General features: G+C 38.9%; 13 protein-coding genes and 2 long non-coding RNA genes across 16 annotated transcripts; 7 read left to right on the top strand and 8 right to left on the bottom strand.

The window, feature by feature from the left end:
* The first annotated feature begins 5,759 nt into the window (after nt 1-5,759).
* On the top strand, nt 5,760-7,546 carry LOC122011507 (tryptophan synthase alpha chain-like). The gene is made up of 9 exons (XM_042567901.1): nt 5,760-5,938; nt 6,136-6,282; nt 6,361-6,426; nt 6,505-6,613; nt 6,702-6,778; nt 6,850-6,927; nt 7,028-7,105; nt 7,202-7,261; nt 7,335-7,546. Exons 1-9 carry the CDS (start codon nt 5,768-5,770, stop codon nt 7,485-7,487), a joined length of 939 nt encoding a protein of 312 aa, XP_042423835.1. The 5' UTR covers nt 5,760-5,767; the 3' UTR covers nt 7,488-7,546.
* Nucleotides 7,547-26,650: 19,104 nt separating this feature from the next.
* LOC122009023 (co-chaperone protein p23-2-like) lies at nt 26,651-34,425 on the top strand. Its single transcript, XM_042564981.1, has 6 exons — nt 26,651-26,790; nt 27,108-27,291; nt 27,893-28,052; nt 33,386-33,420; nt 33,504-33,549; nt 34,176-34,425. Exons 1-6 carry the CDS (start codon nt 26,786-26,788, stop codon nt 34,208-34,210), a joined length of 465 nt encoding a protein of 154 aa, XP_042420915.1. The 5' UTR covers nt 26,651-26,785; the 3' UTR covers nt 34,211-34,425.
* A 229-nt stretch (nt 34,426-34,654) lies between these two features.
* LOC122009022 (protein RESTRICTED TEV MOVEMENT 2-like) lies at nt 34,655-36,130 on the bottom strand. The gene is made up of 2 exons (XM_042564980.1): nt 35,776-36,130; nt 34,655-35,689 (listed from the first exon to the last, which is right to left on the bottom strand). The coding sequence occupies exons 1-2, from the start codon at nt 36,122-36,124 to the stop codon at nt 34,842-34,844; spliced, it is 1,197 nt and encodes a 398-aa protein (XP_042420914.1). The 5' UTR covers nt 36,125-36,130; the 3' UTR covers nt 34,655-34,841.
* Nucleotides 36,131-37,477: 1,347 nt separating this feature from the next.
* On the bottom strand, nt 37,478-38,594 carry LOC122011498 (syntaxin-121-like). The gene has a single exon (XM_042567890.1). The coding sequence runs from the start codon at nt 38,442-38,444 to the stop codon at nt 37,593-37,595; it is 852 nt and encodes a 283-aa protein (XP_042423824.1). The 5' UTR covers nt 38,445-38,594; the 3' UTR covers nt 37,478-37,592.
* A 14,329-nt stretch (nt 38,595-52,923) lies between these two features.
* On the top strand, nt 52,924-72,801 carry LOC122009021 (ureidoglycolate hydrolase-like). The gene is made up of 12 exons (XM_042564979.1): nt 52,924-53,230; nt 54,120-54,205; nt 55,554-55,628; nt 67,578-67,706; nt 67,783-67,869; nt 68,047-68,249; nt 68,319-68,421; nt 69,781-69,872; nt 69,978-70,040; nt 71,763-72,003; nt 72,086-72,126; nt 72,497-72,801. The coding sequence occupies exons 1-12, from the start codon at nt 53,006-53,008 to the stop codon at nt 72,592-72,594; spliced, it is 1,443 nt and encodes a 480-aa protein (XP_042420913.1). The 5' UTR covers nt 52,924-53,005; the 3' UTR covers nt 72,595-72,801.
* Nucleotides 72,802-74,812: 2,011 nt separating this feature from the next.
* Nucleotides 74,813-80,897, top strand: LOC122009020 (renalase-like). The gene is made up of 8 exons (XM_042564978.1): nt 74,813-75,307; nt 78,099-78,368; nt 78,745-78,871; nt 79,382-79,443; nt 79,543-79,773; nt 79,961-80,082; nt 80,163-80,301; nt 80,535-80,897. The coding sequence occupies exons 1-8, from the start codon at nt 74,903-74,905 to the stop codon at nt 80,688-80,690; spliced, it is 1,512 nt and encodes a 503-aa protein (XP_042420912.1). The 5' UTR covers nt 74,813-74,902; the 3' UTR covers nt 80,691-80,897.
* Nucleotides 80,898-81,030: 133 nt separating this feature from the next.
* Nucleotides 81,031-83,460, bottom strand: LOC122009017. The gene is made up of 3 exons (XM_042564974.1): nt 82,768-83,460; nt 81,625-81,913; nt 81,031-81,376 (listed from the first exon to the last, which is right to left on the bottom strand). The coding sequence occupies exons 1-3, from the start codon at nt 83,320-83,322 to the stop codon at nt 81,330-81,332; spliced, it is 891 nt and encodes a 296-aa protein (XP_042420908.1). The 5' UTR covers nt 83,323-83,460; the 3' UTR covers nt 81,031-81,329.
* A 157-nt stretch (nt 83,461-83,617) lies between these two features.
* Nucleotides 83,618-88,691, top strand: LOC122009019 (costars family protein-like). Its single transcript, XM_042564976.1, has 2 exons — nt 83,618-83,849; nt 88,408-88,691. Exons 1-2 carry the CDS (start codon nt 83,763-83,765, stop codon nt 88,585-88,587), a joined length of 267 nt encoding a protein of 88 aa, XP_042420910.1. The 5' UTR covers nt 83,618-83,762; the 3' UTR covers nt 88,588-88,691.
* Nucleotides 88,692-88,873: 182 nt separating this feature from the next.
* On the top strand, nt 88,874-94,294 carry LOC122009018 (vesicle-associated membrane protein 721-like). The gene is made up of 5 exons (XM_042564975.1): nt 88,874-89,210; nt 93,240-93,381; nt 93,465-93,585; nt 93,685-93,747; nt 93,873-94,294. The coding sequence occupies exons 1-5, from the start codon at nt 89,021-89,023 to the stop codon at nt 94,017-94,019; spliced, it is 663 nt and encodes a 220-aa protein (XP_042420909.1). The 5' UTR covers nt 88,874-89,020; the 3' UTR covers nt 94,020-94,294.
* A 403-nt stretch (nt 94,295-94,697) lies between these two features.
* On the bottom strand, nt 94,698-101,441 carry LOC122009015 (adenylyl-sulfate kinase 3-like). Of its 2 annotated transcripts, XM_042564972.1 has the most exons (7): nt 101,169-101,426; nt 100,948-101,075; nt 98,151-98,300; nt 97,847-97,965; nt 97,674-97,758; nt 96,797-96,843; nt 94,698-95,033 (listed from the first exon to the last, which is right to left on the bottom strand). In XM_042564972.1, exons 2-7 carry the CDS (start codon nt 101,069-101,071, stop codon nt 94,935-94,937), a joined length of 624 nt encoding a protein of 207 aa, XP_042420906.1. In that variant the 5' UTR covers nt 101,072-101,075; nt 101,169-101,426; the 3' UTR covers nt 94,698-94,934. The 2 variants fall into 2 exon arrangements, with proteins under 2 accessions (XP_042420906.1, XP_042420907.1); XM_042564973.1 differs by lacking the exon at nt 98,151-98,300 and having other exon boundaries at nt 101,169-101,441.
* A 2,115-nt stretch (nt 101,442-103,556) lies between these two features.
* Nucleotides 103,557-112,588, bottom strand: LOC122009012 (histone acetyltransferase TAP1-like). The gene is made up of 7 exons (XM_042564971.1): nt 112,371-112,588; nt 111,823-111,883; nt 109,253-109,436; nt 108,717-108,816; nt 108,473-108,573; nt 105,202-105,295; nt 103,557-103,818 (listed from the first exon to the last, which is right to left on the bottom strand). Exons 1-7 carry the CDS (start codon nt 112,534-112,536, stop codon nt 103,739-103,741), a joined length of 786 nt encoding a protein of 261 aa, XP_042420905.1. The 5' UTR covers nt 112,537-112,588; the 3' UTR covers nt 103,557-103,738.
* Nucleotides 112,589-115,200: 2,612 nt separating this feature from the next.
* Nucleotides 115,201-117,338, bottom strand: LOC122009013. Its single transcript, XR_006119447.1, has 3 exons — nt 116,508-117,338; nt 115,567-116,148; nt 115,201-115,474 (listed from the first exon to the last, which is right to left on the bottom strand). It is a non-coding gene; the product is annotated as an uncharacterized LOC122009013 (long non-coding RNA).
* Nucleotides 117,339-122,956: 5,618 nt separating this feature from the next.
* LOC122009014 lies at nt 122,957-127,022 on the bottom strand. The gene is made up of 4 exons (XR_006119448.1): nt 126,579-127,022; nt 125,691-125,753; nt 124,097-124,181; nt 122,957-124,000 (listed from the first exon to the last, which is right to left on the bottom strand). It is a non-coding gene; the product is annotated as an uncharacterized LOC122009014 (long non-coding RNA).
* A 482-nt stretch (nt 127,023-127,504) lies between these two features.
* On the top strand, nt 127,505-128,399 carry LOC122009011 (vacuolar protein sorting-associated protein 28 homolog 1-like). The gene has a single exon (XM_042564970.1). It carries the CDS (start codon nt 127,624-127,626, stop codon nt 128,266-128,268), a length of 645 nt encoding a protein of 214 aa, XP_042420904.1. The 5' UTR covers nt 127,505-127,623; the 3' UTR covers nt 128,269-128,399.
* Nucleotides 128,400-130,930: 2,531 nt separating this feature from the next.
* LOC122009010 (L-type lectin-domain containing receptor kinase IX.1-like) lies at nt 130,931-133,314 on the bottom strand. The gene has a single exon (XM_042564969.1). It carries the CDS (start codon nt 133,130-133,132, stop codon nt 131,105-131,107), a length of 2,028 nt encoding a protein of 675 aa, XP_042420903.1. The 5' UTR covers nt 133,133-133,314; the 3' UTR covers nt 130,931-131,104.
* Nucleotides 133,315-141,468: the final 8,154 nt, after the last annotated feature.

Genomic DNA, 141,468 nt, shown 5'->3' with positions numbered 1-141,468 from the left:
AACAAACCATTGGAAGGTCGTAGTGTAATTAGGTATTAGTTTATCTTAACTATATAATTATACTAGTACACTTAGAGTGTATTGAGTAGGACCATTAGAGGTCGTTTCTTTTATACTGACTTTATAAAGGAACAAAAACCTCAGTTATTATGGAAGTGTGCTCTTAATCCTAATACAATAACAAGCATATATATTTGATATTTATTTCTTTAATTTATCAATGGGTGAGATTTAGTTCGATAAATCAATAAGCCCGATAAGTTGAGAAATGATATCACTTATAGTGTGTGTTGTTGATTATAGAAGGAAACTGTGTCCTAGTAATCTAGGTTGAGAATGTCCCTAAGAGGAGCTCATAAGGATTGTCATATTAAACCCTGCAGGTGGACTTAGTCCGACATGACGATAAGGTTGAGTGGTACTACTCTTGGACTAAGATATTAATTAAATGAGTTGTCAGTAACTCACTTAATTAGTGGACATTCGACATCTTAAACACAGGGAGACTAACACACTCATAATAAAAAGGAGCCAAAAAAATGTAATTTGGGATTGGTGCGGTAGTTCAATAATAGTTCTCTAGTGGAATGAATTATTATTGATAAAATTAAGTTGTGTGTTCGGGGCGAACACGGGATGCTTAATTTTATCGGGAGACTAAAACCAATTCCTCCTCTCGGTCCCTATCGTAGTCTCTTAATTATAAAGTACTATACCCACCTATACCCACCTTCTTACCCATCCTATAGGGGCCGGCAAAGCTAGCTTGGAGACCAAGCTAGGGCCGGCCATGGTTTGGTTCATGGGTGAATTCATGTGGTCGGCCCTAGCTTGAACTCAAGCTTAGGTGGCCGACCCTATTAAAATAAAAAAGAATTTTAATTTTAAAATTTTTTCTTATGTGGATAACATGATTTAAAAAAGAGTTTAAAAATTTAAATATTTCCTTTTGTAATATTCTACAAAAGATTAAGAGAAGAGCTAAATCTCTTTCCTTATTTATAGATTAAAAGTTTGATTTTAATAAAAACTTTCCTGTTGTTAGTTTAAGAGAAGAGCTAAATCTCTTTCTTTATTTCGCCGGCCCTAGCTTTCTTTTCATGATTTAAAAGAAAGTTTAAAAATTAAAAATTCTCTTTTATTAGTTTCTACAAAAGATTAAGAAAAGATTTAATATCTTTATTCCTTATTTGTAGATTGAAAGGAGATTTTAATTTTTAGCGATAACTTTCCTTTTTGAAAATTATCCACATGTTTAAGAAAAAGTTTTTAATTTATATAATTTCCTTTTTATTAACCAATCATGAAGGGATAAAAATTATTGGAGAAATTTTTATAAATTTCCAGAAACAAATTAGGAAGTTTTAATTCTTGTTTTAATTAAAACTCTCTTTGTTTTGGGGAAAGAGGTGGCCGGCCATTGTAATTGAAAAAAGAAAATTGTTTTAATTAAAATAATTTTTCTTTTTCATGGCAAAAGAATTAAGGAAATTTTTATTTAAATTTTCCTTATTTGCCAAAACCAAGGATTATAAAAGAGGGGGTAGAGGTGCCTTCATGGTGAACGACTCTATTCTTTTTCTTCCTCTCTTTTCTTCCTAGGTGTGGCCGGCCCTAGAGGTTCCCCTTCCCCTTCTCTCTTCTCCTTCTTGTGGCCGAGACTTCATCACCTCTTGGAGACATAGAAGTGGCCGGATCTTGCTTGGATAAAAGGAGAGAAAGGAGGCTTGTTTCTTGCATCCCTTGGAGCTTGGTTGGTGGAAAAAGTTCTTCATCCTTTGGAAGTTTTTGCTTGGCCGAAACTTGAAGGAAGGAAGAAGAAGGTGCCTTGGTGGTTCTCATCTCGGAAGATCATTGCCCACACAATGTCCAAGGTTAGAAGAGGAATACGGTAGAAGATCAAGAGGTAATTAAAAGTTCACAAAGAAAGGTATGACTAGTAATTGTTTTCCACATCATACTAGTTTTATTTCTTTGTAAAAATACCAAATACAAGAGGCATGTGATTCTAAGTTTTGAATTAGTTTTTGATGTTGTTTTTTTTTGGTTTTCTTTTCGAACTTGTGCTTCGATTGTTCTTTTTGGTTAACCTAGAGTTAATTAAGGAAATTAAATATTAACTTTCCTTAAGAGGCTTTGTCTAGGCGGTGGTGGTTGCTCCCATATCCAAGAAGGTCATGTGCCTCGCCATGCAGTCCTGGAAGTCAAATTTGGAAATTAATATTTAATCAACTTTGTGACCTAGGTGATTTGGATCGAACGTGTTAAGTTCCGCAGGAGATCCAAGTCTAAACCTAAAAGTACAAATAAATTAAACTTAAGATCAAACATGTTAAGTTCCGCAGGCGATCCAAGTTTAATTTAAAAGAACACATGGTAGCTAGGAAAAGGTTCAGACCTTTGTATAAAATTTTTGTACAGTGGAACTGATAGATTTTCCGAGTAGCAACCAACAGTCGCCGGTTGGGAGAGGGAGATCAAAGCCGATAACCTCTTGGCACCAGTCGGGCGACTGGTGTCAACCCGCGATACTCGTGGGTGTTGTGCGATGCCGATTGGTGGAAAGAACATAACATAGCCGTCCATACCTTTCCTTTTGATTTTGGCCGCACGGAGACCACATGCTGTATGGCGTGCGCCCTCGTCTCTTGGTGCGGTCACACTCCTTCAGCTCTGGGCCCCCTTGGCAGCTAGTGGTTGCTCGGCAGTCGGCGCTTGCTTGGCGTCGAGGGTTCGACTGACGTTTCCTTCCTTCTTGCCGCCTGGGCCTCCTTCACATTTATGTACTCGGTAGCCTTCTTGAGCATGTGGTCGTAATCCCGGGGCGTATTTTTGATGAGCGACCGGAAGAAGTCTCCTTCGACGAGCCCCTGAGTGAATGCATTCATCATGGTCTCAGATGAGACCGAAGGGATATCCATGTCTACCTGGTTAAAGCGTTGGATGTACGATCGGAGAGCTTCTCTTGGCCCTTACTTCAGAGAAAATAGACTAACGCTTGTCTTTTGGTAGCATCTGCTTCTTGCGAAGTGATGTAGGAAGGCCGTTCGGAAGTCCTTGAAGCTTCGGATCGATCCGTCTGGTAGCCTTCTGAACTAGCATTGTGCCGAGCCGGAAAGTGTGGCGAGGAAGACTCGACACTTCATGCCATCTGTATACTGATGAAGAGTAGCGACATTGTCGAACTTACCTAAATGGTCGTCCGGATCAGTCGACCCATTGTACTCTTCGATCGCCAAAGGAGCATAGTGCCTTGGCAGAGGGTCTTCAGAATTTCTTCAGAGAACTGCCTGTTGATCTGCTCGGGCGAGGCGTTGCATTGGGGCGCCTTGCCCTTCTGCGCGTCCCGAATGGGCGCTTCATCTAATGAAGACCCTCGCTCTTGATTCGCTTGCACGATCTCTGAGGGCGTTTGAAATAGGGCCCGATAGAAGGGTATCGACGGGGGCGGAGCCTCCCCATGCGTACCGGTCGGCAATCTATTCTGTCCCCATATGGAATATTGCTCCGGTAGATCTTCATGGGTTGCTCGACCCCCTACTGTTGAAGTCGCTTGCTGTGCCTGTCGATCGGCCAGCGTTTTCTGCTGCTGCTGCTCGGCTATCTTTGTCGCCCGGGCTTGTATGAGCACGTCGAGCTCCTCTTGGGTGAGCGTCACAGTGTGCAGTCGTCCAGTTTCTTCCATCTTCTCTGCTCGGATGCAGGTGCGTTCCCACAGACGGCGCCAAATTTGATCCTGTTTGAAAATCGAGGCGGTGGATGCTGGGGATGTGGCACTCCTGTTGACTGTGCGTAGACTCCGTATGATGTGATCCTGCAACCATAAAACGTCAGTGTCGAATCAGGGAGGGGTCCCTGGCGTTGGCCCTCCGACGCTCAAGTCAGTCATCGGCGATGTGGAAGCAGGGAAGCAAAGTAGCGAACGCAGCAGAATAACAGTAGCTATAGTAGAAATCGCATACATCCGTCGAAGCTTAAGACCCTTTATATAGAGCTTCCGGGAGTGCACGTGTACGCTTCTCGAGGCATGCACGCTCCTCAAATCTTTCCCTGAAAAGACATGTCAGGAAAGCGTCCCTGACACCATACCTTAACGGCCTGAGCATATCTCTAACAAGACAGTGGAAGCTTCGGTCGTACGATCCTCTGTCTGACTATGCCGCTAGTCATGCCATCTGTCGGTGGCACGGATTCCCAAGAGGATATCTCCATATCCTCCCTTTATCTGCTATTAGGCCAAGCGGAAGGGCCGCTTAGCCATCCTATATCCACGCAGTTGCCGTAATGTCTTTGGGGCGAGCGGGATGGCCGCTCGGCCAACCTTCCACTGTCCGAGCTCCGTTGTGATGCCGAGCGGGGTGCCATGCTTGAATATCGTCCGCTCGGTCGTGTCTCCACATTGTTGGTTCCGAGACCGGATGTAGGTCTGAGTGGGCTATCCGCTTGGTGTATGCTCTGCTGATACTTTGGTTCTCTGAGCATCAGAAGCTCAGTGCGCGGCCGAGCTGTGACGGATGCTCCTTATTCCAATGGGGCAAGTGGGTTGTCCGCTCAAATGATGATCTAAGATTGTTGATCGTCTTGACTTTGGCCCCATAATGACCTTCGATGGGGTGGACCCCGTTTATCACCGAATCCAAAATATTTATAGGAATGTGAACGTTTACTAATTTATTTTTCGGTGAAAAATTTTTGTGGCTGGATCAATTTTTTTTAATTCAGATTTATGAGTAGGTGTAAAGTAATATATTTTGTTTGATTTAGTATGGTTTCAATAGAATTTTCAACAAAACATCACGTATTTGAGCAAAGATTATATTAAAAATATAATATATTACATTATAAATTATTCAAAATAAATATCAATAAAAGTATTATTTTATATAAAATATATAAAATCTCCCGAGAACACGCGCTCTAATATAATAGTTATATATATATATATATATATATATATATAATTTAGACAAATCTATCATCACTTTAATAAATTCAAAATAATACCAATAAAAAAATATATTTTAATAGAATTATCAAATGGGCCGACCTACCAAAATTCACCCTCTAATGACTCATGACGAGCCAAGTTGGGAAATCCTTAATCCAATCTAATGGTTGCGGATTAGACGAGCCACTCACAAACCTACTAAAAAAGTAAAAAAATAATAAAAAAAAATTTAAATTTGGCTTGTGGATTAGACGGGTCACCCACGAACTAATTAAGTTTCCATTTTAATTTTAAATTTTCAAAAAAAAAAAAAAATCATCTGAACCTATGGGCCAATTCAAGCCCACAACGGGCCGATTTGCTTGGCCTTGCAACCCGCAAATTTATTTTTAAATAAGTTAATAAAATTTCAAGCCAACTAATTTTAATTATTTGATGGGATCGCATCCAATCTAAATTGTCAACCAAATTTAATTAAGATGGAACCATAAATCTATTCTAAAATTAAGATAATTTATATATTGAAAAAGATTTATTTTATAGATTGATTTGATTTGCAAGTAACCAATCAAAATTAAACTAAAATTCTGTCCTCACATTTGGCGGAAAATCTTGATAAAAATTCTAGATGCCTGACTTTTTCTTTTCAATGGCAGAAGCGTCAGTTTGCCTCTATTTGCTTGAGCAAGCTATTGCTAATTTGGGCGTATATTTTATAATATATGTGAAGCACAAGCTCATTTCAGAGTATAAATCTATAAATAGCCTGGAGAAACTATAATCCAATTTCAGAGGAAGAGAATTAGTAACAAGAAGGAGATGATAATGGCTTCTGCAAGTGTGGCCGTGGCTAGCAACAGATTGAAAATTTCTTCAACAGATTGTGTATACTCCATGGCAGAGAGACAAGCTCCAAAGTCTTGTCTCATACTCAGAGTTCAAGCATTCAGCATTTCTGAAACCTTCTCCTCTCTGAGAAGACAGAAACGGGTAAGTAATTAAGCCCTCTCAATTATAGGTTGACTCTGAAAATTTTTCTTCCTTTTGTTTGGGTTGGTCAGTTTGGATGGATTGGGCGGATCTAAGTTGGGTGGTGCAAGTAGGTTTGGCTAGTCGAGTTGATCGATTGGGCTACCATGGATTGAGTGAGCTAGACGAGTTTTAATGGCAATTTTAATGATGTTTAGGTTGCATTTATTCCCTACATTACTGCTGGAGATCCTGATCTTTCAACAACAGCAAAGGCTTTGAAGATGCTGAGCTGCTGTGGGGCTGATATAATTGAGTTGGGGTTGCCATGCAATGCCCCTGTGTTGGATGGACCTGTCATTCAGGTTCTTAGTTAATCCTTTCTCAAATAGATCATTGATTCTGGAAACTTTTTTATTGACTAAATGCTTTGATTTGTGGAGGCATCCCACAAGAGAGCCCTGGCTAGCAAGACAAATCTAAAGGCAGTCATCTCCATGCTGAAGGAGGTAATGCAGACTAGTGTTTCAGGAAATTCAGGAAGCCATCTCATTTCGCAAAGCTTTTAAGCTAGAAATCTTCTGCAGGTCGTCCCACAGATCTCTTGCCCAGTTGTGATGTTCTCCTATTATAATCTGATTTCAAGCTCCAGAAGCCAGTGGTTCCTGTCTGCACTAGAAGATGCTGGTGCACAAGGTGATGCAAAGGCCATGATCATTTATACACTCCTTAAATTTGAAGCTTTGTGTTATACAGAAAAAGAAAATTGTACGTTGTCCTACAGGGCTTATTGTGCCAGACCTTCCCTTTGAAGATGGTGCAACTTTAAGGAGAGAAGCTGCTGAGAAAAATATCGATATGGTAGGTTCTCATCTCAAATGCCCTCAAGCTCATGCATCTGATTGATTGAAGTCTAATTAAATGTGTAAAAGGTTCTGCTAACTACACCTGCCACTCCAAAGAAGAAAATGAAGGCTATTGTTGATGCTTCTGAAGGATTTGTGTACCTTGTGAGCATTCATACAAAGCTGATCGGTCGATCAATAAGATACTGATTGAATTGATGGAGCAACATTCATAACCAAGTTTTCTTCCTCTCTGGCCTCACAGGTAAGCTCTGTTGGGGTTACTGGCGCCCGCGATATTGTGAACAGTAAGGTACAGTTTCTCCTCAAGGAAGTTAAAGAGGTGAGTCTCCGATCGATCATCGAAAAGAATAATGCCTTCTGCTAATTAGTAATTTTGTAGAATATATGCTACATGAACTTATAACCTTTTTCACAGACATCTCGGAAACCTGTTGCAGTGGGGTTTGGAGTATCAAAACCACAGCACGTCAAGCAGGTCACTCTAATGAATTGCACTTGATGAACTCATCCATTGTATTTGTAGGACACCAATCAACTCTGCTCTGCAGATTTCATCATGGGGAGCTGATGGCGTGATTGTCGGTAGCGCCATCGTCAAACTGTTAGGCGAAGCAAACTCCGGAGAAGAAGGATTGAGGCATGTGAAGTACTTTGTGGCATGCTTAACTGCTGCACTTCCTTTAGGGAAGAATGAAAACTAAAGATACTTGATGGTATTTGACAAGTATTTTTAAGGTATATGTAAATATTGAATTTGGGACATAGGAGAATGCTATGAAATGGATAGATTCTAAAATGAATTCTTTGTGAAAACAGACATACCAATAATAAAATTTATAAAATATTTAGTTTCATTATTCCCCTCAAGGGAAAATTTTGATAGATACTTTTTAGACATTTAATGAATATTTCAATTAAGCTAGTTGAGAGATATGACAAAGAAATAAAATAAAAAAGACTTGATTAATAAGGATAAAATGAGATAATATTAATTAAAAATAAATAATAATATAGGAGATCTTAGGATAATCCATGTACCCCACTTAATATAATAGAATAGAGATTTATTGTTCGTTGCATTTAAGTTCTAAAATAAAATGCAAAATAGTTAAGTGAAAAAAATTTAAAACGTGCATTTACCATTATTTAAAATTCTGATAGAATTTTTCATATAATATGATCCGGCGATAAGAACAGGGATCCCCTCTGGGGAAGTCATCGCCATGTGGAAGTTAAAGGGTCAAACGGCCGACCGCAGAAGGGAAGGTCGGTCGGCAGAAGGGGGTCTCAGCGGAATTAAAAACGGCCCGACGGGGAGTCGGGTCTCCGACGCTCATGGGGAACAAGGTCGCCGGGCCGATCGGGTAGTCCGCTCGGCCGAAGACATAAAATAGCAACATTGCGAACAATCCAGAGCACACGACCGGGAATCTCCCGAGCGGACCAGCACATACAACCGGCCGGACGTAAGGGAACATGCCGACCGGCCGGACGCTCGACATGGGGTAAAAGGAGAAAAGGACAAGGGAACATCTTCTGACAGCGGGCATGTCCGACGATTAGGCCATACGCAGGATCTTATGACAGAGGGTTCAGCTGTCCCATCAGAGGTGTGCTCGGACTGTAGCAGTATGGTGTCAGGTAAGCTCTTCTGACAAGCCCATGCTGAGGTATGGGCTGAGGACACGTACTCGCCTCAGTATGTGTGTGTGAGCCTCTTTGCAGCTCTATATAAAGGGCCTCACACTTCACCGGAGGTACGCATTATCTGAGATTGAGAGCCACTTCTTTGTTGTCCACTTGCCTGACTTGAGCGTCGGAGGGTCGTCGCCGGGAATCTCTTCCCGGCCCGACTTCCTTGCAGATTCGCCGGAGGTCCGTACGACCGGTCGGAGATCCACGTCAGCGGTTCGGAGAGCGCCACGTGCCCAGCGTCCGTTGATTCAGCGTTCGGACATGATTAATTTGGCGCCGTCTGTGAGAACGCTCCTGCATCCGAGCGGAAGCAATGGACGAAGCTGGACGACCGCACTCGGTGATGCTCTCCACAGAAGAGCTCGACGCTCTGATCGAGACAAGAGCCGCTAAGCTTGTGGAACAACAAAGACAGAAGTCACAAGCCGAGCGGATTGAGCAGCAAGCAACATCAGCATCAGGGGGTCGAGCGGAAGCACCGCAGGCCACGGTTCCATTTCATCGGGCCCTATTCCGCACGCCTCCTGAAGCCGCAGCAGTGAATCGTGATCGAGGATCTTCATCAGATGAAATACCAATGCGAGACAACAAAAAAGGCAAGGCCTCCCGAGCGGACACCTCTCTCGAGCGGGTCAATCGCCAATTCTCAGAGGTCACCCTGCGGGATCCTCTACCAAAGCACTATGTGCCCCCGGCGATCGGTGAATACAACGGAACCACCGACCCGGACGATTATTTGGGTAAGTTCGACAACACCGCTACTCTTCATCAATACACAGATGGAGTGAAGTGTCGGGTTTTCCTTACCGCCCTCTCGGGATCGGCTCAACGGTGGTTTCGGAGGCTGCCGGACGGATCCATCACGAGTTTCAAAGACTTCCGCACGACCTTCCTCCACCACTTTTGAAGCAGTCGGCGTTATCAGAAGACAAGCGTCAGCCTGTTCGCTATCAAGCAAGAGCCCAGAGAGCCGCTCAGAGCTTATATCCAGCGATTCAACCAGGTGGCCATGAACATTCCAACGGCCACCTCAGAGACAATGATGAACGCCTTTACGCAAGGCCTAGTGGACGCTGACTTCTTCCGTTCGCTCATTCGGAAGCCACCCCGAGACTACGATCATATGTTACACCGGGCCAATGAAGATATCAACGTGGAGGAAGCCCAGGCGGCCCGAAGAAAAGAAGTCTCAATTGACCGGCTAGCCTCTGCCGAGCGGAAGCCTGTCACTCATCAGGAGCCGCCTAGAGGACCGCGGGCCGAAGCAGTCCGCTCTCACCATGCGAGGTCCCATGTCCAAGAGGTAGCTGCCGAGCGGCCCAAACCAAAGAAGAAGGTATGGACCCCCATGTTCTGCTCATTCCACCGGACGAACACACACAATACAAGAGATTGCCGAAGCCTTCCCCTGATCGCTCACCCCGTTCCCCGGAGTAGCGGCCGTCGATCGCCATCATCCGACAGGCGACAGAGACCTCGTGAAACCGATCGGATGATATCCGACAGGCGACAAAGACAGACTCCCGAGCGGCATCATACTCCGAGGCGTGAGAATCTCCGGATGTCTAGGGAGCAGCCTAGACCGTCCGCTCGGGAAGAAGAAAATAGAAACAACACTTCCCGAGGCGAAATCAACATTATAGCTGGCGGGCCGACCGGAGGCGACTCTAACAGAACAAGGAAGGCGAGCGTCATGCAGCTTCAGATCCATGCGGTCGGCTGTAGCCAGGGAAGGGCGAGTGGACCCGAAATCAGCTTCGGGCCCAGGGACTTGGAGGGAGTCGAAGTGCCACATGACGACGCTTTCCTCATCAAAGCGGTAATAGCTAACTACACTATTCACCGCGTTTTCATTGATACAGGAAGCTCAGTCAATATCATATTCAAAAAGGCCTTCGACCAATTACAAATTGATCGAGTCGAGCTGCTGCCCATGACAACCCCCCTCTACGGGTTTACGGACAATGAAGTTCTGTCGGTCGGACAAGTCCGACTGGCTATTTCGCTGGGAGAATAGCCGCTCAGAAGAACGCGGACAGCAAACTTCGTCGTGGTCGACTCTCCCTCAGCATACAACGTCATTTTGGGACGACCGGCGCTCAGCGAGTTCCGAGCGGCTGTCTCCACCTTCCACCAGAAAATCAAGTTCCCGGTAGAAGATAAAGTGGGAGAAGTGCGAGGAGACCAGCTGGCAGCTCGGCGATGCTACGTCGAGATGGTTTGAGCTGAACTAAATTCCGCTCGGAAGGCACCGCGGATCGAGGTAAACGTCATAACCGAGAAACCACCCTCTTTGGTGTATGAAGAAAAAGAGGAAGTGCAGATTCACCCGACCCGATCGGAGGCCACCATGTTCGTTACGGCCGATCTGGAGGCGACCCAGAAAGAGGAAGTGATCAAATGCCTCCAGAGAAACTGTGATGTCTTCGTCTGGTCGACACATGAGCTGCCCGGAATTTCGTCGAGTATAGCGCAGCACGAGCTCCACGTCCGACCGGACGCTCGGCCGGTGAAGCAAAGAAAAAGGGATTTCAGCGCTGAACAGAATGTCATCATCCGAGCGGAGGTTGAGAAGCTCCTGGAGGCCGGCCATTTACGCGAGGTCCAATTCCTGAGCTGGCTGGCGAACGTAGTATTAGTCTCCAAGCCGGGCAACAAGTGGAGAGTGTGCATAGATTTTCGGGATCTCAACAAAGCGTGCCCGAAGGATTTTTATCCTCTGCCTCGGATCGATCAACTGGTGGACTCCACAGCTGGCTGCGAGTTGATATGCATGCTCGACGCCTATCAGGGCTATCACCAAGTGTCGCTCGCCCGAGAAGATCAAGAGAAGGTTAGCTTCGTTACAGGCGACGGTACTTACTGCTACAATATGATGTCGTTCGGACTGAAGAACGCGGGAGCAACCTACCAGCGCTTGATGAACAAAGTGTTCAAGGAGCAAATCAGACGCAATTTGGAAGTGTACGTGGACGATATTCTCATCAAGTCCGTCCAATCGGTCAATCTCTTTAAAGACATGGAGGAGACTTTCCGAACGCTGAGGGGGTATGGAGTTAAGCTGAACCCTCAGAAGTGTCTGTTCGGAGCAAAAGGCGAACGTTTCTTGGGCTACATAGTGACCGAGCGGGGCATCGAGGCAAATCCCAGCAAGGTGAAAGCATTGCAAGATATGTCGCCCCCAAGGAATCTGAGGGAAGTACAGCGCTTGACCGGTCGGATTCATCTCGAAGACGGCCGACCGGAGTCTCCCATTTTTCAAAATCTTGCGCAAGGCCACCAAGTTTCATTGGGATGAAGAATGCGATCGGGCGTTCGAAGAGCTGAAGACGTACTTGAACTCTCTACCTGTGCTAGCCAAGCCAGCTGTGGGTGAGCCTCTCTGTATCTATTTATCTTCAACTGAGCAAGCAGTAGGCTCGGCATTAGTAAGGGCGAGCGGAGAGGAACCTGTGTATTTCTTAAGCCATATTTTAAAAGACGCTGAATCTCGCTACACTGGGCTCGAGAAGTTGGCTTTTGCTTTGGTCCTCGCCGCTCGAAGACTTCGCCCCTATTTCTTGGCACACACTATCATCGTTCGGACAAACAGCCCTTTGGGAAGAGTGCTGTTGAATCCAGAAGCGTCCGGACGGCTAATCAAATGGACCACGGAGTTGAGCGAATTCGACATTCAGTATCAGCCCCGTTCGGCGATAAAGGCGCAGTCCTTGGCAGATTTTATCACCGAAGTGCAAAGGCCAGAGCCCGAAGCGATGTGGTAAATCTTTGTGGACGGATCGTCTACTCGGCTCGGGAGCGGAATTGGCGTGTTATTACTCTCTCCTCAAGAAGAAAAGATGCACTTATCCGTCCGGCTGGATTATAGAGCTACAAATAACGAGGCGGAGTATGAGGCCCTTATAGCAGGCTTGCAGGCCGCCCGGCATGTGGGGGTCGGTCGGGTGACGCTGTATTCAGATTCACAGCTTGCCGCCCAGCAGCTCTCAGGCACTTTTGAGATTAACAACGCTCGGCTCAAACTCTATGCTGAAGCCTTCGAAAAGCTCAAGTCCAATTTTAGAGAAGTCATTGTCCAGAAGATACCCCAAGCGGAAAACCAGACGGTAGATAAGTTAGCCAAACTAGCAAGTTCAATAACGTCGGTCGTCATACAGCAGCCAATTGGACAAGTATCTTTGGTGGCACACGTCGACCGGATGGAGGGTCTAGCGTTTCCGAGCGATTGGAGGACAGCCATCATAGAGTTTCTGCGCTCGGGTGCGACACCTTCCGATCGGGATGCTGCCCAGCTGTTAAGAAGGAGAGCCGGTCGGTTCACACTCATTGGAGACCAACTCTACAAGAAGGCTTTCTCTCGCCCGCTTTTGAAATGCGTGAGCTCGGAAGACGCGGCATACATCCTCCAAGAAGTGCATTAAGGATCGTGCGGAGGGCATCCGGGCTGACGATCGCTGGCTAAGAAGATCCTGCTGGCCGGATACTTCTGGCCAACCCTGCAAGCAAACGCCGCTCGGACTGTCGCGACGTGCCTTTCCTGCCAGAAGTATCACAACTTCTCCCACCGACCGGCGGAGGAAATGAAAGCAGCTACCGTATCCTGTCCGTTCGACCAGTGGGGAATGGATATTGTGGGTCCATTTCCTATGGCGACCGGTCAGCGGAAGTTTCTACTAGTGGCGGTCGACTACTTTTCCAAATGGGTGGAGGCCGAGCCACTAGCCAAGATCACCGAGCAGATGGTCAAAAAATTTATTTGGCAGCATATAATCTGTCGGTTCGGCATCCCTCGCCGGCTAGTATCTGACAACGGACGACAGTTTGTCGGGAAGCAGCTCGAAGACTGGTGCAAAAGTTATGGCATTGAACAGTACTTTACTTCCGTGGCGTATCCTCAAAGCAACGGCCAAGCGGAAGTAACCAACAGAGTGTTGGTGCGGTTAGCACTAACGATTTAACCCAGGTTTTGATGAATGACAAATCAGGTTAAGTTAGTTTGTTATTGTCTGACACTTTGATCAAGTGTGCAGGAGAAGCCCAGACAAGTCGACGGGCTGACCGGATGTCTGGCACAAAGTCCAGCTAGGTCGACGGGCTGATCGGATAGCTGGCGAGAAGTCTAAGCGGGTCGACGGACTGACCGGACGCTTGGCGAGAAGTCCAGCTAGGTCGACGGGCTGACCGGATAGCTGGCGAGAAGTCCAAGCGGGTCGACGGGCTGACCGGACGCTTGGCGAGAAGTCCAGACGGGTCGACGGGCTGACCGGACGTCTGGCAGGTAAGTGAGGTAAGTCACTGGAGGGGAGTGACTGTGAGGACGCGTTCCCGGGAAGGGGACATTAGGCGTCGATCCGGCTTAGATCCATTTCGGATGTCTAAGTCGAGATCGTGACTAGATTCCGGTCTCGGAAAGACGGAATCTAAGTCATACTCTTTTTATTTATTTGTTGAACTTTAACTGTGCTGACAATCTGTGTTGCAGGATATACATTTGCCTCGGACTAACTTTGTTTTGCAGGAAAAAGGAGTTTTCTGGAACAAGGTGGTCCGGGCGCCCGGAGGGGATCCGGGCGCCCGGAAGGCGAATTCTATCCAGCCGAGTCGTCGCCACGTGGAGCATCATGGTTTGTGCAGCTGCGTCACATTCCAGGCGCCCGGAAGGGATCCAGGCGCCTGGAACAGCATATAAAAGAAGCCCCAGGCAGGAGCTTCAGAATCAATCAATCAAGCTGAGAATTCTTCTACTGCTGGTCTTGCTGCTCAACGTTCAGTGCGACGCCAACAAAGCTCCGACACTACGCTCCATTCTTTTCCCTTCTTGTCGGTATTTTGTTTTTAGTTTTCATTAGCATTCACTGTACGGTTCTTTTGTAATCATTATTTCGAATTACTAGTGATTGCCCAACGAAAGTGGTCAAGGACCACGGGCCTTCGAGTAGGAGTCGTCACAGGCTCCGAACGAAGTAAAACAACTGTGTCTATTTTACTTTTCCCCTGCGCTTATACTCGATATTTTCGAATCGATATTCTCCCCCCCCCCTCTATCGAATCTAACGGTCCAACAAGTGGTATCAGAGCAGGTACTGCTCTGATTTGGTGCAACCACCAATCAGACTGGGGGTGATTTTTTTGGTTTTCAGTTTTACACTCAAAACTTGTTTATCATTTTTTTTGCAATATCAATCTAGATTTTTTTTACTATTTTTTTCTTCCCGCACTACTAATCCAAGACCAAGTCTTGGGATATTTTTTTTCGGTTATTTACCTGTGCACAGAATGTCCCAACAAGAAGGATTTAGCACGGTGCGACCTCCACTCTTCAACGGGGACGACTTCCCGTACTGGAAGAAGCGCATGGAGGTCTACCTCAAAACAGATTTCGACCAGTGGATGAGCATTACGAGACCCTACAAAATTCCAGTGGACAACACCGGCAATCTAGTAGATCCTGAAGACTGGACAGCAGATCTGAAGAAAAAAGCATCAACAGAAAATAAGGCGATCAACACTCTACAATGTGGATTGACAAGAGAAGAACTGAACAGAGTCGGTCCACACAAAAACGCTAAAGAGCTATGGGACAAGTTGATCGAGCTGCACGAGGGAATGAACGACGCCAAGGTAACAAAACGAGACCTTCTCTTAAATAAAATTTTTAATATAAAAATGCAGGAAGGTGAAACGGCGAATCAACTACACGCGAGGATCAAGGACATCCTCAACGGGCTCCATGCGATAGGCCACCAGATGGAGAACAGAGACTTAATAAGGTACGCATTAAACGCCTTTCCACGTAATAGTTTGTGGGCATCAATAGTAGATGCCTACAAAATTTCTAAGAATCTTTCTAACTTAAAATTAGATGAGCTTTTCTGTGAATTAGAATTACATGAACAAACTAATGCTGGAGCCGAGAAAGGTATAGCTCTATTTGCAGGTTCCTCCAAAGAAAAGAAAAGCAAGCCTGAAAATGAAGATGAATCTGACCAAGACTCCGAAGACGAAGAACACCTGGTGAACTTGGTAAGAAAAATGTTCACCAGGAGAAAGAGGAGCTTCAGCAAAAAGGACCTTCAAAAGATCAGCTCTCCCTCAGAACAAAAGAACGTGACTTGCTACGGCTGCAATAAAAAGGGACACTACAAGAACGAATGCCCAAAACTGAAGTTCGACAAACCAAAGCCAACCAAAAAGAAAGCACTGAAAGCAACGTGGGACGACTCCTCGGACGAATCAGAAGAAGAAGAACAGAAACATCAGAGCCACCTCGCACTGATGGCCCGCGAAGCCGAAACAGAAGACGAGTCGGAAGATGAAGACGGGTCTGAACCCGAAACAAGCCACGAGTCCGTACTCGTTTCCGAAGGCTCGAATGAGGTATACTTTAATTTAAACAAAAAATTTTTTAGAATCATCTCCTGTTTGAATAGTAAATTAACTAAAGTTGAAAATGAAAATAAATCACTTCTTGAGGAAAATCAAAACCTCAAGGAACAATTAAAAAATTCGAATCCAACTCAAGATCTAACACTTGAAGAGGAAAATCTATCGTTAAAAAATGATGTTAAAAATTTAAAAGAATTACTAGAAAAATTTACAACAAGATCAAAAAATCTAGACTTAATCCTAAATAATCAAAAAGCATGTTATAATAAAACCGGACTGGGATATAAGTCGAATTCAAATAAAACCTTCAACTCATTAATAACCCAATACAAATCAACCAATCTAGCTTGGGTTCCGAAAGCGTGTCTGACCACGCAAGTAGGACTTAATCAATATTATATACCTAAAGAAAAAATACATTATATAAAATCGAATAAACCAAACCAAAATCCAAAATACAAACCTAAATCAAATTCAAAATCTAAACAGTTTGAAAATCAACAAAATTATCACCAAGTTAATCATAACTATAAAAAGAATCGACACAAGCCTAAAATCAAAACTTAAATTAATGGCCAATGATTCAGGGGGAGGCTCCAGAATAGCTGGCACCTCCAAAACTAACTTACCCGACAGGGTAACTCAAAACTAACAAACCCGGCAGGGCAATTAGAATTAGAGACCAAGTTTAACTTGAATCATGGTATTGGTGAAATTTTTTGGATGATAGTACGTTAGGGAAACTTGGGCATCGCATGTCTAGAAAGATATGGTTTCGATCTGGTGCATTTGGCCAAGTGGAACTGACCGAAACTACCCTTAAACGAATCCTAACCAGTTAGACCAAAATTTAGTACTAAGTTCCGTGGATAGGACTATTCGGAAAACCTCGAAAGGTTGGTTATTTCTAATGATGTCCTTGTGACTCACCAAGCTTAGAAGTTTATCCGAAGAATGCCTATTTGTGGAAACCAAAGCTAAGTCTGAATCTAACACAAGTTAAACCAAAACTCTGTAATCAAACTAATTTCATCTCACAAAATCATAGGATTCCCTGATTGATAATATAGATCGGGTGAGATGAATAAGGCTTAAATTTTAATTTTAAAGTTTTTAAAACTTAAAAATTAATTTCAAACTTTTAATTTTAACTTAAAAATTATTTTCAAAATTTTAATTTTAAACTTAAAATTTATTTTCAAAATTTTAATTTTAAACTTAAAAATTTATTTTCAAAATTTCAATTTTAAACTTAAAAATTAATTTCAAAATTTTAATTTTAAACTTAAAAATTATTTTCAAAATTTTAATTTTAAACTTAAAAATTATTTTTAAAATTTCAATTTTAAACTTAAAAATTATTTTCAAAATTTTAATTTTAAACTTAAAAATTATTTTTAAAATTTCAATTTTAAACTTAAAAATTATTAAATTATTTTCAAAATTTTAATTTTAAACTCAAAAATTATTTTCAAAATTTTAATTTTAAACTCAAAAATTAATTTCAAAATTTTAAACTTAAAAATTAATTTCAAAATTTTAATTTTAAATTTAAAAATTATTTTCAAAATTTTAATTTTAAACTAAAAAATTAATTTCAAAATTTTAATTTTAAACTCAAAAATTAATTTCAAAGTTTTAATTTTAAACTCAAAAATTAATTTCAAAATTTTAATTTTAAACTTAAAAATTATTTTCAAAATTATTTTCAAAATTTTAATTTTAAACTTAAAAATTAATTTCAAAATTTTAATTTTAAAACTCAAAAATTAATTTCAAAATTTTAATTTTAAACTTAAAAATTAATTTCAAAATTTTAATTTTAAACTCAAAAATTAATTTCAAAATTTTAATTTTAAAACTCAAAAATTAATTTCAAAATTTTAATTTTAAACTTAAAAATTAATTTCAAAATTTTAATTTTAAACTTAAAAATTAATTTCAAAATTTTAATTTTAAAACTCAAAAATTAATTTCAAAATTTTAATTTTAAACTTAAAAATTAATTTCAAAATTTTAATTTTAAACTTAAAAATTAATTTCAAAATTTTAATTTTAAAACTCAAAAATTAATTTCAAAATTTTAATTTTAAACTCAAAAACTAATTTCAAAATTTTAATTTTAAACTTAAAAATTATTTTCAAAATTTTAATTTTAAACTTAAAAATTATTCTCAAAATTTTAATTTTAAACTTAAAAATTATTTTCAAAATTTTAATTTTAAACTTAAAAAATTAATTTCAAAATTTTAATTTTAAACTTAAAAATTATTCTCAAAATTTTAATTTTAAACTTAAAAAATTAATTTCAAAATTTTAATTTTAAACTCAAAAATTAATTTCAAAATTTTAATTTTAAAACTTAAAAATTATTTTCAAAATTTTAATTTTAAACTTAAAAATTATTTTCAAAATTTTAATTTCAAACTTAAAAATATTAATTTCAAAATTTTAAGTTTAATTTCAACTTTTTAAAAAAAATTCAGTTTCAAAATATTTAATTCAAAATTTTAATTTCAAAATCTTAAAACTTAACTCCAAAACCTAAAACTCCAAAAAAAAAAAAATGCAATAAAAAACCAGGGGCGGGCGCCCCTGGTATTCCCCTCCGGGGTGCCCGGATGGGGATCCGGGCGCCCCGCCCTAAATCAACCCCGGGCGCCCAGAGTCCCCTATAAATAAGGGACAGCAGGCGCCCCCAATCTTTGCACCACTCACTCTCACTTTTGCCAAGGTTCACTTTGAACCTCAGCGCGAAAGTACTTTTAACTAAAATTTTCTTACGGTGAAGACGCTGTCGCGATTCAACCGAGGTCGTCAGATCTATATTTATCGATGGCTCCTCGGTAAAACTTCTTCCCCTATCTGAAATTTTAATTGAAATTATTTTTGCAAACTTTCTTAGAATATTTTTTTTAACAGTAAGAAACGAACAAATACTGGTGCTGGACCCTCCAATGCTAGTACAGACCCTAGGTTTCCCATAGACGACCTTAGGATTAAGTTTGAGTCTACTATTTATAAGGCCATTAGGACTACCTAAATAGATAGATCGTTCTTTCTAAGGTCATGTCCCTCCGCTTTAGAGGTTATAGGCCACTATAACTTAAGGAACCTTGTCGAATGTACTAGTCCAATAAACATAAGTCTGTGTGCCGAATTTTGCAATAACCTAGTGAGAGTGGACGATCTCACATATACCACTAGGGCAGCAGGCACTGATATCGTATTTTCCCCTACGACTATCCGAGAGTTTTTAGAGTTGCGTCCATTTACTTGCTCCTTTTTGTGCTATCCTCCGAGGGATCTACCGTTCGAAGATCCCTACTCACATATTACTCTCGATACGAATTATTCGTATTTTTTCGGAGGAGAGAGAGATCCCACTATGACACAGTTTAGGTCAGTAGAACTTCGAGTCCAGGACTACGCTCTTTATAGGGTTGTAGTCCTTTGCATTTTACCACTGACCACTCGGGACATCGCTGTGATGCGCCCATTCCATTCGTTCTTACTTTATGCCTTGATTCATAGGTTAGACATTGACATCAACCTACATATCTTCTCCACCATCATCCATTCAGCTGGATTTGTGACTGACAGTCGAGTCCATATACCATTTGGTCACATTCTGACAGCTTATATGTCCTCGTTGCACATTGATGTCACTAGGGGAGACGTTGCCCATATGACCGAGTTCGATGTTATAGCCGCTCGGAACTTTTCCCTAGCCGACATCCATATAGATAGAGATGACGGGACTATGTCTTGGCGGAGGGGGGCACAGCACCAGCCCGATCCAGACGCACAGGTGGACGAGTTCATGCTCGCACTATTTCCAGAGGAAGCCGCACCGGCTCCACCACCACCCCCAGCTCGAGCACCACGACACGCTCCCCGCACTCTAGCCGACCGTATGACCGGACTAGAGAGAGCTATGGCGAGTCTCCAGCAGGAGAACTCTGATTTTCATCGAGACATACGGCGAGAGGTTGCCGAGTTACGAGCTGCCGGAGACACCCGACACACTGAGCTGATGGCACTTATTCGATCCTTGGGATCTGGACCACCCCCTTCATCATCTCAGTAGCTTTAGTGATGACCTACTTCTGTAGCTACACTACTTGTAAAATATTTTGGATTTATCTAGTGATATTTCAGACCTACATTGATTATGTTTTATCTCGGTAGACTATAATTTTTCTAAAAACTTTTTTTAACTTATAAGTTAAAACTGTATGTTTTCAAAAAACTTACCATTTTTAGATTTTCAAAAACAGTTTTGGCCTTAGACTAGTTTTGAATCCTTAGAAAGCATGTACCCATAGGACTAGTTTTTGAGCATCTCACCAACACCCTAGGTTTACCTTGCTTGTGTCTGACAAACATAGAAAGGGGTGAGATGCATAGGCCAACTATCTGGACTTAAGATGCTTATTTCAGTGCATCAACATAAGTCTGGACGTTAAACACAACTCAGATATTAATCAGATTAGAGTTATTCAGTCAAGTCAAAAAAAAAAAAAAACTGACTGCTTGTAATCAACTTAATCTGACTAACCATGTGAAAGCTACTATCTTCTGATAGCTAGTTAGTACCTAATTGGTTAGACAGCTGGTTAAAGTTAAGTATCAAATTAAGGGGGAGGTTTATTTTTTAATTATCTCCTTAAAGTGCTATTTTTTAATCTTCTCTTTAAAATCTCTCTAGAAAATTCTACCTCAATTTTAATAAAAAATAAAAAAATTAGTTTAAAAAATTAGATTTTTCAAAACTTAAGTTTACAAACTAAGCTTCTCAAAATCATTTTCCTTAATTTTGAAAATCAAAGTTTAAAAATCAATTTTCAAAATCAACTTGTTTAAAATTTTTTAAATTGTTTGTTTTAAATCACAAACTTTTTATCCTTTTTACTTAGTCCTTGAAAACTCAACTTTTCAAGTATTTTAAACCATGATTTTTAAACTAGTACTTTTGAACTTTAAAATTTTGATTTTTGAAAATTAGATTTAATTATTTTACTTTATCAAAATTAGTTCTACCAAACTCCTTTGAAAACTAAAAGTAAAGTTCAAAATCAACATTTGTAAACTGAAATTTGATTTGCAAAAACTCAGTGTTGAAAATTATGAAAGTTAGATTTTTCAAACTTAAATCATTGTCAAAACTTAAGTTTTAAATTAAATCGTTTACAAACTTAGTGTTGAAAAATAAATCAGTTTTTGGAAAAATAAATTTTTCAAACTTAGTTTTGGAATTTTGGTGTTTGAAAACTTATGTTTGTAAATGAAACTATCTAAACTTAGCTAGCTTTCTAAAAGCTAAAAGCTAATGCTTTAAACAAATTTTCAAAAGTTTAAATTCCCCAAGATTATCTTGACATTTCAAAAAATCTGTGCTTATTTTTTTACAATAACTCTTCACTATGATTATTTACCTTTGTTCATTTTTTGATGAATGCCAAAGGGGGAGAAGGGTTAGGTGGTTAAGTTAGCTAAACCAATTTGAAAATACTAACTAACTAACTTAAAAACCACATAAATGCATGTTGTTACTTGCATATGTTTTCACTAACTTAACCAGGTTGTCATTCCATCAAAAAGGGGGAGATTGTTGGTGCGGTTAGCACTAACGATTTAACCCAGGTTTTGATGAATGACAAATCAGGTTAAGTTAGTTTGTTATTGTCTGACACTTTGATCAAGTGTGCAGGAGAAGCCCAGACAGGTCGACGGGCTGACCGGATGTCTGGCACGAAGTCCAGCTAGGTCGACGGGCTGACCGGATAGCTGGCGAGAAGTCCAAGCGGGTCGACGGGCTGACCGGACGCTTGGCGAGAAGTCCAGCTAGGTCGACGGGCTGACCGGATAGCTGGCGAGAAGTCCAAGCGGGTCGACGGGCTGACCGGACGCTTGGCGAGAAGTCCAGACGGGTCGACGGGCTGACCGGACGTCTGGCAGGTAAGTGAGGTAAGTCACTGGAGGGGAGTGACTGTGAGGACGCGTTCCCGGGAAGGGGACATTAGGCGTCGATCCGGCTTAGATCCATTTCGGATGTCTAAGTCGAGATCGTGACTAGATTCCGGTCTCGGAAAGACGGAATCTAAGTCATACTCATTTTATTTATCTGTTGAACTTTAACTGTGCTGATAATCTGTGTTATAGGATATACATTTGCCTCGGACTAACTTTGTTTTGCAGGAAAAAGAAGTTTTCTGGAACAAGGTGGTCCGGTCGCCCGGAAGGGATCCGGGCGCCCGGAAGGCGAATTCTATCCAGCCGAGTCGTCGCCACGTGGAGCATCATGGTTTGTGCAGTTACGTCACATTCCAGGCGCCCGGAAGGGATCCAGGCGCCTGGAACAGCATATAAAAGAAGCCCCAGGCAGGAGCTTCAGAATCAATCAATTAAGCTGAGAATTCTTCTACTGCTGGTCTTGCTGCTCAACGTTCAGTGCGACGCCAACAAAGCTCCGACACTACGCTCCATTCTTTTCCCTTCTTGTCGGTATTTTGTTTTTAGTTTTCATTAGCATTCACTGTACGGTTCTTTTGTAATCATTATTTCGAATTGCTAGTGATTGCCCAACGAAAGTGGTCAAGGACCACGGGCCTTCGAGTAGGAGTCGTCACAGGCTCTGAACGAAGTAAAACAACTGTGTCTATTTTACTTTTTCGCTGCGCTTATACTCGATATTTTCGAATCGATATTCTCCCCCCCCCCCTCTATCGAATCTAACGGTCCAACACAGAGAAATCCAGGCGATTGATAAAATCCCTTTCGAACACGAGAAAGGTGAGAGGAAAGGCGAATGCCAAGGAGAATTAAGGGAATACGAACGGTAGTTGGTAGTTCGACCGGCCAGCACACATACTGATTGATAAATGAAGAAGCAAGCGAAAGGATAGCATTTAAAACCTTAAGGCCGAGCGCCTGAATTACAAAAAAGTGACCGTTTTTAGCCGAGCGGCCGAATTACACATAAACTTCTATTCTAGATAATCGTAAAGATCCTTCGGGATGTTGTCAAGAAGCACCACTTGATCTGCGGTCGGGATGAGAGCAGAGTCAGGAAGAAGACCCTTGGACTTCAAATATGTGGTGGTGGCGGTCATAGCAAGGTCAAATGCAGTGTACATCCGTTCGCAGACTTTCTCTGAAAATTCGGCCGAACGGATGTAGTTTAGCCTCAAGGTTGCGACTCGGGCAGACTCAACCTCTTGATATTCTTTAAAGGCCGCTTGGGAGGCGACGAGGGACTCCTGCAGAGTTTTCAGTTCGTCCTTGTGCTTAATTGCATCGGCCGAGCGGCCCGCCTTTTCTTCATCGATCTGCTCCATCAGCTCTTTAACTTTTTGCTCCAGCTCCCGAGCCTCTACATTCTTCTTCTCCAAATCGGAGATAGCCGTGTTCTTCTGCTCGGTCGCCAGGCTTATCTTGCGATCCAGTGATTTATTCACGCGATCAAGTTCAGCCAGATTGTGCGCCTGGTCGGCCGTCTTCTTCCATTCGGCCTCCAACAAATCCTGGGTCTTTTTGAGCTCTTTTTGCAGCTCGGCATAAGTTGGACCCTGAGAAGGTATGCCGCCCGCACTCTTTAATCTCTTTAATTCTTCGTCCACCATCGCCAGACGGTTGGAGACAGCAATCTCCTCCACCCATCTCTGACAAAAAAGAAAACACAAGTTGTTAGTGGCCGATCGGAAAGAATGCATAAAGAACTCGGAAGAAAGCGCACTTATCCCAGTAGCCTGCTGCATATGTGGCTATTGGCCAAGTTGCTGAGTGGAATCATCGCCACACGCGCCCTAGCGTCGGCCCACATTTCGGCTAAGGGCCCCTTCATTGTGATCATGTGCTCGGGCGCGGTTGGTCGATTGGCCTCGGGCAACAACTTTTCGGTGGGAGGTGGAGTGAGACAGACGGTGTGGCGCCGACCGGGGGTCGTCTGGGCGGAAGCCAGAGAAGGAACGGAAGCCGATGCAGAAAACTAGGACAAAATTGTAGAGCGGTGGACTTAGCGGGGAGCGGGCAGAAGGATGCTGATTGGAACGACCTCAAGAGGGTCCGCAGACGCGTCAAGTTGGGAAGGAGTCCGATAGGACGAAATCGCCTCGATCTCTGGCACTTTGCCTCGGGAAGCAGCGGTGGCCCGCTCGGATGGATGGATCGCAGAAGTAGTCGAGCGGAGTGGCGTTTCAGCCCGGCGTCTTTTTTGTCGAAGCGGGCGCTCTTCTTCTTGCGCCGACCCCTCCTCCCGGACGGAAGGCTCCCGACTAGCGGTTGTGCCAGCCGCTGGCTCCTGGATAGAAGCCTGGGCAACCGACTCCCCAGCATGTGTTTCGCTCTCGCCTTCGTTGGAGCCGACCGGCTGAATGCCCAATTGCTCCATCTCTTTGGTCGCCGCGGCCTCGAGCGCCGCCGCCTTCTTTTTCAAAATTCCAGCCATTACCGACTCCATGACGATGTTCGCTGCAAAGGAAAACAGAGAAAATCAGTTAGCAATTAAAACGAATGCACAAAGTAAAATTTTTACGGAAGCCGCTCGGAAGGGGGGTTCTGATCGGACTCAAGCCAAATATGTACATAACCCCTTCTGGAAGGAATTTGTTGATGTCAAACCGCAGACCGGCAAGCATGTTGGCGACGTGGAGATAATCCGGCCGGGTCTTGAACCTTTTGAGTTCTGGGGAGAGAGGATGGCCGACCTGCCATTGGGTTCGGAAGGGAGGCCGCTCGGGAAGGCGAATATAAAAATAGAATTTTTTCCAATGCTTATTGGAAGAAGGTAGTTTATTGAAGAAAACTAAACCTGGCCGAGCCTGGAACATGTAAGTGCCCGGCTCGGACTGTTTAGGGTAATAGAAATAATAGAAGACCTCCGGTCGGAGAGGAATGTTATGGATCTTGAATAAGACGACGCCGCCGCATAGGAGGCGGAAGGTATTAGGGACTAGGCTTCCGAGCGGAATGCCGAAAAAGTTGCAAACTTCTACAAAGAAGGGATGAATCGGAAATCGCAGACCAGCTACAAACTGGTCGCGGAAAACACAGAAAGCTCCGCGCGGCGGTTTGTGTGGCCGAGCGGAATCTGTGGGGAGGATGATTTCAAGGTCGGAGGGGATGTCAAAACTATTAATCAGAATATCGGCGTTGCGCCGATCGAAGCGCGACTCCATGGTAGAGTACCATGGGCCGAGGGTCTGGTCTTCGGGTTGAGAGGAATGGGCCATTGTCCGAACGGACGAAATCAAAAGAAAATGAAAGAGGATAAAAGGAAGAAGATGGCAACGAAACAGTAGCCCGAGGACGAAAACTTGGGAAAGAAATGCAAAGAAAACGCCAGAACCAAAGAGAGAAAGAAGAAGAACCTTACAACGAAGAGGAGGATTGAGGGAAGAGCATCGGAGATCGCCGAAAACAGAAATGCAAGATCGCCGGAAAGCTGGAACGCGAGAAGAAGCGGTGAGCACGCGACAGCAGTACTGAGGCGAAGGGAAGAAGAGAAGCTTTTTTAGGGTGGAGCCCGAGCGGCCTCTACCGTCGGATCCAGATCGCAAGAATCGGAGCACGCATCGCGCCGTTCATTTCAAACCGCCTCGATCCCATCAGAACACCACGCTGCCGCCGTATAATGACGGCAGCACCGCCACGTGGCATTCAGCCACTGGAACGCATTTAATGAGCGCGTGCTCGACCTTAATGATGGAGATTGGCGGAAACTTCGAAGAGATGCTGAGTAATGTTGGCGTTGACTGGCGTTTTGGCTGCCCCTTGTTTCCGAGCGGATGGTAGTTGCAGTACGCCGCTCGGCCCAACTGATGGTCCAGTCAGTCGGACTAATCGCCTCCTTCGACTAGACTTGAAGGGGAGGCAAGTGATTCGGCAGTAAGAATAGGGACCCCCCTCTGGGGGAAGTCATCGCCACGTGGAAGTCAAAGGGTCAAACGGCCGACCGGAAAAGGGAAAGTCGGTCGGCAGAAGGGGGTCTCAGCGGAATTAAAAACGGCCCGACAGGGAGTCGGGTCTCCGACGCTCATGGGGAACAAGGTCGCCGGGCCGATCGGGTAGCCTGCTTGGCCGAAGACATAAAATAGCAACACTGCGAACAGTCCAGAGCACACGACCGGGAATCTCCCGAGCGGACCAGCACATACAACCGGCCGGACGTGAGGGAACATGCTGACCAGCCGGACGCTCGGCATGGGGTAAAAGGAGAAAAGGACAAGGGAACATCTTCTGACAGCGGGCATGTCCGACGATTAGGCCATACGCAGGATCTTATGACAGAGGGTTCAGCTGTCCCATCAGAGGTGTGCTCGGACTGTAGTAGTATGGTGTCAGGTAAGCTCTTATGACAAGCCCATGCTGAGGTATGGGCTGAGGATACGTACTCACCTCGGTATGTGTGCGTGAGCCTCTTTGCAGCTCTATATAAAGGGTCTCACACTTCATCGGAGGTACGCATTCTCTGAGATTAAGAGCCACTTCTTTGTTGTCCACTTGCCTGACTTGAGCGTCGGAGGGTCGTCTCCGGGAATCTCTTCCCGGCCCGACTTCCTTGCAGATTCGCCGGAGGTCCGTACGACCGGTCGGAGATCCACGTCAGCGGTTCGGAGAGCGCCACGTGTCCAGCGTCCGTTGATTCAGCGTTCGGACATGATCATAATATATTTTAACATCTAATTAAATTATACTATTTTTAATGTGTAATATTAAAATTTATGAATTATTTAAATTTTAATATATAAGTTTGTTCTTCTTCTTCCCTACTTTTATTTATTATACTCGCGCTCTCTCTCCTCGTTCGTTACGCTGCGAGCCGTCGAAGCATTCAGAGCTCCCTGTTCCAAATTCTAGGGTTTCTTCGCCAACACTTTTCTCATCTTCGCTGTGTTTTCCGTCGTCGTCTCCATCCATGGGGTGAGCCAGGATCTTATCTTCTTGACTCCTATCTACTCGCCTTCAATTTCTCCTCATTCGGTTTGTTTCTCGTCTCGTTGAGGTTTAAATGATTCATGATTCAGCGATTTCGTCAAATAGAAGCAAGTACGTGCCTCTGGCACCTCATATTTTTTTTTCCGATGATTTCAGTTATCGATCAAAGTGATTTCACTCCGTAGTAAATTTGTTTTTTCCTAGACCTTCGTGTCTACGTCGAGGCATTCTGTGATTGTTAGTGTTACAGATTTTGACCAAGATTATTTTTGGTTATATTATGTGGATTTTTTATTACACAGTCGCCAGCCCGAAGTTCTGTGGGCACAGCGCTCGGATAAGATCTATTTGACTGTTTCTCTGCCCGATGCAAGAGATGTTTCGGTGCAGAGTCAGCCCCAGGGAGTGTTTCAGTTCTCGGCTGTTGGGGCTCAAGGTGAGCTCTTTGACTTCAACCTCGAGTTGTATGACACCACAGTTCCTGAGGTAAGATTCCTTAGTTTCTTTCTTTATAAATGGAAAAGGTGTGTACATTTCCTTGTTGCTAACTAATATTTAGTGAATTTGGCTCCTTTTCTGAAGGACTGATATATTTGATTAAATTTATTGTTAATCCAGAACTAATGTTTCTTTATGGTCGAAGTACCTCACTGATCAACCTGATATGTGTAATGAAGGTTTTTCTTACTTATGTTATCCATGATTCATGTGTGTGAGAAAAATGACTGCATTGGACATGAGACAATCAAAAACATATTTAGGCACCAGGCGTCTTTAACAGAACATAAAAGAGTGGAGCATGGAAGATATATATTTTGGTATTATGCTTAACTTTACAATGATTTTTTCTGTGGCTTGTAGCTCACCTAGAGTAACTGTGAATTCATATGCTCTTTTTGTTGATCTTAAACATAGGGATGAATGTTTTTGGTGTTATATATTTTTTATTGACTATGGCAAAATTTCCACGAGTTAGACACCAAATTACTTTTAGTGTCAAAGATTTTGATGCATGGAGGTATCAGATTAAGATATCATTTTGTGGAGTTCATTTGTTTCTCTCTCTCTCTCTTTTTAATTGTTTCAGGCTAGTAAAACAAAAATTGGGATGAGGAACATAATATGTTCAATCAAGAAAGAGAAAAAGGCATGGTGGAAGCGGCTGCTGAAGTCAGAGGAAAAACCTGCTCCTTATATTAAAGTTGATTGGAATAAATGGTGTGATGAAGATGAGCAGTCTGACATTTGTAAGTATGCATCTAGAGTAAAAGTATGCTTTGCATTAACCTCCAATTGTTTTATTCCATGAAAAATGTCAAAATGAGTAAACAAACTGTATGTTAGACCTCTTTCATGTCTAGCTTCATGTGTTCATGGTTTTAACACTTAATATCTTAGAACAATGACTAATTGTGAATCTGACATCTGTCAGTAATTCACTAACTTTCATATGATTTTGACATTTAAGTATTCACTTTATTTTCATTAAATCAATCTTGTGGTTTATCTCTGCATAAACTTTTTAGTTAATGCATAAAGTTGGGAAAATGTGTACTTATTTCTGTTTTGCAATTAATTAGCTGGCTTTACCGAATTGCATTCTTCATTAGAGTTTGAGATTTCTGTTGATTACAACATTATCATGTTTATGCTTCTAGAAACAACATGATCGTAGATTAGACTTTAGAAACTTTGTATTTTGTGCTTAATAGATCTTGTTCCACTGGAAAAGGGTTGTTGTTACAGCTACTTTTCAGTAAGGGTTTAGGTGTTAAAAAAATTTGAAAAAAAAGGGTATGGAATGAATGGAAACCTTTGATGGTGCAAAGTGAAAATTGGAATATTTAAGCCGAAAACAAAAGTTTTGAAAATGGAATTGATAATTTTAAAACAACCTAGGTTAAACTTTGCAAAAGGAAATTTTTAGCATGAGGTGAAATGCGGATATTGCATCCGCGGGCTTTAACTAAGTTTCTATAATGATATCATTTGTAGTATCTCTTTGTTGAATAATTGATTATAGATATTTCATATGTATTCAAACTATTCATCTTATTCTTTGTTTTTATTATTGAAATTATATTTCCTATATTATTTCAAATCGTACTTAAGTTTCTAAAATGTTTCTCCATAATAATGTTCTAAAAATCGGCTTAGGTGACCGCCTCCAAGTGCTAGGCGTCGCACCGAAAACATGCTAGTCAACCATCATAGGCGCCTAGGTGGGATTAGGCGGCCCTAGGTGCCGACTAATCGGTCGAATCGTTTAGGCGCCACAGAAATAATATATAGGTTTTCATTTTTTTTAGTTTGGGCTTTTAAATTTAAAACTCAATTAACAAAAAAATTGAAATCTAACCTTTTATTTTGTGTTGGGCTTAAGGCTTTTAAGCCCTAAACTTTGGTCCAACAAGAAAATCAATTTGTTGGCTTGCCTTAGTGGTTAGAACCAAACTTCATCTTCATCGTACTGAAATCAAATCAGAGCGCTCACATTTTGGAGAAATCATAGAGTTAAAAGGAGGGAGAAATTGATTTGAAGAAAAAATTATTGTTTGATCTAAGGTTTAAAAGTTCGATCCGTGCCGAGATTTCAGTCCTGGACCGGAACAATACGGTTTTGGTATCGTATCGTGTCGTGTCGATATAGTTTCGGTATTATTTTAATATAAAATATATTAATTAAAAAAATTAACATAAATATTTAAAAAATAAACAAAATAACCAATCTAAAAAATAATCTTTAAAAAAAAGGAAAAGATATGAAAATAGATAAATAAATAAATAAAAATTTTATTATAATTTTTAAATTAAAATAAATGAAATATAAAATTAATTAGATAATTTTATTAGGGTTTAATAAAACCTCTTTAGATTATTTCCATCATAGCTGGGAGTTAATTAAAAAAATCCGAAATCTGATACCACTTGCGAAATTGTGCGACTTAGGGCTGCCGTGGGGTTGCGTGACCCTCAGCCATGGCTGCGAGGATCGCGTGACTCCTTCGACACGACCGTGGTGGTCGTGCAACCCCTTTGCAGCGGTCGTAGGGTCACGCGACGTATCCGTAGCGGCAGCAGAAGGGTTATGCGGCCCCTCCGCCGCTATTGCGGGTTCGAGCAATCCCTTCGCTGTGGCCACGGGGTTGCGCAACATGTCGTAGCTGTCGTGGGTTTGGTACCGGGGTCGTGCCTGTCGCCGGGCGGAACGAGATGTTTCGCCCATTGCAATTGTTTCAGCATGACACTTTAAACCATGGTTTGAACTTTTCTCAGCTAGGCAACTTGGAAGGGATTGAATTAAAGGTTAGCTAAAGTCTTATCCTTTAGAAACATCATTTCATCATACACTCGTAATATTCATTAAAGTTGAATGGCAATTTGTTTTAATTTTGATACTTGCAAATTGAAAAAAAAAATTGTTTTAACTTTGATTTCTCCACTTGATTTCTACATGAGTTTGCCATTTCTGTTTTTTTTCTTAATGAAAAGAAAATATGTTTCTGCATAAGCATCTTGTTTTGATATTTTGTTTGGCTGATAATATTGAAGCTTGAGACAAAAATAAATTTCAAAGTGATTTATGAATTCAATTAGAGTTGGAGCAGTGGTCTTTTACTTGATAAATATCAAAGGTTTAATAACATTGTGAGAAAAATCGTGGATAAGATGAATCGTCCGATTAAATCACATAGCTTCCAAAGTTACAAATTTTATTCTTAAATCTCGTTTTGGGTTATTACAATTAATTATTGAAGTGATTAACAATAGGTAATAATGTCAAGCAATCCATCTTTGACGACATTCGTCACTTAGCCCGAATTTGAGATGCTTTGGAGAAAGTCAAATTTCATCGGATGGGAGTTTAGGATTTTGAATGATCCTAAGAACCTCGACAAAGTTAAAGGCAAATTATGTGGGAAAATAATGTCGGATGGAGTTTATAGGATCAAGGAGCACATTGAAAATATGCATGAAAATGTATCTGGTTGTCAAAAAGCATCTTAAGAAGATTGCAATAAGTGCAAACAGGTTATTTTAGAAGGAAGAAACCGAAAGAAGAACAAAAGAATGGAAGAAGAGAGTGGTAGAGCAAGAGGTGAATATTCCTCTAGATGAAGAAGGTAATGAAATTGAAAGGGATAGATGAATTTAAAAAACCTCTTCTACTTGGCCCCATGGATAGATATACATTGATGATTTCTCCATAAATTGTAGGTTCAAGTGGGAATAAAATGCTTCACCAAAAAAATATAAATGAGGCTCTTTTCAAAGAAAGAATTTAACAAGTTCAATAGTATATTGGGAGATAGGTTTATGAAAATGGGATCCCATTCAATGCTGTTGATAATGATAGCTTCAAGCAACTAATGGAGGCAGTGGGTCAATTTGGACTAAGATTCAAGCCTCCAACTCAATATCAACTTAGGAGCTACTTTTGAAAGTTGAAGTTGAAAGAACAAAATAACTGCTGAAGAAACATGAAGAAGAATGGGCAAAGAATGGGTGCACAAATGCATGGAGTGATAGAAAACGAAGCAACATGCTAAATTTGTGTGTTAATTGCAAGGAGGATACTACATTTTTACCATCTAAGTAGTAGACGAGACGCATATAGCTGAACTTATTTTTGAGTATGTTGACAAATGTGTTGAACAAGTAGGAGATCAGAATATTGTTTAGATTGTAACAGATAATGCCACCAACAATATGATTGCAACTAAATTGATGAGAGAAAAGCGGATTGAGATCTTTGGGAGTTCTTGTGTAACTCACATTGTTAATCTTATACTTGAAAGTATTGGCAAACTTCTACGATATAAAAAGGTTATTGAGCAAGTCAAGTCTTTTACCATTTTCATTTATGCTCACCGAAAGACTTTGTCGTTGATGAAAAGTTTCACAAAGAAGAGAGACATAGGTCGGCCACATTGCACAGTTTGATTAAAAAAAATCTAGTTTAAGGGTCATGTTTACAAGTGATATGTGGGAGAAATGTAAATAGTTAAAAATAAAGGGAATTGACTTACTGTGATGAGCATGAGTTGTTATAATGATATGACATTTTGTTTGAAAATACTTGCTCTTTTGGTAAGAGTTCCTCGATTGGTAGATGGAGATAAAAGGCCATCCATGGGATTTCTATATGGGGAGCTTCTTCAAGCTATAGAAGATATCAAGGTGACTCTAAACAACGTGAAATCAAATTATCAACTTATCATAGTGATTATTGAGTCAAATATGAAGGATAGACTTGATACATCATTACATATCGCTGCCTTTTTTTTGTTGAAATCTCTATTTTTGAGGAGGCCGCGATGAGGATTTTTGAATGCATGGAAATTTTGCATGCCGATAAGTTTGATCTACAAGATATAATTATTAATAAGGAATATGCAAAATATAAAGACAAGATTGAGTTATTTGGGAAAATATTGACCACAAAAGAATGTGAAAAAAATGATGATACATCTGATCCATGTGCATGGTGGAGTACCTACGGTGCTCACACACCCAACTTACTAAAAGTAGCTTTGAGAATACTTTCATTAACTATAAGTTTATTTGGGTGTGAAAGAAATTGAAGTACATTTGAAGGAGTAAGCTTAAACTTTAAGTTTACTCTTTTTTTTTTAAGATTCATACTACAAAAAGAAATAGGTTGGATATCAACAGCTTGAATAATCTAGTATTTATCCAATTTAATACTAGATTGTTGAACAAACAAAAAAGAGAGAAAGAAAGGAATATCGATGCTTCTTGCAAAAGATGTTTCAAATGCGCAAGGTTGGATTGTGGATGGTGGGGAAGATATTGAAGTCAGGATCACTTGGCAAATGGTTGATGAAGCAACTGGATGAAAACCTACAACGAAGAAGCTCTAAAGTGTGAGAACTTCACGAGGATGATTTTGCATCTGAAGAAGAAGAAGAGGATCACAATGATGATATTGAGTTTGTGTCTGATAAAGAACAAGTTATTGAAAATTATGGAGAAGAAGAAGTAGAATAAATTTGTAATATTTTATTAGTTGTGTAATTTTGAACTCATTTTAAATTTGATGTTACTGTGTTGGAGTTATAGAATGTGATTTATTATGTAATTTATGTTAATATCTTGAAATCCATCTAGTAGCACCTAGTCCCTGCCTAGGCGGCCTAAGCACTAGCGCCTAGCGAATTTTAGAACTTTGCTCCATAATTTTAATTTCAAGTTATCATTCTCTTCAATAAGCACAACACGTCTCCAAATAATATGTACCACGGATATTTAATAGATAAGTATAATTGATATTAATATCTCTAGAATACTTAAACTGTGTTTTGTTGGGTTATGTGAATCATAAATTATCCAGCTGGTTAATTAATTTGAAGGCTAAGTGATGTGAATTATATAATATTTATTATGCTCTTACAGTGAAATTCTTCTCCTTGGCTCCTAACCTGTAAACTGATCATTAGCATCTAGATGTAGATGACTTTAGCAGATGAATCTAATATGCCATTGATCTTGATCTCTTAGAAGAGTGTCAAGGTCTTCTTTTTTTGACACATCAAGTCTGATATCCATCTCTTTACAGCTGATTCGTTTGCATCTGACGATGAAAACAATGGGGTGAGTCACTCTTTTGTACACTTAAATTATTTCCAAATGGATTGCAGTGTGTATAACTTCTTATTCTTGCTTTCATTGCCCAGGGCGTGGATGACGATGACGATGACACTGACGATGATGGGTTGCTCTGTAAGAATCTCCAGAGTTTTTTCCCTTTTAATTTTATGTTTCTCTCCCTGCAAAGAATGTCCAATTTGAAAGAACAATTATGGAACTACTTTTCCACATTAAGTTTGTCAAATTTTTATTCTATTTGAGATATCTTGGTTGAGTAACACATTTAAAGTGGGAGACTGGAGTTACCTTTTTTTTCTGTGGCTTGTTGGGTCGCCCATTACTAATTTCAACCTTTTTTTCATTTACATTATTACAGTTTGATCTAGTTAATGATTATTTATCTGTACTTCTAGGGAACAGGAGGGTAAGGATTCATGAGACCATAAAATAGTAGTCGATTGATTTTATATAGTTTGAGCTGAGGCATACGAACTCTGAATGGTTACGGAAAGTCCAATTTGTAGATGCAAACAATCAGGTTTCTGTTAGTTGCTTAGCTACAAGTTCCACTTTGGAACTTGGTTCAGGACTCTGTTGGTGTATCATTTAGACATTTATGCATCAGTTATCTAATGATTCTTGTTTTTCTCCTGCTTACTGGATCATAGTCACAAGCATTAGCAAATGGTTTTTAATTGGTCTGAGTGCGTTCTTTCTACCTCAGCTTGAGATGGTGAACCATGTTTGTCTGGTTGCAGATCTACCTGATCTAGAGAAGGCCAGAGGAAAATGACAGGGACACTGATGGATGGATGGATGACGGAACTTGTTTATGCAATGAGGACATTATGCCTAAGATTTGCTCACCCACTAGCCACAGGCTGCAGTAGAATGGATTTCGTATGCTTTTGTCTACGTGTAATTCTTGAATTCAAATGTTATTGTATCTTTGCATGAGAACTTACGAAAATTTATCTTAATCCTGAGTGTTGGTAGACTTTTTGTGTAGATAAGGGAAACCAAGCTTCTTGTTGGTTTGGCTACGTGCAGAACATAGTTTACTATCTTTTGGCAGCGCAAATCTGTTTCGGTAAAGCTTAATCAATACGTAACTTCACTTTGCAATATTCTCAATCAATATGGAATGGTTTTACATATACTGTCAACTTTAAATTTGTGCACTGGCTTGTTCCACTTGGATGATGGGGAATTTTTAAAGTTTTCAGCAGGGTGCTCCGCCATGTTGACTGGTGACCTGGAAAGACAAGCAACTCTACGTTGAAGATCAAGATAGAAATCAGTTCATATGCTAGGCATGTTTATCTTGGTTTTAATTCATCCATTTCTTATTAATTTGACTGTATTACATATATGCAAACTGAGGTGTTCTTGACTGTAGACATCAACCAAGTCTAGTTGTCTCCTTAGTTGTACCTCAAATACAATCCAATGCCAAGACACACTAAACCGGCCACAACCACATTCACCAACAGTGTCTTCTTAGCTGGAGGGAGCCCCATGAAAAGGCTGTCGATACTGTACTTTGCTGTCGTCACGGTGCCTTTGCCGTTGGAACTGGGAAAACTTGAGCTCTCGTGTAGCGCCTGTTTCTTTTCCAGGCTAGATGTATCCTCTGTTTTAAGTGCAGGACTCATCTGCTGTCCCTGTTTCTTGTCACCGTTTGATCTGCCTTCTTCTGGTTTAAGAGATGGAGTGATCTGCTGGCCCTGTTTCACATCACTCTTTGATCTGCCTTCAGTTTTAAGTGCAGGACTCATCCTGTAGTCCTGTTTCATGTCACTATTTGATCTGCCTTCTTCAGATTTACCCTTGTCTTGCAACTTCTCTTGCTTTTTCTCCTGAATACCAGTTGCCTTCGGCTGTCCCTTACGACCAATTTCTTCTTTGGCTTCAGACTGCTTCTTCCTTCGTAGCTCTTCCTCTTCAGGTACTGCTTTCTGACTCTTACCATTTCTTTCCTGTGCCTTCTCCCCTTGCTGAGTTGTAGTCCTCTCCATCGGCGACGATGGCGGTTTGTGCATTATGGGCGTTGGCACCAGAGGAAGAGTGACCACATCTTGAGCAATGGAGAACCTAACTTGCAGTGTTTCGTTCTCAAACTTTGCCCGGGTTTGTGCCACCTTGCAGTGCTCTGGCAATGGATATTGCTTTATGAACTTGCTCCGACGTTGACCGTCTAGCGGCCGTTCGCCGCTTATATTAATGTAACCGTTGTTAGATATTTGTACCTTGATATGTTCCCTCTTGAATCCTATGATATCCATCAAAGCATGCTAGTATGTCAACTTCTGAATTATACCAAGTGGATGAAGGAAAGCATAATTGTGGGGGGTTTACCTGGGAGATAAATGAGAAGTGTTCTGAAGGCTTCTTCATGAACCCATTCCGAAGATGGCTCAAAATTCTCGGAAGCTTGAAGAGCGGATGGGGTTGTTGACATGGTGAATCTAATTGTTTCCTGTGTGAGCTTGAATAAACTGTCGGTAGATAGAGACGGGAGATATGGTCGCCTCTTATATATAGGTACCACCGGATAGTGGTTGTTTGGCTTCAAGGGCGATGCTTTGTTAATATTCCCTCTTCTGAAGGTTACGGGGCCTCCGGTTGCCTCGCATGGGCAAGAAGTCATCTCTTCTTTGGATTGCACTCTTTGGTTGGGAACGCACAACAGAATTCTTAAACTCATGGTCAGGTTTCCTTCATGTTCGATTTTTGTAACTGAGAGGTATTCATTTCTTTTTCCTATTAGATTTATAGTTATAGGTCCAATTTATCTTTAATTAATTCTTCTAATTCTATAATTTAGCTAGCTTAGCTGGTTAGAGCAACTGGGTCGCTTATAAGCGATGATAGAGCTGGAAACGAGTCAAATTGAATCAAAATTTATAGTGTTCAAATTTATTTAATAAGGTAATCAAGTTATACCGAACCTAAAATGAATTAAGTCGTTAAAATAATTATTTAAATTTAACTTAATTTCATTTTTATGAACTTTAGCTTGATTTAAATTTAATTTGAGATTAATTTATTTAGATATTATTTAATTCTAAATTGACTGATTGATGACTATTTAAAAGTTTTATAATATAAAATTTTTTGATTGGTTATTAATTTTAATAATACAAATTTATTTATTGATTTTGAAATTTTTTTATTTATTTAAAATATTGATAAAAATTGATTGATGAATTTAAGTCACGAATATTATTTCTTAATGATATTTATGAAGATGTTCTTAAATTTTTTCCTAAGTCAAATGTTAAATTTATCATGAACGTTAAGTTTATTTAAATCTAACCGGTGAGGTAGATTTAGAGAGTATTTGGCTAAACTTATTAAAAATTACTTATAAGCTCGTACAACTTATAAGTTATTTTAGGAGCTTATAAGTTGTTAGGTCTTATTTTAAAAATAAATTGTTAAAGTATTTGGGTGAACTTATTATAATCAACTTAAAGATATTGATGTGTTTGGTATTATAAGATCTTTTTATTAATAAAATTACCAAAAAGGGTATAATACTATTAATAGAGGGTTTTGAGATTTTTATTAATAGAGGATTTTGGGCGAATTTCTACACCGGGGGAGAGAAAATTAGAAAGAGGCGTTGGCGGAGAAGATGACATAACGTTGGAAGAAAAATCGACAGAGATAAAAAGATATTAGGCTTATAAAAATTTATGGAGGATAAGATGGGGATTTATGAAATTATATAAGGATATTTTAGAGAAACAAATTATTAAAATAAGATCTTTTTTTAAAAAGTAGGATCTTCCATACTTTTTTAAAAACAGCTTATAAGCTCCAAAACAGCTTATTTTGACAGCTTATAAGCTGTTTGAAAAAAAATTACCAAACAAATTTGAAGAGCTTATAAGGTCCAAAACAACTTATAAACTGTTTTAGAGAGCTTATAAACTCAGCCAAACACCCTCTTAATGGGACGGACCCAGCCTGTCTCACCGGTTAGGATTGGTTGGTTCGAGTTAAGTGGTTGATTAGTTGAGTAAGTAAAACTATTGTAGAAATTTTAATAATATTGAAAACGAGAATCATTTTAATTAAATTGGAACCATTTATAACAGATAAAAAAAAAATACAAAGTAGAAGAAAACGAAGAACGAGTGTGGGATCAATCACAGAAGCAGCCAAGATTAAAAAAGAGTAGCAGATAGAGAGAAGAGTGAGAAGCTCAAGATTTTCCTATTATTCGCGGCGAGAGTCAGCACGACGGCGAGGATTGCGACGAGGATGACGATGGCGAGGATCACGGCGGCGATGAAAGCCCAATTGCGGGTGCTCCTCCTCTGCTGCTGGGCGGCGCCGAGCTCCTCCGCGCCATGGCGGACAAAGGAGTTGGCGCGGCCGACGTTTGCCTCGATGTCGTCCATCTGCAGACCCTGGGCCCCTACCGACACCGCCATGTCTACGAATAGCCGCTGCAGCTCCACCAGGTTGCGCTCCAGCTCCTCCGCAGCGCCGCGCCGCTCCTGGATCTCCGCCACCACGTCGGCCCCCAGTCCCTGTCCGCGTCTCTCCTCGATGACCTGCTGCAGAAGCCGTTCGCCCTCGCCTGCTGCCACCAGCGCCTCCACCGTCGCCTCGTCCGCCGCCTCCCCCGTCAAGGTGAAGTACCGCCGCGCCAGGATCTCCCGGTACTCGACGGAGACCGCGCGGCGGAGCTCCGCGAAAGCGGCCACGGAAGCGCGGAGCTTGTGCCGGAGGCCGGCGACGACGGTGGCGCGGGAACGGTCCGCGGAGCCGCCGGAGGCATCGGTGCGCTCTAACGATTGGAGGCGGAGCTTGATGAGGCCGGCTTTTTTGAGGGCGATGGTGGTGTCGGCGTCCATGCGGAGGCGGAGGGCGCGCACCGCCGAGGCATCCAGCAGGGCCTTGCCGGCTTCGTTGGACTCGCGCAGGCGCTGGTGGAGCCGCTCCACCTCCCCTAGCTCCTCCTCGATGGCGTCAGCGTCCTGCAAGATCTGATCGAGGTTGGATCCGTCCATCTCGTCGTCGATCGTACCGCCGGCTCAGCCGCCCCTCTGCTCCACAGGGATCCAGCAGCTCAAATTTTTGGGAGTTGAGAGGAAGAAAAAAAAAGAGGAAAATTTTAATTATGCGAGAACCAATTAATTAATTGGACCTACAGCTTGTGGTGGCGATTTTACAGCTGTTATTTTATACATCTCAATTTATTAATTAGAATAAAAATTTCTGTCTACCCATTTTTATTTTATTTATATATTTTTAAAATGTCTTTTATATTTGAGCAGAGATTTATCAAATAACATTCCTTGTCTGAAAAAAAATTGAAAGAATATCGTTAATTTGAGTATTATTATTAATACGATATGTTACGACCCAAAGAAGATATAAGGTAAAGCGATAAGATGTGGTGATAATCAAAATTAAGGTGAGGGATGGTTTGAGTCAGGATACACATGGTCAAACGAATCATCTCTTTGAGGTAAACTCTCTGTCTACTCTTGATTGATCCGAGTGCTGATCAAACATCTAGGGTTCAGTTTCACAGTTCTCATTTTTCTTATGTGCATAGCTCCCAATCTACTTTTAATCAGTCCTAGTGCTGATTGAACACCCAAGGCTCAGCTCCCAAATTCTCATTTCTTATTGACATGACCCCAAGTCTACTCCCGGTTAGTCCTAGTGTCGGTTGGACACTCAGGGCTCAGCTCCTCAGTTCTCATTTCTCATGGGGATAGTTCCCAATCTACTTCTAGTCGGTCCCAATGTCGATCGGACACCTAGGACTCAACTCCTCAGTTCTCATTTCTTATGGGCATGATGACTCTCAATCTGCTCCTGATCGGTCTCACTGTCGGTTGAATACCTAGGTTTTAACTCTCCATTTCTCATTTCTCATGGACATGACTCCCAATCGGTCCTAGTGTTGGCCAAACACCTAGGATTCAGCTCTCCAGTTCTTATTTCTCATGGGCATCGCTTCAAGTCCACTTCCGGTCGGCCTTCTCACTAGTCGAACCATCGCCAGGGAATAATCTTGTTAGATAATCGCAATCGTCTGTCAAAGAATAACAACTACTTGTTAGGAAATATTTCGATATTCTGCTACATGCATATCACAGAACTTTCCTATACTTAATGGAAGTTTGTCATACATCCTCCATTACTCGATATATCATGACACTAAACATTTTCTAATGTTTCATTATGACGGTCGTTATGGGAAAGCAGTATAAAAAGAGGTTCTCTCCGTTAGCCAAGTACGCGCTCGTACACATGCATCTACTACAATATTACTATTCATCTACTTCCTATACTTTTTGCCCCCGTTTCTGACTTGAGTGTCGGAGTTCCTGCGCTAGGGACCTCTTTCCTGTTTTTGGCCTTGACGCTCCCGCGCGATCTGTTTGTGGTGTGCGCAGGCTTGTGGGTATCATCTTCCACCGTCTTCCCTTGCCCCGCTTGAAAGCCAAAAGCCTATGTCGTACTTTAGGTCCAGACCCCAGTCCTCTCGTCATTAAGGCTACGTTTGGTTTGTAGATAATTCTAAATGCATGAAAAGAGAATAAAATTAAAGTGGTAAAAACTTACAGCGATCTCCCGCAGACCCGCAATCGGTAATGGCGAAGTTCACTGTCGAAAGAGCGATCACAGGATCGGAAAGCCCTCCACAATTCCACAAACCAAATCCCACCGTCTTGGATATTCTCCTCTCTTCTCTCTACGTTTTGCTCACAGCACGCACTTGCACGCTTTTGCACACCCCCTTTGAATGATGCTTGGACGTACTATTTATAGGGGAAATGACCTAGGGGCATGATGGTCTTTTCCATCAAAAGTAGTGGGGAACGTGGGCATGTTCCCACATTCCCACTCTCCCCATTTCCAACATCTCCCACTCGTCCAAGGTAAGTTACTAAGACTAGTTCATTCAAGTAAGTCACAAAGACTTATTAAGTCACATAGACTATTAGAGAGTTTGGCCACATAGATCATATGAGAACATCCAATCCATACTTAGAGAAAATGGTTCGTGCGACAATAAGCACACTAAGCGATAGTTGTTAAGAAAATTGTTACACCTTGACTTAGCCGCTCCTTGAGCAATCAATGCTAAGAAAGTTGTTACACTTTGTTTAGCTGCTCAAATAAATTAGAGACATACTCTTCATGGCACATAGCCACTTTCCTGGTGGCACATAGCCTTTATCCAGAATCCATCCAATCTTTAAGTGACACATAACCATTATTTTGGAGATATCCATGTCTTGCTATTTACCCAGATTAAATAATTTTCATTTACATCGATATGAACATCTCTAATCCCTTATAATGACCATTATGTCAAGAGCATGTTCCATATCCAATATTCACATTCATTTCTATACATAACATAAATGGGGCGACCAGTGAATAACAACAAAAGATGTAAATATATTTAATCTTTCTTTTTAACTAGAATCTATTCATTTTAATCAGTCACTTTCCTAGTTATGCTCCATAGACCGAATCATACATAGCCATAGGATACACGCTAAAGTAGCAGACACTGATTAAAATTTCAAGTAAACAACTAAATAGTCACTAAGGCAAAAAATTGAGATTAACATATAATCTCAAAGGTCTCACATAGTAGAGAAACAAGGATTCATTCTCCTACTACATTTATTGTCGCAATAGCATATGTGGTATGAATCACATGCTATGATATTATTCTCTTTACTAAAAAGAGCGCATGTTGTCTTCAAATTTAACATCGTACAGATTTTGATTTAGACGTATCTAATATCTAATCCTAAATTCAACATATGAATTCTAATATGACTTTCAACAGGTTCAATAAATGGTGGGTTCATTTACTTCGATCATTATTAATACATAAATGATTTCATCTTGACACAATTATCAAGACAACCTTAACTTATGGATATGTCTCTAATTTCAGCTACATAAGTTGTTCCACAAGTAATGGTTTTACCCCTATTTGTACTTAACAAACAGAGATGATTGTCCATGTCAGTGGACCAATCTCCACCTGCCAACATGCTCACCGAGATCTTATATGAATGTAACAAATACAACATATACACTGAATAAATTATGACAAATGACACAATCATAACACAAAGTCTTATTGTTATTTCAATATAGTTATATTCTACGAAGTCCCAAAGACTTTACATGTTCTTTAAATGACTCTTTAGCCATTGGCTTAGTAAAAGAATCTGCAAGCATAACACGTGTAGGGACATACTCAAGAATGACTTTTCTTTTAGCCACAATATCCCTTACAAAATTATATTTAATTTTTATATGCTTGCCTTTGCTATGATATTTGGGATCCTTAGAAAAAGTTATTACAGCTTGACTGTCACAGTAGACAGTTACTGGACTCCAACTATCTTCCATAATTTTCAGATGCTTCAGAAACCTTCTTAACCAGACTGCTTCTTGCACAGCCACTGAACATGCCACATATTCAACTTCCATAGTCGACAAAGCTACACAAGCTTGTTTCTTGCTGTTCCAGGAGATAGCGCCACCATTCAGCAAGAATGCATAGCCTGATGTGGATTTTCTATCATTCAGGTCTCCAACCCAATCTGCATCTGAATAACCTTTCAAACTCATATCTGATCCTTGAAAACAGAGACAATAATCTGTTGTCATCTTCAGATATCTGAATATCCTTTTTACTGCCTTCCAGTGTCTCGGTCCTGAGTTTGACTGGAAGCGACTGACCAAGCCCACAACATAGTTGATATCGGGACGTGTACACAACATAGTGTACATCAAACTACCAATAGCACTGGCATATGATTTTTTATTCATCTCAGCTATTTCCTCTGGAGTTTTAGGACACATACTTTTGCTCAACACAGTACCTTTCACAATAGGTGTATGTTCTATGTTGCAAATAGACATGTTGAAATGATTTAACATCTTATTTATATAAGACTCTTGTGACAGACCCAAAAGTCTTTTAGGACGATCTCTTATGATCTTCACTTCTAAGATGTATTCAGCTTCTCCCATATCTGTTGTATCAAATTGTGATGACAGCCACTTCTTGACTTCATTCACATATACTATGTCATTTCCAACTATCAGCATATCATTAACATATAATGATAAAATGACATACTTTCCTTTTTTTTCCCTTTTCAGGAAAGCACAATGATCCTCATTGATCATCTCGAAACCATAAGATAAAACGACTTCGTTAAATCTTATGTTCCATTGTCTTGATGCTTGCTTTAGCCCATATATAGACTTTCTAAGTCTACATACTTTCTGCTCTTGGCCTTCGGCAATGAAATCTTCTGGTTGAACCATATATATTTTTTCGTCAAGATCACCATTGAGGAAAGCGGTTTTTACATCCATTTGATATAATTCCAAGTCATAATGTGCCACAAAGGTCAAAATAACTCTTATTGATACAAATTTCACTACGGGAGAAAATGTCTCTTCAAAGTCAATACCCTCCATTTGGGTATATCCTTTTGCAACTAAACGAGCTTTGTATCTATTAATCGATCCATCTGCTTTCCTCTTTATTTTGAGAATCCACTTATTCCCAATAGCCCTTCGGCCCGGAGGAAGATCGACTAAGTCCCAAACATGATTTTGAATCATAGACTCCATCTCTTCAACCATTGCAGCTTTCCATTTCTCTCTAACTCTACATCACAATGCTTTCTCAATGGATTGAGGTTCGTCATCGTCAATTGGAAGTGTAACCAATGCCTCATTCTCAATTTCAAACCTCTTCTTAGGTTTGATCTTACGAACACTTCTCTGTAAGTTGGGTTGTTGAGAAGTCAACTCATGACTCGACATATCACTCCCACTCGGTTGACTAGACTCAGGTGTCTCTTTTGACACCTCTCTTGTTGATAATATCTCATCATCCTCAAATAGAGGAATATTTTTATCAACATCACCTCTGATTGGGAATTCTGTTTCGAGAAAAGTTGCATCTCTCGAGTCTATTTCGGAGATGGTTCCATCTAGTTGCTCACCTATGAAAACATAACCTTTGAAGGTCTCATGATATCTTATAAAGATACATTTCTTACTCCTAGATCTCAGTTTTCCATACTTGTGAGAACTATCATGAACATAAGTAGCTGACCCCAGGGTCTCAGATTACTCAAATCTGGTTTTCTGCCTGTCCAATGTTCATATGGGGTAAATGAAACTGACTTTGAAGGCACTTTGTTAAGTATATATGCTGCAGTTAATAATGCATCTCCCCAATAGGAGATTGGCAAATTAGCTTGCACCATCATGGGCCTAACCATTTCAAGAAGAGTCCTATTTCTTCTTTCGGCTACCCCATTTTGCTGTGGAGTTTCAGGGATTGTCAACTGTCTAATAATCCCTCTATCGTTACATATTGTCTTGAACATATCAGACAAATACTCCCCTCCACGGTCAGTGCGTAAAGTCTTAACTTTACGTTTCGTTTGATTCTCAACTTCGTTCATATAACGAATGAAGCAATCTAATGCTTCGGATTTGTGAGAAATCAAATACACATGACCGAACCTAGAGAAAGCATCAATAAATGTAATGAAATATGAAGCTCCATGTCTAACCTTCACATTCATTGGATCATAAATATCTGAATGAATTAACTACAATGTTGATTCAGATCTAATAGCCTTACCAAATGGTTTCCTAGTTACTTTTCCAGCAAGACAATGCTTACATATAGACAATTGAATCTTAGCCTGAGTGCCCAATAGACCCTCTCTAGCTAACCGATTCATACGTTCTTGTCTTATGTGCCCTAATCTAGCATGTCAAACCTCATCAATTATATCTACATCACTAGTTAAAACAATGTTTGAAAAACAACCATCAATAACATAATTGACATCTGTTCTACATCAAGAACCATAAAACCATTTGTTAAAAAACCATATCCAATTGACACTGAGTTAATCTTAAGTTCAACAGACCGACTGTAAAAATTAATACAATACCCTAAATTAAGAAGACACGTAACGGAAACAAGATTCCGTCAAATTTCAGGAGCATACAGGACATCATGTAGAAACAAAACTCTACCACCACGGAGGTTGAGTTTACAAGTGTCGACTCCTTTGACTTCAACTCTTGCATTGTTTCCCACATAGATCCACTTGTTGCCAGCTGGTACCCGACGGTACTCAACAAATGTAACTCGTTCCCGAGCTACATGGTTGGTTGCTCCCGAATCTATAATCAATAAAGGATAAGAATCAGCTAACAACACTGAACTAGTAACAAAATGCTTTTGAAAAAAAGATACACTTGGATTTACCTTTTTCGGCTCAGTGCACTCCCAAGAAAAGTGGCCCTTTTTGCCACAGTTAAAACAAATCAACTTGTTTTTAGATTTCTTTCCAGTCTTCTTTACTATCTTCTTAATTAGGTATTGTCCCACAACAAGAGCTTCCCTCTTCTTTCCCTTCCCTTTCTTGAACCATTTCCTTTTCTTGGATCCATATGATCCAGCAGAACTTACAGCCACATAGACTTGTCCAGAAATCCTTGCGGATTCAACTCTCTCCGCCTCCAATTCTACATGGCGTGAGACGTCAGTGAAAATCTTGATACTCTCATTGTGAGTTAGGGTCTGCTTCATAGTCACCCAAGAATCTGGAAGTGAATGAATAACTGCTTGAACCTGTTGTTCATCAGTCAACTAATGACCAACAGTTTTAAGCTCCCGAATCATATTCGACATCTCCCTGAAGTGTTGAACCATTGATACATTCGGACGCTTTTTGTAGCTATCAAACTTTATTGTTAGTTGTCGAAGCTTGCTCAGACTTACTCCACTGTATTTTTCTTTAAGGGCTACCCAGACTGCATGAGTCGTAAGATATGACTCATGTCACGCCCTGGAGGAGTCCATGTCCAAAGAAATTTCGGTAGCATCTCCCCTGTACGGTGGACAATCTGAAACTTTCTACATCGCCCCCAGGGCCACATATACATCGGCCAACACGGCCGGAACAATAATAATAATATAAGCACAACACACAGGCATCCATGCAGTTTAATAGTTAACAAACTAGCACAGTAATAATAAAACTCAAAAACAACCCTACTCAACTGTTGGGGTTGCAAGGTTGCAAACATAGTCCCATATTGAAAACACATGGAAAAGATCATGAGTTTATAAGAGAAAGATATCTCCATTGGCATAAGGCATTTTGGGGAGAGCCCAAGAGCAAAACCATGAGGGCTTAGGCCCAAAGTGGACAATATCATGTCATTGTGGAGATATCTAAATTCTTTTCGATCCTATAATTGGTATCAGAGCCCGGACTGCCAGAAGGTTTAATCGCCGACTGTGCACAAGAGCTATGGTCTGATTGAACTATGTAAGTACAATATTGACCTCGAACAAAGAAAGTGGGGGCTCCTATATTTGGATCAAGAGGACCAGACACCAGGCAAGAAGTCCTAGTAGGTCGAGTGGACCGAGGGGCAGGAAGTCCTAGTAGGTCGGGTAGACCGAGGGGCAGGAAGTCCTAGTAGGTCGGGTAGACCGAGGGGCAGGAAGACCTGGTGGGTCGAGGATCGGACGTGGGAAGCCCATGGTCCTTTGTTTGAGGGGGGGATTGTTGGGGTTGCAAGGTTGCAAACATAATCCCATATTGAAAACACATGGAAAAGATCATGGGTTTATAAGAGAAAGATATCTCCATTGGCATGAGGCCTTTTGGGGAGAGCCCAAGAGCAAAACCATGAGGGCTTAGGCCCAAAGTGGACAATATCATGTCATTGTGGAGATATCTAAATTCTTTTCGATCCTACATCAACTACACCCATAAAGCACAAAACTGATGTCCTACTCCACTACACTCATAAAGCTCAAATCCGACGATAAAATCAACTTACCTCTTCTGCCGTCTAGGCAGGCGTGTAGTAAAACAAATCCAATAAAACTCATAGGTAATATCCAAAAGTAAACTAATACAAGTCCAGATATCAAAAAGCAGAATAAGTCTAAACACAGTCTAAACAAGAAAAACTAAAAGAGCAACACTCATCTTCGTGGACTGCAGGGAACTAGCGACTAGAACTCTCCGGACAACATCAACCTGAAAATAACAATGGAGGATCAACTGATATGCATAATAAAGAAAATAACAACCAGCACCAATCATGCGTACAGTCTCCTGATACAAGAAGGATAAATGCAACTGAAACAAGCAGGAAAAAACTATACTAACCAGGACCAGGGTATAAGTACAATAGGTCGTCAGACCGAGAGTGTCATAAATCCTGTATGCATGTCAATCATATGCATCCATACAAATGCAGCAAACACAAACAATAAATGCATCATGCATATGATGTCAATGTCATGGTCACCCCTGACGCCAGTCAGTCATCTCACACACAATGGTGAGACCGAGTGGGTAGGGCTGTGACAACCGTGCACTCTGCCGTCACTGATCCTGATGAGTGACCGAGTGGACGGGATGCTGTCGGAGTACACCTGTCCTCCTACCCCAAATCATAAATGGGGGAGCACAATGCTCTCATCTCCCGGTACACCATAACGGGAAGGGATCCCTGACGTGCTACCACGCTGCGTCACACTACCCATGAGTGAACCAATGGAGCACCGACAGAGCCAAACTGACGTGCTACCACGCTGTATCACGCTTCCCATGAGCGGACCAACGGAGCACCAACAATGATGAAACTGGCGATGTGCTCAACAATAATGGAGCAGACTATCGCGCAACATGCAATCATGCGAATGGTGCATGATACTAAGCATGACAAAATACTGAGCAGCATAGCAATATCCATATATATGTAAAATGTGTACCATCATAAAATGAATCAAATCAAAGTACACAGACCAGATAAGGTATCAAAACCCTAGGTCCTGAATATGATAAATAACATGGTTGTGTCACTACCTCTATAAGCAGGTAAATACTAACATGATGTGCATAGCAAATAAACAACCAAGCATGTAACAGATTAGGCAGTGATCAACCGAAGCAGATAAGAGAACACAATCGTTGCTATTTGTTAAAGACATTACTATACATATCAAATGACAAAAAGTCAAAGTATCCGCCTCCAAATGGAAAAGATCAATCCGGTCCAACTCGGACGTCGAGATGCTCGTCTCGCGTCAAAACCCTGAGTCATAAATAAGTAAATATATTTTATTTAACTACAATTTACATAAATAGCTAAATAAAATTCTTAAGAACTATTTAGGGCAAAACCCTAAACCAACCTCCTCGACCTGCCTAAATTAAACCCAAATCATACCTAATTCAATCCATACCTCTGATCAAGCTATACATGATCGTCTAACTACAAAACATATCAGATCCCTACCCCCTTACCTCGATTCGCAGCCGTGCTTTGCACCGGAATCCAAAGTTTACTGCTGGAATACTTCACAACAAAACCTTCCTCTCCCTCACAGCCCCTGAATGTTGATGCACAACACACAACAACCTGCTGCAAATCCTTCCCTACGATTCAGTTCAAGGTGAAGTCACGATAGAGATTACAAATACATCAACAATAACCTAATCTTACCTCAACAGGGACCTAGGACACAGAGGAAAGGCTCGGCAGAACCTGGTGGCCGGCGACAGTGAGGTGCAGAAGTGCGACGGCGGCAACAACCTAAAACTAGGGCACGACACAGTAAGGGAAGAGGTGGTGCTCTACCGGGGTGCTCTGCCGTGAGGAGGAAGCCGAAGTAGAAAGGGTGTCGCGGGTTAGCCGGGTCTAAGGCTCAGCGTTGATGGTGATCGGAGGTCGGCGCGGCAGAAAATGGGTCAAGGAAGGCAGCGACGCAAGAGGGCACGGCGGCGATCGGCTCACAGCGGTGCGACCTCAAGTGGCGGCAGCGACGTTGGCTGAGGAGGAGCGACGGTGAACACAAGCTAGGGCACAGGGGAGGTGTGGCCGGCGATCGACGCCGTCGCTCGGCGAGGAGGAAGAATCGGGAGGGCGGCTCGACTGGTGGTGGCTCGCGGGATCGCTCTGCGAGGGGCGGCTGTCGGCAGGGGAGAGTGGAGCGAAAAAATCGGGTGGAGAATATGAGAAGTGGAGAAGAAGAAGAAGGAAGAGGCACCGGTTAGGGGCGGTTAGGGCACGAGCGTGAGAGGATCGGCGTCGGCCACGCGCACGGGGAAGGAGAAAAGCACAGTAACGGGAGAAAACAAATAAGAAAAAGGAAATAAAACTTTTCCTCGTTAAAACGGGGTAACCCAAACAGGTTTTCCCGGGGTCCAGTTTTCATCTCCGTAAACTTGTCCATACGAGCTCCGAAAAATTCCCGAAAAAATTTCTAAAAATTCTAGAAAATTCCCCTTATTATTTTCTGCCCTTTTTCGGTATTTTACAACTCATACTCAAAAGCTAGGTCGTCTATCATTGAACTAATCAATATACCCTTTGAGTGAAATCCTTTTTCTTCCATGCCTTATAGACATCAAGATCTCGTCTGTGTTGTGCAGTGAGGCCATCTACAGGTACTTCCATAACCTAATTTACAGCCTCTAGAACTTCTTGTTCCTCAAGAGCATATTGTATCCTGAGGTATCAGATCTTATAGTTATCCCCATTAAGTTTTTCACCTTTGCTGAGTTCAGCTATTATGTTTTTGGTTGTCATAATCTATCATAAATAAACACATTATTTAGTATTCAGTGTATATCATATGTATGCAATTTATCATTGACTCAATATTACTTTGAGTTGATTTACAAAATCAAGTGATAACCATGTTTTCACTCATCATTCGTATGACCAATCAAATCAATATTAATCAATTTTATTACACACATCCAAACAAATGAACTAATCATTTATAATATCATGAATTTTTTAATTAAATGAACTAATCATTTAATATATCATGTTTTTTTAATTAAATGAACTAATCATTTAATACTTCATGAACTAATCATGCATCATGTCAAGCAAACATCACAGATAAATGAACACATCATTAACATAAAATTATGCTGCAAATTATTAACATATAACTAACTGACATGAATGAAATGGACTAACATATGTTCATATAAAATGACAATAAAAATAATAGAACTTTAGTAAACTAGATAGACAACTACCACTCCTACTAGGACAGACACTAGTGCAGTGGCCAAAATAATCCCTCTCAGCCTGGACTCATTTGGGGTAAACACAGGCAGGACAACTTCAAGGTTCTCTATTGGATCCATAATTGGATTCTCTTTTTGGTTCCTCCTTGATCATTTCCGGGTCCTCTTCGAACTCTTCATGATCCTCTTCAGTCATATGATGAAGCAGTTCCTCACATAATACAGAATATGTGACGTGTCATTGATGACACCCCCAAATATAGTCTGCTATCATCCTTGAATTTTCTGGCAATGAACGCATCAAAGCCCAAATCCTATAATTGTCCAGGACTGGAAACTCTTCTCGCTCAAGTTTCCAAAACAGATCATCAAGCCGTCCAATGTGTCCGTCGACTCCATAAGTAGAGTTATACTCTATCTTCTGAATCTCCTCCTTGAGCTGTTTTCGTCGCACTTCACGACGAGTCAATGTGGTAATAGTCCGTGTCATCTGAAAAATTGAAAATAAAATAAGTCAGTACAAAACCGACTAGCCAGTACAAAACCAGCTTATTTCAATTTATACAGGCATAATACCAACATAATTAATCAAGAAAAACAAATCTTCTCGATTTTCAGGAGTTCAAGTCAACAATTAGAACTATTCTAATTGGTCAGACCCATTGGATCGGTTGATTAGGCATCTAGATCCTAAGCTCGGTCCATTTTCCTTAATTAGAACTAATCTAATTAGACAGGGATTTTTATACCTATGTTCTGTTACTTTTAATCTAAGTCCATTTTTACCAATTTCAGACTTATTAATCAAACTCAGGTCCGTTTGATCAAACCAATGCCCATTGGTTTAAGTCTGACTGATTAGAACAAATCTAATAATTTTGATCAAATTTGACCCATTAGAACAAATCTGGTCATTTGATCATATTTGGTCCAAGTCCAATTAATCAACCCAAAATGATTTCGAGTTTAGATCAAATTGGTTCGGATAAACCAACTAATGATTTAAATCTGAACCAGATCTAAATGGACCAAAATTACTCTAGATCATTTATTATAAATGGTGAATTAATTGAAAGTAATTTTCAATTAATTAACACATGCAAATAAAATTAATTGCATTAAATAAAAATAACTAAACATGCATGTACGCATTTAAACCATGCATGAATAACGAGAAATTTTAAATTATTTCATGCAATCTTTTGTTTTTTTTTTAATAAAAAAAACTTAATCCTATTTCCTTCCACCTCATTCTGTGAACATATCACAGTTCGTTTTTAATTTGAAAAAGTCAAAACAGAAACTTGATATTTATCTTTTCCGTTTTTCTTTGTTGCACGATTCCACGTTGCACGTTGCACTCTGCACGCGACAGACCGCACGCCGACCATGCCGCACGTCGTCTCACCCGCAACAGCCAGCCTCAGAGTGACAAATGCTGGGCAGAAACTGCAAGAGGCCACCTCAATCTTCTGCATGCACGCTGCGCACGTCGTGCACGCCACCTTGCCCGCAACGAACACGGGTTGCATAGGTGTCCATGAGTACTCCACCGGCCAACCTTGATGTTGTCGCCGGACTTGGGTCGTTGCCGCCATCCATCATCGGAGATAAACTCCGTGGATGTTCCTCGAGGCATACGACGTCACGATTTCACTCGCCTACGGCAAAACTAGACGGAGACAAACTCCGTTCGGGGCAGCGATGATAATCGCTGATCACAACTCAGTCATGATTTCGCCCAACAAAAACGAACAGAACCAAGCCATAATTTTGATTCAACGAAAAGGTAAGGTTTTAGGATTAATCATGCATTTAGAACTAACTTGGCTCTGATACCATTGTATATAATTCTAAATGCATGAAAAGAGAATAAAATTAAAGCGGTAAAAACTTACAGCGATCTCCCGCAGATCCGCAATCGGCAATGACGAAACTCGCTGTCGGAAGAGCGATCACAGGATCGGAAAACCCTCCGCAATTCCACAAACCAAATCCCACTGCCTTGGATATTCTTCTCTCTTCTCTCTACGTTTTGCTCACAGCACACACTTGCACGCTTTTGCACACCCCCTTTGAATGATGCTTGGACGTACTATTTATAGGGGAAATGACCTAGGGGCATGATGGTCTTTTCCATCGAAAGTAGTGGGGAACGTGGCCATGTTCCCACATCCCCACTCTCCCCATTTCCAACATGGTTGGTGTAATGTAATCGAGCTTGTAATATAATCAAATTTGTAATGTAATTTTGATTACATTACTACGTTTGGTAATGTAATGTATCTAATCTTTGATTACAAGGGTAATTATATTCTTTTGTTTGGTGTCCATTATTTTTTTAAGGAATGTAATTCGTATTATTATAAAATGATAAAAATATCCTGGGACTTCTACCGACGATCGTTGCACTTCTGCCGAAGCTTGGGGGCGCCATCGCCGACAACCGTCGGCTGTTGCCAGCGGGCGATGAGGCGGTCGACAGCTGTTGCGGGGACGCCAACGGTCAGAGGGCGACGGGCCGTCGGCGGTAGTTGGCGGCTGCGAACTAGGGGTATATTCGGTATTCAAATTTTGATTAAACGATGACCTCGTAATGTAATCGGATTACATAGTATTTGTTTATAATCCAGATTACAAAACTTTACTACCTTTTGTAATCAAGATTACATTATATTACAAGTTTAAAAGTAAACCAAATAAAATAATTAGCCTTGTAATGTAATCAGGATTACATTACAAGACACATTACACCCTACCAAACACCACCTAAGTCTCTTGCCTTTATTATCGGTCCCCTATTCGACTCAGTTTTCGGACGAGATCAATTATAATTAACTAAGAATAAAAAATTAATTATTTTATTTTAATTATTATTATTGTTATTATATAAAATATTATTATATTAAAATACTCTTTATTAAATTTTATTAAAATTATTAAATTTTATTAAAATTTTTTTAAAATTATTATGGAAGTTACTAAATAGTCACGGTAAAAGTTTAAATTAAAAATGTAAATCCTAAATCAATATTATTATATCAAAATATTTTTTATCAATTTAGTTTAAATTATTTTAAATTAATTAAAATTACTTAAAAATAATTACATAAGCTAATTGTTACTAGCAATAAGCTTAAGTACTATAATAATATTATATTAATTATTATAACAATTATAATTAATATAATAAGATTATGTTAACTGCTATTTACAACAACATATATTTTTAAAAAAATGAAATGTCCTTTTCCATTTTTTTAAGGGACGTTCTTTATATTTTCAATATTCTCTTTTGTTAATTTGTAATGAAAATATTATAAGATTGTTTGGATTAATAATATTCCGGAAAAAATGTAATATAATCTCTAACCTTTTTTGTTGTGTGACACGTCGTCCGAACCAATGCGCACTGCCCTGAGTACCCTGTCCGTCTTGTCCTCTCTCCGCGATCACGGCTCATGAGCCCCATTTCCTCTCCGACAATGTTTGCAAGGAACCCTCTCCTCTTCCTCTTCGTCTTCCTCTTCCCATCCCTCTCTTTGATCTCCAAAGCGACCCATGATGAAGAATCGACGAGGCGGACCATGGAGGACTTCTCCGGGTACCCGACTGCCGCTCACCCTTCCGTGCTTTCCCTTTCACCATCCTCCCTCTCTGTCGACGAGGCGGGATTGCTGAGGCAGGTAAACTCACTGTGCAAGTCGATATCATAGAGTTCAGGAAACTAGGCAGGTGAGCTCACTTTAGATAGCAGATCGTGGCCATTGGTAGGGACAACCTTTTTGCTGGTAAATTTGTTTCAAGTGGCGAACTAACTATTTACTTTAGGGTAATAGTATCTTCTGAACGGCGAGAAAGTCACCCATCATTGGATGATCAGATACCAAGAATTACCTTTGTGCTCTTACTAGGCGAGTTTTTATGGCTAGTAGGATGGCCCTTGACAGGCAAAATATAAATTGGAAAAAGTTTCCCTTTTCCTTCCTTGTTTGACATATGTATAGTGTTTCATTTATCTTCCTTCTGTCTCACCGGCGTTTTCATTTTGCTTGTTTTCGCTGGAGTTATGCTTTCCCTTGTATCTTCTTTTCTGTTCTTCCATGTAGTATCCTTTTGAACAAGTGAGATTTACTTAAAGAAGAGTACAGATTAACTGGATTCAATCAAATATGCCAACCATTTAATGTAAAAAAAAACAAAAAAGGAAGAGGGAAAGAGTTGGAATAGAACAGGTATTCTCCCAAGGTAGATCTTTCCCGTTGTGTGGGATAGCTGTACCTCTGTGATACCACTGAGGAAGTTCTTTCTCCTGTGATCGTGATGAAGACGAAGGAATAAACATCTTTTAGCATTATGGCCCACACTTAAGCAACATAAAAAGTTAAGCAAAACTTTAAAAAATTTATAAATTATAAACAGATTACTCTGCCTCACATTGAAAAATAATCTCTTTCTTTCTTCCCTTCATATGTTGTTAGATCAGTGCTTCCCATTTCAGCCAAATTTCAAATTGAAACACCTGGGAATGTTGGAGCATGATACTCATTTTCTTGGCATTCTGCAATACTGCAGATAGATGAGCTGGCAGCCTTTTCAGATACTCCTGCACCATCGGTGACTCGCATTCTGTACAGTGAGAAGGATGTTCTGGCCAGAAGGTATTTCTGGAACTAGCAATTGCATGTGTTTTGAAATTGGTAGCCTTGTAAATTGTAAAGTGAACTCATTGATGGTATATGAGGTCCTTGTGTGATACTGTTTATATACTGCTTAAAAAAACAACTGCTTCAAAAACACATCAGACAAAAATACTATATAGTTACACTACAGTAAGTTGATTGTGCTTTATGGGCTTTTGTGAAGATCATGCCAGAGTTTTGCAAGTAAATTCATGTCGGAAATGATGTAACATAGTTTTTGGAAGAAAGTTAGATTCTTGCTCCTCTCTCTAGCACTTCTATCTGACCTAATAGAGTTGTTGACTTAATTATTTGAGATATATTATTGATCTGAAGCAAACTTATGTACCTTAATTAATGGTGGTTAGTATAGAGTTGTGTCTTTCAAGGAAGAAAGGAGAAAGGAGAAAGGAGAAAGAACAACCATGTAAGTTACACCATACCAGAAAGACGACTGAACTGTTTGCCTTGTGACAGACCCTCATAAGATATCCTAATATTTTTGGTAGGATGTTTCTCTGAAGCTGTAGGATAATGTTCTATAAGAAAATGAACTTGACTATGTCCTTTGGGTCATCTGGTTCTTTGTATGCTCTCGGGGGTGCATTTATGATTTGACATCCTTTCTTATTCTTACAGGTTTCATTGGCTAAGGCATACTTTTGTGTCTTCTTATTTTTAATGTCCACATGTACATTACTTAAAGATCCCAGTCCCACATCCACAGTCTTTACTCTCAAGCATTCAACACCAATGAAGTTATGGAATTCCAATTATATTGTGTGAGAGCTCATTGGAAATGAGAATTTTAATTAAGAAAATGCCATGTAAGACAGCTTCAGGACAAGAACATTTAAAAGTTAACTTGTTGCCTCTATATTTTCCATATGTTAATTTTTGGTGCTACGCCAATAAGCCGGAGGAGGATTTGCATAAGTTACACCTCTTTTGCAGGTGATGTCTTTCCTACTTGCTATACCTTCTTAAACATCTTTTTGCAAACATTTTTGAACTTTGACCAACATATTGGATCTTAGATCCATAACATTGCTTTTAGTTCCTTAAAAAAAAATCTTGCAATATATTTAAAAATTGAGAGCCATGAGCGATGGATGTTGTTTGATGTATTGGAAAAATCAAATTCCTTTCCTCTTTTATCTTCTGGAAATCCTTATCTTGGTTTTCACATAACAATTGCTCCTACGATAGCCTATTGCTCCCATGCTTGTAAGAATGCTTCTTCTTTAAATATTGATCGTCTTCAAATGAATGTTTCTTCTTTTAATGTTGATTGTCTTTGCAAATCACTCTTGATTTTGTGGTTCAGCTACATAAAAAGCCTGATGAAAGAAGCTGGCCTATCTGTTCGTGAAGATCATGTGGGAAACATATTTGGCAGATGGTATGTTGATAAACTTCCTTTAACTAACATATTTGTGCACAAGGTTTTGGACTTATAAGTTTAAGTATTCATTTCTGTGAAGTCAAGTTTCTATTCTTTGGTTCACCCATTTTGGATGGAGAAACTTTTACAATTTCATATTCCATTAGCTTGCTAATTGTGTAGTATCTGTCAATGTCCTAATTTTCCTTACTGTAGGTGATATTTCAAAGAATTGAATTTTTCTTTCTGAATATTTTGGACAATTGATACTGCTTGTGAAGAATCAATTTTGTAATATGAACTAATTTTCTAAAGCATTGGTCTGTGGAGGTTTTTAAAGTATCGTGTTACTCCCTATCTCTATGTTTTTAGTGCAACTTTGCTTCTCCATAGCCTGTACTCTCTTTTTTTTCTTGTTTTGTTCTTTCCTCTCATATGTGCTCTCTTCATTTTATCTTTCTCCGGCCATGTTGTGGTATTACCTTGTAAATGCTAAAACAATTTGTGGTTTAGTAATTTCTCATGTGTTTTTATGCTCTTAAAAAGGGTAGCTGTAAGAAATTCAAACTAATAACTGTTTAATCTATAATGAAATGTAGATTAGATGTTGTAGTCAAATTCTGTTGAGTATCATTTTTTTTTGCTAGTCATCAATCCAATTATCCTTGAAGTAATGATGCACTGAAACATTAATTGACTCTGTATATGTGCATGTAACATTTTGTAGTAACATAGTCACCAAGTGGTCAAATAGTTTGGATAAGTGAATCAGGGAACATATGGTTTGGTTATGTAGTCAACTTAACTAATCAATTTTAAATTTTCTTGAGTTTGTTTAACCATATAGTTAGCTTGTACTAAGGACTATTTGGTTGATATGTTGTGGATCAATGAAATTAGTAAGAAACGTCCTAATTTTTGTTACTAAAATATATGGACAACTACGTTATTTACTCTTCTAATTATCTGCCCAGACTTATTGTTTGCAAGGGCCTAGTAAACATTTTCCAGAAGTGGCGCATGCGGTCTAGTAAAAACATAGTTTCATGTTCTAGCAACACCACCACCAACAACCAAGGCTTATCCCATTAGGTGGGGTCGGTTATATGAATCATTTTACGTCATTGAGCTCTATCTCCTACTATATCATCATCTATACTTAAATAAATTTTATCTTTTTTTATTGTTGCTAACCAAGTCTTTTTTGGTCTTCCTCTTCCTCGTTTGATATGCGTGTTTGTCATAGTTTCACATCGCCTAACTGGAGTATTTATTGGTCGTCTAAGTACATGCCGGTACAATCTCAAACGTGTCTCCCGGAGTTTTCCTTCAATAGATGCAATTCCAACTTTCTCTCTATTGCTCTCATTTCTTATTTTGCTTATCCTCGTATGCCCACACATTCACCTTAACATCCTCATCTCTGCAACTCTCATCTTCTGCTCATGTGCTCGAGTCATAGCTCAACATTCAACTCCATATAATATAGTAGGTCTAACTACGGTTTTATAAAACTTTCCTTTAAGTTTTAGAGGTACTTTACGGTTACATAAAACACTCGACGCTCCCCTTCATTTCAACCATCTTGCTTTTATTCTATGTAAGACATCTCTCTCAATCCCTCTATCATTTTACAAAAATGATTTTAAATATTTAAAGTTCTCAGTTTCGGGCAATTCGTCCTCTCTTGTCTTAACAATTGTCTCATTACTTCTAATATTGCTAAACTTAAATTCCATATATTCTGCTTTTAATCTACTAAGCCTAAAACCTTTTCCTTCTAGTGTTTCCCGCTAAGATTCTAGTTTAGCATTTACTCTGTCATGTGTTTCATCTACCAAAATAATATCATCTGCAAACAACATGTACCATTCATCCATAATTAGTGTAAAAAGATAGGGACTTAGAGCTAATCCTCGATATAACCCTATCTTTATTGGAAATGCTTCAATTACTCCACCTGAAGTCTTTACTCTGGTTGTTACATCCTCGTACATATCCTTAATTAGTTCAATATATGTTACACTAACACCTCTCTTTTCTATAATTCTCCATATAATTTCTCTTGGCACTCTATCATAAGCTTTTTTCTAAGTCAATGAACAACATGTGTAGATCTTGTTTTTATCCTGATATTTTTCAATTAACTGTCTAAGAAGATGCATAACTTCTATTATCGACCTTCCAGGCATGAACCTAAATTGATCTGTGGTCACTTTGGTCTCCTTCCTTAATTTTTTCTATTATTTTTTTCCAAAGTTTCATGGTATGACTCATTAATTTAATACTCCTATAGTTTGTATAATTTTGTACGTCTCCTTGTTCTTATATAAGGGAACTAGAGTACTTATCCTCCATTGATCAGACATTTTTTTTTATTTTCAATATCATATTAAATAATTTTATAAGCCATTCAATGCCTTGTTTCCTAGGCACTTCCATACCTTTATCAGAATATCATATGCTCTAACAACTTTTCCATTGTCCATCCCATTTAAAATTTATTCTACTTCTAAAGTTTGAATTCTATGATAAAAATTGAAATTTCTATACTCATTTGACCTACTTAAATTACCTAAGTTAAGTTGGTCACCCAAACCTTTATTAAAAAGTTGATGAAAGTACCTCTTCCATCATTCTTTTATTTCTCTATCGTTTACTAATACTCTATTACATTCATCTTTAATATATTTTATTTGGATAAGATCACTTATTTTTCTTTCTTTCACTTTAGTTATTTTATAAATGTTTCTTTCTCCTTTTATATCCAATTTTTTATATAATCATTCAAAAGTTTCATTCTTTGCTTTATTCACTACTTTCTTAGTTTCTTTCTTGGCTATTGTATATTTTTTTAAGTTTTCTTTTTTCTTACAAATATATAATTCCTTATAAGCTATTCGTTTTTCTTTCACTTTCTCTTGTACTTTCTCATTCTACTGCCAATATTCCTTACTTAATAGTGCATGCCCCTTTGACTCATCGAGTATACTCTTAGCTACTATTTAACTTTGATACCATCTTATCCCATGTTGTATTAGAGTTATCGTATATTTCACCTAATGCTTGTACTTCTACCTGTTGGTCTAGGGAGCACCAAACAATCAAACTTGTGTTTTGATAAGGGCAAAGAGTTCAAAGTTAAGTTGTCTTATTGTCTAATAAATGTGACTGAGCTTGCAGGAAAGTCCTAAATTATCTTAAACAAAAGTCCTAGTGGATTCTAGGCAGGTGGGTCCTAACTGTAGTTAGGTATGGTTCGGGGTACTGGGAAAAGCCTTGGCGGGTCGAGGACGTTGGGCGAAATCTTAGTGTCGAGGACACTAGGTGAAAATCTTAGGGGTCGCGGACATCGGGTGGAAGACTGGACGGGTCGAGATCAGACGTTCAATATGAAGTCCTAACGTCTCTGACACTGAATAAAAGTCCAGACGACTGATCTGACAAAAGGTAAACTCTCCTGAGAGGAATAGGTGACGACACGTTCCTCGTTGAGGGAACAGTAGGGGTCGGTTCGACCTAGAATTTTTGGGAAATCCGAAAGTCAGAACCGGACAGTCCGAAGATTGTTAAACAGTTCTATTAATCATATTTTATCGTACTAACTTTGTGTTGCAGGGTATGTTGGTATTTTGAACTAATGTATCTTGCAGGGAGTGAAAAGCACACAAAATGCTCCGATGAACAGTGTCCAAGGCTCCTCCGAGGCTGTCGAAGGCGCCTCGGGTGGCTTGGCCGAAGGCCCGCGCGGAAGTGGCACAGAGGCGCCTTTGAAGCGTTTGAAGGCACATTGGAGATTGGATGGAAGGCGCCTTCCATGAGCTTGAAGGCGCCTTCGAAGGGATAAACTTCGCAGAAAGTGGAAATTATCGAGACCGAAGCTGTGGAGATAAGTTTCACGCCTTCCATGGGGTTGAAAGCGCCTTTAGTAGTCCATAAAAGGCTAGTTCGAGCAGATGCAAGAACACAACTCATCTTCACGATTTTTCTCCTGTGCATTGCTCCAAAGATGATCCAACGAAGTCGTAACACTGCTCCGACAACTAAAAGCTCTATTTTCAGAATTCCACATTGTCGATATAATCTGTGTTGTTAAAGGCACGCCCGAGGCGCTAGGCGCACAAGGCGTTGGGAAAAACACCTCTTCCCACGCGAGGCTGGCGCTGTTCGCCAGGTGCGCGCCTAGGCGCGTCTCGTGCGCCTTTGCACCTCAACGAAGGCACGATCGAGGCGCGATCGAGGTGCCACGATCGATCGTGAACAAATCTGGATTTTAAACCAAAAAAAAACATTCCAAATCAACGTTGTTTGGAATTAGGGCACGGGAAACAGGAGCAGAAAAGAACGCAGGAAGGAAGGGAGGAAGAGAACGCAGGAAGGGAGGAAGAAACCTGAACCCATTTCCGTCCGCCACCGCCATAGTCGCGCCATCGCTGAGCGTCATCGCCCAAGTATGTTTTCCTTCTTTTTTCTGTTTTTTCTGTTCTTCACTTCTTCTGTTTTGTTTGTTATCATCTTCTTCTTCTCTTCTTCTCTACGCTTCTTCTCTTCGCTTCTTTTTCTTCTTTCTTTTCTGTATCTTCTTTTTTTCTGCAGTTCTGTATCTTCTTTTCTTTGCTGTGCTGCTGTCCGGTTCGTGTTCTTGCTGTGCTGTTGTCCGGTTTTGTTTTGTTTTGGTTTCCTGTTTTTTAATTTTTGCAGGTTGTGTTTTTGCTTCCTACTGCTGTCCGGTTTTGGATTTTTTGGTGTTGTTTTTCCATTTTTATTGGTTCGTATTGGTGTTGCTTTCATTTTTTTTTTACTGTTTTTTCATTTTTGTTTGTCTTGTTTTGCTTTTTGTTTTTTTTACTATTTTGCTATTGCTGGTACAGTGCTTTTTTATTGCTGGTACCATATTGATTTTATTTTATTTTTAATTTTTCAGATTATTTTCTTGTTCAATTATATGGAAGGTAGTAGTGATACTCCAACATATATATCAAAAGATCCGGGATGGAATTATTTTCAAAGAGTTAATCCGGATAATAAAAATGATTTAATTTATAACTTTTGTCAAAAAGTTACAAAAGGGGGTATCTATCGTGCAAAACAGTATCTTGTTGGGGGGTTTCAAAATGACTTGCAAAAAATGTCCGTCTCATGTACGTGAAGAAATTAAAAATTTCATGGAGAAAAAGACGGAGAAAAGTAATCTTTCTAAACTTACGACATTGGACTTTGAGGATGTAGACTCTCTTGGTGATGATATTGATATGGATAATATTGGAGCTAAAGTTGTGCCGCTTATAAGTACAAGTACAAGTTCTAGATCAATGAATATGCAAAAAAGGCCCAGACAAATAGGTCCAATGGATACGTATTTTGCTCCTAATGTAAAAAAAAATGTTGAAAGTAGAAAGGGTAAAGAAAGACAAACTACGATAAATGAGGTATACAAGAAAGAATTGAGGGAAAAAACTTGTATGGTCATAACTGAGTGGATGTATGATGCGGTAATTCCTTTTAATGCCGTTAATTATTCAAGCTTCAAAAGAATGTTGGACTTGGTTGGCCAATATGGTATATGTCTAAAAGGGCCTAGTTATCATGAGATGCAGGTTCTTTTTCTATAAAAGGTTGTTGATAGTGTGACAAATGACTACATTAAGTCATGTGAAACAGAATGGGCAAAGTATGGTTGTAGTTTGATGGCAGATGGATGGATAGACAAAAGGCAGAGAACATTGATTAATTTTTTAGTGAATTCTTCTAAAGGTTCAGTTTTCATCGAATCGGTTGATGCTCCTGATTATGCAAAGACTGGAGAGAAATTATTTCAGTTGTTTGATCGATTTGTGGAGTGTGTAGGAGAAGTAAATGATGTTCAAGTTGTTACGGATAGTGCAAGTAATAATGTGCTTGCTGGTAATAATCTATTTAATTCTTTCTTATCAATATGTTTTTTCTTATATATGTTAAACTTATCTACTTTTCTAACTTCTTTTGTAGGAAAATTATTAGAAGCAAAAATACCACATTTGTATTGGACTCCTTGTGCTGCTCACTGTGTCGACTTGATCTTTAGAAGATATTGGAAAATTGCCTGATTTTAAAGCAACATTGAAGAAGGCAATGAGTGTGAATGCTTACATTTATGTTCGCCCCGGCATGGTAAATATGCTGAGGCAATTCACAAGATAAAAAGAGCTTTGTCGGGCGGGTGTCACAAGATTTGCTACTGCTTTTCTCACTCTTGAAAGAATGAACCTACAGAAGCAAAATTTAAGAAAAATGTTCATTTCAAAGGATTGGACAGAGAGTAAATGGGCAAAAGAAGCGGCGGGGAAGAAGGTAGCTAAAATCATCATGACACTTAGGTGACGTTTGGTTTATGGGTTTGGGAATGAGGGAATGGATTCATTCCCAAACCTTGTGTTTGGTTAATGGGAATGGAATCAAGATTTTGGAATGAAATCCAAAAATTTGGGTATGGATGAAACCCACCCCCTCCCTTGGGTTTTGATGGAATAGGAATGTAAATTAAGTTTTAGACAAAAATACCCTTAGTATATTTGTTCATTTTTTTTAAATTTCACACACTCTCTCTCATCATATTTTCTCTCTCCTTATTTTATCATCACATTTTTTCTCTCAAGATACTTTTTCTCTCCTTATTTTCTCTATATATTCTCTCTCATCATACACTCTCTCTCCTTATTTTCTCTCTCTTCATTCTCTTCTATCACACTTTCTCTCCCATTACACACTTTCTACTTATTTTTTCAGCATATTTTCTCTCTCATCGTACTTTTTCTCTCATCATACTTTCTCTCTCCTCAATCTCTCTTAGCATATTCTCTCTCCTCATTTTCTCTCTCTTTATTCTCTCTCATCACACATTCTCTCTTTATTTTCTCTAATCACACTTTTTCTCTCAGCACACTTTCTCTCTCATCATATTTTCTCTCTTCCCAGTCTCGCATTTTCTTTCATCACACTTTCTCTCTCTTCATTTTTTCCTCATCATTCTTTCTCTCTCAACCCACTTTCTATCTCATCATACTTTCTCTCTCCTCATATTTTCATTTTCTCTCATAATACTTTCTCTCTCTTCATTTTTTTCATCGCTCTTTCTCTCTCAGCATACTTTCTCTCTCCTCAGTCTCTCATTTTCTCTCATCATACTTTCTCTCTCTTCATTTTTTCTTATCACTCTTTCTCTCTCAACCCACTTTCTCTCTCCTCACTCTTTCATTTTCTCTCATAATAATTTCTCTCTCTTCATTTTTTTCATCACTCTTTCTCTCTCATCACACTTTCTCTCTCATAATGCCTTTTCTCTTCTCAATCTTTCCTATCATGCACTCTCTCATCATTTTCTCTGATCATACTTTATCTCTCTTCATTTTTTCCCAACACACTTTCTCTCTCATCATTTTCTCTCATAATATATTTCTCTCACATTCAAATTTCTCTCCCATTTAATTTTTTCTCTTATTTTCCTGTAAGGGTAAAAAAGGAAATTTAGGTTCATTCCGATTGAAAATATTTAACTAACTAAACATCATTTTTAAGAATGATACCCAAGCTCATACCCATTCCCATTCCGATTCCTAGGAGAGAACCAAACGCCCCCTTAGATTTTGAGCAGTATTGTGCATATTTTAAAGATATATGACCCTTTAGTCTATGTTCTGAGATTGGTTGATGGCGAAAGAAAACCTGCAATGGGTTATATTTATGAGGCTATGGATAGGGTAAAAGAAATAATTATGAAGGCCTTTATGGAGAAAGAAGAGAAATACAAAGAAGTGTTTGAGATCATTGATGCGAGATGAGAATGTCAACTTCATCGGCCTCTGCATGCTGCAGGACATTATTTGAATCTAGAATATTTTTATTCATACACAGATTCAAATATCTGTGGAGAAGTGGTGAATGGTTTGTTTGAAACTATGGAGAGATTGGTTTCAAGCGCTGCCGAGCAAGATAAAATCACTACCCAACTCTCTATATATCGAAAGGCAGAAGGGCTATTTGGGAGGAATGTGACAATTAGACATAGAAGAACATTATCTACAACAGAATGGTGGGAATGCTATGGAGCAAATACCCCAAAATTGCAAAAGTTTGCTATTAAAGTGCTTAGCTTCACTTGTAGTGCTTCTGGTTGTGAGCACAATTGGAGTGTATTTGAGCAGGTATGTAATAAATATAAATGTTTAATATTATTAGTATGTTACTTTTATAAGTAGAAAATATTCTTTGCTATTTTATTATATTTATTGTGATTTTTGACATTTTGTAGATTTACAGTAAAAAAAAAGGAATAGGCTAGCTCAGCAGCGCTTAAATGATTTGATATTTGTGAAATATAATCGTGCCTTTAAACTTCGGTATGATGCACGTGATAAGATTGACCCTATCTCTTTGACAGATATTGATGATTGTAATGAATGGTTGATGGGTAGAATGGATGGAGAAAGTGATAATGAAGAAGATGAGTTGGTTTTTGAAGGTTATGACTTGACATGGGATGTCGTTGCTAGGGCTAGTGGAGTTGAAGAGCCTGGATATTGTACTAGGAGGAAAAAATATTGCATCCATGACCTCTAGTTCACATGCTATGCGTAAACAAGTTGAGAAGGGAAATACATCTTCCTCTATGAGACACTCATCTCTAAGACTTAGAGATGAAGAAGAAGAAGAAGAAGAAATTGAATTTGAAGAAGATGAAGATAAAGAAGAAGAAGAATACAATGAGGATGATCTTGAGCTTGATGATTAATTTGACTTATTACGCTTGTTTTGATGAACTTTGTTAGTTGAAACTTGAAAGTTTGAAACTTTTATTAATTTTATCATGGTGTTGCTTTGCTGGTCATATTTGATATTGATGTGTGTGGAATATTAATAGTTATCATATTTAACATATTATATGAGTGTGTCAATAGTTTAGTAGTCATCAACCTCATGTTCTAGAGGCGCGCGCCTCGGGCTCTAGTAGCCCCTTTGCGCCTCGGTGCACCTCGCGCCTCTTACAACATAGGATATAATTTTAAATTATTGTAATTACGTTCTACACTTGTAATTCTCTATTTGTAAAAATTTTCTGAAACTATAGTAATTGCCGAACGAAAATGATCAACGATCGTAAGTCTTGGAGTATAAGTCGTCACATGCTCCGAACTAAGTAAATCTTTGGTGTACTTGTTCTTTGTCTTGCTTTTTATTTCTACTACGTTATTCTGTGTTTTCTAAAAACTGAAAAAGCCACGAGTGTTATTCACCCCTCTAGCATGTCTCAATCTCACACCACCTTCTCCTTAAATATATTTTGCTTTCCATCTTTTAACTTCCACCACTTAATTCTATGAGTCGTCTATATTTTCTTTCTATTAATTTGAGACGTATATCCAACACTACTAGCGTACGTTGGGTAGTTAAACTTTCTGCAAGGATGACTTTACAATCTTTATAAATTTTTCTATTATTCTTCCTAACCATAAGAAAGTCAATTTGCGATTTATTATTCTCACTTTTGAACGGGACTAAGTGTTCTTCTTTTTTCTTAAAAAACGTATTAGCTAATATAAGGTCATATGCTATCGCAAAATCTAATATAATTTTCCCTTCCTCATTTCTCGTTCTAAACCTATAACTCCCATGCACCTTCTCATATTTCTCTTTTTTCACTCTGACATGCCTATTTAGATCACCTCCTATTAAAATCATTTCATTTAATAGAATATTTTGTAATATTTCATCTAAGTCGTCCCAAAATCTTGATTTGGTAGCTTCATCTAATCCTACTTACGGTGCATATATGCTAATTATGTGCATAGTTTCTTTCACCACTATTATCTTAAGAGTTATAATTCTATCCTCTTTTCTAACTACTTCTACAACTTCATCCTTTAACGAACTATCTATAATAATATCCACTCCATTTCTTGTTTTACACTTTCCAGTGTACCATAACTTATAACCCGAGTTCTCTATCATCTTTGTCTTCTCGCCTACCCTTTTTGTCTCTTGTACACACAAAATACTAATTCTCCTTCTAATCATCGTATCTACTATCTCCGCTGATTTATTAGTGAGAGTTTCTATGTTTCATGTTCCAAATATTAGATTATTAGTTTTACTATCATATTTGTTCTTATCCAACCTATGGTGTGAGAAGTTTTGCCTATTTAACACTACACCCAAGTTCTCATGGAAATGTAGCGGTCCTTGCTGATACGTTACAGTTGGACCCTATAACGTGAACTCTTACATATTTAGCACTTCATCCAAGTTCTGGAGATGTAGCGGTCCTTGTCGAGATGTTATAGTTGGACCCTACAATGCTTTCCTTTCGGGAAATAACCTAGCGTTAACACAATAGTTTAATAGATCTATTCATTGAATATTGCTATAATTTTAACGATGGTGGCAACCTAAGCAACCCTCCTCCTTTATCCGGGCTTGGGACCGGCCATGACCGGTCGTCATGAGCGGAGTTCTTAATGTCCTAGCTAAGGTGATTAAATTTTAAAACTCTTTTCTGTAATGGCTCGCATGTTTATTGCTTTAGTTTAGGGACATACATTGAGTTCACGTTATTTTGGGATGAAAAATCATGGAAACAGGTTGATTTTGGTCATTGATAGGATAGTTATTTATTGCTAGACTACAGGGGGTTAATAGCAGGTTCACCCAAATTGAAATTCCTTGCACAAACACAAACAAATCGATGTTAATTGCATGTGTACTCATGTATTATTTGTGTCAAGAATATGTAGTGGAAATATAATAGTATACAAAATCGTACGCCTAACATTACATGTCCCCTTATGTAGCCTCCCATGGTCCATGTCTTTAATGGTCTCGATGCTTCTCGCCTTATATTTCACCTTGCTAGAGGTCTTCAATTCCTCTGATGCACCAAGCTCCATGAGCTTTCTCTTTGCTATCCTTCACCTCTTTACCTTCAAATTCACTTTGTTACAGGCCACCCTAGAGTTCACATTATCATATCTTTCGTCCCTTTTCAAACTCGCTCCGTGTCATCCCTCACTTGGCCTCCAAGTTCACCCCATTATGGGCCACTCCTGCTCCTTGTCTTAGATTCACCTTGATAGGCCTCCAATCTCTCTCTCAGATTCACCAAGCTCCTAGAGGTCGCTCAGTGCCATTCTTTGCCTTGCCTCCTAGTTCACGCCATTACGAATTTCTAAGTCATTAAACATAAACGATCTCACAATCACATCAAACCGGCTCTACCCCATCGACTCAACACGCTTCGAGAGCTTAATGTGCACTTTGCCATTTCCTCGCACACTTGATGCACATATCAAAAATACATAATAAATTTAACTTAAATCCAATGGCAAATATATCAAAATAGCCTACTCCCACGTGGGATCATCATTGCACCAACAATTTGTTCTACATGAACTTAGTAGTTTTGATGATGATCTTGTTCCTCTTCTATCTCCTTCATAACTTCCTTTTCATTTTGGTATATATATATATATATATATTTGATAATGCTAGTTTACTTGTTTTCTTTGTTTTTTATTTACATTTGTTTCCCTCCCCGTCTTGTATCTATGTTTAACATGTAGGATTTGCAATCGTAATATATTTAAGTTTGCTGTATCTACAATTTGTATCTGGTCCCAAAAGCAAGGCTAGATCACACATAAGACTTTTAAGGCTCTGAAGTCATTCAATTAACTATCCAAGCTAACAAGCAAATTCCAAATTCATATGTGCCAGATATTTGTTTGGGCTGACTTGTGTGATATGGTTGACAATTATATATCAGATTGTGTATTAATTCTGGCATACCTTGAGAAAACTTCCTTTTGCGGTTTAATGACTGTTCCTAACTAGTTCAAGGATTAAAAATGCTGGTAGATGTATATTCATGCTTGATCTTCAATCTAAAACCTGAATGTAAATTGTTTACTGATCATGACGAACGATCCAATTTCACAGGAATGGCTCTGATTCAGGTGTTGGAGCAGTTGCTACTGGTTCTCACATAGATGCAATTCCATATTCTGGAAAATATGATGGGGTAGTTGGTGTATTGGGTGCACTAGAGGCAATACGAATCTTGAAAAGGTGCAAAAGTGCCAGGCTGTAGTGTTCTAGAATGCTCGTTTCTGTGCTTACTCTGCTTTGATGATTTTGTTTGCAGAATTGGCTTCCAACCGAGGAAATCTCTGGAGGTTATCATGTTTACTTCTGAGGAACCTACACGGTTTGGAATCAGCTGCTTAGGAAGGTCTATATTAGTATACTTCATCTTTATTGGAGTTAGAAATAGCATCTAGATTCCTCTGAGTTCGTGACATAGCTATTCTTCTTTTCCTTCTTTGACCTGCATGCATATGTTGAGCTATGAATTTGAGCATGTTGAACCTTAGTAGCTTCATCTCATATTTTTCTTTCAAACTTGCAGCCGCTTATTGGCAGGGATCCATCCACTTGCAAATGCACTTAATAAGGTAGTTGATAGCCAAAATATTCCCTTCTTTGATGCTGCAAGAGGTGCTGGCTATGATGTACGCCAAGAAGATTTACCAAATATGTTTTTGACAAAAACTAGCTATTCTTCTTTTGTGGAATTGCATATTGAGCAAGGGCCAATTCTGGAGGAAGAAGGTTGTGCACTTGACAAGTTTGCTACACATGATCTGATGAGGTCAGTTAAATGATTTCTCAATGTTGCAGGTGTTTCCATTGGCATTGTTACTGCAATTGCTGCCCCTGCAAGCATTAAAGTAGACTTTGAAGGAAATGGAGGTCATGCTGGAGCCGTCCTAATGCCTGCAAGGTTTGTCTAATGCAGATACTCGAATTGCTTTCTGTACTCGTGGTATAACTTTGATAATTCTGTTGTGTGATACCAGTTGACAATATGATATTTCTTGTACTTAAATCTAGTTACTAATTTGTCAAAGAATTTCATCCATGACTAACTGATAAAGAGGAACTAAGCCAAGCATTAAAATATTTTGATACAGGTTTAATGCTTTTATCATATGGCGTAACCTAAATCAGGGAAGACAATACATTTTCTCAATTTTTCTGGGAAGACTATACATTTTGCCAAATTCATCATGATATGCCTTTTGTTATTCAGTCATAACCATGCCTATATTGTGTCCTTAAGTAGTTCATTTATTAATCTCTTCACTTTAGGACTTCATCTGCTGAAGAAAGCATTTTGTTTCTCCCGCTTCATCCAGTTGGATGCTATGTTTTCCCAGTGGCAACATTTAGCTGGTAATAACTATAACAACAATATGTTATAACTAACTTCCTTTATTGAGTGATAACGTATAATAAAGCATTTTATTTAACTTTGAGTTGTTATGGATGCATGCCGCTGGAATTTGTGACTTTTAGCCAGTCATCATAATCCATAGTCATGGGACTGTCTTGCTTTTTTTTTCTCATGGTCTCATCACTAGAGTTGAGCATTAAATATTTTATGATATGCATGCCCTGATTTCTTGGGAATGCATTGATGGCATCCATATTTTAGGAGGGATGATTGTTCCATGTTATCTTCTCCTTTCATACTTTTCACTGTCAGGATTTGGCGAAGCCTTGTACTCTAGTTTGATTTTAATCTGCATGGTTGTCTCCTTATTTCGTGTTCATTCACAAATATAAACTGTCTTTGCAGATAAGTTACCTTCAATTTGGTTTTGCCTTTTTTTCCTTTACGTCCTCAATTCCCTTTTCCAATCTTACAAAGCTGTATCTGTTATTTCATTACTTTTCAATGAAAACCCATTTTATCTTCTACTATATGGAAAGCTCTTATGATTTTGATCCTTGATGAGGTGTCCCCGTACCATCTTGGATGTAACAATTTCTCGTTTAGAGCAAGGGGTGACAAGTAAAACCCCTCTCAATAGTTGTTGTGCGGATTTGCAAGTCCGACCTCTAGCAAAAAAGTCCTCTGGATCTAATTTGTTTACCACTAGACCAAAGGACTTTTGCTTATATGGGGAACTCTTTGTTGATAAGATCCAGCCTATGTTGATTAATTTCTTGCTAAAAATGGGCATATGTTATTTTTGGATGAAAAATATTTCATGTTGTTTCCCTTAAATTTATTTTTTTTATTATTTCAAACTTTAATTATATGGTTACAATAACTATAATTGCAATTATTTAACAGAAATGATGCAGGATTGGCAGCAGCAGAGTTAGCGCTGGCGGTTGAAAAACATGTGATTGAATCTGGATCCATTGACACTGTTGGTACCGTAGGTATAAGCCTTTGGCCTTATTCATTTACCATTCCTCCAGTGTTTATCATCATCATGTTATCTGATATATGACGTTCTGACATCACAAACTTTGAATTTCTTCTAGGAATTCTGGAGGTTCATCCAGGAGCTATCAATAGCATTCCAAGTAAATCACATTTGGAGATTGGTATGCCACTCTTGTGAGACGCTTGGAAAGATTACTTATAAAATAGAATCTTTGAAAACTTGTTAATTTCTAGGGCTAGCATGATATCACTAGCTTAGCATACACTGATTTTTTTTTTTAGATTAGCTTTCAATTCACTATTATTGTCTTGCACTAGAAATTTACTGGAACTGGCAACGACCAGATGCCTTCATGAACTGATGCCGGCTCACTAGGCTTTTTAATTGCTTAAAATGCTTTGCTAGAAAACAGCTGATTATTTGTTGGAACTTGACCTAGTTTTCTGTTGAATTTTTAAAATAAGCATTGTTTTCTAGAAGGTTTTCAAACACAGAAATGAAGAACAGGAAAGCTCCTGGAACTCACAAAGAACTTTAGGTCCACATTTAAATTTGGAGTGAGATCGAGATATTTAAATATAGATTCATGCATAAAGTTATGCTTTGCTAAAAGGTGGACTTAGTGGAGATATGTATTTCACTCATGACAAATTTGGGCCATACTCATATGTGCTTTAAACTGGTTCAATTTCGATTGTTCAAGCTATCCAATGATTTGGGCTAAACTTGAAAATGTGCAGCCCAAGAAACACAACCAAAGGGTGGGGACTAGTCTATATAAGAACTCAAGTGGATTGGTCAAACTCACATCGAATTTAAGTAATTTCCCTTTTCCATTTAAAGCAGTAAACTTCTCCCTCAGTGCATACAAAGCTTCTACCACTGGATTTGCGCACTTCAGTGATTGAATTCCAGCAACTTGTTTCCAAGTTGGGTGGACTGTGGGTTCTTCCTCAGTAGTGCAAGTTACAGAGGAGCAGACGATCTTATAAATTTTTTGGATCCTGGTAGACACCATTGATGGTGACAAATTAATCTTAAAGGAAAGAGATTACACGTGAAACCAACAAGTAATCATTTTAATCCAGCGGCCATAAATAATTTCTACGACAATCTTGAGGATTAATTTTTTGCTCTGCGCAGATGATTCTTTTGACAATTAAGGATATAGGAGAGCTCATCCAATTGGAGATGTTTGACAGCTCAAATTTTAAATGGTGACAATAAATAAGGCACCTCCTTGCAATTAAAGGTGGTCTAAGTCCTTAACATTCTAAAGCCTGGCAAGGGAGAAACATTGGTGTCGGCTCAATCATGAAGCAACTTGGAGATCGATGACTCAATGTGTTGTGGTCATGTCCTCAATTCAATGTCAGACCAGGGGGACCTACTAGGCGTCATGTGAAGGAGAAGAAACTTTGGAATGCCCTGTAAGGAAAAAGAGTTTCATATTCGAGGACACCACAAATAAAAAGTCCCTTATGTTTGCATGCTATTTCATTTTTGAAACTTGAAGTACAAAATTTCAGTTTCATTTTCACAGAATGACAGAAGGCTATTGTACCATCTGATTTGTATTTGCTACATTCTTATCTTCTTACCATTGTGTCTTTGTTGGACATTCAAACACACAGTAGTTAGTGAAAAATAGTTAAGAAGTCATTAACTCACAAAAAGGTAAGCCTATAATTATAACCCCATTTTACTAGTAAATCCTACCTTCTTTTGGCAATGCTATGTTTAAGCTGTCAATTGAAGATAGGATTACAAGTAAAATAGGTGAGAAATCAGTTCATGGAATTATTTACAGTTGAGATTACGTATGATGAGCATGTCTAGCTTTGTTACGTCCTTTAAAACTAATTTCTCAACATTCTTACAGACACACGAGACATCGACATGGAGAGAAGGAACATTGTGATTGAGAAAATTCAACAATCTGCTACTAGGATTGCAAAGGAGCGTGGAGTTGAATTGTCACAGTTCGAAATTGTTAATCAAGATCCACCTGCTCTTTGTGATGGATCGATAATCAATGCAATGAAAGCTGCATCGCAACATTTGAACCTGAGTCATAGGTTGATGATCAGTAGAGCTTACCATGACTCACTCTTCATGGCCAGGTACATGTATTTTCTCTTATTCTGTTGCTTTAGAGTATTACACATGGCATATGCTAACAGTTTGCTACTATGATAAATGCAGAGTATCTCCAATGGGCATGATATTCATTCCTTGCTACAAAGGTTTGCTCTATTAAACACAGCTTGTTCTTTGATATCTATTGTTCCCTATTGCAATGGAAAAGATGATTCCTAGTATGATCGTGAAGTCGATGTAATAACAGCTCAAAAGTTGCCTTTATTCCTCTCTACCCTTTCTACTCCTATCAAACCAGTTAAAATCGGTTAACTAAAGGGGGAAAAAAAATAAAATTCCTTGTTTCTTTCCCTTCTCGTGATCATCTTCTTTTTAAAATTGTTGATCGTCTTGATTTTCCTCTACGATTGTGTTGATGCCTAACCTCAAATGAACTTATTTTCAACTTTGTTCTTGGATTAATGCATCATTGGATCTTTGATTTGGATCTAATCCTCCTTGATGCCGGTATTGCAGGTTACAGCCATAAGCCTGAAGAGTATGCATCAATTGAGGACATTGCAAATGGAGTTAAAGTATTAGCTCTCACTCTAGCCAAGCTATCCCTGGACTGATACTCTTATCACAGCCATTTGGATCAAAGAACTTGTATACTTCAAGCGTCTGTTGGGACCATTGATTTTGAAATAAGCCAGCATTTGTCATGCTGAAGCCTTTATATCATAATTCTATCATGTTCAAAGAACAATCTACAAATTGTAATGATTTGTATGGTATTTTAGCGTAATTACTACCTCATTAACTGTGAAATTCAACTTAAATATGTAGATTTAAATCAAGTGCAAGTCAAGTAAGATGAGTTGGTTTGCTCTTATGTTAATTTCTTTTGCCCAATTAGGAAAATAGGGTCATAGATAAAACAAGTATTCTATGAGTAGGGAGTTATATTAAAGTAAGAAGCAATCTCTAAGATCAAACTTCGGTTGTTTGTTGCCTTTGGTAAAGTATTTAGAGGAATAAACAAGAGAGAATCAAGTTCGAATCCTAATAAGGATGTCTAGTGGTGGCGTTTGGTTCTAGGGATGTAAATGAGTCAAACTAAGCTGAACAGTATTAGGCTCGAGCTTGGCTCGTTTAAGTTATATTCGGGTTTGAGCTTAAATCGAACTTTTATTACAAGGCTCGAGTTCGGCTCGTTTTGGAATTATCAAGCTCGCTTAAGGAATAACCTAATTCCTTAAGCGAGCTTGGGCTCGTTTTCGGGCTCATTTTAGAACTTGTTTTTTTTGGCTCGTTTTAAAGCTTGTTTTAAGGTTCGTTTTAGAACTCGTTTTTTGCTTCGTTTTAGAGCTCGTTTTTTTTGCTCGATTTAAGGTTCATTTTAAGGCTCGTGAGCCTACAAACGAACATGTTCGCGAGCTCACGAGCCGAATATCCTTAAGCTCGAGCTCGGCTCGATAAGATAAACGAACGAACTCAAACGAGCTTTTTATCGAATCGAGCTCTGAATAACTCGCGAACCGTTTGGTTCATTTACATCCCAATTTGGTTCTCTCCTAGGAATCGGAATGGGAATAAGTATCATAGTATTGTGGAATGAGAATGAGTATGAGCTTGGATATCATTCTTAAAAATAATATTTGGTTAGTTGAATATTTTCAATCGGAATAAACTTAAATTTCCTTTTTTACCCTTAGAGGAAAATAAGAGAAAAAATTAGATGGAAGAGAAAGTTGAATGTGAGAGAAACATATGATGAGAGAGAAAGTGTGATGAGAGAGAAAGTGTGATGGGGAAAATAAAGAGAGAATGTGTGATGAAAGAAAATAAGGAGAGAGAGCCTAATAGGAGAGATTGAGAAGAGAAAAAGTATGATGAGAGAGAAAGTGTGCTGAGAGAGAAAGAGTGATAGGAAAAAATAAAGAGAGAGAAAGTATGATAAGAGAAAATGAGAGATTGAGGAGAGAAAGTATGATAAGAAAATATGATGAGAGAGAAAGTGTGATGAGAAAAAAATGAAGAGAGAGAAAGTGTGATGAGAGAAAATGAGAGATTGAGGAGAGAAAGTATGATGAGAGAGAAAGTGTGATGGGAAAAAATGAAGAGAGGGAAAGTGTGATGAGAGAAAATGAGGAGAGAGAGTGTGATGGAAGAGAATGAAGAGAGAGAAGTGTGATGAGAGAAAATATAAAGAGAGAGTATGGTAAGAGAGATTGAGAAGAGAGAAAGTATGATGAGAGAGAAAGTATGATGAAAAAATGATGAGAGAATGAATAGAGAGAAAATAATTAGAGAGAGTGTGTGATGAGAGAGAATACAGAAAGAAAATAGTAGAGAATGTGCGACGAGTGTGAATGAGGAGAGAGAAAATATGTTGAAAGAGAAAGTGTGATGATAAAATAAGGAGAAAGAAAGTATGATGAGAGAAATAAGGAGAGAGAGAGTGAAATGAAAGAAAAATTGAACAAATATATTAAGGATATTTTCGTCCAAAACTTAATTCTCATTTCCATTCTATCAAAACCCAAGGGAAGGAATGAGTTTCATCTATACCCAAATTTTTGGATTTTATTCTAAAATCTTGATTCTATTTCCATCAATTAAAAATAAAGTTTAGGAATAAATACATTCCTTCATTCCCAAACCTCTAAACCAAACTCCATCCTTTTGTTTTGTTTGGAATATTTGTTTTAAAAAATATTTAATAGTTAATAAAAATATAAATGTTTTTAATTTTTTTATAAAAAAAGTGAAAAAAATGATATTTTTTCAATACATAATTTGGCCATTTTAATTTTAATTTTTTTTTTATCCGTCAATGTTTTTTTTCCCGTCATATCGTTCTCGACGGTAGCTTTCGAAGTTCGGTTCCACCGATTTCTCACTCCTCAATCCAATCTTCTTCCTTCCAAAGGCTTGCGAATGTACTCAGCTGGTTTCTTGAGCTCCTCTCTGGTTTTCCAACCGATTAGACCTTTCAAACCCTTCCTCCTACGATGCCCTACCCTAGCGCGGCCAAGCATACCGCTCTGCTCGGCGGAACCGGAACCGCCAAGGAGGAGCAGCGGAAGTGGCAGTGGCAGAGGGAGAGCGAATCCCCCTATGGACAGCGGCGCAGAGGCACCTGGGGGGAGAGGTGCGAGAAGGCACTCGCATCGGACCTCGAGGAGGTCCTCCATCAAGAAGAGCCTCGCGCAGGAGCAGGTCGTGTTCACGACGCCCGTGGCGGAGGATCCCGTTGTGGCCATCATCGGCGGCGGGGTCTCGGGGCTCGTCTGCGCCTTGACGCTTGAGGAGAGAGGGATTAGATCGACGGTCTTCGATACGGTTTGCTACTATCCATCGTCGATGCCACTAGTGCTGCTTTCCTCTCATTGGGAGGAAGGTGATTCTTTGCTTGCTCTTGTATGCAGATAATGATTTGCTTGAATGAGTAACCACAATGATATAGTGGCAAATGGAGATATTTTGGGCTCGGTCTCTCTTATTGATTTAGTTTACAATCTACTAACAATTGCTTTCATGCATGTAAGTGAAATCTAGAATATAAGGATTTAGAACATCCCTTATGCTGGTGTTAGCCAGAAATGGTTTCTTCTTTTAAGAAAAAAACATGTGATTCTACCTGAAGGTGCATGTTTTCCTTAATATTAATAACCTTATTTAAACCTGTAATGCCATCTCTTCATACAGAAATGATTACATTTGTATTAACCTGAAAAGGTTTACTTTTAGCCCACATTTAACTTTTCCTTTTTTTCTTTCTAAATGTGCTAGAATGCCAAAAGAGAGCATTGATGCGTGACTTTCAAGAACTATTGTTGATATGACAATTAACTACTAGAATAGAGTTGTAGTAATTATTTCAGATGCACCAGTTTGTGACTGCTGAATAGATATCAAATATTTTCCACGTGAGTTCTTGAAATCTGTAGTCGTGTGGATCCCATACCATTTGAACCTGTCTTTGATTTTCGTTGGGAAGAATAGTTTACTCAAGCATGACGATATGTGAAGGTGTGTACTAATTGTTTTGCATTGTTTCACACCATCTTCTCAGACAAATTTGATTCTAAACGAATGTGGATACTTTTCTTATGCTTACTCTTTGTGTACTTAAACTTTAAGTTAAAATTTTCAAACCCAGGTACAAGGCTGAAAATTTGTCTTCTTCTCTAAGCATCAATTGGGCATTTAATGATCTGGCCTTATTTTCAAAACAATTATCTCTGAGTGATTGAAACATTGACAGATTAAAATTGAAAGTTGCAGCTTTATGAAGCATTCATTTAGCACAATTCTATTTGCTAATAGGATTTAGCTAATCATGATGGTGACTTTGTGAACCATTCTCATTATACTTACTAAAGCATATATACAAAATTTGATAGTCATGTTTTGACCCAGATGTGTCTGGACTGCCCCTAATAACCAATGATTGAAAAATGTTTTTTCTTGTGTAGTTTTGTAAAAACTTGACGAGTTGATCACATATACATTTGCTTTTACTCTAAATATTGCTTTGACATGAACAGATAGTGGATTTGTTTTTGTCTTTTTAAGAACTTTTTCATGGCTTAACAGAAAAGTTAGTAAGCAAAATTTTTGTTTTACACGTTTCAGAATTTGGTTAGTTAGTTTGGTTATGATAAATTGAATAAAATTTTGCATTTTTTTTTGTACTATCGATGTGACATGGGCATTAAAGATGTGTACGAATCAATTTTCTTTTTATGAGGGCTAAAAATTTTGTTATCCTGATTCTGTATTGTAGGGTGGATCTCTAAAGATATGAAAGATTTTCCGTTATGCCATATATGACTTATTGGATACAGCTTTCCACAAGATTCTATATGTTACTTTAAATTGAGTATGGAATCATGGTTACTTTAAATTGAGTATCCATTTCTCTCCTGTTCTTGCTAGAACTAGAAACCCTATATTTGGTCAAGTTGTTAGTTTTCTAAACTAGTGTATATGTAGAAAAGTACTTTGAATCATGGAATGACATGTCGTTCTGTGTTGCTTGGCACGGACGGTTTTTACCGTTTCGTTGGGCTGGTGAAACCGGCACCGGAGGTGTCCTTATCTTGACGTGTTGCAGGTGGTGCCGGAGAAGTCACAAGATTACTCTGGCTGTGCCGGAAGCATCGGGACGCCTCCAGCGGCGCCAAAGGCATCGTGGGACGCCTCGCGGCGTTTTTTTTCCGAGAAAATTAAATTTTCTATTTAATTAATTTTGACAATTCCTAAGGTATGTGTGATATTTCGAACAAACTTTTATAAACCCTAATTAAATTATTTTAATAAAATATCTAAAAAATATATTTAAAATTAAAATAAATTTAATAAATTTTATTAATTACTATTTTGAAAATTTAATAATTCTGATTTATATTCTAATATTTTTTTATTATTTTATATTACTTTAAATTTCATTTAAATTTTTTAAAAAATTCTTAAAAATAAAAAAGAAATTTTTTAAAAATTCTAAAGTTTTTAAAAAAAATTCTAATAAATTAGATTTATATTCGGATATATTTTATATATTTTATTATTTAAAATATATATTATTTAATTAATAATTAATTAAATGAATAAATAGTTAATTTATATAATTATCATATATCTTTGTATTAATTTATATACTTATTATTATAAATAGATCAATTTTAATTTGAGTTATTGATAAATCAATTTTATTTAAAAAAACTATATTTAATTATTTTTTTAATAATATTAAATTATTCAATAATTGAGAACTTATACAAAATCAATATACAACTTATTTTTATATACACTATAAACATATTTATCTTATAATTATTATATATAAATAAAAAAAATACCGAAACCGTATCGATACAGCACGATACCGAAACCGTATCGTTTCGGTCTGAGACCGAAACGTTGGCACGGGTCGAAATTTTAAACCTTGCTTTAGATAATTGCTATTTGACTCAAACTTGTTCTAAAAAATAATGCATTTTAAATTATTTGTTGACATAGACAAAGGAAATGCATTTAAACAATAATCTCCTAGGATCGTCTTTGTTCCCAGTGGCAATCCACATACCTTGAAATGACTATCCTATGTTTATGTCTATGTTCTTTGTAGGGGGTGCATGGGTTAGGTGGAAGGATGGCAACAAGGATTATCAGTCCCAAGCCATTGGTTTTTGATCATGCAGCTCAATTCTTTACTGTAAGTGATTCTAGATTCCGGAAACTAGTTGATGGTTGGTTGGAGAAAGGTTTGATTCAGGAATGGAAAGGACTGTTAGTAGAACTTGAAGCTGGTGGACATTGTGTTCCTGTACCCTATACAACTAAAAGATATGTAGGAACTAATGGAATGCGTCCACTGATGGATTCAATCATATGTCAGGTTAGAGTTAGATTCTTTTCATTTACTTTGAATTACTACTTGTTTGTAGAAACATCATTATATATTGGTTTGTGTTAGAAATATTGCTTTTTTTTTACACTGATTTTTTTAAGAAAAAGGAAATTAAAAGTCGTATGTTTTTGTTTTCCTCATATGAAGAATCTGCAGTGCCAGTGCTGTTAGTTCAATACCAGTAGTCTTCTTAGGGAACCTTGTATTAAGTGTTTAAGGAGCATATGCTATATAATTTTATACACAGCAATACAGTACTACTATGTGTAGCCAACATAAGTTTATCATTTATTTTTCTTTGGCTAGGTTGGTATACCTTCGAGCTCTTTGCTCTTGCTAAGTAGCATTTCAACTCCAACTGCAGAGTAAATTGGTCAATATTGTGAGGCCTTGTTGGGTAAGCAAGCTAGAGCCATTTAATGGAACGTGGCGATTGACTGAGAGAGATGAATACCATGGCCAGTTTGATGCAATTGTAATTGCACATAATGGTAATTATATTCCTTATCTTGATGAACATGTTTTATGTATGGGCACCCTTGTTCAGACAATATGATGATTCTTATAGCAGTTTCTCCTACATATTTCTTCCTTGATGAAGAATTTGATTACTTCCTAAAAGAACTGAATTGTCATGGTACACATCCATTTGCATGTTCACTATCTTCCTTCCAAAAGCTGAGATCAACTAGAGGCTTGGAAAGAATGCTCCAAGAATACACAAACGTTTGTGCCATAAGTTTAGTCTTGTTCAAACATTAATTCAATTAGCAAATGATCATTTATATACTTTCTTAATGATTAGCGTCCTATCTATTTCTTCTGTATCCCTGATTGTTCTAAGACTTATATGTTTTTTGTAAGCTTCCATGCTCTAACAACCAACACTACTCGTGACTCTCTGGAAAAAGAAGTTGATCTCTCTCTCTCTCTCTCTCCCTGTAAGTTTTCTGTCTTTGATCTTTTTTTTTAAAATAATCTTCAATGTCCTTCTGCAACAGGAAAATGTGCAAATCGTTTGCTTTCATCATCAGGCTTACCTTTGCTTACTAAACAGATGAAGGTTTCTGCTGAACTTCTTAGAACATGTGTTCTGAAGTTGTCACAATGATAATTTATTTTTGAAATTGCTGTTCCCTTGTGCCTATTTTGATGTTTGCAGACTCTAGAACTAAGTTCCATTTGGGCTCTTCTTGCTGCATTTGATGATCCTCTTCCAATCCCAACAATTGGGGCTTTTAGATCTTTTGATGGAGCTTTTGTAAAAGGTGTTAATTCCCTTTCATGGATGGGCAACAACACTAGCAAGCTCTTCCCACTAGAAAGTGGCAAGCCTCATTGTTGGACCTTTTTCAGCACTGCTGCCTATGGGAAGCAAAATAAAGTTCCACAGGTTGTTTAGTTATGGATAATGATCCTTCTTTTTCCCTTTATGTAATCAGTCTTTCATGCTATTGTATCTTGCAAAATTCCTGATAGGCCTATTGCTTTATGGAATCAATATGGCATACTCTTTATTTTTTCACAGTTCATCGTGTTGCCAGTTTACTCAATGTAAGCTTATCTGAATATACATGCAGGAAAACATACCTAATGCAACAGCAGAGAGAGTGACAAATGAGATGCTTGAAGGTGTAGAATCAGCCCTTGGATTATCTAAAGGATCACTCGAGAAGCCCTTTTACACTAGAGTTCAATTATGGTTTGCATTATCTTTACCAGTGTTGCTCCAATTTTACGAAATAATGGATGGTGACTATATATTTGCTTTCAATCTAATAGGGGTGCAGCCCTTCCAACAAATACTCCTGCAGTTGCTTGTATCTTCGACCCTAGAGGGCGTGCAGGAATTTGTGGTGACTGGCTACTCGGTTCAAGTGTGGAAGCTGCAGCCTTAAGTGGAATGGCTCTTGCTCATCATGTCAGTATGATCTCTATTCATTGTTTGTTAATTCAATATTGCTTATGATAATTTTGGTTGGAGTGGTAGGTCGTCCTTATATAATGTTCATGAGCCCAGTAGAACTTTGTTGAATAGTTAAATAATCTAGACTTGCAAAGATATATAAATTTCAGCTGTAGGTCAACTATAGAAATGACAGTATGCTATTGTTGGCATATAATGTCACATTAACGAACTATATAATCTCGCAGATGGCTGATTATTTCAAAAGTGGAGGAACACGGTCCGATGAATTTGCTATCGGATTGAACAGTACATTTCAGGCAATTGCGGGTCATGATATCGGTCAGTTTCCTGGTCTTGAATATGAAAAACAAGTTGAACCGCAGGCATGCACAGCCTTGTAGAGTTCCAATAGACAACCATTCGTAACAAGAAGCTCCAGAACATGATTTCTAATCCCACTGAAATTTTCTTAGGAAATGTTTGTCCTTGTTATGTTTGAATTGTTTGATTTCTAGGCTAACATTTCAGAGACTATACATTGTTTGATTTTGCTTAGGGTTAATTTTGGTTTTATTTTTTATATAAAAATTAAGATGTTTGTTATTGAATCTACCACAGCTTTTTATTTGGGCATCCAATTTGTTACTACTTAAGTGCCCTACAGTGGTTAAATGCTGCATTTCAGCTCTGACAATGAAACGAAATCATTTCAAACATCGCAACAGGATGGACCATAAATAACGCACCTAAGAAACAAAGGAAATAGTCTAGCAAAACAAAAAAACAAAAAACAAGAGGAAAAAAAATCTCTATTTACTACAAACAAGAGAATTAATAATAGAATGAAACCTACAAAATTGAAGTTATCATTGTCAATGGCTCATCCAGTACCTGTGCAGTCCTTATTACTTGAGCGCAGTCATTACTTGAGAACCATTAGGAAAACAGATGTACAAAAAGATCCATAACAGCTCAAGAAGAGGTGAAAACTGTGTTGCAGATGACTTAAAATGGCAGATCCAGGAAAACGATGCTCATTATCAGCTGTATCCAAATCCTTCCTTTTCAAGGTCGAACTTCTTTGCCGCTGAAAAGGTATAGCAGAATATATTTCTATCAAAAAGAATTTTTGTTGCTGAAACAGTTAAAAGGGAACGTTGAGTTAGTATCAATATGCAGTAAATCTCTGACCAAAATGATTTAGGTGAAAGAGATTCAAAATGCAATCTAGAACTGAAAGATAATTGAGTGAAACCCCTAAAAAATTCAGAAACTCCAACTGGATCTACATCATTATCTGGGTGAAAAAGTTAAGAGCACCATTGAAAGACTCACCTCTTGAATGGGCTTCAACAATCACAAGACGCATTGTCGCATTGTTTGGTGGCAACTGCAGAAGAAGAGGGATCAGTTGATGGTTCAGTGGATTCCTGGGGCAAACAACTATATCAGCAAGGTGAGTTTTCTCTTTCAGTTTCTCAGTCAACTCTGGTACGCTCGTCCCATTAAAAGTGAAGGCAGGCCATTCCACACTGTCGTCCACATTTCCCTCGTCATCTGCAACGGCATAAAAGATGCTCCGGTCTTCAACCTTGTGCAGATAGCCAGAAGCTGAAGGAGATGACTGTACGAGCGAAGAAAAATCATTTCATGCGTTGACAGATTCAAATGCGAACAAATGATTTTCAACTATGGTGCAATGCCACTGTACAAAGCTCCCAGTCCCGCACAAACTAGAGCAGTTAATATGAAAGAACAGTTGAGCAAATTTGTTGGAACCAAAACTGAAAAAACAGGAACAAAAGACTTGTTCTAAATATATAAAACTAAATACCGGATAGTTAATTGTTAGATCAAGCATAGCCTTTTAATAGTTCAAGAAATCTAGCATAAATTTTAAATTTTAATAAATCTGTGCATATTTTTGTTTTTTAAATTTTATAACAAATTTAGCATATACTTTCAATTTAACATTAAAATAAAGCATTTATCCCACATATCATAACATGCAAAGTCTACGATTTCAAAGATTAAGCTCATCAATTAAACATAATTCCATTTTTTATCAGTAAAAAGGACAAGAACATAACATGAATACTCTGTATTCAAATCGTCATCCAAATAAATGCCATCTTTTTCCAGTCTTTTGCTTAATCTGTATGTTCATTTAGCCGAAGTGAAAGGATCTGATAATTCACATAAATGGGAAAGAGAACTTTAAAAGGAAAATGCTTTTGGTCATGGAAATAACACCATTATTCAAATGACATAGCGGAGATCATTTTAGCGAAGCTAGATCACAAATCGTGATGATTGCGGAAGAATCCAACAATTCGATAGAAGGAAAAGAAAAAGAAAAAAGAGGGCGTTCCACATCGATCGATATTCAAAATCGAAATCCAAATTTATCTCATTTCGAACCACGGATACGGAAATAACATGACAATCGCAATAAGAAGTAGTGCTTCACAAACCTACCTCGGCGTCGGACGATGTCGGGGACGCGATCTCCGTCGGAAGGGGCTCAGCGATCTCTAGGCTCCACAGAATCCAGTCATGGTGAAGATGGGGGACGTCGTGAGTGACAGAGTTGCGCCAGGGCCGGGGACCGCGATTGCCTCGGAGGTAGCTACCGTAGCGGTTCTTGAGCTTGATCTGGGCGCCGTCGCGGGAGGGTTCCCACTCGAGGGAGGAGTCCAGGTGGGGTGGAAGTGTTAGGCGGACCTTCTTTCCGTTGACGCCAAAGAGATGGGACTCGTCGGTGGCGGTGAGGTAGCGGCCGCACAGGGAGCTTCGTAGGCGGATGCCGTGAGGGGCGTCGTCGACAAGCTCGACCGCCCACAGGGAGGAGAGGCCAGAGCTATCGCGTTTCTGGGAGACGTGCTCCCCATCATCCTCTGCCGCAAGGTACTTCTCCTGGTAGCTCCGAAGCCGCACCGTCTTCGCCCGGGCGAACGAGTCCATGGGGAATCGCATCCAAGCGGAAGAATGTGAGGAGGCAATGCCGATCGCAAACAGCTCAACTCCGACCATGGCGATCGATCGGACGATCCATTCTCGATGGAGAAGGGATGGAACAAGCGTTCGATCGGACGATCCATCGTCGAGGTAGGGAAGGAAAAGGGAACGGAACAAGTGTTCGTTCGGAATGCAGCCAATCGAGTGAAACGAAATTTGGGAAAGTTATACTTTACCCCATATATTAACTAATGACCCCTATTAGTTTACTACGCTGCACTTATAAGAATTGTTAGAGGCTTTTCTGCTAATAATGCAGGGGTAAAATGAAAATAACATTTCCAATTGACCAATAGAAAGGCAGCATTTATGACATTGTATCTGATCAATAGAAAGAGAGAATTTCCTACTCGGTGTCTGACCAAGATTGTAGATCCGAAAGCCAGATCCCTGGCGGTCGATGATAAGAGTAGAAGGGTGAGTCCCTAGCCGAGGTTTCAGAAGAAGGGGAGGGAATGGCGTTGAATGTGGAGGAAGAAGTGGTGCGGCTCAAGGAAGAGATACAACGACTGGGTCAGCCACAGGACGATGGCTCCTACAAGGTAATTTTCTTTCCTTTCTTTTTTTTTTTTTCCCTCTCGTCGGATTTCGATTCTGATTAGTTGGAATCAATTTGTCGTTGGGCGTCATCCTTGCCGATTGTCTGTGTCTCTAAAATCTCATGGATCTGGGATTTGCTGCCGTGCTTGTTAATTGGGCGAAAAGACGAGCAATTTCCATGTAGATTCATTGGACTTTTCTGCACCGTAGCTATTATGAAGATATGATTTTTGATATCAAGTTTTTTTTTTTTTTTTTTTTGCATTCAATGCTAGATAAGTTTTTGGGGGTTTCTGGGCTACACTCGGTGATATGGAATTTGAATAGTTCGGATTGATGATACGGAATAAACACTTTTGCCATTTGTGCTGGCCAAGAGGAATACTCGGCCTGTCTAGTAGGGAAGAGAAGTAAAACTTAAGAGAAGCCTGGAATATCAGGGTCATTGTTATCATCACCGATCTGGTATGCTGTGTCATTGTTCAAATCTTCTGTTTGTGAATTGCAGAAAAAGATTTTTTTTTTTTTTGTATGTTGAATGGAAGAATGAGTCTTTTTGAGGGGAAAACTGGATTGGAACGTTTTTTGGGAGAAACTAGTGTGATGATAAGATTGATTTTGGATATTGGCGAAAGGACTGGACAGGGATAAGATGCAAATGGTTTTTGGTCTTTTTCAAGAGGGTTTGGGCTATTTAGGGTTACAAATAAATCAAATGTTCGTGAGCAAGCAGTTTTTTGTTTCTAATTTGATTGGGGTTAGAATTTCGTCAGGGTGATGTAGGTCAAATTGCTTTGATAAAGCTAGGAATGCCAAATGGCTGAGGTAAGACAAGCAATATGCTGGGTGCCCCCACAAACTTTGATGGACATAGAGCGGTAAGATCAATGTGTTCTTATGCTCTAGCAAAGTGTTGATCAAAATGACGATCCAAATAATTCATTTCAACTCAAAAAGAAATTTGTTAAACAAATCAGATTGATCTTTATTTACAGATTCAATATAGTACCCTTATTCATCTAAAATGATCTAGTTTCAACTTTTAAACAAATTAAAAAGGAAAAAATAAAAAATGTGACAATTAATGGCAATATAGGCATGTAAAATAGAAAAAGTAAAAGTAAGTGTGTGATTTTAGATAAATGAAACTACGTGCTTCTGTTGGGAATTCCCTAATCTTAGGTTTGCTAGTAAGGAAATTTGCCTATATATTTTTGGAAAAGAATGATGGGAGAGGGTATGCATTTTTGATAATTGAAAACGGTGGATAGAGGATGGTAGGAAGAGAGCAACAACAAGAAGAACTAAATCTTATCCCACTAAGTTGGAGTCAATTATATGGATCCTTTTACGCCATTGAGCTTTATCCCTTACTATATTATTATTTTTATTTAAATAAATTTTATCTTATTTTATTATTACTAACCAAATTTTTTTTGGCCTTACTCGTTTAATATGGACATTTGTCATAGTTTCACATCACCTAATTTGAACATTTATTGGTCATTTAAGCACATGTCTGTATCATCTTAAACGTCTCCTGAAGTTTTCCCTCAATAGATGTAATCCCGACTCTCTCTAATATTTTCATTTATTATCCTATCTATTTTTGTATATCTGCACATTATCTTAACATCTTCATCTCTACAAATCTCATCTTTTGTTCACGTGCTCGCGTCATAGTCCAACATTCAGCTCAATATAATATAATAGGTCTAATCATTATTTTATAAAAATTTTCTTTAAGTCCTTAGAGGTACTTTATAATCACAAAGAATACATGACACTCTTATTCATTTTAACCATCCCGTTTGTATTCTATATATCTCTCTCTCAATCTTTCTATCCCTCTGTAAAAATGATCTTACATATTTAAAATTTTCACAACTCGTGATCGTCTATCTTAACAATTATCTTATTACGTTTAATATTCTAAACTTAAATTTCATATATTCTATTTTTACTCTATTAAATTTAAAATTTTTTTCACTTCTAGTTTGTCCGCCACGATAGATTTTCCGCCACGATAGAATGGTAGGAAGAGAGAAAAAAAAAATTCTTGCAGAGGAAGAGTGATTATCTGTGAAGGAAAGAGGCCATGCAAGTACGCAACAATAGATGGATAAAAAGAAAGGAATAACGCTTACACAAAGGGGTCTACGGGTCTCCTTTCAAGTCATCGAATTCAAAACAAAGCATAGATCAATCTGGACCGCTAATCGATCAATGCTCCATATGAATTTGCATTTAATTATCTTGATCCAATGGCTTGAAAGAGGGTTGTCATTGAAATTCTTTATTATTCTGCCCGCCTCCATCTGAGTCTTGTATCATGATTTAAACGCCCCTAGGTCAATGGTGCCACGGTAGGATATTTAGGTTGTCATCCAAGTATTCACAGTTCGAACCCCAGTTACGACATATTTATAGAAATTTTTCCTCCAAATGGGGGACGTAACCAAAGGATACTGGACTTCTAGGTTGGCCGCCGGGTGCGCTTCCCGATTTACCCTGGTGACCGGTGAGAAAATTCCGTGGAGCCGGATTGGTCACCCCCGGAGATAGTCAATGAGGCTAACTGGGATTATCATTTTTTTGTTTCATGATTTAAACGTCCCCGGGGCTATGATGTCGTGGTAGGATATTTACGTTGTCACCCAGATATTCGCGGTTCGATCCCCGGTATATTTGCAGGAATTTTTTCTCCAAATGGGACGCTCAATCAAAAGATGTTGGGCTTCTAGGCTGCGCGCCATGCGTGTTTCCTGATTTACCCTGATGATTGATGGAAAAATTTCATAGGGTCAGACTGATCACTCCGAACTAATCAATGAGATTAACTAAATTTATCTTTTTTTTCATGACTTAAATGTATAATTATCATTTTAATTTTTTTATTCTCAAAATTTTACCCATTATGTGAAATTGGATGAGTACATTAATTTGATGGTAATTGGATTTGATGATTCCTAATAATAATTGTCATTTTCATTTTCTAATTAATACAATATTAATGATGCAGAATTGACCTGCATCTAAAGTTATTGATTCTGATTTAATTAGTGTTTTTAAGGGCAAATTGCCCTAAACTCCTGCATGCAAACCTCAACTTCCTCCTCTCACTCCTTGCATGGAATTTTTTTTTTTACTTCAACTCCCTTTCAATTCCCTAATGCACATCGATTTACCTATTTATCCTCTCTTTTTTAAGTACAAAAAATCCAAAATGAAGTATAATATCTCTTAAATTCAATACATTTAAACTATAATTTAGTATATTTTTTATTAAATTGAGCATGCCTTTTTTTCCACCTGACCAATCGATTAGGAGTCCAAATCGATTAGGTTAGGTCAATTGATTCAACCTAAGTTAATCGATTGGTATGAACTCCCAATCGATTGGTCAGGTGGAAAAAAAGTCGTGCCCAATTGGATAGAAAATATGTTTGATTCTAATTAAATTATATTGAATTTAAGAGGACTATACTTAATTTTGGACTTTTTGTACCTATAAAAAATAATGAGGACTTCTGTTTTCTCACAACAAATCAATAGATTGCCGATCGATTGATTCGTAATCGATCGTAGCTACCCAATTAATAGAAAATATATTAGATTCTAATTAAATATGCTAAATTTAGGAGAGATTATACCTCATTTAAGACTTTTTGTACTTAAAAAAATGAGGGCAATTAAGTAAATCTGTGTGCATTAAGGAGTTGAAACAAAGAAAAATTTGCATGTAGAGTGTGAATAAAAATTTTCTGACGAAGAGACTAAGGAGAGACTAAGGAGGAAGTTTAGTTTGCTATTAGGGATTTTAGGACAATTTACTGTTTTTTTTTTAATTTAAGCATGATAGAATTCAATTAAAATTATTTTAAAATATTCAAAATTCCCTCTATCTATGATTTTTCACATACTTTAGCTTAGTTATTTTCATAGGCATTACTTTATTTTGTTTAAATACTTAATATTGTTTAAAATTTTAAGTGTATATTGTTTTAATCAATTAGGGACATTTAGACCAATATAAACGCTACAAATAAAATAGTCAATCATAGCAAGAATCGATTTTTATGTCAATGATTTAAGTTATAAGTTTTTACATATTTTAAAGTGAGTTTCATCAATACTTAGGATGACAACGCAATATTTAATTCATCATTTGGCACAGGTAAATTCTTAATTGGCACTTATATATGGTTATTGAGCATTGCTTTTATATATATATATAGAAACTTGATTTTGTTTTTCAGAAGGTCCCTGGTCTCTTTAAGAATGAGATAGCTAAGGAAATAGAGTAACCTTGCCATAAACAATTCTATGTAGAACATTCAGAATTGTCATAAAGAGCTTCTCCGCAATCATTCTATGGAGTTAAATATAAAGTGCGTCAAAGTCTCATTTATGTTTATAATTATGTCGACGGTTATGCCTGAAATAGTTGTGGCTACGTCGAACTCCCAATGATATTTCGTATGAAGTTTTTGTTTTTGTTTTTGTTTCAATCCTTCTTTCCCTTCAATCAAAAGATTGGCCTCCTCTTGAATGTTGCAGGTAAAGTTTGGGGTCCTGTTCAATGACGATAGATGTGCTAACCTATTCGAAGCGCTGGTCGGAACTCTTCGTGCTGCAAAGAAGAGAAAGGTCGTCAAATACGACGGCGAGCTTCTGCTTCAGGGTGTTCATGACAATGTGGAGATCATACTTCTGCCACCGACCGACACTGCTGCATGAGCTAGATCACCTTAACTCGAACTATGATTTTTATTTTCTCTCATTCGATGTTCGCACGCTGAGTATGAATTGTTTCCTTGTTCCAATCACAACTTCTGCACTCATAGTTTGATGTGGTTACTCAGCTATGAGAATTTGAACTTGCATGAAACGACGGTGGCTCGTTTTCTTGCTTCATTAACTATTGCGACCTCAACAGTCAATGGGTGTCGTGGAATTTTTAAAACAAAAGGGTCCTGAGTATAAAGTTCCGAAACCGACGCAAGCATTTTTTTTTTAATTTACCCTTCAACGTTCCAGAATTTTACCGCTCACGGTATCTATCGCGTTCGTTTGGCTTCGTCTCGCTCGTTAGCCGTTTAGATCGGCCTCTGTTTCTCTGATCTCGCCGCGGCCACGGTCCAGTGTTAGGGAGGCTTCGTGCGATCAGGAGATGGGCCAGCAGTCGCTCATCTACAGCTTCGTTTCGCGGGGGACGGTGATCGTGGCCGAGTACACGGAGTTTACCGGAAACTTTAACAGCATCGCTGCCCAGTGCCTTCAGAAGCTCCCCGCCACCAGCAATAAATTCACCTACAACTGCGACGGTCACACCTTCAACTACCTCGTTGAGGATGGATACAGTGAGTGCCCTCGAATCCTTTCCTGATTGTTGACGTAAGGGTTTTCTCTGATTCGATGGAATCTCGATGCATTTTCGATATTTTTGGTGATTTTGGGAAGTAGAATGAGGGAGTTTGACTGAGCTTTGTTGTTTGTAGTATTCGGTGCGGTGAATTTAGGGTTTCTAGATGTCGAGGTTTCCGTCGTTGTGTTGCGTTGGTGGATCATAGTATAGTTCGAAGGTAATAAGTTGAAACTTGTCGCGGTTAGGCATTTGCGTATTTTTAAAATGAAGAATTTTAGTGAACTGATGCTTCTGATCAATTTCGATTAACTTTTGAGTGAAAAATGCTATTTTATCAAGGATGAACTAATTTTAGTGAAACTAGTGTTTGGTCCGTAAGCTGATTCTTCATCCCAAGATCTGATAACTTGACTGCCAGTTAGGACAGACCAGTATTTTGTTGTATTCATTGTAAAACATTACAATTCTTTTTGAGACCAGGGCAACAGAGCATTGAAAGATCTGGGAAAGACCTCATCTATGTTATGCTCTCATTAATGAATTAAAAATGTATGTTTAATAATTGTCTTTCAGAAACCTTTCTTAATTCTGTTATTGCTTTGGCTTTTAAGTTCTAATTTTCTTTTATGAAATGTCCTTATATTAACCTTGAAAATTCATGATATAAAGGTATTTTTGATGCTTGGATCTTTGCTCACGTTTGGAACTAATACCAGAGCTTTTTGATTAAGGAATCTTATCATATGAAAGTAGAGATTCCTTGCTTTTCCTTTCTCTAAATTTAAGTTAGTTAGACTATTATACTTCATGTAGGTTTTATATGTTGCTGTTGCCTGTAATTATGAACCTTCTATGATGTTGATAGGATCTGAGAGATGCTTTGTCATCTTGGCTTTGGTCCTGCCATTTTATCTTTGATACTTTAGGTGATGGTCTAATTTAAAACTAAAGAAAGTTCAGATATGCTTTAGGTGAAGTATGGTTTCTCATCCTGTTGGTTACGTGTTAAGTTCTGATATGCCTTAGGTGAAGTATGGTTTCTCATCCTGTTGGTTACGTGTTTACTGAATTCACAATGAAAGACAACTTACTTTTTAGGGTCTGTCTGCTATCGCCTGTAGAACCTGTCACTTGTTGTTACCCTTGAGATTGCTTCTTGCCAAAACTTACATCTGCTGCTTGTTGCCACTCATCGCAAATTGCCCGACAAAAGGACATGTTGGTGGTGCTGCTTCTATGGGTTGCATCAGACCTGTTATGCTGCCTCAATCTTGTTGCCTGCTGAGATCCAGCCACCACTGCCTGCCAAGACCATTGCTTGCTGCAGCCATTACCTTCTGTCACTTGTCACTCATCATGCGGTGGCAGAAGTTGTTGGTTGTGCTTAGGAAGGAAGAGAAGGAAGAAGAGGACTAGAAAATATTTTATATAACATGCCAAACAAGGGATACAAAAGTTTTTTTATGAAAAATGTTTTACATAGACATAATATTTTGTATGAAGCAAACCAAGTCTCAGTGGTAATTTTTTTTTTGTGTTCATCTTTAGTGTTCCATGTTTGTGAAAACATACATTGGTTTAAACATTAATATTTTTGATATGATGCCTCTACTAGACACCTTATTTTCAAAATTCTATAATACCTAGTAATATTAATATTTGAATTTCTTGATAACTACCAAGTTTGAAATTTAGGTTTCTATACTAATTTCTGTTTCTGAAGGTTGGCATCGGTTAAACTATGTCAATCTTGTTTTAGCTCAGCTTCAAGTTTTTTTAATCTCATCTCACTTGGCCTATTTATCTACAAACACAATTTGAAAAGGTATATTATTACTTAATCTGATACATATATATAGCTTCATGCTTCTATTATATATTTATTAATAATTATTCTTATATCTAAGCCTAGTCACAATGCATTTTTAATTAATCAATGTTTGGGATTCAGCCTAAATTTGATTGGGTTGGGTTTAATGGCTTGAAGTGGGTTCAAATGGATTTAAGTTGAGCTTCATTGGTGGAATCACGATTTTATTGATTATGGTTGCTTTTGTGCTTGAATTTTGGGTTTAATCTAGGAACCTAGTTTGGGTTGAATCGCTAATTGAACTGGATTAAATCATGTATAAATTAATTTTTTATAATTTGATCTAGGTAAAATCGGGGGAGGGAGAGGGTATTGGTATACTTGTGTGTGTGTGTGTGTGAGAGAGAGAGAGAGAGAGAGAGAGAGAGAGAGAGACTAATGAGGCACGATGACATCTGGAACAAGTAAAAGATTATGAGAAAAAGAGTAAGAGAGAAGCGGAGGACAAAGAATGCTTGATAGCTCACTCATCCTCTTTGGCTTTGCTTTTGGGCTTCAATTGGGCTCAATATTGGATCCTAGTTTTGTTTGAATCATCTTTTAATTGAATTAGATTTAACTGTGAACAAATTATTTTTCTATAATTTGGACGGGAAGAATACTGTTGATCAAGGTTAAATGACGGTGAGGTACTGTTCTCCTTTTCTTCCTTCAGATCTATGTGAGGTTGAGCAATCAACTAGAGGGAGACTATTGAGGAACAATGGGTTGAACGAACCAAAGGAATATGAGTGGAAGAGCAACAGATAGGAGAAAAGGAAGGTGAATGCATGGTTACCCCATTCATCCTTTTTCGCTGCCATCAAAATTTGTCTTTATCGATATGGGCCAAAACAAAGGCTTATATTATCCATTATGTGCATGTAAAATTGGCATTTGCCAATCTTGTTTTTGATTTTGCTTTCGAATGGAACAATTCTTTTTGTTTGTGTTGACTGACAGTGATAAGATTTGCAATCTAGACTATAAGGCAAAAACAAGTAATGCTTGCTCATGCAGACCTGATCTTTATTTTGGTCCACAAATGGAGTGAGACTCTTAACGTGTGCCACTTACACTGAATGATATTTTCGAGTTCATCCATGATCATAACATGCAAAGGTATGGTTTGCTTATGTTGATTGACATGGATTGAGATTTACAACTTTGTTCTTAGCATGCCTAACATGGAAAGCCTTGTTACTAGTCAATTTAAATTAAATATGACTTCCTTTAAGAAGTTTGGGATTGTTGTTAAGTTCTATTTGTATGTTGTGGCTCTTTGATCTTGTGCATTCAAGACTTCAGACTTCTGTCCTAGTTATGAAGTCATGGTATATGTTATGGGGAATGCCATCCTACATCACTTTGGAAACAATGACATGTTTTTAGCTGTGGTTTTAATCACTTTTTAGGATTAGAGTATCTGCTCATCCTTTTTAGGTTACAGTATTATGTTGTTTTATAGATCAAAATATCTAAAAAATGTTTTAATTGAAATAAACTTCAATTTTTTTCTTCTAAAACTGATATTTGAAATATCAATGTGTTTCTTTTATTGGTAAATAGATACAGTTCCATCTTGTACTAGGTTAAAAACAGTACAATCTTGGAATGTTTGAAATGCATTGCACACAGCTTTGGTTTTTGAAAGAAAAAATTTTGGATTTGAAGGGCACAAGTTATTTTAGCTCTTATAAAGAAATGGTATGATGCTCCTTAGACAGCATGGATACTTTAGGCATAGTGAAAGGATCTCCAATTTCCATTTTAATGTTTGAAACATGCACACTGTGTTGCATGAGAAATGGCATTCACCTTAGCAATACCAAATGTTTTAGTAGGGTTCTTCTGCACATGGTTTTTTGGAGGGCAATTTGTGGACTTGGATAATTGAATTTTTACAAATATGAATGATAGTGTGCATTGCTGGCATTTATTTTGAAAGTTTGTGGTCACCTTTACAATTTTTTGTCGATTCTTATGATACACCATTAATCTGATTGATTCTTCTACTTCAGTCTGAAGTAAGTTTTTGCCTGCTACAATTTACTATCACTGACTAGCAGTTTTCCTAGAGATGCCCTTGTATATCCTTGTGGACTATTTTTTGAATTTTGAGTTGATATTTTCTTGTTGAGTTCAGTGTCTAACTAGAAAATGTGAATACTGCAGCATATTGTGTAGTTGCTGTTGAATCTCTAGGCAGGCAAGTTCCCATTGCTTTTCTGGAGAGGGTGAAGGACGACTTCAGCAAAAGATATGGGGGAGGAAAAGCTACAACTGCTCCAGCAAATAGCCTCAGCCGTGAGTTTGGGTACTTAACTGGCTACCTGATTGTCATTCTCATGATATCTAAGGAGAAGGCAAGTAATACTCAAACATCTGCTAACATATCAGGGCCAAGCTTAAAGAGCACATGCAATACTGTGTGGACCACCCCGAAGAGATCAACAAGTTGGCGAAGGTGAAAGCTCAGGTTTCAGAAGTCAAAGGAGTAATGATGGAAAATATCGAGAAGGTGCCTACTTGTTTTGTCTTCTTCAATTCATGCTCAGGGATATCTTTCACCTGCGCTGATATTTTTGGTGCTGTTTTTTGGTCGTTTTTCATGATTCAGGTTCTTGACCGTGGTGAGAAAATTGAGTTGCTCGTTGATAAAACCGAAAGCCTTCGGTCCCAGGTGAGCAAACTATAGTCTGCAAGACATCTATCCTTCCATGTCTTTTATGAATTTATGTAGTTGCACTTTATCTTTGTTGAAGTGTTAACATCCTCTGCTGGATTTTCTGCTGCTTGATACTGCAGGCGCAGGATTTTCGACAGCAAGGTACGACAATGAGGAGGAAGATGTGGCTACAAAACATGAAGATTAAACTGATGGTTCTGGGCATTGTCATCGCACTGATTCTTATCATATTTTTGTCCTTTTGTCATGGCTTCAAGTGCTTATGAGGATTGATACAGAGTGCCGCAACAATTTCTTCCCTCGTATAAGTTGTTGTCAAACATGGTGCTACTACTTAGTCTCTTTGTATAGCTTAGTGCTGCAGAAACACCTGTCGATTGTGGTTTCAGATTCCTATCACGAGCAATACTTTTCTATATGTTATTTTCTTCGTTGATTTGCTATTAGCTTAGCATCTTCCGAAGAATTGGCATTATTGTGGGCGACGAACGCAGGGTTTATTTTCCTAATATGAATAGTCATATTTACTACTTTGGGTTGATACTTTTTTGTCATTGTCTATATACCAAGTAATCTAATTCCACCAGTCCATAATTAGATGATCGTGTGCAGTAGCTTGAGGTTTTGTGTGTATGCTTAAGCTCCAAATGCCTTTTTGTCTCAATGGATTTAACATAAAGTTTTAAAGATGCTGATATGTTCAATGCATCATGCGTTTAAATCGTCCAATAACTCATTTCCATTATATTTGTCATTAAAAAATAACTTAAACTAACATAAATACATGTTATAAGCATTCCAGGACCAAAAATAACTTTGAAATGAGATCATATCATCAAATTTGAACTTTTATCTATACCTGACTTATTATGTAATAAGCTGTATGTCAACACCTTGCTTCTTGCTAAGGTGCAAAAGACAAATCTCTAATGAACATTCTGCAGTGACCATGAAAATCTTGTTGAAACAAAATGGTGTATACACTACAAGAAAGAAAATTGAGATTTTTCAACCGAAATTCCATTCCACCACATTCGTAATTCGTTTATCAACCAAGGAAGAACCCACAAAGTTTTGTTTACTTGAGTCATAAATAAGTAGAATGGTAAGCCGACCTCGATGTCAAGTTGCAGCAAAAAAGGAGATATTATTGGAGTACAAAGTGACTTCGTGAAGCTTTATTATTCTTGCAAAAGGCCTTTCTCTTCCAAGTAGTCGACAATGTGTCCGGCCATGGAAAGAGGAGAAGGGCAGATTCCATTTTCTTGTTTGATCTCTATCTGGAAATACAAAAAATGGTGTGGAATACTTCAACAAGAGGCCTGAAACAAGGATACATAAATCTACAGGCACCCATTTACAATTCCAGGCCACGATGAGTAGGAATAATCGACAGTGAATTGCAATTTGTATCAAGCTGCTACAGAAAGCATATTGCTATCAAATACTAGTTATTTTTAGAGACTTAATATCTACATGAATGGTATTCAGTCATCAAGCTGTGTTTATCCAATTATTTGGAGGTCAATTAAGTAATGCATATTGTTGCATATATTCATGAGCAAGGAATACAGCTATCAGATACCAAACACTATGCAAGTAATTAATGTATGGTTCTTGAGCAACGGTGTGAGCTTGATGAAGGACAGTATATTTATGTCTATGGAAATTGAATATGTTTATATCAAGTAACAGAAACAATAAGCATCTTATGGCTAGATTGCATTTCTGTTAAGAGTACAATCTAGGTATGACAAATAGCAATTGACTGTTCTAGAGTTTATAACAAAGAAGAACAATCATATATAAATCTATACAAGAATTTGTGTATATACATTTGTATCTGCAGACGAATATTTAACATATAAGCTATGAATATTTAAGTCAAGCAAATCGTGAGCCACATATTTAAGTCTGAAAAAAGAATATTTGATGGGCCTCTATCTTCTAAGCCATTCAAATTAATTTAACCCAATGGTTCTGTATGCAAAGATGGGGCATGCAAATACACCACATAAGACATCACTCATTAATTCTAAAATCTACAAGCAGATCCATCACAATTTCTCAAATGACTTAGACCATCCAAAGTAATTGAGCCCGCAGAGTTCCAAATGTGCCAAGATTATAGTTCCTGAAACCTACAAACACATGCATCATAATGTCCCTTTGGTAGCTGAAGTGATCTTTCCTAGGTCGTGAGTTATGTTTGCAGTAAAAGTTTAAATGGTTTCTCTCTAAGAAGGTGAAGGAGCAAGTACCTAGAATATTGGCCATCGGTCCTACTACCAATAATCTAAATCAAATTGACAAGTTTCATTTCAAATTTGCTCCAATTGTAACACAGTATATGTTAACTTTAAGAAAAGTAGGCATTGTGACATTATATCCTACAAGAATAATTGAACACACAATTTAGACATTTATGATTTCCAATTAACAATTTCCTTACCATGAGTAAATTCTGGGCATATAACTAGGGTACTCTAATAATATGAAATTGATAATAATCCAAAAGAAACATCTAGAATTCTTCTCAATATATTTTTAGATCATATTTGACGACTATAAGATATTACAGACCTTAATAATATCACACAATTCAAGACTGAAATGGATCCACAATTACTATATCTATGGCATAATTCAAACCATTTGGTTTGATGATTGGTTCTCAAATAGCACAATGAATATAGTATTCAAAAATAAAAAATGCATCTGATTTCAGTACAGAATCAAGCTTGCTTTCTTCATGAAGGGACCCTTAGCATGGAAGCTGGATGAACAACCAAGAACTTCTTGGATAATGCAGAATTCATCAGAATCAACAAAATCTCACGTAATATTAGGGTTTTTTTTATCTTAACCATAAAAATACATTATAATCCTTTAAAAATACAAATAGATTGTATATGTTAATATATGCAACTAAATAACTAGCATGTCAATATTGAATCTCCATTTTAAAGCTGCATGAACTGTCTAAGCAAAATATAGTGGGCAATGCCAAGAGGGTAATATTTATAAGTGATTGCATGTGTACCTCACAGTTCAGAGGTGGCTCATATGGATCATCTATCCCAGTAAAACCTGCATGAAAATCCAACTTTTGTAAGTAACTATTATGCAGAGAAATAAACTCATAGTCGCACACACAGTCCAATTTCCCATCCCTATCTGAAATGCAAATATATGGTGTGAAATATTTAACAATTTTGATCATTTTCAATCATAGAATCTAGTTAAAATATATAGACAATGTATTCCACGATTTATGTAATAAGTTAAGCTCTGATATTAGAATTCTCCAGTACAACATAATTCAATGGAGATTAACCTTTGCGATAAAGGATAACAAAAATTGTTACCATCTGGCTACACAAAATTTTCACAAAATAAGGATGCCATTATTAAATGGTCAAGGTTTTCAACAGATTCTCATTAATAGTCCAGAAGAATCATTAATTCATTTAGGGATTTCTTCATGATGTATATATTTATAAGTGATATTTAAGTGTTTATAGACAATCAGTCTTGCATGTTCTCATCCCTAAGAATGACGACAACCGTTAGATAGTAGTTATCATAAGCTACTTGCATGGATTTATTTTTCCATTCATAGATTTTACATTATGGTAAAAAAAAAAAAAACTAAGTTCCAACATGGACATTAATTATTCATTAACTACAGCTATCTACTGTGGGAATTGCATGCTGAATAACTAAGACACTTGCAAATATGCTGGGTAAGTGAAAAAAAAGAACTTTTGAAAAGCACAGGGCTAACTTAGTTTATGCTAAGAATTGTCAAGTAGAATATCCTTTTATACAGTATATAATAATCAATTAAACAAGCATCATTTAGATGTTATCTCGGATAATCTTGAATCACTCTATAACCTGCAGAAATAAAAGCATACCCTTTATCTTTCCTGCTCGAGCAAGTTTGTAAAGGCCTTTTGTGTCCCTTGCTTCGCACAACTCCAAAGGCATATTCATAAATACCTATAAGATATTCGCTATAAATCATAAAATAACTGAAAATAAGTTCAGTGTCTAGTGGGAAAAAAAAATTATACAGAGAAGTGCTGACTTCAATGAATCTAGAGTCAGGAACAATTGCACGGCAGAAATCTCTGTCTTTCCTATATGGAGATATCAAGCTGGCAATACAGACTAAACCTGAATCAGCAAAGAGCTTTGCCACTTCACCTGCATATATAGGCATTCCAATTATCACAAACAAAATTTAGGCTCTCTGCCTTTAATAGGCTCCAGCTAAAAAAAGAAGAAAAATGTCCCAAAATAACTATCAGAAGTTTGCACAGAATAAAAATTTTATGGAACAACTAATACAAATTTCCCTCAAAAATAGCCATTACTAAAGGGCAACTTACCAACCCTACGTATATTCTCAGTGCGATCTTTTGCTGAAAAGCCAAGATCTTTGTTCAACCCATGCCTAAGGTTGTCACCATCAAGTACATATGTAAGGTTTCCTTTGGAATGCAGTTCTCGACTCAACGTGCATGCTAGAGTACTTTTTCCTGGATAAATTGTAAGTATTAAACTTAAACAGGAAACACTATGCTTTTTCAAAGAAGATGGAACCTCATTCAAGGTTTCCCATGGCCAAGAAACCAATTAAATGAAACCAATGTTGTCACAAAAAACCATCTGATTGTTGCCACTTTGTAATGTCAAAAGCAAGGTATAGTGTAGAACTAAAGTTGGATGAAATGAGGCTGTCCTGTAGAGGCAGACAAATTGGCCTAGATATATGGATGGTCATGGAACATAATCATTAACATTGTAAATATTTTCACAAACAAGTTAGAGTCAAATTTGTTGGGGTTGCAAGGTTGCAAACATAGTCCCATATTGGAAACACATGGGAAAGATCATGGGTTTATAAGAGAAAAGATATCTCCATTAGAATGAGGCCTTTTGGGTAGAGCCCAAGAGCAAAACCATGAGGGCTTAGGCCCAAAGTGTACAATATCATGCTATTGTGGAGATATCTAAATTCTTTTGGATCCTACAATTGGTATCAGAGCCCTGACTGCCAGAAGGTTTAACCGCCGACTGTGCACAAGAGCTATGGTCTGATTGAACCATGTGGGTACAATATTGACCTCAAACAAAGAAAGTGGGGGCTCCTATGTTTGGATCAAGAGGACCAGACACCAGGCAGGAAGTCCTAGTTGCGGCTAGGCAAGGAAGTCCTAGTAGGTCGGGTGGACCGAGGGACAGAAAGACCTGGTGGGTGCACCAGGCAGGAAGTCCTAGTTGCGGCTAGGCAAGGAAGTCCTAGTAGGTCGGGTGGACCGAGGGGTGGAATTGGGGTTGCAAGGTTGCAAACATAGTCCCATATTGGAAACACATGGGAAAGATCATGGGTTTATAAGAGAAAAGATATCTCCATTGGAATGAGGCCTTTTGGGTAGAACCCAAGAGCAAAACCATGAGGGCTTAGGCCCAAAGTGGACAATATCATGCTATTGTGGAGATATCTAAATTCTTTTGGATCCTACAAAATTTTCATTATTTTTGATAGGGAAAAGGAACAATTTCTGATGCATTAAGCAATAGATTGCACCAAGCTGTTGGAGATCACAAATACACGACTTCAAGGTAAAACCATTATTAGATAAGATTACAATCACAAGAACAAAACTGGCATCCTTATTTCTTCTTAACTTAAAGAACCTTTTGGAATCTACATTTTAGATGAGGCAACAGCAACAAGAGACAAACGTTCAAGTACTCACAGTACTCAAATGCCAATGTTATGTTCCACAGTTGAAAATCTCTAATTGCTCAAGTAACATTTTTAATATGAATAAAATGCAATGCTTACATGAACATTTTTAGAGCAGTTCTACATTTTAGATGAGGCAACAGCAACAGAGACAAATATTCAAATAATCACATTACTCTAACGTCAAAGTTATGTTCCACATTGAAAAGCTCTAACAGCTCGTCTGACTTTTTTTTAATATGAGCAAAATACAATTTCCTCTTTATCTAGTGGCAAAACAACAGCCCAATAGATGAGATCTTTTAGTAAACTTTAGCAATTCCATTTCAAATTCAAAATAATGGATGCCATTGTCAAAATTAACTAGTTTCAGACACATGCAAAAGTAGAAAAATAGCAACCACACTATTTTTGAAATGTTAAAAATCAAATAGAAGAAGTTAGCAAAAAAAGGTTCCTATAAGGTCTGAAATAAATCCCACCTTTATCAGTTAATTGGATGTCCTTATCTTTTTCTTTCTCCCCCAAAAGAAGAGACTTAGCATGCATAGACCAATATTAGATGGTGAGGCTTTTCATGTTTTTATCACATCACTAAGTTCTTAACTGCTTTTAACACATTACTGGCTTTGTTAACTGCAAGAGAAAGGGAAGTATATCAGCAGACTAAGAGAAAAGGAAACCAGACGGATAAGGCATTCCAGCACACATCCATCCCTAAGTGAAACCAAATGGGTTTTCCAGTTGTTCATAATAATATTACATGTTTGTGATTTGAACATGGAACTCTTTAAAAAGAAGCAAAATGTAGATCACTAAGTTAAAATTTATGTTGATATTTTCCTTTTCAAACAAAAGTTCAGTTGACATATCAAAAGTCTACTAAAACTTATCTATGCATGGAATCGGTCCATCATTAGAATCAAGAAAATCGTGATGGATAGCTGTTTAAGAAGTAAGAAGATCAGCCTCTTCAGTTGGAAAAATGGTGCATAATATGCAATAGGCGGACTTAGTTCTTACTCCGTAAGTAGAAGTAAATTGATATTTCAAAATGACAACCAGTGTAGTCATAGCGTCACTCAAGGAGCAAATTTTTAACGAATTTCTTGAGCAAGATCATTTTTTTTTCATTGTCAATTTAAAATACAAAAAACGAGCATTCACATTTAGACCTGAAGGTTGTAAAAATACACATCCTGCCCTAATTCTACAATATCAAACATAACTAAGAACTAAATCGAATAAGAAAAAAAAAATTATTGAATCCCTAAATCAAAATTACAAAAAACGACTTTAAGATTAGATCGTTACTCAATCAAGAACTTCTGTTTTTTTGTTTTTAAATTTCCACGAAGCAAAAGAGATAGTTGCAGATAAAAATTAAAACATCCACTGGATGTACAAATAAAACTATAGGGATAAAGCCAAACCTGAGCCGCTAAGCCCAGTGATCCAAACGACGCAACCCTTCTGCTTAAGCAGCTTCTCCCGATCGACCTTCCCGACCTGGCATTCTTGCCAGAAGATGTTCGTCGACTTCCCGATTACAGACATTGAACTAAAATGACCCCAAGATAGGTTGAGATGAACTTAAAAGATCAGAAGAAGAAAAAAATTACAACTACAAAAGGGAAACTTTTCCCAAGAATACCAAGCGCCAACGTCCCGAAGCCGACGGACAAGGAAAAACTTGCAGCGATCAGGGATCACAAAACCTGGAGCAGAGATTGCGACAACGCCCAGGTAAAGCAATCGAGATCGATTCGAGGGTGCAACACAGAAAACGAACAGCTGCGAGCGAAAGAGGGAGAGCTAAGAGCGAGAAAACAAATCGAACGCTCCGACAGTCGGGGATTTCGCTTCTCCGCTTTATTTATTTATTTATGATTCCCTGTTCACGGAGAATCCTTGACCTTGCACCCTGCACTCAGAGAGCGTGCAGGGCACGTGATCTTTGTGTGTGGGCCGAAGGCTATATTACATGCAGCCTTATAGATCAAGTTTGACACGTGGCGCATTCTGATATCCTCCTCGTATCGTAAAAGTCGTGCGTTCCTATAAGGACATCTCCAATAGTTAAATCTTTCAATAAACTTTTTTTTGGTAGTTTTTAATATTCCAATGTCACATCACAAGCATAAATATCTACTATATCTCTACAATGAAAAAACTTCCATACAATTTTTTGTGTGTGTCCTATATTATAAATCATATATTGTTATTTATTAATTTTTTATTTAATATATCTATATATTTTTCATTTAATATTTTAATTAATTTATGATTTTGATTTTATTTATTTATAATTTTTAATTAATAAATTTATGATTTTAGTTTAATTATAATCATTTCTATATTTTTAACTTATCTCAAATATAATTATTTTTAAAAGAAAAAAAAATCACTTTAATTATTATTAACTATTTATGAAATAAAATATTATAATTAAATATTACACCAAATAAATTATTTTTAATTATTTAAAAATAATCACTTTCAAGAGAAAAAAATAGATTTAAAAAGTCAAATATATTTTTAAATTAAAAATCCCAAACTTCACTTACACAATCATAAAATCTCTTTTTAATTAGATTTTTTAATTTTACAAATCTTTCACAAAATTTGCATCGCAGATTCTCGTCATCAGCTTAAGTTACTTAATTTATGGGTCCTACATTACAAATCATACATCTTTATTTTTATTTTTTCATTTAATATCTCTATATAATTTTTACTTAATATTTTATTTAATTCTCATCTTTAAATTAATTTATTTGTAATTTTTAATTAATAAATTAATAAACTTATGATTTTTAATTTAATTTAATTTGTAATTTTTATTTAATATTTAATTAACTTATGAATTTTAATTTAATTATAGTCATTTGTATTTTTTTAACTTACCAAATATATTTATTTTCAAAAGAAAAATGTATAATTTAACTATTAAATAAAATATTTAATGGTTTTAAAAAAATCAAACATGCAATATTAATTTTTCAATGATTAAGGGCTCCATCTTCAAAAGAAAAAAACAGGTTTGAAATATCAAACCTGCTCTTAAAATAAAAATCTCAAAGCTTATGTCTCCACTCATTAGAGTTTTTTTGTTGAGCTTTTTCAATTTTACAAACCTGTTAAAAAAGCTGCATTGGAGATGCTCTAAGGGACGTTTGCACGCTTAGGTTCTGTTTACCAGCGGGGAGCGGGGAGCGGGGAGAATGGAAGGGAGAGGAGAGGGATGCCAGTTTACTTTGTTGGCGTTCACTGGGGGTATAAACTAATCGAGTTGATTCATACATTTTTTAAACCGGCTTGATTCGTATTCGAACTGAATTCGAACCAAACTCAACCTATTTGAATTTTTTTCAAGCGGAACTTAAGTCTAAATTATTTAATTTGATAGTTCGAGAGTCACTCGTAAATTTTAATATTTTATTAATATAATATAATTATATATTAAATAAATAAATTTTAAGTATTTCAAGTATTTATTTTTGAATAATAATTCCAATAGCTCATGAATATGTTTGAATTTTTTGAACCTAACTCGAACCACTCGAGCTCTGATTCAAGCTGAATATGAAAAATTTTAAACATTTTAAACTTCGAATCGGACTCGAACTCGAATATAACTAATTTGTTATACTCGAGCCTTATATTTTTCTTCCCAAATTGTTTACACCCCAAAGTTGACCAAGGGAAAGAATGAAAAAGAATTTATCTCTCCCATCGCTGCGCTCACTACTCCGGAACTATGGTGCAACAAAAAGATACTAAATTATCACCAACACACTCACGATTTCATCTGAGCTACGATATATTTACAAAAAAATTTCTTTCAAATGGAATGTATAACCATAAAATGCCGGACTTTTAGGTTGTCCGTCGTGAAAACTTCATTTATCTTGATAACCGATGAAAAACTTCTATATAGGAACAGAACTAATTATCCAAGAATCGGTGTTACCTTGTTCGACATTTTTTTTCATTACAAAAAAAAACAAGAGAGTGACTTCTGAAGTGAGCAAAGATGCCAAACGATAAATGAGCCGCAGAGAGCAGGTGTCGTATTTGATCTACACAATCAGAAGACAATTAGCTTAAGCAAGAGTGAGTTTTGAAGTATCAAATTATCCCTATTCACATTATCGCATACTCGTACACAGCATAAATACACTATGGGACGTGTAAAGAAAAACAATTCCTCAACTCGGGACACTAATATCTTGGGTACCAGAACATGCCCTTGATGCCTTCGGGATCAGCTTCAAATCCTAAATTTTTGTAGAAATCTACCACTGCAATTAACAGTTATACATGTTAATAAAAACCGAGAAAGTGCATAGTAGGGCTATCAAGAGAAAAGATGCTAAAAAGTGGTCATAGATGTAATCTATAGTTAAACATCAAATAGCAATTTTTTCTAGTGTTGCTCTCTAAATATATCAGATACTTTGCATGGATTTTTAAATGAATCATAATGATTCATCTGTGTAGTCACAAAATTAGTCATATACAAGACAACAAAGCTTTTGAAGATCTTTGCAAATTAATGGCAAATTATACGATGATAAGTGAAAACTTTTAGTCACTTTGTGTTAATAATGAAATGCAAGCGTCATTTGTAAAAAAAAGTCTAAACGAATACCAAATTGAGTTGGTAATTGATGTAGATGACTTTGGTAAGTTAGCTTTTGCCACATTAGCGACTTAACAACGAACAAATAAAAGTGATAAGTGATGACTTTATTAATTGAAATGTAAATGACGTGACAGATTTGACAAGTTTCAAATGTTGGAATAGTTGTTTATTTCTCCTTGACTAAATATGTGGTAGTGTACAAAACAATACCTTCTTACCATTTGCTTTAGCCAAAAAAAAAAAAAAAGGAAAATACTTTAAAAAAAATTTACCCATGTCCTCTACATTAGTTCCGGTTAATTTCAACCTAAACTACACTTTTCCATCTAGCAGAGCTCAAATTCATACTTTAAAATTTTAAAATTATTTTTTTCTTTTCAGATATATTTTTCATATTCTTAGCAAATAAAATTTAAGATTTCCTCCATCTTTCCTTACCACCAACTCCGAGAAAAAGGTCAAATGAAAACATCTACTTCTTTACTTTCATTTCCTTCTAGAAAACTCAAAGTAGGAAAATATTATCTAATCTTTTTCCTTTAGTTTTCTTCCCTGCTCTCTTTATTTTCCTAGTTGTTTCCTTCCCTCAAAATTCCAGGAAAAATATAAATAGAAATGAAATTATTTAATTGCCAACATTGTAATAGTTTGAGACACTTGTTACACTGCCTTATCTTAGTTTTCAAGATTGTGTTGCTTTGTCATTCGACAATAGCAAATTTATTGGTCTATTCTCCTAAACTATACAAGATCTTAAACTCATGTGTCATCCAAATTGATGATAACCAAATATGAATCCTGTGTTTTGAGATTACTAATAATTTTATATCTATCCTTGGAAAACAGGAAACATGCTTATCCAATTTTGTTTAAACCAAATTTCTAATAACTGGGTTTTTTTTTTCTCTTTCCTATAGAGATAGTGAATGGAACAAATTATTTTTGGTGCTACTGTAATTTTGAAAATCCAAAATGTTGCTTTACTCACAATTTATAAGATGTACAGGGGAAAAAAAGATAGTGGCTATAGAAATAATACCTTTATTATCTGCAAATAACGTTATATTGCCGATATCTCTTTGCAACAAGGTGCGGATTAGTTGCTCAACAAGTGCTTTGCCTAGCCCACGACCCTGAAAAGTATCAAAGAATACAAGCTTCATGAATCCCAGATAAAGACATCCATAGAAAATATTATGAATGTATCATGAACAGAAGCTTCGGTAAAGATCACAAATTTTTTTTCTGTAAGCATCCATGTAATATCTAAAAAAACATTGGAACAGTTTGTAAATTTCTCTAGTGGAGAGACTTTTTTACAATGTTGTTCATTAAATTCTCTCCCCTTCCCCTCACATTCTTCTTTCCCTGCCTGAGCTCTCTCAGACGCACACTGTGTCACCTCTTGAGCAATCAGATTGATTCAATCCTCATTGGCATTCTCACACTAGCCTTTGCCCAAGTATCACAGAGGAGGAATCAACCAAACTCATCCACGACCAGATCTCACAGAATCTCTATTGCATGCAACAGCATGGAATCAACCAGCTGCTGAAGATTCGGTCAGTAGTCGACTCTTCTTTCCCTTTCTATATCTTCCCAATCGGCAGAAACCATACTATTTTCCCGTCTTTCTTGTGCGACAACTGCAACCAATCAATGCTGGTAGCATTCGATCAGTTTGATTCCTTGCACTCAAGCAGCTGCGTCCCCGTTTGATGTGGTCAGATTGGCGGCTACTCCATTCTGGTGTGCAGCACACCCATTCACTCTCAAGATCGTTGGTAATCCTCATTCCTCAAGCATTGCATTTCCTTCTTTCTTATGACATTGAGATAGCTTAAACTTGTTTGACAATGGTTTCTTGCAGCATTCACGTGAACAACAAGCTCTTCGCATAATCAGATTTGTGAAATTTCCCTTGGTGTGTATGTGACAGTAAGGCTTTAGTTAATCTCCTTTCTTGAATTTCATCAAGGTCGATTTCAAGTGAGGTCGGATCCTTTCCCTTCGTGTTAGGGCCTTCCTCCAATAATAATAGGGTTTACACCATGGTAGTAGGGAAACAATTAACTGCAGTTAAATTGCTTAGTTGTGCTATTTTAGAATGAGAGTCTAACTAAATTCTTCCATTTGGCCTCTAAGAGGGCTCGGTAATGGCTTGTAAGTGTGTCGACTTTGTCCAATGAGATTTGGAACCTTTAGTGACCTATTAGGGCAAGGTTCAGCCGTTCAGCACGTATCACTGCTGTCCAAATTCAGACAGCAAGGTATCAAGGTCTTAACTTTGCTCCTAATTTCCCAGTAGGGGGACCCAAGGAACCTTCAAACTTGTGTGTGTGGTGGTAGGGGGAGAGACTAGGGTAATGAGTTGAAAAGTTTACGACTAAATTTTAAAGCTTGTAAGAAGTCTTTATGACTACTTATTGTTGTTGTACCAATTGAGACAACAGCATATCAAGGTAATAGTTAAAGTGTTAAATCATCCTTATGGTTTTTATTCAGGCACCATAATGACCAGCTATATATTCTAGCAACTGTACACTATAAAATGAGAAACTGGATCCTTAATATAACTAAGGGATGGCCAGCTTAACTTATACCCAAAGCTATAGTCAAGGGTGAACTTTGGAAGAAATCCTAAGTAATTGGACAAAGATCTTTGACATTTTTACTCTTAAATTGATTGTGTTGTTTCTTGGGCTTTGATTTTTATGCTATCTTTTGTATATGTCATACTTAACCCATCTTATGCTTAAATTTTCATCTCATAGCTATGGTATGCTGAAATGTTCATATGTTATGTTTAAATTTTCATGTCATATGTTATGTTATGCTTAAATTTTTATGCCACATGCTATACTACGCATGCATGTGCTTAAGTTCCATGTCTTTAGAAGTTGCTTAATTACATCACATATCATTATTAGCTTAATAATTATTGTGCTTGTGCACAATATGCTTATAAGGACTTCGGCTAGCGAGACGGCTTGCAACTGTGAGCATTATATTGCTATTAATCACATTTCATCGATTATTGATGTGTGTGGTTGTATTAGAGCGATTGTATCTATGTTGAGCGTGCACAGTTTACCACTCTGGCTCTTTAGAGTGCAAGGGGAATAAGCCACAGGTCCACTATGAGCAAGCTATAAAAGATACAAAGTTAAATAAGAGTTAATGAAATGTGATAATGGTACCTCATGCTTTCTATATACATTCATGATTTGCTACTTACATTTATTTTGCTAATCATATTGTTATATACTACTACATCTTCCTGCTAGCTATTTCCTTAAATGACATCTTATAACTAACTCTGGTTAGCAAAGGTGAGTGCTTAGAGAGTCAAATTGGGATATTAGCATTGCTTTGAGACAAACAGACAAATGGAGTTTATTGTTTTTAATTGACTTTTTTATTTTATACTTTTTTTTCCATAGTAGTCAAATTGTCTATTTAACTTCTTTTTTAATTGTCAATATGCTTTAAATTAATTTTAATCGAAATATAATTGTTTGGATGTTTGATTATTTTATTTTGGTTAATGCTCATATTAGTGTTAGCATCAAGTTGAGTCATGTGAGTACACTTTATAATGTCATGTCACATAGATCAACATCCGGAACATGTAAGGTATTCATCCATGCGCTCCCAAGGAAGACAACGAGCAGTAACTAGAAGCTGGTGATCACTTAGGGACTTGGCCTGTAGGGGCTGAGTGTTATTAGAGGTCTTGACCACAGATATCTCAGTCGTAAAGATCTCGACCACAGAGATCTCAGTCGTAAAGATCTCGGCCACAGAGATCTCGGTCGTAAAGATCTCGGCCATGAGGATCTCGGCTACAAAGGTCTTGGCTACCTTGAATGGGTCAATGGGTAGATGGCCCGTTGCTCGTCCTAGACATGTCTTGGAGGCCAGTTTCATTTCTGTGCAAACCAAGCCCAATCAGGGTTCAATACCATGTCCCCGAGGAAATCATATCCTGGTCCCGTCAAGAGTGGGGATACAAGTTCCTCATCAGATAGATTTAGACCTTTTCCCCATGATAGACACGACATCAGCACCTGCCGGAGCAGGGACGGAATCCTCCCTCTAGGAGATATAGTCGAGGAAAGACTTTAAATATCCCTCGGATTCGACACTTGTGTATGTTACACACTGTTCTTTCGAATTGAGATTGTCACGTTTTTTTGGAAGCATCAAGTATCATTTGAGTTGTGAAAATCAAAAGTTCTATTTACATTCGCATAAAAAATCAGTTTTTTATTACAAGAATTAATGAGATATATACAAATGAATCTTGCCTGGTAGGATGGATCAACAAGGACATCCCATATTGTGGCATTGAATGCATGATCAGAGGTGGCACGGGCCATGCCAATAAGTTTCTTCTCATCATTTTCCTCTGTCAAATAACTTTGACGAGTATGGTAAGAAAATTGAAATTTGGTTTAATAAATCACAACAAACTGATATTTAAAAGGAGAAGAGAAACATGTCAGCTAGTTATAAAGAAACATGTACAAGGAGCCAGAAATATTTAAGTACCTAAACCTGGAGCCCGACATATTGAATGAAGTGTCGCCACCAGATAACTATTTTTCAAAGATGCTGCTATTTTTGTTAGTGGTCTGCGAGGCCATCCTACCTGAATGAAACAAATATGCTTCAAATTATTTAGCAGCCTATTCAATTCACATCAAGTTTGCTATCTGCTACAAGATAGTACAACCAAACTAGCTAATTTTAATGGCTTGGTACAATTTGTGTCATCCCACCAAAGGGTCCTGTTACCTCTCGTTTTAAAATTTCAACTACAAAGTTTAAAGAGAAAAGACAGTTATATTTGTCTCTGTTAATAAGCTATAAAGTGCTTTCCAATTCTTAACAGCATCTTCATGAAGACATGTTTGTCCCAACTATTTGAGAAAAGTATATTTGCAGCATAAAAAAATGTAGTTAAATCAAAAAGTTAAAAGGCAAAGTTGAGAAGATATGTAAGAAATCAAAACATCAGATATCATAGAAGAACACATTACATTAAAAGGGAAATAAAGTAAAGATTCTTCCCATGCAAAAGGTACCTTATCACACAAAGCTTGTACATCGTATGCATCCACATCTCCTGCTGAAGAAAACATGATCTGTTCAAGTGTTCCATCCGATTGAGTGCTTTCTAGAAGAATTATCTCTTGCGCCAAGGTATCTTCCTCTTCTATAAAGTTTGATGCTGGCTCAACAACTTGCGTGGTGTTATTGTTCAAGAAGCTATAGTATCAAAGAATAGTTAGTCGGAGCTACAATGAATGTGGAGAAAGCATAAATTAGCATGCAAGGGTAATGTAAATTTAACAACAAACACAAAAAAATTGATGTATCCTCCAAACTTTTCATCTTCATATCAACAAACTATGTCTATTATACAGAAAAATAATCAAATTGAAAAACAATTAAATGCTGAGTTTTAAATTCCAATATGAGTTGTTTCACAATAATTCAAATTGTTTGGTAATTAGTCTATTTTAATTTGTCATTTTTTTATTTAGAGCAATTAATATGGCTAATTATATTTTCCAAGTTGCTTATTTCCCTACTTTTTCATTAGAGTTGAATCTATAAATGTCATAGTCGCTAATGTAATCTTGGTTTTCAATCAATAAGAATTGTCCACTTTCATCCTTTGTGTAAGATCTCTTCTATGTAACACATAGTTTGATTCCAGTGCTACATAAATTAGTATCGGAGTCAAAACCAAGTTCAGGTCTACACTAGGTATCATCAATAAGAATCTTCATTAAGGTTAACGTAGAAGTCATGGTTCCCATTAGTCCTTAGTTTTCAATTAATAAGAATTTTCCACTTGAAATTCTCTGCATTAGATTTTCTTAGCGTCAATCTTGGTTGCATTTTGGTAATGTCAGTTTGTCTCAAGTCTCAACTATTTGGGGTTGAGCACATGGATGTCTGTAACCTCAATCGAGCTTTACATAAGGCTACTAGTTATATTCATGTCAATAAACTATTTGTTATTACTAAACTAGATTTTCTTTGATCTGTCAAACACCTATTACATTTTCCTTTCTAATTCATTCAACTTGTCTATCTACATAATATATTAGTTAATTAAAAACATGTACATACCATCTTAAGTAATAATAATAAAAAAGAGCAGCTGACTGTACAAAACTCCCGCCAATTCGGGGTCCCGGAAAAGAGTCTATTGTACGCAGCCTTACCTTGCTTTGCAAGAGACTATTTCCAAATCTCAAGTAATAATAACAGGACATATTCTATATAGTTATCCTTGATTGCTACCGAATTTTTTTTTTATTTCATCTTTCCTAGTAGACTTATAAATCCGTCTTGGCATGCAAACTTCCAAGATAAAACTTAACAAATAGTCGATCCTACCAGAAACAAGTCAAACTGGGAGAAAAAACTTAAACACTAAGCTACTGATCAATGTATCCTGGACAAGTATGGTCCATCATACAGTTTAAAGGCGCTTAGGATAAGAAGACATAAAAAAGGAACTATAAAATGAAGGATTTTGAGATTGACATTTCCAAATTGATTTGGACAATTTTCATTTGAATTGGCAAAAACAATACACCCATTTTAATTACCTACGATTAAATATCTTACCTGGGTGAAATATGACATTTGTTATTGGGAGAAATCATCCAAATCCAGAGATATAATTGGTTTCAAGTAAGATTTTCTTTCACATGACCACAAATCTTATAGACTCAATAGAGTTTTCTCTCTAATGCATGATCAAGTCAGGATCTTGTGTCAATCTTTTTTTTTAAAAAAAAAAAAATCATAAAAACAAAGATCACAAATTTAAGAATTAAAATAGGTTACTTGACTTGAAATAAATATACATCAAATTCAAGTTGAGCCAATTAATTAGTGTTTTTTTTTGCATACCCTAGCAATGCCTAATGGTGTAAATTGGTAAGGTTGGGTATTAAACAACTTTCTTTCAGATAATTTTGTTCAATTTTTGGTCATTTAATTTTAAAAATTCAATGAACTTGTGTTTGTGAGTGTGTGTTGATTCAGAGGGCTAATTTTCATGTCAGATTAACTCATTCAAGTTTGTTTGTCCCTCTTGAATGTCTTGTTGAATGCATGTTGGGGTACCTTAAAAATCCTTCCAGTTGCAGATATATATATATATATAAGTTTCAGTAAGCAATCAACTAGGCAGTTTGAATTCAAAATCCCTCATTCAACTAAACTTTTATATTAATATTAATTTGAAATTCTATAACTTAAAATTATGATGTGGTTTGAAAATATTGAAAATCAATTCATTCAACCTCATTACTTTTGAATACCAGCAAAACAACTGGAAAGTCAGAAACTTAATAGTTCAAAACAAAATTCCTTATCAGGAAGTACTTCCTAACGTGAGATATCACACACTTATTTTTTCCCAGATATCTAGCTTAAGGAAAAATAAAACCAACAAGAAGATGAGTAAAAATAATAAATTTAGTACAATGGTAAAATTTAGGAAGCATCAGAGACCAGCAACTTTTGAGAATTATCAAGTGCAGGCGTCAAATAAATAGTAAAGGCATAGAACTAAGTGAGAGATACATGCTAATTTATGATTGTAAAGCTAAAGTACATTTTCAGTTACCCAGATTTAATGGAATCCCAAAAGCTAGCCCTCAAAGGTAGAACCTTCCCACTTCTTTTTGCTGCAAAATACATAGGAGAATTAATGGTATCAGTAGTTCAAGTGCACAAACAGAGATGCTAATAATACTTTTCATCTTAGCAGGTTATCAAGGATATGAGATTAAAAAAAGGGAAAATAACAGCACCGAATGGTTCACCCACCCATAGAACAATTATTGATGGCTTCAATTCCTATAGAACAAATATCCTGATCACTTTGTCTTCTTGTTTGTTATTCATAGTGTATTTGTTTTCATCTAATTAACAGATACAAACAAAAGAGTGTATTCCTACGATACTGCTCAAGATCTCGAGCATGTGTCGATTACTGAAGAATCGACTTGAGTGGCTGAAATCTCCCCGGAATTCATCGGAGTCGAGTCATAATTTAAAAGCGCCGGTATATTTTGTCAAAATGTGTCGATTTTTGGGCGAGACCTCGCCCGATCCAACTACTTATTGAGACCTAGAACTGTCTCTAGATGTAGTAAGGAGGGAGAGATGAACCGGGGCGGAGAGGCGAGGTTGCTGCGACCTGAAAGGATCGCCGTCGACGGGCTTCACTGACTGTGCTCCACTGCGTAAGGGAGACTGGGCGACCTGCCGGAGCTGGCCCCAGCGCCGAGCATCCCTCGGTGAGAATCCGCCGAGCAGGCGTCGCCGCCGTCGTCATCGTGCAGCTGAAGCAGGAACAAGCGGTGCGGATTCGGATAATCCCAATTGCCATCACAAGGTGACGTAATAAATTATTAGTTTATCACCAATTTCCTCCGACAAAATTATTTTTCATTGGCAATTTACCAAAGTGCATATAGAGATCTGAATTTATCAAAATATGTACTCTATTTTGATATTTATCAAAGAATGCACCATTTTAAAAACATTTCCTATTTTACCTTCCTAACAATTTGACCTTTTACCTTTTTCTTTTCTCCACTATTTTTCTCTCTCTTCTCTCTCATCTTTTTTTTTTGCAGAACATATGAATAATATTAGTTAATCTTTTAATAACATTTTAATACATTTGAAGAAACAAAAATAAACAATGAATAGCATATTTGTACTCCTTGCAATTTCAGAAATTCACCGGAACTAAAATGAGTGTAATCGGAGCTCTCTAGGTCGATCAGTGGGTTTCGATCAAAACCCACTGATGGACCTAGAGAGCTCCGATTACATCCATTTCAGTTTCTATGGTTTTCTGAAATTGTAAGGAGTTCAAATATGATGTCCATTATTTATTTTGGCTTTTCATAGACGTTAATATGCAAAATCAAAGAATCGACAAAAAAATCCACGTTGGGCTGTTTTTGACGATTCTTTGATTTTTTGTATAAGCATCTGTAAAAAGCTAAAATAAATAATAAACACCATATTTGAACTCCTTGCAACATCAGAAATCCATAGGAACTGAAATGGGTGCAATTGGAGCTCTCTAGGTCCATTAGTGAGTTTTGGTCAAAATCCATCGATCGACCTAGAGAGCTCCGATTACACTCATTTTAGTTCCGATGGATTTCTGAAATTGCAAGTAGTTCAAATATGCTATTCATTGTTTATTTTTGTTTCTTCAAATGTATTAAAATGTTATTAAAAGATTAACTAATATTATTCATATATTCTGCAAAAAAGAGAAGAGAGAAAAATAGTGGAGAAAAGAAAAAGGTAAAAATGTCAAATTGTCAGGAGGATAAAATAGGAAATGCTTTTAAAATGGTGCGTTCTTTGGTAAATATCAAAATAGAGTGCGTCTTTTGGTAAATTCAGATCTCCATATGCGCCCTTTGATAAATTGTCGATTTTTCATTGTAAATTCACTTTTGAAATAAATAAAATCAAAATAATAATAATAATAATAATTTATATGAGTCTTCTCTTTCAATGCAAATTTATAGAAACCTTAAATGAATGAAGAAAAAACTTTCATCTTGCTCTTCAACACCATTACATTTCACAAATTTACTCATTATTATGTGTAGTTAAACCATTTTGGATGCAAATAACATAGTTGATGTTCAACTCGATCAAAATTTATTTATATTTATTTAATATATATAATTAATTAAATAAATAAATTTAAATAATTCATTAAACTAAATGAATATAGATTATGTATTATTTATGAACAATATTGATGAATAGAATTTATGAATTATGTTTATTGATAAAATTTTTATTAATATGGTAAATAAATAAACAAGTTCACTAACCAGCTAAACAAACTTAAAAATATAAAAATTTTAAACAACCAAATAAAATTGAATTCAGAACTAAATAATATCTAAATGTACCAAACTAAAACAAAGTATGAATCAAACTTAAACTCTTAACAAATAAACCAAGTTAAACTTAAGGTTCAACTTGACTTAGTTCAATTATCTAATTTGAACAATATAAAATTTAGCTCGAATTGACTTATTTATAACCTTATTTTCTTGTGTTAATTGCTCTATTACTATGAATACCTTTGATGCATTCCTCTAAGATCCAACTTTACCACTTAATGGGATCACAAAGGGTCTCTAATGACAATTCTCAATGGGAGTTTTAAGATATATTTATGCCTCCATGGGGCATAGCGCAGACGGTGAATGCATGATATCTTTAGCGTAATGATTAGGGGTCGATTTTTAGGAACTGACGACCTGAGGTTTATCTCGTCATGTGCCTATGACCTATGTACCTGCATGAACCTCCCTCCATATCCGTGGAGCTGACACTAGGGGGGTCACTAAGATAACGGATCTACCTTTTAAAATATGTTTATCATTGCATCATAGTCCGTAATAAAGAGGTCCAATTTTCAAAATTTAGTTAGTTTATAAATTTTAATCTAAATTATTATAGAACCTTTTTGGAATTAACATTTGAGAGTAAAAATGACTCCTATATTAACATAAATTAGTGATTTAAAAGATTTTAAAGAGTACTTATTTGTGAAATTTGATTACTAATATGAATGATAGATATTAAATATAAATAAATAAATAATAAGTCACCAAGAGTCTAAACGATTTTAATGGAGACAAAATGCTAAATACAGTTTAACCTTAGATTTAATTTTTGCCTAGAAAAGATTTGGGTGTAAGCACCTCGTTTCCAAAAAAACAAGAAAGAACAAAACTAAACGGTAACAATCTGTTAGATTTGTTTTCCTTTTCTAACCATATCTTAAATCTTTGCTGCCATCCACTAAACATTAAAAAAAAACCCCAACAAATAAAAGGAAAATATATACATATATATTAAAATTAAACTGCCTGATGAATCACGAGCACTTTTATTATTAAAAATAATAATAATACGACGACCGACAGAGTTATTAACTGCCATGAATTAAAGCATTTTTTCTGCAAGCACAAGAACAGAAGACATTATATTCAAGATTTTTTTAAAGAAAATATTATTAAAAACTACTTTTTTACAGAGAAACTATGGCAGACAAAGCTCATCATCCTCTGATACATAAGTTATTCTATTCGCAGATCATCACTGCTTCAATCTGGAAGAAGGAGAATGAGATGATTCCACAAGGATAGACCACAAGATCTGCACATCCTCGCACTGACAGGACTTCACGTCCTCGTACAGGATAGAAATCCCCTTCGTCTCTGCTAGTTTAGCACCAGAAATTAACAAAGCGATGAGAACATGAAGACACAGTACTGCGATTAAAAATTAACCAAAAATAATCAATCCTTACTCTTGCTGCTGCGAGCAGAACGCAAGGTGAGCCAAAGCTTCCTGAGAGGAGAGAAGAGGGAGCCAAACCAGGCCATGAGGAGTACTGGATCCTACTGATGTATCCAATGATGCTCCATGGCTGCTAGCTTCTCGAGGAGGTGGAGGAGTTAAGTAATTAATATTCCTGAGTTTGCTTTAGGCAGGAGGTGAAGTCTCTGTCATTATTTCTCCTGCCAAAAGGAATTTGATGGATGAACTTTATTTAATTCATTTATTAAGTTTTTATACCATCGATCACGATGAAGGAAGGATCAATGAAGAACAGTGTTTGGTGCCGTGTCACTGTCCACCTCACACGCTTCTCTCACAAGCTGCTCCTGATCTGCCACAGTCCAACTTGGCCATCAGCAGGACTTTGCTTGCTTTCTCAAGTACATGATTTAATTGCCATGCACGAGAAGCTGTTGTGCCACTTATCTACTAGCAAGAAATTAGGAAGATCATACTGAAAAGGATACTCCAACCACATGCCGTTCCTTACTGATGAGAGAAGAAAGGTTCCTTGCAGATGATTTAAAGCAGCGGTAGAACTACCGACATCCTGCAAAAGTTATATTCCAACTCAAAGATTTGATGAAGATAACGAGAGCAGATTCTTCTATATGGGATCTGATATGAGCATTACAGCATGTGTTAACTAGCTACTCTAGTTTGAAATGTTACGAATGGCAAGAAATATATTTTCATTGGTTGAAGCTTCAGATATGCTTGGTATGATAAAAACCACAACCTTGCTCAGTGAAAATAAACCTCGGCATAAATCTACTTGATTATTGACTACATGAAGAAACACTTTTAGTTTGCATTTTAAGCTTGAGAATAAGCACCTTTGCTTGACGACCACAAGAAGCATAAACTTATAATTGATAAACCAGCAAGGACTTTCTCGGCTACACTTACCGGTTTCATTGCAGAAAACCACATTCAACAAGGAATTACAGTCCAATGAAATTTCCAGTGAGATTGTAGCCTTATGATGAATTGACTCAAGGATGCTGATTTCAGAATACAAAAGGAAGAGTTATTGTTGAAGCTAAACTCCCTTTCAATCCTCCTATACCCCTATGATACTTGGACTCTTCGTCTACCCTATCTATACCCGTGTTGGACACCCGACGCTCAGGACATTTGACACTCCCAGTGGACACTTTCTTTTAATAATGTTAAAAAAAAGTTAGAAATAGTCATGTCAAACAATCGGATTGATAACTATTTTGAATACTTGTACCAACGTGGCAAAAACAATTTCACGCTAGGTTTATCAAGACAACTACTAGAATGTGTTGACAGTTGATTACTGAAAGCAATATATTTGGAGTCAATGATGAGAAGTGTCTATAGCTTTTAACTGCCTAATATACTATCTTTCACTCGGATTTGCACAAAAAATAAGGAAACTAAAAGAATAAGGATCAAAACAAGTACACTTATACAGGTAGTCATTTATTGACTCCATAATGAAAGTGTATGGGTTTATCTTAGTACCTCAAAATCAATAAATGCAACAGGAATACTCTTGTTCTGCATCTTCAATGTTAAGAAACCTGGGCATCTACACATAGTAGCAAGATTGCTTTTGGAATTGCCCTGGGCAAAGCCGAGTTGGTTACTCTACAAAGTAAAACCTAAAATCTCGTATATTTAGGAACCACGAGTTAGGCCTTTATATAGAAAAGAAGAAAGAAGCCAAAAGACCAAACTACCCCTATACTTATTCTAACACTCCCCCTCAAGCTTGAGAATATAGATCATATACGCCAAGCTTGTTACATATGTAGTCAATCCGAGGACCTCTAAGTGATTTAGTGAATATATCTGCTAGCTGATCATTTGAGTTGACAAAACTAGTAGATATTTCTCCAGATATGACTTTCTCTCTGACAAAGTGACAGTCAACTTCAATATGCATAGCAGTCTGGTTGTCACATATGAGTGACATTTGTGTAACCTCTCCAAACCTTAGTTTCTGAAGCAACTGTTTTAACCATATAAGTTCTTGACTAGCAATAGTCATAGCTCGATATTCTGCCTCTGCACTGGATCTTGCCACAACATTCTGTTTTTTTGTTTTTCCAAGAAACAAGGTTACCTCCGACAAATATACAAAATCCAGAAGTGGATCTTCTATCAAAGGGAGATCCTGCCCAATCTGCATCAGAATATCCCACGACTTGAGTATGTCCTTTGTCTTCATATAGAAGACCCTTTCCTGGTGCGCCCCTGATATATCGAACAATGTGAGTCACTGCATCCCAATGTTCTTTGCATGGAGAGCTAAGAAACTGACTTACTACACTCACTGCAAATGAGATATCCGGACGAGTGACAGTAAGGTAGCTTAGTTTCCCTACCAATCGCCTATACCGTTCAGGATCTGAAAAAGGCTCCCCCTGATTTGGTAGGAGCTTGACATTAGGATCCATGGGATTGTCGACTATCTTTGAGTTTAACATTCCTGTTTCTTCCAAAATATCCATTGCATACTTCCTTTGGGATATAATGATCCCATCTTTAGACTGTGTCACTTCTATCCCTAGAAAATATTTGAGTTTGCCAAGATCATTTGTCTGGAAATGTTTGAAAAGATGTTTTACTTGTGAAATCCAAAGATGATCATACCTGTGATGACAATATCATCAACATAAACCACTACATAGATGCAACCAGTAGATGAGTGGCGATAAAAGACAAAATGATCAGCCTCGCTTCGAGTCATGCCAAACTGTTGAATTACAGTACTAAATCTACTGAACCATGCTCTGGGTGACTGCTTGAAACCATATAAAGATTTCCGCAAGCGACATACAAGACCAGAAGACTCCCCCTGAGCAACAAAACACGGAGGTTGCTCCATGTAGACTTCCTCGAGCAGGTCACCATGTAAGAATGCATTTTTGATGTCTAATTGATGAAGGGGCCAATGGCAAATTGCAGCAATAGACAGGAAAAGACGCACAGAAGACATCTTGGCAACAGGAGAAAAAGTGTCTCATAATCCAATCAATACACGAGTATAGCCCTTAGCGACAAGACGAGCCTTAAGCCGATCAACCGTGCCGTCTACACCAACTTTTACCGTAAACACCCATCGACAACCAACCACTGACTTCCCAGGAGGTAGAGGAACGAGATCCCAAGTCCCACTGCTCTGTAATGCACTCATTTCATCAAGTATAGCCTGTTTCCATCCTGGATGAGCACAGGCATCACCTGCAGTCTTTGGAAGAGAAACAGAAGACAAGGAAGACAGGCAATAATAATAGGAAAGGGAAAGACGATGATAGCTCAAAGAAATATAGTGAGGAGAAGGATTACGAGTGGACCGCATACCCTTTCGAAGTGCAATAGGAACATCAGGGTCAGGAAATGAGACCGGAGGAAACGGCGAAGGACTTGGCTCCAAAGATGTGCCCACAGCAGTGTCAGTGTTGGCCGGCGGCAAAGCAGAACGAGTACGACGTTGATAAACCTGCAAAGGAGGAGGCGAGGCCGGAGAAGATAGAGGCGCCTCCTGAGGACAAAAGATAGTCACTGGCGCAGGTGGAGAGGGAGAAACCTCGACCTGTGAAGCGGAAGGAGCAAAAAAAGAAACCGACTCAAAGAATGTGACATTAGCAGAGATGAAGTACCGACGAAGGGTAGGAGAATAACACTTGTACCCTTTCTGAGACCGTGGGTACCCAAGGAAAACACACTTATGAGACCGGGGAGAGAGTTTGTCAACGCCGGGATCAAGAGCATGAGCAAAACATATAGAACCAAAGACCCGAGGTGGTAGAGGATGAAGGGACTGATGTGGATAAAGTACCTGATGAGGTATTTTACCCTGGAGAGTGGATGAAGGCATGCGATTGATGAGATAACACGCAGTAAGTAAGGCATCACCCCAAAACTGATGAGGGACATGAGAATGGAGAAGAAGAGTCCGAGTCGTCTCAAGGAGATGACGATTTTTGCGTTCTGCAACCCCATTCTGTTGAGGGGTATGAGGGCAAGACGTGCGATGCAACACGCCATGAGATGTCAAGAAGGTACGAAACTGAGTAGATAAATACTCACGTGCATTATCACTTTGCAAAATTCGAAGGGAAGTACCAAATTGAGTTTTTATTTCAAGGAAAAAGGATTCAAAAATAGAAAACAATTCTGAACGATCCTGCATTAGATATAGCCATGTACAACGGGAAAAATCGTCTATAAAAGTAACAAAATATCTTGACCCCATTGTGGAAGAAATACGACTTGGACCCCAAACATTAGAATGAACCAAAGCAAAAGGAGACATAGCCCGACTCTGAATGCGAGGAGAAAAAGAACTACGAACATGCTTACCTAATTGACACGACTCACAAGATAAAGACTCTAAGTGAGAAAGACTAGGATGTAACTGTTTCAACTTATTAAGACCTGGAGATCCTAACTGAGCATGAATAAGTAGTGAAGATGTTGCCGCCGAACCAACAAAAGAGGGTTGTTGAAGCCGATATAGGCCATGGGATTCACATCCGAAGCCAATCATCCTCCCCGTACTCCGGTCCTGTAAGGAAACAGATGTGTTAGTAAAAGAAATGACACAATCAAGAGACCGAGTAAGTTGACTTATCGACAATAAATTAAAAGGAGCGTCGGGAATATAAAGAACATTATGAATTGAAAGAGATGAAGAAGGATGAACAATACCAATACCCTGGGATTGAGTTTGGGAACCATTGGCCATGGTGACCATTGGTAAGTTATCAGAAGTAGTGAGAGAGGAAAAAAGGGATTTATTACCAATGATATGATCGGTGGCCCCCGAATCAAGAACCCAAGGACCCGAAGAACGAGATATGCCAGCAAAGGAAGTACCAGCGTCTGCAATGGTAGCAGTGGAACCCGAAGCCTGTCGATCCTCAAACCATTTCAGAAAGTCAGTATAGGAAGGTGTTGAAGTCGAATAAGGTGTTAACTGTGAGGTGGAAGCTGAAGGAGCAACAGAACTCTGAACAATCTGAGCAGCACGAGGAGGACGACCATGTAGACTCCAGCATTTATCAATCGTGTGTCCCGGTCGATGGCAATGATCACACCAAGGGCGTCCTTTGCCACCCTTGCGAGGTGGAGGTCCTTTGTGTCGAGAGACCAAAGCTGACGAGTCGACAGGAACAGAAGAATGCATCGTCAAGACTTTGGCCGGGACACGGAGAAGAGTCGCCCAGGTATTTTCCATGGTAGCTTCTGTGGGGCTACCCAGGATCTGGTCACGGACATGAGAATAATCTGTGGGCAGACCATATAAAGCTAAAGACATAAAAAAATTCTTCCGATTTTCAAGCTCTTCAACAGGATCAGCCGTAGGTGGAAGCAGTTCATTGAAGTCACAAAGAAGGCTAGAAACTGAACCCAGATAAGTTGACATTGAATCCTTAATCTGATTGGCGTTGAGGATAGTCATGAGATCTTCACAAACTTGATAGAGTCGCCGAGAAGTGTTTGTAAAGAGTTGTTGAGCTTGTGTCCAAACAGCTTTGCAGGTTTTGTGAGTACAGAAGACATTCCTAAGAGATGAATGGATGGTGGCTCGGATAATACAACACAACTGAGCGTCAACCTTCTTCCACAGAGGACGATCGGCGTCTTGAACATCTTCTTCAGTTTGAGTGAGATGTGTCTCATACCCCTGTCCAACAAGCCAAAGTTCAATGTGAGATGCACAGGAGATATAATTTTTACCATCCAACTGCTCGGAAGAGAGGGGTGCAGTAATATGGTTGGTAAAGATTGAGGTATCTGGCTTTGGAGCGCCAGATGTAGCCATGAATAGAACTATGAACCGGACTGCGCTTGCTTGAACTCTCAAATGGGAAACAACAACTGGAAGGAGCTCCACCTCAATCGGAAAGGGTTGCTTCAACTTTGAGGTGGAGGTTCACTTGACAATACTGCAGAAATACTAGGAGTATCTTGGCGAGACAGCAAAGCACTTGAAGAGGTAAGCTGCAGATTTGCTGCACGAAATTTAGAAGTGTCTCTTGCAGGTGTTACTTGAGATGGACATCAGAGGCAGAAAGAGACGGCGCCGCTGGATGAGAGTTCGCAGCAGAGAAAGATGTGTGACAGAAAGGTCGTCGCTGGAGGGTTGTCGCTGCTGGAGAGAGGCCCGTCGCTGCTGGAGAACTCGCGCGTGGAAGGAGGCCGCGCGAGGAAGGAGGGCGGCGCGGAAGGAGGCGGCGCGAGGAAGGAGAGGCGGCGCGGAAGGAGGCGGAGCGGGAAGACAGTGGCAGCGGGTACGCGTTCGACGGAGGGCAGCGGGTGCGCGTTCGACGGAGGGCAGTGAGGCGGAGGGGGAAGACAGCGGCAGCGGGTGCGCGTTCGACGGAGGGCAGCGAGGCAACGTAGGCGGCGGCGCGTCGTCGACCGTCCAGGAGAGGCGGAAGCCGCGGAAGGAGTCACCGACCGCGTATCCCGTTCCCGGTACAAAGGAAAACTCGTTGCCTTATTGGAGGCGGTGCGAGGAAGGGGATGCTCGCGGCGAGAGAGAGAGGCGCGGCGCTGAGATAAGGAAATTAGGTTTAGGGTTTTAACCTCGCTCTGATACCATGTACAAAGTAAAACCTAAAATCTCGTGTATTTAGGAACCACAAGTTAGGCCTTTATATAGAAAAGAAGAAAGAAGCCAAAAGACCAAACTACCCCTATACTTATTCTAACAGTTACCATATGGTAGATTTATAGAAATGAGCAAGGGCCAATTCACGGCGAAACAGAGATAAAATACTCTCCCATGTGGTGACTTGCTCGGTTTCTGATTTACTTATCTACAGATGACTATGGGGTCGGCCATGTGGAGGCGCCCGAGGTCAGCATATGACCTTTTGTAGAAAGATTGTTTTTGGAATTAGCAAATAGAATCATTAGTTAAAGAGTAGACAAATTTAACATTAAGCTGTAAAACCTTGAAAAAACTTGAGACAACTAACTTCTGCAGTGAAATCATGCATCATAAGTGTTGAATAATGGCATTCCAGGTGCACCAATGGAAAGATGGAGGAATCCTTCAGCATGTTAAGTCTGCACGAGTACTAAAAGGACAGTACAAAGATAAATATCAGTTAGAAATCACTAGTAATAGAATTCAAGTGTGCAAGCATCTAAATGATATTTGGCCCATGGATGATGTCAGAATTTTGTTTAAACCAAACTTCTTCATGTTCTGAAATTACATTGTAAATATGATAAGTAACAAAGAAATTCATGGAAGTTTACAACAGATTAACACAAAATACCAACTTTCCTTAAGACGAAACATTCTTGTTTAAAGGAGAGTCATTTGATTGGTTCATCTCGCAGCCAAATGCCACTACAAGGATAACCGGAAACTCTGAAGCAAACCGATGATATACAATTTACATTAATTTGAAAAAACTAGGACTACAAGGTCTTTGTTTAAGCTTCTAACCTTAATCTACAAAAACAAACAAAAAAAAACCATAACCTCCTTCAGTGATCATATAAAACAGATTACAACACAATTAAAAGGAGAAAAGGCATTTTTGTGATGCCATCAACAGTAAAAATTCATCCTAATTGCCTTCAGGCTTTCCAAAATTAAATTGATTTAAATCCCTATTTATGCCAAGAAAGGTGCAAGGCTTAAGTTTTGTCTAACAAGTAAAGAGAAACTAGAGTATATAATATGACAATTGAGATGAAAGTAAAGAACCAAAACTCACCAAATTATTGTGCTCTGAATCATAAGCCAATTGTTTGTTGCTGCAGTTAAAGGAACAAGATAGTTGTCAGTCATGCCTGAAAATATCAATTGAACTACAATCATTTTAAGATGCTCAATACTTGCTCATCATTTCCATAGCCTAGGTGCAGCTATGTATTATTACCAATGTGCTTCGCAAGTTTCAATAAGCAAAATTAAGCATAAAAACTGTGTGCAAAACCTTTGTGTGGAGGGATAACCACTGTAAGAAGAATAAATCATTCAAAGCATGTGAGCGTTGCTTCCAGCACCTGCTAGTGTGAAGATTGTGCCAAGACGTGTAAACGTGTAAACGTGAGCTTTTGAGGAATGTGTACCCATGTGAGGAATTATTGCAGCTATATCTAGAATTACACTAAAATATTTAAACCAATATCACAGACATTAGTGCCTGCAAAAAGAATATCCATAAGCAAGTCAGTTACAAAAGCCACAACTTCAAGTAGGGTATGTCTCAGTTACATTATCAAGTAGCATTATGCATACAACAAAATGCAGACAAACCGCGATGGTGAACCAAATAACTATCTTTAACTGCTAGCAAAGAATGGCTTCTATTACTGGAATCTCGAATATCTCTTGACTATGCAGCAGAATGCAGACCCTCTAACTCCTCTATCAGAAGAATATATGTTTTCATCTACTCAACAAAAACACAAGTTAAGGTTCTGGAAACTATTAGATATATTAGGTGGCATATATGTTAGACAAAAAGAAAATGAATGAAGAAATGCACCTGTTCTTGGGCATTTGGACCTAGAATTTGATTTCGCAAGATCAATGTGAATACTCAATTCTCTCTCAATGTCAAACACCAATCCCTGTAAATCATCTTTTAACATTATGATAAATAACGAAAGTATTAAACATGGAAAGCAAATTGAGTTTACACTTTCGAGTTTTGAAATGATGTGAATAAGAAATTAGTGTACCGGGTGAATGTGTATATCATGCGGGGTTACCAAAATAGAGAAAATCAATTAAGAGAGGTAAAATACTATTGCATTTTAACAAGGTCACAGCAATCAATAAATAAAATACACCAATTAACTATATCAACCACATATACTTCTTACTTCTAACACACTCTCTTGATGTTTAACTTTCTACATGAAAATATGTCAGACAAATAGAAAATAAATTGATAAGGCACTTAACAAAGATGATGAAGATCCAATACTGGTGAAACGATTGAGAAGAGTAACGATGAAACAACTTAGTCTTTCTTAAAAAGAGTTGATAATGAGCTTAATTTAGAACTCTGTCCTCACAATTTAGGAAGTATGAGAATGCCAAGAAAAAAATTGTTAGTGAAAAAAGATAGATTATGATTCTAATATCTATCCTTGTGATGAAAAGTTAATGTTGGGAGAGGGATCAAGTGACATATAATATTAGCCTAGAGGTGTGGAGAAGATATTGGAGAGGAGAATATGTATTGTTTTGATATCTATAAAGAAAAAAGGAGACAATACTGGAAGAGAAATGGTGCTAATTATCTTTTGAGATTGCAATAAACAAAGAATGATTAAAAAGGGCAGCTTAGTGCACGAAGCTCCCGCCATGCGGGGTCTCGGGGAAGGATTCATTGTACGCAGTCTTACCTTGCTTTTTGCAAGAGGCTATTTCTAGGATTCGAACTTGTGACCTTTTAGGTCATGAAGCAATAACTTTACCGTTGCGCCAAGGCTCCCCGTCACAAAGAATGATTAAAATAGGCAGAAATCAAAGCACTGCCCCATTTTTCTTGAATAATCAAAGGGGCATCCCTAATGTAAATGATATGCATAGTCACATATAAATGTTCCAGAAACAGCAGCATGACAGGCAATAGTAATACATATATGCAAAAGGAAATACATATGCTTATATTCAACAATTATACTCAATGACGGAACCTAATAATATTGACAAATAAGTAGATTATACTGGAGCAAAATCTAGAACATTCAACCATTTAAAAGTTAAGTAATAATATATAAGAATCGTATGAAGTCTAAACCATTAAAATTAAGGATCATTAAACACATTTTACACAATATTCCAATGGCAAAATTGATTAACACTGTCAAGAAAATCAATTGAAACAAAGTGGCTGAAAGTATTCCAAGAGTAGTAAACTTAACTCAATTAGCATATAGAACATAAATCTTATAATGTATATATGAGTTGATATATAATAGGCCCATTTTCTCAAACAAGTATTAATAAACAAATTATACTTAATTGTTGAGTTTTGAGAAGAAACACAATTCTTGTGATACCGACTCAATAGGGCTATAAAAAAATCATTGAGAAATCCATTGGAAGGAAAGCATATCATTTTGTACATTTAGGGAGTGCATTGCAGCAAGCGCTGATTGTTGATCAGTAAAGACAGAAAATACATAAGCCTGTGACATAAAAAAGGAGAAACAAATTAGTCATGATAAACAATCACCAGCAAAGGGATTGAAGCTGCAATATAAAAAATTAACAAAAGGGTGCTTCGACTGTAACCATTCTATCTAAGAACCACACTTGCTTTGCTTCTATTGCTAATCCTTTTATAACCCTAATAAACACTAGTGTAAGCTACCGAACCAAATATTCCATGCAAGGATCTTAATAATTTCCTCTTTGAATATTTACAATCTACAGGCAATGAAATAATATTGATAACTTATCATTCTGATGTATGATTTACCATGGTTCCCATAAAAGTTTCAAATCCATCCTAGGCCAACTTGGGATAAATGCATTACATTAGGAAGCTAAGTTTCCACGGTAGTGACACTCCAGTATGGATACATGTAGTCAGAAATGACTCAGGTTGAATTACAAAGTCAAACAACATAACATAAAAATCTTATGTTTCAAGAAATTGATTTCACAATCAACATGAATCCACTGGAAAAGATTACATAGTTTTGAGTTCATTACACAAATTAAAGCCTAAGTTCATTCTTTCTGCTTCTTGCCCTAACACTAAAAAAAAGCGACGTCAGCGTTTCCGAAGGTTTACATCAGAGAAACATTGTAATTTAGATCCTAGGCAAAGAACTCTGTTCCCAGATTCTCGGAAAAGGAATAAAATCAAATTTTTACCATGGAATTGTGAAAATTTTCAGTGCGAAAATCTAACTCCAACTTGAAACCTTAAACTTAGAGGTCAAGGTCCAAAACCTAACAATATGAATAGGGAAGACCAAGAGAAGAGCAATGACGAATAGGCGCACCTGAAAGGACTGTCCAGAGCTCCTGAGTTGTGCCGACTAGTACCCAGGGAACTCCCGGAAGAGGTTATATACTTCACGAACCTTCACGTCGCCAGGGAGCCCTGCTACGAAGAGGGTCCGGACCTCGTCGAACGAAGGCAGCTCTCCAGACGCTGCGTAGGCGGCTCCATATGGGGGAGTTCGGTGAAGTGCGTACGGTGGGGAGTGATGGGACTGGCGCAGCGGAGGTAGCGGCGTGCGGCTGTACGGGAGTGGAGGAGCTCTGTGAGACGGCGGAGAAGCCTGAACCGGAGGCAGAGAGTAGTACGGGTGGCGGGAGGAGGTCGGAGGAGAGTGGTAGTATCCGGTGGAGGTTGGTGGGTGGTAGTAACCGGCCGGCGTGGCGTCCATGGACAGCGCAAGCGGCAACCAGGCGGAGGGGCTCACTGGTGACCATTTCTTAAACGGGCCGTATTTATAGCAAGCTCAGGCTGGGCTGGAATAATACCACATTTACCACATCATTTATCTCAATTATTTGCATTATACATATTCAATCAAATGATAGTGCTCATCTATTTCTATTCAACACAGTATGTATTTATTAAATTATTAAATGGATTAAAAATTAAAATTAAATTTAGGTATTAAAAAATATATTTTAAATGTATTCAATTAAAATTTTATTTTATATAGCCCGTAAGAAAGAAGGGGAGGAGAGAAAATTGAGAAATAGACCCCGAGAGCATTTTACAAAAGAGAGAATTTAAGCGGGCCAAAAATAATAACAATAAAAAGACTTGGACGAGAATAAAAAAAAGAACAAAAGAATCGGTCAAAAAATCTGATACCGTACGATTTGCGATCCAGTGCCAGCATGATTCGAGTTAAAATTAATCGTGGATCGAATCCCAAGTCTTCGTTGCCTAACGCGGTCCCCGTCCACCCCGTCCCCCAAATTTTCCCTTTCTCGTTCGGCTTCCGCTCGATCGGATTCGATTGCAGCGAATTGAAGAGGGCGGAGAGGCAATTGATCGGAGAAAGGGGGGAGAGCCACCGGCCGGCGATGGAGGAGGTGAAGCTATGGCGCGACAAGCGGGAACGCGACATGTACGACAGCTTCGCGGACCTGTACGCCATCATCAAGACCACCGAGAAGCTGGAGAAGGCCTACGTCCGCGACCTCGTCCCCTCCGCCGAGTACGAGGCGGAGTGCCTCAAGCTCATCGCCCAGTTCCGCACCCTCCACTCCGCCCTCCGCGGCGCCGTGCCTTCCCTCGACCGCTTTGCGGACGCCTACCGCCTCGATGCCCCGGCCGCCATCAATCGCCTCTTCGTCTCCGGCGTTCCCGCCACCGTCGAGCACCGTGCCGCCGCCGCCTCCTCGGGAAACCTCTCCGCCTCCACTGCTGCCGTCGCGGAATGCGTCCAGCACTTCATCACCGCCATGGACTCCGTCAAACTCAACATGGTCGCCGTTGACCAGGTTCACCCCCTTCTCTCCGATCTGTCCACCTCCCTTGCCAAGCTTGGCAACGGCCTACTCCCCCCGGACTTCGAGGGCCGTACTAAGGTCCGCGACTGGCTCGCGCAACTCGCGAAGATGGGTGCCGCCGAAGAGCTCACCGAGCAACAGGCCCGCCAACTCAACTTTGACCTTGAGTCCTCTTATAGCGCCTTTATGGCTGCCCTCCCCAATGCTGGATCTTGATTATCATCTGCTGATTTCTCCTCCTCCAAGGTTTTCCTCAAGTATCTTCCTTTTCTTCTTCCTATGAGCATCTTAGCAAATATAGACATTATTGATTCTGAGCATGAAGTATAGTTGTGCAGATATATACCTTTTTTTTTTCATTTGTCATTAATGGTTCTAATCTATTGGTGTGCATGAACTAAAATTGCAAACTTGTGAGAGAGTTCTCTTCAATCTCCTAAGCCATTCATCCATAGTCACTACATGATATGGCTGATCTCATGGAATTGCTGCTGCAACCTTATCACTCTTCATGTCTTTCTATCGCGCTACATGGAACCAGAAAATGAAATTTTGCTAGGATATAACAATTGAAACATAGAATTTTAGTTCAAAGTTCAAACAATGTGTAAAACATGATGGCATTTGCAATTCAGTGTTGGCATGTGATCTTGGAGTGTAGTAGGTTTTGATTGGACTTTGGCATCTCAGATAATCATGCAAAGAGGATTGAACTATTAAAGGATGCACATGATGAGAAAAATGCATATAGTTATATACATGTCGATTCTATGTTCCTTGAAACTTGCTTCTGATCTTTCCACTTAGGACTACAAATAGATTTTAGTTTTTCTTTTTATCTGAATATGCCCAGTGATTTAGATAGGCATCTCCTGTATTTGATCTTGGGCAAGTGTGAATATGTGCTAATGCTCAAATGAAATTTTTTTTATTATCAAAATGAAATTTTTAGTGGTTTCCCTGGTTAAGGTAGTTTGCCTCGCTCATAAAACAACAGGGAAGAGTGCATCAGAAACTTTCCTTTCTCATGCCCTTCTTTGCTCAAGACCGAGAAACCAAGTTAGGAATGATGTGAGTTAGAAGTCTCTTATAATAGTTAGGGATTTAAAACTATGGTTTTCTAAGATTATTTTGTGGTGATGTGCATCTCATTGACTAAACTGTGAGCATGAACAATTTGGATTCACATTGCCCATGTTTAAGGTCATCTAGGCCTAAGAAAATAGAGATAACAAAAATCTACTGTATGGAGGTTTTCCTTCTGTGAGTTGATTAGGAATTGGTTATATTAATGCTATTTACGAACTGGCCACTTCCATAGTCGACTTGAAGCTGGTCAGCTGTGAAAAAGGCTGATGATTTATCCATTTGCTTAAACAAATCAAGTTTAGGATAATCAGAGAACAGAGAGGTGGGTTCTCTAACCTTTTTTTATTAATCTATATAAGTCATAATTGTGAAGAATTTGTTAGATTTTTTAGATCCTTACGGGGTATGGAGCTTCTCTTGTCCTTCAATAGGTATTCACAAATTTATTTATTTTTTAAAAAATATCAATTAGTTTGGTTTAGTCGGTTCCGTTTTAGTTTTAAAAATCCGAAATCAATTAAGCTGATTAAACTGAAACAGAATGTGAGTTTAAAAATTAAAATTCATAATTCCCGATCTCATTCGTCTCGGCGTCGTCGGCCTCCTCTTGTGACTCTTGCTCTTGCCTCTCCTCCCGATGCTCTAGCCTCCTCTTCTCACTCTTGCTGCCGGTGAGACTGTTGCTGGCAACCCTTTGAATTCCCTTGTCCTCATCTAGACGGTAGCCAGTGAATGGACAACTCTATGAAGCCCTCTCTCTCCTCCAGTTGCTATCGCCGTCGGTGAGACTATCACTAATAGTACTTTGAGTCCCCTCATCTTCACGCAAGATACAGCCAATGAGCGACCGATAACACAACAAATTCTCCATCACCATTGTGAAAGATTGCTACCTCACCAAGAACCTTGGAAGATGAGCTTGTGCAGTTATGGCATTCTCTTTATACCTCTTTCTTTTATTCTTCATGTGATGCACCATTGACAACAGGATTCCTACGGACTCGAAAGTTTAGAAGATGGGACTACATCTCTGTTCTATTTGCTTTTGAATGGCCTTGCCAATCTGAAACTCCGAGTCATTATAATTTATAGCATGGCTGAGATGGAATGCCGACTTGATTTGTAGGGTTTTAGAATGGATTACCAAGGAATGCCAGCCGAATGAGTACAGTGTGAATGATGGCCTCTTACAAGCAGGAGATATCGATTTTTTTTTATTTAGAAGTTCGGTTCATTGATGTTTTTTTCAGTTTGGTTTCTTCATTTTTTTTTTTAAATTTGATCAGCTCATTTAGTTAAAAAAATTTTGATTTATTCCATTTCAGTGTATTCAGTTTGATTGGTTGGATTTTAATTGAATGCTGACGCCCAGCAATATGGATTCTCATTCTTATTCTCTCTTGTCAATCCAAAGTTCTTTGCGAACTGTACTGACTTTGGTAATTCACTATACAGTGTAGGATTGTGTATGATTGACTAGAGCGGGTCAATATACGGTCTTAAATTCTCTCACCGACATACTTAAAATGTTCGCCGACATGAAAGATAGGTTTGGAATTTTGCTCTTACTCAAGGGTCTACGACGTGTTAAATGTGTAATTGTTGCAAATCCATCCCTTAAAATGAGGCAATCGAATAAGCCTATATAGGTTGAGGTTTGCAATAGGATAATGCCTTGACACTAATCTAGCTTAACCATAATAGCTATTTTCTCAATAAACAATCTGAGGATTAGTCGAATCTGAAAAGCAGGATACTTGGATCACCGAAAATAAAAAGACTAGGTAAATTACCAAGAGCTTAAAATGTTAAAGCCTTCAACCTTGTTCTCAAAGAAACATATGATTTGAAGTACAAAAAATGCATTATAATAAAAGTTCAACTATGATCAGATACAGACACACCACATTGTTCCTAGCTAATCAGGGAAGAACACGCGCCCATTGCTGTAGTTTTAATCCGATTATTGAGTCGCTTCAGTCTTCTGCGGCTTCACTACATCCGCGGTCATCAAAATGGAGTTGGAAGAATCCGTCACGTAAGAGTTCAACATCGATGAGTCCGTGAGCGACGAGGTGTGGGTGAAGCTCGCCGCCACCAGCTCCACCGGCGGCGCGAAGTAGATCGGCACTGGCATCTTCGGCGGAAGCTCCGGCAACGGAGTCTCGAAGTTGAGCGTGTTGATGGCTTGCCTGATCGACGGCCGGATGTTGCAGTCCGGATGAGCGCACCAGAGTCCCACCACCATCAGGCACTCCATCTGCCTCGCGTCCAACTTCCCCTGCAGTTTCGGGTCGGCCGCCTCCAGAACCGCCGCCCTTCCGTACAGCTCCCAGACCCACTCCACCAGCCTCACCTTCCCCTTCTCCTCCGCCGGCTCCATCGGCCTCCTTCCGCACGCGATCTCCAGCGCCACCACGCCGAAGCTGTACACGTCGGTCTCTTTGCTGGCCTTGCCGGTGGTGACGCACTCCGGCGCCAGGTAGCCCATGGTGCCGGCCAACACCGTGGTCTGCGAGTGGCTGTCGTGGTCGACGAGCCTGGCGAGACCGAAGTCCCCGAGCTTGGCGTTGAAGGCCGAATCCAGCATGACATTGCTGGGCTTGATGTCGCGGTGCACCACGCACCGCTCCCACTCCTCGTGGAGATAAAGCAGAGCGGAGGCCAGGCCCAGCGCGACCTTGTGCCTTACCGGCCACTCCATCGTCTTCCTCTCGGAGTAGAGATAAGAATCGAGGCTTCCGTTGGGCATGAACTCGTAAACCAGCAGGAATTCTCGACGATCGTGGCACCAGCCCACCAGCTGCACCAGGTTCCGATGCCTCAACTGGCTGATGATCTTGACCTCGGAGACGTACTCCTTTCTCCCCTGCTTCGATCCCCGCGAGATCTTCTTAATGGCGACGTCCAGCTTTAAATCCTTGAGGTAGCCTTTGTACACCGACCCGAATCCTCCCTCTCCCAGTTTGCCTTCCTTGGAGAAGTTCCTCGTCGCGCCGGCGAGCTCCTCGTACGGGTACCTTTTCGGCCCCCTTTCAGCTCTCTCGAATTCGTCGTCGATGATCTCGTCGTTCTCTATCTCGTCCACTTCCTTCCCCTTGGAGCTCATGGCCTTCTTCCGGAAGAAGATGAACCAAATCAGACCCGACGCGGCCGTCAAGACCACCGCCCCGGTCACCAGCCCGACCTCGAGTGCGACTTGGCATGATCTGTTTGACTTTACGCGTAAGCTCGAGTCGAAGGACCACGACAGCAAGCTGTGCGCCTCCGTCAAGTTGCCCGTCGACGCCGAGAAGCCGACCTCCACCAGCTCCGGCAGCTCGTTTCTGAGATCGACGATGAAGTTAAGACTGGAGTCGCCGGCGCGGAAGGCTCTGTTCGATTCGTAAGTGAAGAAGACGCTCAAGTTGTGGGTGGTGGAGTTGTAGCTCACCCACGCATGCGCCTTCCGCCCGTCCTTGAGGCTGCCGTTACACTCTAGCACGGCTTTCGAGACGATGGAGTTGACGTCGATGCCGATGTGGTCGCCGGAGGGATCCCACGCGTTCCGGAAGGTGTCGAACTCCACGGCGACCGCCTTCACCCCGCCCCCGCCGAGCGAGCTGTTGCCGAAGACGCCGAGGAAGGCGCCGCGGGAGTAGACCGGGATGGTGGAGGGGTGCGTCGCGAGGAAGAAAGCGAGGCCGTCGCCGTGCTGCGCCGCCGGCGAGCGGTCGAAGGCGTTGATGACGAAGGAGAATCGGGTGGTGAAGTCGGCCAGTGCCCGCGTCTTGGCGTCCCACAGCCGGAGCGGCTCCCGGTGCACCGCTCGTCCCACGCTGTAAAGCATCGGGTAGCTGGTGAGGTTGATCTCGGCGCCCTGCAGCGACGCGTCGCCCTGGAACTCCAAGCTCGACAAGCTGTTCTTGCTGAAGCCGGAGAAGTCGAAGGAGAGCGACGTCGCCGCCGAGATCAGAGTCAAAAACCAGAGAACAAAGTAATTTCCACTCATAATCGATGGTCCCAAGCCAAAAACAAGCGATTTCTGGTGCGCTCGAACAAGATTAGATAGAGCTAAGAAAAGAGAAGCAGCAGCTATAAAGGCACGATTAAAGATCTAGGAAATCTTAACGCTATTATGCTACCTCTATCCTGTAAGATTCTTCCATGACTAGTTCACACTCATTGATGCCCCTCTTTTGGCGATGCTTCATAGTGGCTTTCTTTTTCATTGTTGCTCTAAAGATTATTCTTTGTCAGCATCCAAAAGGGAAAACAAAAGAGGCGAAGTGGGTGAAAGCGCGTCGATGCGCCTTGACAGCCGCACGTTCTAACTAATTATTTAATTTAGCATCGAAATCGTTCCCGCCATGAGTCCTTTCCATGCAGTCGCATGAATCGGTTGATGATTCAAATACAAACAGACATGAATTTGTTGATGATTCAAATAGAAATAGATTGAGGGGGCGTTTGATTCTTTTTTATAATAGGAATCGGAATGAGAATCATGTGAAATAAGAATGAGTATGAACATGAATATCATTCTTAAAAGTAATGTTTGATTAGTTGCATATTTTCTATAGGAATAAATCAAAATTTCTCTTTTTACCCTTAAAGGAAAATAAGAGAAAAAATTAGATGTGAGAAAAAGATGAATGTGAGAGAAAAATATGATGAAAGAGAATAATGAGCGAGAAAGTCTAATGAGAGAGAAAGTGTGATGAGAAAGAATGAAAAAAGAGAAAGTGTGATGAGAGAAAATGAGAAAAGAGAGTGTGATAGGAGAGATCATGATGAGAGAAGATGAGAGAGAAAATATGATGTGAGAGAAAATATGATGGGAGAGGATGAAGAGAGAGAAAATGTAATGAGAAAAATGAGGGGAGAGAGTGTGATGAAAGAGATTGAGAAGAGAGAAAGTATGATAAGAGAGAAAGTGTGATGAGGAAAAAAGAGAGCAGTGAGTGTGATGAGAGAGATTGAGGAGAGAGAAAATATGATGAGAGAGAAAGTATGTTTGAGGAAAAAAAGAGGGAGTGTGACAAGAGAGATTGAGGAGAGAGAAAATGTGATGAGAGCGAAAGTGTGATAAAAAAAAAGAGAAAAGATAGTGTGATGGGAGAGATTGAGGAGAGAGAAAGTATGATGAGAGAAAAAAGGAAGAGATTGAGGAGAGAGAAAGTATGATGAGAGAGAAAGTGTAATGAGGAAAAAAAGGAAAGAGAGTGATAGGAGAGATTAAGGAGAGAGAAAGTGTGTGATAAAATGATGAGAGAGAAAATATGATTAGAGAGAACAAGGAGAGAGAAGTAATATGAAAGGAAAAATAAATAAATATATTTTGATATTTGGTATTAAGTGAGAAAATTTTAGTTTTAGGTCAAGGGTATTTTTGGAATAAGGAAATATTTTGATTGATGAAAATAGGGTAATGACTCATTGAAGGGGAGGTACATGGGAATGAGTCATTACCCAATTTCAAGAATTCATTCCCTTATTTGCATTCCTATTCCTATAATCCAAACATTAACAATGACAATCAATGATTCTCATTCTCATTCCCCACTCCTATTCTCCTAAACCAAACGCCCCCTAATATCTTGTAATAATTCATGATTAAGAAATTGAAAGGCTCGAGTGGTTAGTGATGCGGTGATAAAAGGAGATCCGTTCGACGCGGGTTAAATATTAAGGTGAAGGTCAAAATCAAGATGATCAACGGCAGTGTGTCAAAAGGCTCGCATACAGTGCCCGAGCGGAGATCGCTACAACAGTTGGTCTAGACAATCAGTGACCAATCGACAAGAGACTTGTCCAAGCGGGTTAACCGTCTAGCTCGGAATAAGATGGTAAGACAGCTAGACACTCAGTGCGGAACGGCAGGACGCTGAGCAGACCTAAGAGCTTATCCGATCGAGAGGGACAAGCTACTACGTCCAGTCACTGCAATGAAGAGCAGCTGAGGCCGACAGTGCGGAGGAGTCCCTATGAGGGCTACCCCGCTCGGTCAAGCAGCATGACCATTGTTATATCTCTCGATATTCTTTTAGGAGATAATGCCACTGACACTAGACATAGTTAATAGGCGGATCGTACGGCGAAAGCTTATACTCTCTTGTCAGAGATATGCATGTCATGTTAAGGTATGATGTCAAAGACACTTTCTTGATAGGTCCTTTCATAGGACACATTGGAGAATGTGTCCACACCTCAAGGAGCATGTATGTCCCCCACCAGGACTCTATATAAAGAAGGTCCAAGCACCGGCGGAGTTACGCGTTATTCACTATTTGTGCTAGTGTTATTGTTGCTTCACTTTCTTCTACAGTTCCAGTGACTGACTTGAGCGTCGGAGGGCCAACGTCGGGAACCCCTTCCCTAACTCGACACTAACATTACCTGTTTTGCAGAGCGGAGCGAACGGAGAGCGGTCTAGAGCCAATCAGCGCAGCAGTCACATCTCCAGCTTTCTACCTTCCCGTTTTCGGATAGAATTATTTTGGCGTCGTCTATAGGAACGTAGTCTACATCTGAGACGAGAAGATGGAGAACGTTAGACGACTCACCACAGTGACGCCGACAAAGGAGGAGCTCGATATGCTTATACAAGTCCGAGTGGTAAGGATAGTGGAGTAACAACAATAACAAGCGCTAGCCGAGTGCCGAGTGCCGAGTGCCGAGTGCCGAGCGCCGAGCGCATGAGCCCGCGGCATCAGCGGTAGGGCATCAAGCAAGATATGGAGACCGAGTGGAGCATGCATCCGCTCGGGGACAGAACAAGAAGTCGATCGACACGTACGGTGAGGCAACCAATGCGTCGATCCCCTTTCATCAAGCACTATTTCGGACTACATCAGAGGAACGGGGCCAAGTAGACAAGGACCAGGGATCTTCCTCGGATGACATACCCGTTCGGGACGCACGAAAGGGGAAGGCACCAAGGGACAATGTTTCACTTGAGCGAATCAATCAACAATTCTCACAGGGAATTTTGGATTACCCTCTGCCCAGACACTACACCCCGCTAGCGATCGGAGAATACAACGGAACTACCGATCCGGACAACCACTTGGCCAAGTTTGACAACGAGGCCACACTTCATCAGTACACCGATGAGGTGAAGTGAACACAACGTTAGTTCAAGAGATTACTGAACGGATCAATTCACAGCTTCAAGGATTTCCAAGCGACATTTTTACACCACTTTGCCAGTAGTAGCCGCTGCCATATGACAAGCGTCAATCTGTTCTCCTTGAAGTAAGGGCCTAGGGAAGCACTGAAGGCCTACATCCAGCACTTTAACCAGGTGGTCATGGATATTCCATTAGTCTCCTCAGAGGTATTGGTGAACGTCTTTGCCCAAGGTCTCACCGAAGGGGAGTTCTTCCGGTCACTCATCCGGAAGCCGCTGAGGGACTTCAACCATCTGCTCAGGAGGGCAACAAAATATATAAACGTGGAAGAAGCCCAAGCAACCAGAAGAAAGGAAACGTTTGTCGAGCCCACTGCAGCGCCCGAGCGGCGACCATCGAGTAGTCATCAACAACCCAAGGGACCTCGATCGGGGGGAGCATAGCCACACCACGAGCCCAGGATGCATGTCGTGCAACATGTGGCAGCCGGTCGCCCAAAGGCTACAAAAGGCAAGGCATGGTCGCCACTGTTCTGCTCCTTCTATCAGTCGGCGATGCACAACACATGCGACTGCTATGATCTGACTCCGATTGCAAGCCGACCAGCTCCTCGAGGATATTGTCATCGGTCACTATCACCCGATCGGCATCACAGACGTCGATTAACCAGTCGGAGGGAGGAAGCAAGAGGGGTGTCCAAGCGCCACCATCATCAGCCCCAGTAGAGGAACGACACGAGTCCCGCCCGAGCTTCTGTTGAGCGGAGTAGACCCTCGGCTCGGGAGGAAGAAAATAGGAGTAACACCGCTCGGAGAAAAATTCAAATGATTGATGGTGGGCTGATTGGCGGTGATTCCCGAGCAAGGAAATCGTACGCTCCGCGACTAGAGATCCACGTTGTAGGGGGCAACAAGGAGAAGGCCGAAGGACCTGAAATAAGCTTCGACCCCCGAGACTTAGAGGGAGTAGAGATCCTTCACGATGATACCCTGATTATCCAAGCAATGATCGCTAATTATACTATTCACCGAACCTTTGTTGATATAGGAAGCTCGGTGAATATTATATCCAAGAAAGCGTTCAACCAACTGTAAATCGACTGGAGCGAGTTACAGTCAATGGCGACCCCACTCTACGACTTCACAGGCAATGAAGTGTTGCCGATTGACTAGGGACGGCTGACCATTTCTCTCATAGAGGAGCCGCTCAAGAGGACCAGGACCACGAACTTCATTGTGGTGGATGCACCATCCGCCTACAATATCATACTGGGTCAACCATCCCTCAACGAGTTCCGAGAGGTGGTGTCTACCTTCTACCAGAAGATTATGTTTTCGGTGAACAACAAGGTGGGCGAAGTCAAAGGCGACTAGTTGGCTACTCGACAATGCTACATCGAAATGGTCAAGTCTGAAGCAAGGGCCACTTGGAAGAACCCACACTTAGAGGTGAATGCTATCAAGGAGGAACCTCTCGCACTGGTCTAAAGGAGAAGGAGGAGATCTAGATCCACCTCAGCCGGTCGGAGGCAAGGTGCGTGAATAATGTTAGGGTCAATTTGTAGCTACAGGGGGGAGGTGAATAGCTCGTCGTGTGCCGTTTGCTTGCTTCGTGATGATGATATGCAGTGGAAAACACTCAAGCAACATTAACGCTAGGATTTACCTGGTATCCACCTCAAGAAAAGGTTATTAATCCAAGGATCCGACCCTCACTCACTCATCCACTATGAAAACATTCCTTTACGGTAACTTCCGAAGGCGGAGAAGGCTTGCATAATGCTCACAATACAGCAAGAAGAAAAGGGAAACAAATACAAGTAAAATCTTACAAGATTTACAACATACAACTGAAACCCAAGCTTCTTCTTCTTGTGTGGAATGCCTCTTGATCCTGGAAGTGCAGCAATACTTTGCTTCAAGAAGCTTCAAGAAACTAGCGTGAACCTGTGAGAGTGATTGAGAGAAGTGGAGAGGAAGAGATATATAATCATTGCAAGGAAGACGACTTTAAACCCGACGCTTCATTCGCAACGGTCACAACCCAATCGATTGACCAGTCGATTGGGGAGGTTTGAATCGATCGACTGATCGATTCAGAGCGCCTCTGCGCTATCTAGAATAAGACCTGAATCGATCGACTGATCGATTCAACGTTTATCGTAACTCGCGTGAATTCCATCCCCCCAATCGATCGACCGATCGATTGGGAGAGCTTCTGTGGTCGCGATTTCGCTTCCCAATCGATCGGTTGATTGATTGACTTCCTTTTGACTTGCTTAAACCAAGTTTAAGATCCTCAAATCCAACATCCGATCAACTGTGACCTGTTGGAACTCCTCATGCCTAACATCCAATCAACCTTGACCTGCCGGGACTTCTTTGCCAAGTGTCCGGTCAACCCTTTGACCCACTTGGACTTTTCTTCTCATGCCAAGTGTCTGGTCAACCTTGACCATTTGGACTTACCGTCTTGTGTCAAATGTCCGATCCTCCATGACCCACTTAGACTTCCACCAGATATCTGGTCACCCTTGACCTATCTAGATTTCCTCGTGCCAAGTATCTAGGCAATCCTTTGACCTACTTGGGCTTCCCAACACTAGGTGTTGGGTCAATCTTGACCACCTAGATTTCCACGTGTCTGACTTTACTCACCAGGTCTTTTTATCTACCTAGTTTCATTCACCAGGACTTTCCATCTGCCTGGTTTCACTCACCTGGGCTTTTCATCTAACTTCACTCACTAGGGTTTTCACCTAGCTTCACTCACTAGGATTTTTTCACTGTCCGGCTTCACTCACCGGGACTTTCACCTACCTAGCTTCACTCATTAGGCCTTTCACCTGGTTTCACTCACCATGATTTCCCAATTGCCTAGATTCACTCACTAGGTCTTTCATCTGACTTCACTCACCAGGATTTTTTCAACTGTCTGGCTTTACTCACAAGGACTTGCCTTTGCCTAACCTCTAGTTAGGGTTTTCCCAGTCAAATATCCGGTCAACTCTTTGACCTACTTGACTCTTCTTCACATCTAACTGGTCAATCCTTGACCAGAGGAGAATTGTATCAACAATCTTCCCAATCAAACGATTGCATCTGCAATCTTCATGTATTGGCAAACATTGAAATCCAAACATCAAGACTCAAGTTTGAGCCAACTCAATCTTACTCAATCAGGTCAACCTTGACCTAGGGATATTATACCAACAAATAAATCTAGACGTAATTGTATAAGTGTATGTCTTATGGAAGCAGGAAGAGAATGAATAAAAATCCCAAGTGTTCCAGACTCTTGTGCCAACCGACCAAATTAAAAGTCGAGCGGCGACTATAAACCCTTGTCTACGCAAATCAACAGTCGAGCGACGACTATAAACCCTTATCTACGCCAATCAATAGTTGAGTGATGACTTTAAACCCTCCATCTTCATCAATAGTCGAGTGACGACTTTAAACCCCCCATCTTCATCAATAGTCGAGTGGCAGCTTTAAAACATTATCTTCGTCAACAGTCAAGCTGCGACTTTAAGTTCCGGTCTTCGTCAACAATCAAGTGGTGACTTTAAACCCCTATCTTCGTCAACAGTCGAGCGGCGACTTTAAACCCCGATCTTCGTCAATAGTCGAGCGACGACTTTAAACCTCTGTCTTCGTCAACAGTCGAGCGGCGACTTTAAACTCCTGTCTTCATCAATAGTTGAGCGACGACTTTAAACCCCGGTCTTCGTCAACAGTCGAATAGCAACTTTAAACCCCGATCTTCATTAACAATCGAGCGGCGAGTGGTGACTTTAAACCTCGATCTTCGTCAACAGTCGAGTGGAGACTTTAAACCCCAGTCTTTGTCAATAGTCGAGCGGAGACTTTAAACCCCGGTCTTCGTCAACAGTCGAGCGACGACTTTAAACCCCGATCTTCATTAATAGTCGAGCAACGACTTTAAACCCCGATCTTCGTCAACAGTCGAGTGACAACTTTAAACCCAAGTCTGCATCTTCAACAGCCGAGCGGTGGCAATAAACCCGAGTCTATAACGAATAATGGTTGATCGACCGCTCTAAAACCAAGTCTATGACAAATGAAGAGGATCGACGAATATATAAGCCGAGAATAAGGTTGTCCAGAAAACGTGCTGCTCCAAAAAGCAACAATTTTCACTAAAATAAGGCTATTCGGTAACGTTAAAGTGATCGCTCGGGCATCCCAGCAACTGGTTACATCAACGATCGGGACGACATGGAACCACACTTAGAAAGTTTTGTAACATGGTAAGTGGTTCGTAGTCCTACTTGAGCTGAGCGACGAAGAATGCATAAACAAGTGTGACAACCAACAAAGCAAAGAAACGTCGAACGACGATGCATAATGAAATACAGAATCAAATAAACAAAGATACGTCGAACGGGCGATCATGCATTAAAACTTAGAAAATTTTTACAAGTTAGCAAAGGGCAGTACAAAAGGAGGCGAGCTTCGCAGGGGGCGGTTCACTAAAGGTAGTCCAGCACATCATCGGGCAGCGACTCGGTCAGCTTGTCCCAACTGATGACCTTACCTTGTAGGTCAATGTGGTCGGGATATAGCCACCGCCCTTCAATTGGTCGAGCATCCTATCAATGGTGAGGTTAAAGAGGCGGAGCACCCTATCAGTGAGATGGTCATTGAAAGGGTCAGAGAGGAGGTAGTCTCGCTTCAGAATCTCTAATCGGCTTGACTCGGTGCCTTGATGAACTTCCAATGCTGTTCGGGAAGCCTCCAGCTCTGCCTTCAAAGTAGTCAGCTGCTTGCTCAGCGGATCGGCTCTCCCGCTCGGCTTTAGAGTTGTCTTTGCTTCCTTCAAATTTTGAGTCAGGATCTTAGCCTCTTTGTTGTTGATCTTTATGCCCTCAATGGCTCAAAGCTTCCTGGTATTGGCTGAATGGATCTTCACCTCAAAAGAGTTGGCCTGATTATTGAGTCTTGCCAGTTCTGAAGCCTGCTTAGTGCTCTTGCCCCTCTCTGCCTCTAGTAGCTCGACACTCTTTTGCAAATCAGCCTTTAATTGGGTTACCTTGCTAGTCAGCTGCTCCAAGCATGCCTCAGAAGCCGCTGACTAACCGCTCGGAGCATACATCTATTAGACTTCATGTTCCAAAAAGGCAAGCCTCTAGCACATGACCAGACTCTCAACCCAGTACTGCAGCAATTGAAAAATAGTAAGGGCCGAGCAG

The sequence above is a fragment of the Zingiber officinale genome, chromosome 8A (assembly GCF_018446385.1).
Source record: "Zingiber officinale cultivar Zhangliang chromosome 8A, Zo_v1.1, whole genome shotgun sequence".
Lineage (NCBI taxonomy): Eukaryota > Viridiplantae > Streptophyta > Magnoliopsida > Zingiberales > Zingiberaceae > Zingiber > Zingiber officinale.
This window is presented reverse-complemented; position numbering and strand designations above follow the sequence as displayed.

Excerpts from the sequence above, each read along its gene's own strand:
- LOC122009015 (XM_042564972.1), bottom strand. The coding sequence starts at position 101,071 with ATGTCTGTAATCGGGAAGTCGACGAACATCTTCTGGCAAGAATGCCAG. Across the intron at positions 98,301-100,947 it reads CACTGGGCTTAGCGGCTCAG|GAAAAAGTACTCTAGCATGC; the intron begins GTTTGGCTTTAT and ends CAATTTATCCAG. Across the intron at positions 95,034-96,796 it reads AGCCACCTCTGAACTGTGAG|ATAGAGATCAAACAAGAAAA; the intron begins GTACACATGCAA and ends TTGTATTTCCAG.
- LOC122011507 (XM_042567901.1), top strand. The coding sequence starts at position 5,768 with ATGATAATGGCTTCTGCAAGTGTGGCCGTGGCTAGCAACAGATTGAAA. Across the intron at positions 6,779-6,849 it reads CTGAGAAAAATATCGATATG|GTTCTGCTAACTACACCTGC; the intron begins GTAGGTTCTCAT and ends AATGTGTAAAAG. Across the intron at positions 7,106-7,201 it reads TCCTCAAGGAAGTTAAAGAG|ACATCTCGGAAACCTGTTGC; the intron begins GTGAGTCTCCGA and ends CCTTTTTCACAG.
- LOC122009017 (XM_042564974.1), bottom strand. The coding sequence starts at position 83,322 with ATGGTCGGAGTTGAGCTGTTTGCGATCGGCATTGCCTCCTCACATTCT. Across the intron at positions 81,914-82,767 it reads CGACATCGTCCGACGCCGAG|TCATCTCCTTCAGCTTCTGG; the intron begins GTAGGTTTGTGA and ends TCGCTCGTACAG. Across the intron at positions 81,377-81,624 it reads TGTTGAAGCCCATTCAAGAG|CGGCAAAGAAGTTCGACCTT; the intron begins GTGAGTCTTTCA and ends ATACCTTTTCAG.
- LOC122011498 (XM_042567890.1), bottom strand. The coding sequence starts at position 38,444 with ATGGACGGATCCAACCTCGATCAGATCTTGCAGGACGCTGACGCCATC.
- LOC122009018 (XM_042564975.1), top strand. The coding sequence starts at position 89,021 with ATGGGCCAGCAGTCGCTCATCTACAGCTTCGTTTCGCGGGGGACGGTG. Across the intron at positions 93,586-93,684 it reads TGATGGAAAATATCGAGAAG|GTTCTTGACCGTGGTGAGAA; the intron begins GTGCCTACTTGT and ends TTCATGATTCAG. Across the intron at positions 93,748-93,872 it reads CCGAAAGCCTTCGGTCCCAG|GCGCAGGATTTTCGACAGCA; the intron begins GTGAGCAAACTA and ends TTGATACTGCAG.
- LOC122009010 (XM_042564969.1), bottom strand. The coding sequence starts at position 133,132 with ATGAGTGGAAATTACTTTGTTCTCTGGTTTTTGACTCTGATCTCGGCG.
- LOC122009020 (XM_042564978.1), top strand. The coding sequence starts at position 74,903 with ATGTACTCAGCTGGTTTCTTGAGCTCCTCTCTGGTTTTCCAACCGATT. Across the intron at positions 78,369-78,744 it reads TGGATTCAATCATATGTCAG|AGTAAATTGGTCAATATTGT; the intron begins GTTAGAGTTAGA and ends CTCCAACTGCAG. Across the intron at positions 79,774-79,960 it reads AGCAAAATAAAGTTCCACAG|GAAAACATACCTAATGCAAC; the intron begins GTTGTTTAGTTA and ends ATATACATGCAG.
- LOC122009011 (XM_042564970.1), top strand. The coding sequence starts at position 127,624 with ATGGAGGAGGTGAAGCTATGGCGCGACAAGCGGGAACGCGACATGTAC.
- LOC122009019 (XM_042564976.1), top strand. The coding sequence starts at position 83,763 with ATGGCGTTGAATGTGGAGGAAGAAGTGGTGCGGCTCAAGGAAGAGATA. Across the intron at positions 83,850-88,407 it reads AGGACGATGGCTCCTACAAG|GTAAAGTTTGGGGTCCTGTT; the intron begins GTAATTTTCTTT and ends TGAATGTTGCAG.
- LOC122009022 (XM_042564980.1), bottom strand. The coding sequence starts at position 36,124 with ATGAGTTTAAGAATTCTGTTGTGCGTTCCCAACCAAAGAGTGCAATCC. Across the intron at positions 35,690-35,775 it reads ACTTCTCATTTATCTCCCAG|GATTCAAGAGGGAACATATC; the intron begins GTAAACCCCCCA and ends TGGATATCATAG.
- LOC122009021 (XM_042564979.1), top strand. The coding sequence starts at position 53,006 with ATGAGCCCCATTTCCTCTCCGACAATGTTTGCAAGGAACCCTCTCCTC. Across the intron at positions 53,231-54,119 it reads AGGCGGGATTGCTGAGGCAG|ATAGATGAGCTGGCAGCCTT; the intron begins GTAAACTCACTG and ends GCAATACTGCAG. Across the intron at positions 55,629-67,577 it reads GGAAACATATTTGGCAGATG|GAATGGCTCTGATTCAGGTG; the intron begins GTATGTTGATAA and ends CCAATTTCACAG.
- LOC122009012 (XM_042564971.1), bottom strand. The coding sequence starts at position 112,536 with ATGACGACGGCGGCGACGCCTGCTCGGCGGATTCTCACCGAGGGATGC. Across the intron at positions 111,884-112,370 it reads AACCTCGCCTCTCCGCCCCG|CAAAAAGAAGTGGGAAGGTT; the intron begins GTTCATCTCTCC and ends TGTATTTTGCAG. Across the intron at positions 108,574-108,716 it reads ATGTCGGGCTCCAGGTTTAG|AGGAAAATGATGAGAAGAAA; the intron begins GTACTTAAATAT and ends GTTATTTGACAG.
- LOC122009023 (XM_042564981.1), top strand. Across the intron at positions 27,292-27,892 it reads ATGACACCACAGTTCCTGAG|GCTAGTAAAACAAAAATTGG; the intron begins GTAAGATTCCTT and ends TAATTGTTTCAG. Across the intron at positions 33,421-33,503 it reads CTGACGATGAAAACAATGGG|GGCGTGGATGACGATGACGA; the intron begins GTGAGTCACTCT and ends TTCATTGCCCAG.